General features: G+C 41.5%; 10 protein-coding genes and 1 pseudogene across 10 annotated transcripts; 8 read left to right on the top strand and 3 right to left on the bottom strand.

The window, feature by feature from the left end:
- Positions 1 to 11,836: 11,836 nt before the first annotated feature.
- LOC125146575 (olfactory receptor 5B3-like) lies at positions 11,837 to 14,875 on the bottom strand (annotated as a pseudogene).
- A 1,533-nt stretch (positions 14,876 to 16,408) lies between these two features.
- LOC125176730 (olfactory receptor 5B3-like) lies at positions 16,409 to 17,236 on the top strand. The gene has a single exon (XM_047878531.1). It carries the CDS (start codon positions 16,409 to 16,411, stop codon positions 17,234 to 17,236), a length of 828 nt encoding a protein of 275 aa, XP_047734487.1.
- A 12,998-nt stretch (positions 17,237 to 30,234) lies between these two features.
- On the top strand, positions 30,235 to 31,203 carry LOC125146574 (olfactory receptor 5B2-like). Its single transcript, XM_047823278.1, has one exon. It carries the CDS (start codon positions 30,253 to 30,255, stop codon positions 31,201 to 31,203), a length of 951 nt encoding a protein of 316 aa, XP_047679234.1. The 5' UTR covers positions 30,235 to 30,252.
- A 12,953-nt stretch (positions 31,204 to 44,156) lies between these two features.
- On the top strand, positions 44,157 to 45,101 carry LOC125176598 (olfactory receptor 5B3-like). Its single transcript, XM_047878305.1, has one exon. The coding sequence runs from the start codon at positions 44,157 to 44,159 to the stop codon at positions 45,099 to 45,101; it is 945 nt and encodes a 314-aa protein (XP_047734261.1).
- An 8,523-nt stretch (positions 45,102 to 53,624) lies between these two features.
- On the top strand, positions 53,625 to 54,623 carry LOC125176599 (olfactory receptor 5B12-like). Its single transcript, XM_047878306.1, has one exon. It carries the CDS (start codon positions 53,679 to 53,681, stop codon positions 54,621 to 54,623), a length of 945 nt encoding a protein of 314 aa, XP_047734262.1. The 5' UTR covers positions 53,625 to 53,678.
- A 12,113-nt stretch (positions 54,624 to 66,736) lies between these two features.
- LOC125146972 (olfactory receptor 10Q1-like) lies at positions 66,737 to 67,696 on the top strand. Its single transcript, XM_047823912.1, has one exon. The coding sequence runs from the start codon at positions 66,737 to 66,739 to the stop codon at positions 67,694 to 67,696; it is 960 nt and encodes a 319-aa protein (XP_047679868.1).
- An 11,753-nt stretch (positions 67,697 to 79,449) lies between these two features.
- Positions 79,450 to 80,394, top strand: LOC125147181 (olfactory receptor 10W1). Its single transcript, XM_047824254.1, has one exon. It carries the CDS (start codon positions 79,450 to 79,452, stop codon positions 80,392 to 80,394), a length of 945 nt encoding a protein of 314 aa, XP_047680210.1.
- Positions 80,395 to 97,060: 16,666 nt separating this feature from the next.
- LOC125146933 (olfactory receptor 10Q1) lies at positions 97,061 to 98,020 on the top strand. Its single transcript, XM_047823862.1, has one exon. It carries the CDS (start codon positions 97,061 to 97,063, stop codon positions 98,018 to 98,020), a length of 960 nt encoding a protein of 319 aa, XP_047679818.1.
- A 12,075-nt stretch (positions 98,021 to 110,095) lies between these two features.
- Positions 110,096 to 111,097, top strand: LOC125146573 (olfactory receptor 1S1-like). Its single transcript, XM_047823277.1, has one exon. It carries the CDS (start codon positions 110,129 to 110,131, stop codon positions 111,095 to 111,097), a length of 969 nt encoding a protein of 322 aa, XP_047679233.1. The 5' UTR covers positions 110,096 to 110,128.
- An 8,488-nt stretch (positions 111,098 to 119,585) lies between these two features.
- LOC125146696 (olfactory receptor 9Q2-like) lies at positions 119,586 to 120,530 on the bottom strand. Its single transcript, XM_047823440.1, has one exon. The coding sequence runs from the start codon at positions 120,528 to 120,530 to the stop codon at positions 119,586 to 119,588; it is 945 nt and encodes a 314-aa protein (XP_047679396.1).
- Positions 120,531 to 131,392: 10,862 nt separating this feature from the next.
- Positions 131,393 to 132,328, bottom strand: LOC125146665 (olfactory receptor 9Q1-like). The gene has a single exon (XM_047823390.1). The coding sequence runs from the start codon at positions 132,326 to 132,328 to the stop codon at positions 131,393 to 131,395; it is 936 nt and encodes a 311-aa protein (XP_047679346.1).
- Positions 132,329 to 144,179: the final 11,851 nt, after the last annotated feature.

Below are 144,179 nucleotides of genomic sequence, written 5' to 3'. Positions count from 1 at the left end.
TGATTTCAGACTCACTATTCAGGATTGCCTGTCTCTTCTTTTCCGCCAGCAAGGTAAGCTTCTATGTTGCGTGTATTGTTTTTTTAGTAAGAAGTATAATTAATGCAAAATCCACGGGGCGCTGTACCTACTATGAGTTATTTGAGCACCAAAATAGATGATTTGAACATTACTTCTAAAGCAGTGAGCTGAGGCTGGGATTTTAGTATCAAAATTTCCGTCAATGGGGAGTTTAGTGATATCTATGGAATAACATCAACTGCTTTCTTTAAAAAGATCAGCCAAATTATATACCTTCTCATATCCTCAGGTGTCTTAATGGTAAAGTGGGAATAATCAAAATTCTACTTACCTCAGAATGAATTTAAATGAAATGGTATATTTTATACATGTACATTAACACATGCATAAATATATGTACACATGCATACATAGAAATATATATGCATGTAGTTCTTACTCTTTGCAGGACGTTCCATATTCTGAGATGTTATGACTGTCGATGGTTGACAGACCTAATGACTTCAGGGGCTAGGCTTGGAGAATGAGGATGTGAAAGAATCAGGAGAACAATGGTAGATAATGATTTGTGAGGATAGTTGTCTTTCTAAAGGGCCTCAGATTATAATAAAGATTTAAGACACGGTTCCTACACAAGAACATATCACATAAAAATTTTTAAACATGGAGCTCTCCACCAAAACAGACCTGAAGACTCAAGCTAGCCAACAAACCAGGACTTTTCAACTCTTGATCTTGGTGATTCAACTATGAGATGACAGTAATGGGAGGAAGAATGAGTTTAAGAAAGGACACTCTTTTGACTCATGCTAAAACAAGGATTTTAATTTCTGTGATGTTGGCTGTGATCTGTCTTCTTTCATTTGTGAGTTTTGTCTATTTGGGTCCTTTCTCTTTTCTTTTTGATAAGCTGGCTAGGGGTTTATCAATTTTGTTTATTCTTTCAGAGAACCAGATCTTAGTTTCATTCATCTGTTCTGTGATTTTTTTTTTGTTTCCATATTATTTATTTCTGCTCTAATCTTTATTATTTCCCTTCTTCTGCTGGCTTCGGGCTTTGTTTGCTGCTCCTTTCTGCCACCTTTAGGTTTAAGGTTGGGCTGTGTATTTGAGACCTTTCATACTTCTTCAGATAGGACTGAATTGCAATATACTTCCCTCGTAGGACTGTCTTTGCTACATCCCAAAGGTTTTGGACTGTTTTACTTTCATTTTCATTTGCTCCCATGTATTTTTTTAGTTTCTTCTTTAATTTACTCATTAACCCATTCATTATTTAATAGGATGTTCTTTAACCTCCATGTATTTGAGGGCTTTCCAATTTTTTTCTTGTGATTGATTTTAAGTTTCATAGCATTGTGATCTGAAAATATGTATGGCGTGATCTCGATCTTTTTGAACTTAGTGGGGCATATTTGTGACCCAGTATGTGATCTGTTCTGGAGAATGTCCCATGTACCCTCAGAAGAATGTGTAGTCTGCTGCTTTAGGATAAAATGTTCTGCATATATCTGGTAAGTCCATCCAGTCCAGTGTGTCATTCAAAGCCATTGTTTCCCTGTTGATTTTCTGCTTGGATGATCTGTCCATTGATGTAAGGGAGATGTTAAAGCCCCCCACTATTATTGTATTATTATCAATGAGTTTCTTTTTTTATTTTTAGAAGAAGTTTATTTTTTAATGTTTATTTATTTTTGAGAAACAGAGAGAGAGACAGAGTGCAAGGTGGGAAGGGACAGAGAGAGAGAGAGAGAGAATCCAAAGCAGACTCCAGGCTTTGAGCTGTCAGCAAAGAGCCCAACACAGGGCTCAAACTCATAGACTTGACCTGATCATGACCTGAGCTGGTGTTGGGTGCTTAACCGACTGAGCCACCCAGGCACCCCATCAGTGAGTTTCTATATGTTTGTTATTAATTGATTTATATACTTGGGTGGTTCCAAGATGTGGGGATAAATATTTACAATAGTTAGGTCTTCTTGATGGATAGATCCCTTAATTATGATACAATGCCCTTCTTCATCTTTTATTACAGTCTGTTTTAAAGTCTGGTTTGTCTGACATAAGTATGGCTATTCCAGCTTTCTTTTGGCATCCATTAGTATGATAGATAGTTTTCCATCCCCTCACTTTCAATCTGCAGGTGTCTTTAGGTCTAAAAGAAGTCTCTTGCAGACAGCATATAGATGGGTCTTGTTTTTTTTTTTTTTTATCCATTCTGATACCCTATGTCTTTTGATTAGAACATTTAGTCCATTTACATTCAGAGTTATTATTGAAAGATATGGATTTAGTGCACATCCTGAAGATGTGCTCAGGTGAGGGATATCAGAAGGCTTTGTCCACCTGCACTTCCCACCTCTCTACAGTCTCCATCTTCTATGGGACAGCCCTCTTCATGTACTCCCAGCCCAGCTCCAGCCATTCCACGGACTCAGATAAAATTGCATCCGTGTTCTACACTGTGGTAATTCCCATGCTAAACCCCCTGGTGTATAGCCTAAGGAACAAAGAGGTGAAAAACGCATTCAAGAAGGTGGTTGAGAAGGCAAAATTTTCTCTAAGCGTTGTCTCTTAAAGTTATAAGATCCACAGTGACCTGTGTTGTTCTTCTCAGATCCCCAATAGGCAATGATTCACATTTTTAAAAATCAAAGTATAATTAACATATAATGTTATATTAGTGCTGGTGTACAACATAATGATTCAACAATTATATGCTACTTAGTGCTCACCACAATAATTGTAGCCACCATCTGTCACCAAACAGCATTATTACCATCTTATTGGCTGACTATATTCCCCATGTGGTAGTTTTCGTTTCCATGACTTACTTATTTTGTAAGTTTATTTTGAAAGTTATTTATTTATTTTGGAAGTTTATTTATTTTGGAAGTTTAACTCTTTCTTTAAACGTTTATTTATTTTTGAGAGAGAGGTAGAGTGCAAGTGGGGGAGGGGCAGAGAGAGAGGGAGAGGCAGAATCCGAAGCAGGCTCCAGGCTCTGAGCTGTCAGAGCAGAGCCCGATGCGAGACTAGAACTCACAAGCTGTGAGATCCTGACCTGAGCCGAAGTCGGAGGCCCAACCAACTGAGCCACTCAGGTGCCCCTGGAAGCTTAACTCTTAATCTCCTTTATCCCTTCCATCCATCCTCCTATCCACCTCCTCTTTTGGCAACCACCAGATCCCTACATTTGAGTCAGCTTTTTTTTGGTCGCTTCTTGTCTCTTTTTTTTAATCCTTTGTTTCTCAAATTCCACATATGACTGAATCCACACATGACATATTATTGGCCATACTGCACCTAGATTACTGGAGTGATGTCATTTCTTATTCAAACGTCTCTCATCTGGAAAAGAAAATCGTATGTTCACATATGTGATACCTGAACAAGGATGGCCAAAGGGGCCTTAAAATTTTGGAGCCCTGTTTTTAATCAACCTTATAACTTTATGTCTTATTTAGTCTACCATGTGGCAACGCATACCTCTATGTAAACCGTGGCACACATAAGCTCATGAAGAGAAGCATATGCAAGAATCCCATATGTGCACAGACACAAAGGAATGGGGAATTTGCTAAAGGTGTTGGATGCAGTGTTTTCTAATTTTAAAAAGTTTGAGTAGTAAATTTAGATATCAGAATATAAATTTGTGTCCGACATTATTTTTTTCTCTAGGTGAAAAACTATTGGGGCACCGGGCGGCTCAGTTGCTTAAGTTTCCACCTCTTGATTTTGGCTCAAGTCATGATCTTATGGTTCGTGAGCTCAAGCCCTGCATTGGTCTCAGCCCTGACAGTGTGCAGTTTTCTTGGGATTCTCTCTCTCTTCCTCTCTCTCTTCCCCTCCACTGCTTGTGGGCGTGCACGCTCTCTCTCACAAAGTAAATAAATAAACTGGAAAAGAAAGAAAAACAATTTCAAGAGACCAAAATCAAGAAAAACATGACAAAAATTTTAATTTAAATCCAAATTAGTTAACATATAGTGTAATAATGATTTCAGGAATAGAATTTAGTGATTCATCACTTACCTATAACACCCCAATACTCATCCCAACAAGTGCCCATCACCCATTTAGCAAATCCCCCCACCCGACACCCTTTGAGCAACCCTGAGTTTGTTCTCTGTATTTAAGAGTTTCTTATGGTTTTTCTCCCTCTCTCTTTTTATCTTATTTTTACTTCCCTTCCCCTACGTTAATCTGTTTTATTTCTTAAATTCCACATATGAGTGAAAGCATATGATGTTTGTTTTTCTCTGACTGATTTATTTCACTTAGCGTAATACACTAACTCTAGTTCCATCCATGTTGTTGCAAATGGCAAGATTTCATTCTCTTTCATCGCTGAGTAGCATACCACATCTTTTTTTTATCCATTCATCTGTCGATGGACATTGGGGCTCTTTCCAAATTGGCTATTGTCAATAGTACTGCTATAAACATTGGGGTGCAATAACATAAATTTTTAAATAAAGTTATATGCTTTGGGGGGCACGTTTATTCAGATCTATAAACATACAATATATCAAAGGAATTAATTTTTCTATCTTCAGGAGTGTGTGGTAAACAGGATGTTCAAAGGATCATTTTCAAAAGCAAGAAGACCAAAATACAAGGGAAGAAAATGGTCAGTGGATAATAAAGACATTTTAAAAAATTTTCCATGCAGGGCTACCAACTTTTCAACTTTTTAAGATAGATACACTCAGTATGATAGTGTTATCTATTTTTCTGTCTGGAAATACTATGGGATGGCTAGTGCCCCTCTGTTAGTTTCATATGAGCTACATCGTGTCTTCTGCTCCCCTACTCGCTCCCTCCTCTTCACTCGCACTGAGTTCTCTACTGTTGTCAACGCTCAGAAAGCCCCCTCACTTCCCTCGAGTCTTTGCTTAAATGTTACTGTATCATAGTCACCCCACCCCCATGGACACTGTGCCCAATTTACTTTATTCTTCATGGCTGTGATCAACTATTTCTATTTATTTCTTTGTTTATTCATTTCTCTAACTACCTAGAATGTGCATTGCACGAGAAGAGTGGATTTGTGTTCCTTACTAACAACTTCATCCCCAATAATTGAGTTATGGCCTGGTTTGTACTAATTTCTCAACAAACATTGGTTAAATTAATGAATAAACTACTCGTTTGAGTCCAGCAGTAACTATGTCTGAACCATGGATAATTATAGTTGATTACCCATTATATAGTTCTTTAGAAAGGAATTTTAGAGCATTTCATAAGATGCCATTTTCTTTTTTCTTTTTTTAACATTCTCTCATTCTCTATTTACATTTCCCACTTTTGGACAAATAACTTTTTGGAAACCACACTGTCAAACAGATCATATAAAAACCATGTTAATTCTTTTCTATGAGGAATTTCTCACTAAATGAAAAATAACACATGAAATACATTACATTTAGTGAAGTGTAATAACAAAACCTGATACTGCAAAAAGTTTCCTAGCTGACTCAATTTGCAAAATTTCTTGATAAATGATGATTATTCAATCAACTCCAATGATTCTAAACATCCATAGAAAATGTAAGTATGGAAATTCTTTACAACAATATTACATATCCTACCTTAATGTGCTAATATAATAGATAATAATGCTGTATTTTATTGGCTTTTAGGAGAGGTATTTTTATAAGAAGCCTACCAAAAGGAATATATACCCACCTTCCTTTTCTATCTCTATAATTTTAGAAACACTCAACTTCTCAAGATTTGTGAAACTGCTTGAATGTCCTAAGATGTCTGTGTGGTGCAACAAAAATAACTAGCTCTGCTCTCACCGCTGTTGTTTCACACAGTGTTGGAAGTTCTCGCATCAGCAATCAGACAACAAAGTGAAATCAAAGGCAACAAAATTGGCAAAGATGAAGTCAAACCTTCACTTGTTGCAGATGACATGATACTGTACATGGAAAACCCAGCAAAATCCACTAAAAGTCTGCCAGAACCGATACGTGAATTCAGCAAAGTCGCAGGGTACAAAATTAATGTACAGAAATCAGTTGCATTCTTATACACTAATAATGAAGCAACAGAAAGTCAAAGAAACTGATCCCATTCACAATTGCACCAAGAATCATAAAATACCTAGGAATGAACCTAACCAAAGATGTAAAAGATCTGTATGCTGAAAACTATAGAAAGCTTATGAAGGAAATTGAAGAAGATACAAAGAAATGGAAAAACATTCAGTGCTCATGGATTGGAAGAATAAATATTGTTAAAATGTCAATACTACCTGAAGCAATCTACACATTCAATGCAACCCCAATCAAAATTGCACCAGCATTCTTCTCGAAGCTAGAACAAGCAATCCTAAAATTTGTATGGAACCACAAAAGACCCCTAATAGCCAAGGTAATATTGAAGAAGAAAACCAAAGCATGAGGCATCACAATCTCAGACTTTAGCCTCTACTACCAAGCTGTAATCATCGAGACAGTATGATATTGGCACAAAAAACAGGCACATAGACCAATGGAATACAATAGAGACTCCAGAGTTGAACCCACAAATATATGGCCAACTCATCTTTGACAAAGCAGGAAAGAACATCCAATGGAAAAAAGACAGCCTCTTTAACAAATGGTGCTGGGAGAACTGGACAGCAATATGCAGAATGAAACTAGATCACTTTCTTACACCATTCACAAAGGTAAACTCAAAATGGATGAAGGACCTGAATGTGAGACAGGAAACCATTAAACCCTAAAGGAGAAAGCAGGAAAAAACCTCTCTGACCTCAGCTGCAGAAATTTCTTACTTGACACATCTCCAAAGGCAAGGGAATTAAAAGCAAAAATGAGGGGCGCCTGGGTGGCGCAGTCGGTTAAGCATCCGACTTCAGCCAGGTCACAATCTCGCGGTCCGTGAGTTCGAGCCCCGCATCAGGCTCTGGGCTGATGGCTCGGATCCTGGAGCCTGTTTCCGATTCTGTGTCTCCCTCTCTCTCTGCCCCTCCCCCGTTCATGCTCTGTCTCTCTCTGTCCCCAAAATAAATAAACGTTGAAAAAAAATTTAAAAAAAAAAAAGCAAAAATGAACTATTGGGACCTCATCAATATAAAAAGCTTCTTCACTGCAAAGGAAACAATCAACAAAACTAAAAGGCAACCGATGGAATGGGGAAGATATTTGCAAATGACATATCGGAAAAGGGCTAGTATCCAAAATCTATAAAGAACTCACCACACTCCACACCCAAAAACCAAATAATCAGTGAAGAAATGGGCAGAAGACATGAATAGACACTTCTCTAAAGAAGACATCCAGATGGCCAACAGACACATGAAAAGATGCTCAACGTCACTCCTCATCAGGGAAATACAAATCAAAACCACACTGAGATACCACCTCACGCAGGTCAGAGTGGCTAAAATGAACAAATCAGGAGACTACAGATGCTGGCGAGGATGTGGAGAATGGGAACCCTCTTGCACTGTTGGTGGGAATGCAAACTGGTGCAGCCACTCTGGAAAACAGTGTGGAGGTTCCTCAAAAAATTAAAAATAAACCTACCCTATGACCCAGCAATAGCACTACTAGGAATTTACCCAAGGGATACAGGAGTGCTGATGCCTAGGCACTCATGTACCTCAAAGTTTATAGCAGCATTTTCAACAATAGCCAAATTATGGAAAAAGCCTAAAGGTTCATCAACTGATGAATGGATAAAGAAGACGTGGTTCATATATACAATGGAATACTACTTGACAATGAGAAAGAATGAAATCTGGCCATTTGTAGCAATGTAGATGGAACTGGAGGGTATTATGCTAAGTGAAATAAGTCAGGCAGAGAAAGACAGATACCATATGTTTTCACTCGTATGTGGATCTTGAGAAACAACAGAAGATCATGGGAGGGGGAAGGGAGAAAATAAAAGTTACAGAGAGGGAGGGAGGCAAACCATAAGAAACTCTTAAATACTGAGAAGAAACTGAGGGTTGATGGGGGGGTGGGGGAGAAGGGAAAGTGGGTGATGGGCATTCAGGAGGACACCTGTTGGGATGAGCACTGGGTGTTGTATGGAAACCAATTTGACAATAAATTATTATATATATATATATATATATATACACACACACACACATACACACACACACACACATCAGTCAGTGCTACAGAAGCTAAACATGAGAGAGGCATGGTCTGCCTGGGATCAGGGATCATCTGTGACTTTACTAGGTGGCCTTTTTCTAAAGGACTTTTGTTTAGTAAATAAACTAAGGTTGGCAAATAAATAAATGAATAAATAAATAAACAAAAACATTTTAAGTTCTCTTGAAGAATACACTCAGATTGGTTTTATTTCTTTCTTACGTGTTTGTAGAATTTACTGGTAAATATATCTATACTTAGAATTTTTTTGGAGAGAAAGTTTGAATTTCAAATCCAATTAAAAAAATACAGGGCTACTGAGATTTTCTAAAAAAAAAAAAAATATATATATATATATACATATATATATATGAATATATGGATATATCTGGGTCTGAAGTCTATAAAAATGGTAGGTCCTTTTCTGGAACCATTTCTTAATAATTACTTTACATATAACATTACATTTAAAAAGGATTTTAAAGTTTCAAAAAAGTTTCTGAGATATTACAGTCAAGTCCCACATACCTCTCACCCAGTTTCCCCTAATGGTAGCATCTTCCCTTATCATAATACATTAGTCAAAACTAAGAAGCCATCATTGATACACTACTATTCTCTAAAATTCAAGAATTTACTTAGATTATTATTTTTTAACTAATATCATTGTGCTCTTACAGGGTCTGACCCTGGATACAACACTGCATATATTGTCCTGTCTCGTTAGTCTCCTCTGATCTGTGACAGTGTCTCAGTTCTTCCTGGATTTTTCACTACATTAATAGCTTTGAGAAGTACTACTCAGGTATTTTGTAGAAAGTCTTTCAATTTGCGTTCACCTGATCTTTTTGTCATGGTTACAAGGAGGTTTGGTCTTTGAGAAACAGTGACAAGTCCCATTCTTATCACCTCCTATCAGGGGACATATATTACTTACATGACTTGTCACTGAGGATCTTAATCTTGGTCATCTAAACAAGATATGTTTTCTTGGTGCTTCAGATAATGCTACCTTTCTCCCCCTGCAAATTCTACACTTTAGAAACATACACTAAGTTCAGGTCATGGTCATGGTGGAAGGGACTACACTCCACCTCCTAGGGGAAACTTAAATATATTATTTAGGGTTTTTCTATAAGAAAACTTTACTTACTTAATTTCTTACTTACGTCAGTATGTACTTACATTGATCTGCTTTAAAATTTGGGGTACAGTTTGTACTATATTATTTATTTTATTGTTCAGATCACTCCATCTTTGACCATTGGGGTCACTTGCAGTTTTACTCTTGTTTCTTTGTGAGCTGCTCAATCTTTCTGTTTTTTGAACTCCTCCTTACTTTCTGGAACTATAAAACATTCCAGGCTCCTGTTGTGCTATTCCAGTCCCAATCCAGTCATCAGCTCTTTCTCCAAAGAGTCCAGCTCACTCTCCAGTGAAACTCAAATGAACCCAAACCCTCCAGCCTTCTTTCCTTTAACTGGAAAATGAAATAACAACTAGCTACAAGAGGCTAAGGACCTTCCTAAATTTTCTGAGGCATCTTGGGGTAGGGATTGTGTGCATATAAGTTCTCTTTTAGTCTGTCGGTTCCTGTTCTAAGTCCCTGCCTTTTTCTTACTTGTTCATCACTTCAAGAACCACACCTCCTCCTGAGCCGTTTTTTCCCCTGTGTCTACACTGCTTTTCCCCAAGGTGACATAAACTACTCATCCTCTTTCATTCTTCCAGAGAACCATATACACAGTAACCTTGTACTCAGACAACATGGAGGGGAAGTGAAGCCCAGATCGATGAACTGCTGCAAAGTAAATATTTGATATAAAACTGACCTTCAGGTTCATGAAGCATCATCTACTGTCAAACATCTCCTCCCAGCCAACTCTCTCCTAAAACCTTGGCTTCCCACCATGTTGTTAGCCTCTGTCCATCTTCTCTCTTCTCAGAGTTGAAAGTCTCAAAGCCTTATCTCTCTCGCTTCTCTAGGAAAAGACAATATGCATTTACTCCATCATACAGGTTGGGACAATACTTAGAAACTATGTAAACCAAAGAAAAATCATGGACTAGATTGTAGAGTACACCGTTATGAGATTTGTCACCCCACCATCCAACCAAAACCACTCAAAGTCATCCACCAACTTCATATCACTATGACGTATTGCCAGTTCTAAGTCTTGACATTGTTTAATCTACCAGCAGATTTGACACGTCTGTTCCCTACTGATGCATTTCTCATCACTTGGTTTCCAGGACACCACTCACCTTTGTTGGCTCCTCATCTCTTTGGCCTTTCATTGAGAAAGTTCCAGGTGTCGGTCCTTGAAACACTTTGCTTCTCTCTACCTATATTCTCTTACCTATGTTCTCATTCTCACGGTTTAAATACCATCTACATGCTGAAAATTCCAAATTTGTACCTCTGCTCCAGTGCTAAAACTTTCCTGGTGGTATCCAAGAGGCATCTCAAGCTTTGTATGCTCCAGTGAAATTCAAGCCCCCTTCTCACTCAAATCTCCTGTTATCATGCCTGCCATACCTCACATAGTAGCCATCTTATCCTTCTAGTTACTTAGGCAGCTAGGCTACCATTTTTTTTTTCACATTCCATGTCCAATACATCATCATATCATGTCACTGCATTATTTCAAACATAGTAAAAAACAATCCGGCCAACTTGGAAGAATATAATACTATGTATGATTTGGAAGAAACCAAAATAAGCAATTAAGCAAATAAAATGTAATTTAAGATATTTATTTAAATGTCTGAAGAAGATAAGAGCAGATAAGAGATAAAAAGCTATTTTAGATGGTGTGATTGAGAAAAGGGCTCTTAATGAAGCAGTGTGAGATCTAGGAAAAGGACTTTCCACTAGGGCAAAAACAAGCCAGAGACACAGTTTTGGAGACAGAGTAGAAGTTCAGATTCAGTTCCTAATTGTGTGGCAGTATACTGGCTTTCCTCAAGGAACATTTTTTTTAAATTCCAGACTATTGAGATTTCAGCTAAGCACATTGCCTTTCAGGCAGAGGTAAAATTTTGTGGTTGGTTTATCATTGATTTTTTTGTGGTCTTATGACTGAACTCTTGCCAGTGGAATGTACTCAGAGGTAATGTGAACAGCTATTATATCACTTTCTTGAAAAGAAATTATATTTCCTTCAACCCATCCCTTTCTCCTTTCCTGCAGGTAGAATAGTTATGATAAGGACAGAATTTCAACACTCTGCAAGATGACAGAGAGAGGCTGTGTGGACTGAACTTGGCCCAGAATGACTGATGGGTGCCATGTCCAGAGAGTTCATATTTATCCTACCACAGGTATCCACCATTTGAAATGAATTGGTATTGTATTTAAGCCACTGTGTTTTGGCTTTCTTCGTTATAGCAGTTTAATCTAATTTCCAATTGTGATAGATGAACTATGGACACAAATTCTTTGCAGCTGTTTCCCTCAAGAGATGGAGTCTTCCATGCCCGATCCATGCTTGCATCGGGGCCAGCCCTTTGACATCATGGATTAGGATAATGTGGCAGAGAAAATCTTGTGTGAGTTTGGAGTCTAGACTTCAAGAAACCCTTCAGTTTTACTTTCACACTGAAAATATTATGTAAGAAAGCAGGTCCAACCTCTGGAAGACGAAAGAGCATGTGGAGAAAAGGGAGAGAATAACCAGAATCAAGGGTCAGAAACGTGAGTAATGCCACGTTGAGCCTTTCAGCCCACTGACTGTGCAGCAGATATGCAACCGCATGAGTGAGCCCACGTGCAAGTAGCAAAGCCACTGTCCCTGTGCTGAGAGTATCCTCAGGATGGCAAGGAATGTGAACAGATAGGAGGTCAAGATAACTATAAGGGCAAAACGGACTTAGAAATCCACTAATTAAAGAGCACAATCTCATTTACGTAGATGTCACAGCAGGAAAGAGCCAGGATTGAGGGGCTATCACAGAAAAAGTAATGGACCACATCAGAATGGCGAGGAGATTGGTGAAGAATGGCGAAGAAAGAGAGGCCGAAGGTGACTCCAGTGTGGATGGCAAATTCAGCAAGCCCCAAACGTACCAGCCTACCGCCATTTGAGCACACACATGATGGTGGTCAGAGCGGCGGGTGTCAAGTAAGCGCTGACACTCTACACACGAAAGCTACCAGCAAGCAGTCTACGGTGGCAAAAGCCAGAAGGAAGAACCTTCGAGCACCGCATACGTCATAGGAGATGACTTCCTCCTCTGTGAGAAAACCTCCATCACCGTAGGAGTGACAGCAGAAGACTTAACACATTCCACCAGACAAAAGTTAGGTAGGAACAAAAAGCTAAAAGAGACCCATGTATACAGAGAACAAACTGGTGGTTGCCAGTGGAGAGCCATGTGGGGGAAGGGCAAAATAGGTGAAGGGGGTGGGCGATTCAGTCTTCCAGGAATGGAACGAATATGTCACAAGGATAGAAGGTGCAGCCCAGGGAATACAGTCAATGGTATTGTAATGGTGCTGCATGGGGACAGGCTGTAGCTACAATTGTGAGCAGAGCATAATGCATAGAGTTGTTGAATCACTGTGGTGTATGCTTGAAACTAATGTAACATTTTGTGCTAGCTACTTTTCCATTAAAAAATAAGAATTTTTGCCATGAAAAAAAACAAACAAAAAAACTTGAGGCAGATGTTTAAATCAGCTTTATTTGTAATCACAAAACACTAGCACCAACACAAATGTTCTTCAACTAAGAATTAGATAAACCATCAGTAACAACCAGATAGTAAAATTCTACTCCGCAGTAAAAATATTCTCCTTTGATACAGGAAACAATACAGATGGGCCTCAAAAGCTAAGTGAAAAATTATAGACCTACGCAGTACATGTTCTAAGATTATGGGTAAGGACACTCTAGAAAAGGCGACTTTATTTGGACAAAAGAGTTTATGGGTTTCCAGGGGCAGTGAGTGGAGAATGGGTTTACACAGAGAGGTTTGTATGAATTTTTTTAGGTGATAGTGCTTACTTGACATGAATCTGACAATATTCCTAAAACTATATGCTAAGATTGTGGATGTTACTGTATGGAAGTCATGCATTAATTATAAACTGACAAAAATAACAAGTAATACAAAAACGTGTGTGTTCAGTGAAAATAACCAGAGTGGCTCCCACAGGCTGTTTAATTGCTTCCATCCTGAGAAGGTGGGATGAGGTGCCGGAAATGTTCTCCCAGGGGAAATTCCCAGAGAAGCTCTGTGTCTCTATAATTCTCTCCACATCCCCATGTATTAGCCAATGAAATCCCTAGATGACTCCACATGACATCATTGTAGAGGCACCAGTCTACATGCTGAACCCATTTGGTGATCATTTATTCATATGAATGTTAAACTTGCTAGTGCACAGAAGTCTTATCGGGGATTCTCTATCAGCCTGCAACCACATTCAGGAGAAACACCCCAAGAGAAAAATCACATCGATTGACTTCAAAAATGATAATTTCTTACTGAGATGTTTTACAGACCCTCCCTGCTTGTTATTTACAGACACAAGTCTGTGAATTATGTAAGAGGTAATCTTATCATCTTTATTTTACAAATAAGGAGGAAGCCAGTGATTCCTCTAAGGACACAGAAGGAATGCATGGTAGGTTCAGAAATTGAACCATATTAATATGCTTTCCTCCATTTTTCCCTGCCTCAGAGACCTTGGAGCCTTATGACCATGTCTTGAGAGAGCTCCTGTAGTAAGATTTATGCATTATCCTATGGCTGAGATTCTGATTCAGACCCGCTACTCATCATTGGCTCTTCCTGTTCACCCAGAAGACAGGTAAGCATCCATATTCCGTAAACATTTTTAATAACAAGTGTCATCTATGCAAAAGCAGTAGGGCAGCTCTGCTTACTTTGAGTTATTCGAGAACAGAAATCGATGTTTTCAATGTTTTTCCAAACTACGGAGGTGAGACTGGCATATACATGTCAAAATTTCCTTCAGAAGGGAGTTTATTGATACTTAAGGAACATCGTCCTGCTTTGCTAAAGATATGAACAAAACAGCCACAGATGATTCTCTAATTGATCGAGTGGTGATTTCATCCTGGTCACTCAATGCTGGCCTCTCATTGGACACAAACAAGCAAGAGCAAGAGTGAAATAACCTTTAAACTACAAAATCCCTCATGTGAATTAACAAGATCCCCGATAATTTCCCTATAACTTTCCCCTATAATTTCAAGCTTATCGTCACCAGTACAACCACAGATGTTGACAGCGAATGGCTAAAAGCAGAGCCTTTTGGTTACACAGAAATTGGATTTAACTCTTGAATCTTGACTCTTTCCCATGCTAGCTGTGTATTTTAGAGCATTGCATAACTTCTCAAATCCTCACGCTCCACAATGGTGAAGGAGGCATAATAATACTACCTCCTGTATGCACACACATTTGACATATAAAGCCTTTATTATTGCTCATAGAATGTAGTACAGGCTCCAAGTAGGTACGTGTGTTAAGGTTGGCAAACAATGTCCACAATGTCTAATGTTGGCAAGTAATTCCCTTATTGTACGGGAAATTGTCAAAGTTTAGGAGGAAGATGTGAGTAGTTAGCAGAAGAGGGATGCCCTTCCAAGGCTTCAAGTTTAAGTGAACAGATTTACAGTACTCTTCCTATAGAGGAGTACTGACTATCCCAGCTCCTCAGGCTCCAGGTAGCCCACCATGTGCACCATGCACATGTCTCTCAGACACTTCAGTGGGAAACCACAAACTGATTTTGGACCAGTAGAGACAATGAGCAATCGTAAGTTGAGTTCAATTCAATTTCGTTTCAATACATTTTAGACTGTCATCTTAGGAACCATTCAGTGTGGGTTCAAAAGTTGGTTCAAAGCATGGCTTGTCAACTAATATTCATTTAAATATAAAAAATCGGGGCCTGTGGGTGGGTCAGTCTGTTAAACCTCCAACTTCGGCTCAGGTCATGATCCCATGGTGCACGGGTTCGAGCTCCGCCTTTGGGCTCTGTGCTGACAGCTCAGAGCCTGGAACCTGCTTTGGATTCTGTGTCTCCCTCTCTCTCTGCCCCTCACTTGCTCACACACTCTCTCTCTCTCAAAAACAAATAAACATTAGACATTTTTTCAATAAATAAATATAAAAAATTACTCAATGTCCTGTGCATATTTATGTATTAGAGAGAAAGAGCACAAGCAGGCGAGGGGCAGAGAGACAGGAAGAGAATCAACGTGGAGCCTGATGCAAGGGCTCAATCTCATGACCAGAGCGAAAATCAAGAGTCAGACACTCAAGTGACAGCCACCCAGGAACCCCTTGTGCATCATAATTTAAATGACCGTAATAACAAATTAAACTCATGATGTTCTTGAGAGGATGTAAGGAATATACAGATTTTCCAGGACTTACAATGAGCTTATGTTTCAATAACTCCATGGTAAGTTGAAAATATGGTAAGTTGAAAATTTACTTAATATACCTGACTTACTGAACATCATAGCTTAGCCTCTCCTACCTCAAACATACTCTGAGCACTTACATAAGTCTACAGTTGGACAAAATCATCTCACACAAAGTCTGTTTTCTAATAAATATCTCATGTAATGTACTGAAAGTGAACCACAGAGTGGTTGCCAGTGTCTGGGTTGTTGACCCTCATGATTGTGTGGCTGACTGGGGGCTGTGGCTGGTGCCAATGCCTAGCATCATGAGAGTCAAGCCTCACATCAGTAGGCTGGGAAAAGGTCAAAATTCAAAAGTCACAGTTTGATTTGCATCGAATGTGTGTCACTGTTGCACCATCGTAAAGTGGAAAAATCATTAAATCGAATCATCGTAGGTTGGGGACCGTCTGTACCTCTACAGGGTCTGCAGCAGTTCCTGGTGGGTGAGTCATGGGCAAGTACCTGCTTTCACTAGGCTTGGGGGAAGTGAACGGCCAGACATTCCTTCTGGATGAGCCATCTTGATCAAGTTATTTAATTCTCTACGTCTCAGTTTACAGATTTCTAAAACTTTAGAATTGAGAAGATGCTCCATACTTCAGATTCAACAGTTTGCAAATCTACACATCATTAATGCGATAACTTTTGTTGTCAAGCTAATTTTTTTTTTATCTGGAGAAACTTGATATACAAGCTACTGCTCTAATGAAATAACACATACTGTATGTATACGCTTTTCAATATAAGTCTCCTGGTTTATCACCCATTTCTTTCTTCTCATTGCCATAGCGTTTGTGGTTCTCAACACTGATGGATAACAGGACAGAAGTGATGCAGTTCATCTTGCTGGGACTAACCAGTGATCCAGAACTGCAGGTTCCCCTCTTTATCGTGTTCACCCTCATCTACCTCATCACTCTGGTTGGAAACCTGGGGATAATAGTGTTGATTCTGTTGGACTCTCGTCTCCACACTCCCATGTACTTTTTCCTCAGTAACCTGTCTCTGGTGGACCTTTGTTGCTCTACAGCTGTCACTCCCAAGGTCATGGCTGGATTACTTATAAGAGACAAGGTCATCTCCTACAATGCATGTGCTGCTCAGATGTTCTTTTTTGCAGCCTTTGCCACTGTGGAGAGTTACCTGTTGGCTTCAATGGCCTATGACCGCTATGCAGCAGTGTGCAAACCCCTCCATTACACCACCACCATGACGACAGGTGTGTGTGCATGTCTGGCCATAGGTTCCTACACCTGTGGTTTCCTGAATGCCTCTATCCACATTGGAGACACGTTCAGACTCTCCTTTTGTATGTCCAATGTGATTCATCATTTTTTCTGTGATGTGCCTGCAGTCATGGTTCTTTCTTGCTCTGATAGACGTGTCAGTGAGCTGGTTCTTGTTTATGTAGTGAGCTTCAACAGCTTTTTTGCTCTCATGGTCATCTTGATTTCCTACATATTCATATTTATCACCATCCTAAAGATGCACTCATCTACGGGATATCAGAAGGCTTTATCTACCTGTGCTTCTCACCTCTCTGCAGTCTCCATCTTCTATGGGACACTCATTTTTATGTACTTACAGCCCAGTTCCAGCCATTCCATGGACACAGACAAAATGGCATCTGTGTTCTAAACCACGGTCATCCCCATGCTGAACCCTGTGGTCTATAGCCTGAGGAACAAAGAGGTTAAGAGTGCACTCATGAAGGTCGTTTCAGAGGCAAAATTATCTTTAAGATTGTGATTTTTTAACATTGTACAACGTACACTAATCTAATTTCATTAAGACCACCGTTAAATTAAGTTTCTGAAGTGATATCTTTGCTTATTCAATGCCTCTTATCCTGAAGGAAAAAAACATATGTCCGGAAATGTAATAACCTGAACAAGAATGATTAAGATGTCTCAGTGCCTGGGTGCCTGGGTGGCTCAGGCATTAAGCATGTGACTTCTGCTCAGGTCATGATCTCAGGGTTCTTGAGTTGGAGCCCCAGATCGGGTGAGCTGGAGCCACGTCTTGGGTGAGCTGGAGTCCCACTTAAGTGAGCTCTGCTTCTCTTTCTCTGCCCTTTGCTCACTGGCTCCCCATCTCTCTCTGTCAAAAAAAAAATCGTCTGGGGCCTACTTGTAAAAGCAGGTATTGATTTATTCATTTATTCTACATGAATTTGTTTCTACCACATCAATGCAGAAACACATAAAATAGGGACACAAATGAGACCATGAACAGAAGGGCACATATCCTTATGTGCCCATGAGGATACATACACATTGGAGTAGGGAATTTCCCAGAATTAACTGGAATGTTGTTAGTTTTTAATAATAATAATTTAAATATTTAATTCATGTATTAGAATAGAAATTTATGTCCAATATTTTTATTTCGTTAGTTGAATGCTGTTCGAAGAGTCCTAACTTAAGAATAACCTTGAGAATATACTTAAAGTAATATACTACTAAATGAGTGTATCTACCCTAAGAGGGCACAGCTTATTTTCTGCTTTGCTGAAATATTTTTATCTCACTCAGTGTTTGTACTCCAAAAGTTTGGGCACAATGATTTCCTGGATCCCATAATCAAGTGAATCATCTGAAACAATTCTATAATTTTTACTTTGAAGTGATGCCTCATTAAATGGGAAGTAACGTATCAAATAAATACTCTTTAGTAAATCATAAAAAGACATTAAATTTAAAATTATTTGAAGTGTTGGAACACCTGGGTGGCTCAATTTGTTCAGTGTCCAACTCTTGATTTCGGCGCAGGTCATGATCCTGGGTCGTGGGATCAAGCCCTTCATTGGGCTCCACACAGAATGTGAGCCTGTTTGAAATTCTCTCTCTCAATCTCTCTCTCTCTCTCTCTCTCTCTCTCTCTCTCTCTCAAAAAAAAATTATTTAAAGGTTAGTATCTCATTATATTTGAAAATTACTTCATATGTACAAAATATAATTAACTGAAATGATTCTAGATATCTACATAGGAATATATATGACAATATCTGTCAATAATAAAGATAATGTACATTCAATATGCTAGTATAATGCACAATATTTATGTTTTTAATTTTGATCCTCAGAAAGCTTTATACTATAAAAATTTACCCACATAAATATGTACCCTCAACTAATTTGTTACCTCTAGATAATAAGAGGCTTTGATATTTCAGTATTTGTAAGACTGTGCTTGAATATACTAGTATTTTCATCCTACTATTTGGGGACAGTGTAATATAACACAAACATTCACTTCTACATTTATGGTAATATTTCTCCTGTCAAAAACATTATTACCTAAATTTTTATAATTATCTTTAAATAATTGTTTCATTTTAGAACTATTTTAGAGTTACAGAAAATTTTCAGAACAGTGCAGAATGTTCAATTTAACCCTGTGGCAATCTGAATAATGACTTGATCCACGTCCTAATTTCTGGAATCTTCCAAAGTTACCTTATATGGCCTAAAAGGACTATGAAGAGTTGATTAACTTAAAGATTATAGCCCATATTTTCTGTGTGGACCAGGAAGGAAATCCCACATATAATTATAAGAAGTTTGACCACAGATAAAAGAGTAGACAATGTGATATTGGAAGTAGATGAAGTGATGTGACCACAAATCATGGATGACAACAGCCATCAGAAAATGGAAGAGAAGGGGTGCCTGGGTGGCTCAGTCGGTTAAGTGTCCGACTTAGGCTCAGGTCATGATCTCATGGTCTGTGGGTTTGAGCCCCGCGTCGGGCTCTGTGCTGACAGCTCAGAGCCTGGAGCCTGTTTCAGATTCTATGTCTCCCTCTTCCTCTGACCCTCCCCTGTTCATGCTCTCTCTCTCTGTGTCTCAAAAATAAATAAATGTTAAAAATAAATAAATAAATAAATAAATAAATAAATAAATATAAAAAAAAAAGAAAATGGAAGAGGAGAGAAATGGATTTTGTCTTAGAGCCTATGGAGGGAGCGTGGCTCTTCTAACACACTGACTTTTGTCCAGAGAACCCGATTTGGACTTTTGGATTCTAGACTGTGAAGGAATTAATACGTGTTGCATAAGCTTCTAGGTTTGTGGTCATTTGTTATAACAGCCATAGAAAATGAATACAACTCTCACCTAGTCTCCTCTAAAAAGGAATTTTATATTACCATGGGGCATTTGTAACACTAGGAATCCAAGCTTTGTATATATTAATTTTACTCTTTCATGTAGGGTTTTAAGGGTTTTAACAAATGCAGAGCATTGTGTTCACCAGCACTGCACTATCACTTCTCAGCCTTTCGGCTAAGATCAAGTGTCATACCAGCACTGTACCAGGGAGAATACATTATAATTCTAATATTTCCCTTCCATTTCTGTTATAGACTGGCAGTCCCTACTCCTTCCTCTGTGGAAATCACTGAGCTTTCCTCCATCCCTACGGTACATGAATGGAATCTCATGACGCGGAGACTTGGGAAGGAATAAATAAAAACTGGTTTTTGTTCACAGGTGACATGAATGCCTACATAAAAAATAGGGAAAAATAGGAGAAAAGAACCCTCCCGGACTAATAAGTGATTATAGAATGATTGTCGGATGCAAGGCTAATATACTAAATTTGATCACTTTCTTATATACTGAAATGAACAAACAGGAACTGAAATTAAAAACATGAGGCCTTTCCTAGTAGCAGCCCCCAAATCAAATAGTTATAAATCTAACAAGATAACTAAATAAAAAACTACCAAACTTTAGGGCATCCGGGTGGCTCAGTCAGTTGACCAACCGACTCTTGATTTCATCTCAGGTCATGATCTCACAGTTTGTGAGTATGAGCCCCGCACCGGGCTCCATGCTGAAGACACCAAGACTACTTGGATTCTCTCTCTCCCTCTCTCTCTGAGCCCCCACCCTGCTCATGCTCTCTCTCAAAATAAAGAAATAAACTTAAAAAAAAAAAACTACCAAACTGTGATGCTGATGTTGTTGTTTGTTAATATGGCAATGGACATAGTTATTTCTCTGATATATTTCAAAAGAGGTTAAAAAAATTATGTATTAAAAAAACATTTAAGAGATTGGGCCGGGTACTAAGGAAACTAATAGAAAATGGGAATTTTTTCCAAAAAGAAAAATCAGGGTCTTATAAAGAAATATACCCCATCACCAGGGTTGAGGGGCCTTCAAAATGTCGATTCCATAAGATTTCTAAATTGAAATCTGTGCGCCTTCCATTACTATCTATTCTGAATGGGAGCTCCTTTTTTTCCCATTATCTTTACTATAGTCCAATTTTATTTATTGGGAATGAATGTGGAAGAAGCTAAGTTTTCCTTTTAGTGCATAAGTTACTAGGCAACAAGGAGCCACACAAGGACTGGGTGGAGAAGACCTTTTAACCTCTCAAATAGCCTGGACATTGTGCTTCTATATTAATTAGTTGGGATTTAGGTTGTCTCCCTGGTGGAGGTTAATAAGAAATTTTCTGTAGGAAAGGAGGTATAAGATGAATATTTGATGATCATAAGCATTACAATGGAAAAGACTGGTTAGTTATTTTCCCAAACTATTTCTTTTTTACTCCTGGAAAAAGCATAGGCTCTGTTCCTCTGCCTTCATACAATTAATTTTGACCATATGTTTGTGTTCTTAGCCATGGAATGTGAGTACAGATCATACATGCTGCTTCCGAGTCTGGACCACGAAACTCTCCAGGTGATGTCCTGTTCATTCTTTTTCTTTGTCACCAGCTGGGTGGAGAGGATTCAGACCACAAGAGATGACAAAATTACTAATGGAAAGAATCAGGATCAACTGAATCTCTGTAGAGATTCCCCCAGAACAACTAATGGAACAATATGCAAGCACGAAAGACCTCTATGGTCATGTCACTGCTGTTTGCAGTTTGCTTGCTTGGCAGCTAGTATTATTGACCCTAACAGATTCAGAGAGCTTCCCATAAGATCATCTGGAGGATGTTGTGGGGGTGGGGAGGATTTAGGCTGAGAGAACTATCAAATTTCTCCAACATAACTTGATTCTACAATGATTTCTTTTGAAAACTCACCAGCCTCCAAATCATAACCAAAATGGCTAGCGCCGACTTAGCACACGTTTCGGAGAGAGAACAAATCCAATGTGAATTCCGTTCCAATCCAAACTTTGTGATGTAGGGCAAGTTATGTAAGTGTTCTGAGTTTCTAATGGGGAAACTACTGCCTCTCTCACAGACTTCTATTAAACAGGCACTGAATGAGCCAGACTGTAGCACGGTGCCTGGAACAGAGTAGCTGCTCAAAACATGTCAACATCCTTTCCCTTCTGTTCCTTTTCTTCTCTCTCTTTCAATCATCTAATATGCCAACCTTCTCCATAGAACTACTAAAACTTATATTATATTGCTTTGTTTTTGTAGGTTTAGTTGTAGCACTGAATTGCAAGACTTTTGAGCCCACAAATGTTATCTCATTTAGATATGTATTCTCAGAGTCTAGACTAATGTTTATTCCATAGAGCTCAAGAGTAGCTAATGAAATGTGATTCTGTATAGGAACAAATTTACATGGGAAAAAAAGGGCACAAATATTTACCTCTATCTTCTACACAAACAGTGGTCAAAATATTGCTTATTCATTTTTGTGTGTTTACTCCTTTCATTTGTTTTCTCTATTAGAATAAAAGTTCTATGCAGCCGGGAACAATTTCTGATTTGTTCACTAACAAAGACTCTTGAGAGTTCAGAGCTGAGGCTCAGTAAAAGATTTTAAGGAATGAATAACTGCATGAGAAGAGGAACTGACACCAAACAGAAAAACTCATCATCTGTTTGTAAAAACAGAACACAGACAACATAGTATGCTAGCTCATACTGCAGGAACACGTTAAATTGAAAACCCAGTGGTTGAACACAGCAAAGATAATAAAGATTTTATGTTAGTTTTCTATGGTTGCTGTAACAAATGACCACACTCTGGGACCTTAAAACCACACACATTTGTTTTCTCGCAGTTCCGGAGGCCAGTTGTTGGAAATCAGTTTCACTGGGATGAAACAAAGATCTCAGTCTCGGAAGTCTCTAGGGGAGACTCCGTCCCTGGTGTATTTCATCTGCAGGTGACCGCCAGCATTCCTCAGTGGTATTTCCATCAGTTCCTGCCTTTGTGATCACATTATTTTCTCCTCCTATTGTCTGTTTAATTTCCTTCTGCCTGGCCTTTTTTAATGTATGTGATATTAGCATAAAAAATCTATTGTTTTAAATTGTGAAACTCAGTAGTATTTAGCACATTAACAATGTTCTGCAACCATCACCTCGATTTAATTCCAAAAGACTTTTTTTTATTCACAAAGAAGATCCCGTACCCATGAAGGCCCCCTGTCCCTGGGAACCAATAACCTATGGATTTACCTATTATGGATATCTCATGTAAACAGAATCATACAATAAGTGATCTTTTATGTCTGACTTCTTTTACTCAATTCATTGTTTTTGAGGCTTATCTGTGTTGTAGCATGTATCAATGCTTCATTTCTTTTTATGGCTGAACAATACCCCAGTGTACATATATACCACATCTTTTCATCCATTCTCAATTGGTAGACATTTGGATTGTTTTCACCTATTGGCAATTGTTAATAATGCAGCAGAAATATTTGTATTCATGCACAAGTGTTATTCGAGGACCTGTTTTCATTCTTGGGTATTACTAGGAACAGAATGGCTGGTTTATACGGTAATTCTATGCTTACCTTTTGAAGACCATGAAACTGTTTTTCACAGCAAATGTTCCATTTTTCTTTCCCACCAGCAACGTACAAGGGTTCCTATTTACCCACATTCTTGCTACAATTTGTTAGTTTCCATTTTCTTTTACACACCATCCTAATGGGTGTGAAATGGTATCTCATGGTTTTGATTTACTTTTCCCTAATGCCTAATGATTTTGAGCATACTTCCATGTGCTTATTGGCTTTGAGTAAATCTTCTTTGGAGAAATGTCTGTTAAAGGACTTTGCCAATTTTTCAACGGGTCTATTGGTTTCTCTGTTGTTGAGTTGTAAGAGTCCTTCATGTAGCCTGCATATTACAGCCTTATCAGTAATGTGATTTGCAAATTTTTTTCTCCCATTCTTAAGCCGTTCTTTTCATTTTCTTGAAAATATACTTTGATATACAAAGGTTTGTAATTTTGAAGAAGTTCATCTTATCTCTTTTTTCTTTTGTTGCTTGTGTTTTTGATGTAATACATAAGAAACCATTGCCCAATCCAAGGTCTGGAACTTTTCTCACATTTTCTAATGGTTTTATGTTTTTAGCTCTCATATTTCAGTCATCAACCATTTTGTGTTGCGTTTTATATATGCTGTGAGAAGGGATTCAACTTCACTCTTAGATGTGGATATCCAGCTGTCCCAGCCCATTTGTTGAAGATTTCTTTTGCCATTGAATGAATTTAGCATTTTTGTCAAAAATCAACTGGCAATAGACACATGGGTTTATTTCTTGTCTCTCAATTCTATTCACTTGACCGACGTCACTATCCTTGAGCCAATATCAAATTGCTTTGATTAATTTAGATTTGTATTAGTTCCAAAATCCAGAAGGGTGAGTCCTCCCGCTTTGTTCTTCCTTCTCAATATTGTTTTGGCTGTTGATGGTCCCTCAAAATTCCATTTGAATTTACGTAATAGCCTTTCTCCTTGTGGTCATTAGAATTATGAGAGGGATTACATCAAAACTGTAGATCACTTTGGAAAGTATTGCCAGTAAACAGTATCATATGACCCAATCCGTGAACACAGAATGTCTTTCCACTTATTTAGGCCTTCCTGAATTTCAACAATTTATTCTGTAGTCTCAGTGTACAACACTTTCACCCTTGGTTAAGATTATTCCTCTGTATTTTAACATAAGGAGGCTATTGTAAGTGGAATTTTTTCCTTCATTTTCTTCTGGGATTGTTTATTGCTAGTGTATGTAAGCACTACATATTTTTGTTTGGTGAATAAGTTTGTTAGCTAATAGTTTCTTGTACATTCTTTTGGATTTTCTCTATGTGAGATATCATCTGAAAATCATACGGGTTTTCTTCTTCCTTTCCAATTTATATGCCTTCTAACTCTTATTTTCTTATGTAATTACTCTAGATAGAACTTTCAGTACAACTTTGAAAGTAAGTAGTGAAAGCAGGCATCCTTGCTTAATATGTGATGTTACAGGGAAGGATTTCACTCTTTCACATTTGAGTATGATGTTAGTTGTGGGCTTTTCATTAGTACTCTTTCTACTTTTGAGGAAGTTCACTTCTATCAGATTTCTGGTTGCTTTTATCACGAAGGCACTGGAGATTTTGTTAAACGCTTTTTCTGAATTAATAAATCAGATAACTTAATGTGTTCTTTCTCCTCAATCTATTAAAGTGGTTAGTTACCTTGAGTGATTTCAAATTTTGTTTTTTCCAGCTTTTTAAGATATAATTGATAAATCACATTATATAAGTTTAAGATATATAACATAATTATTTGAAATGATGGCAACGATGTTTGACTAACATCTATGACATCACATAGTTACAACATTTTATCCTGAGATGAGCACTTTTAAGATCTAACATCTTAGAAACTTTCAAGTGTACGTATTTGTGTTGTTAATTATAGTAATCGTGGTGTATGTCACATCCCTAGTACTTATTTATCTTATAACTAGGTATTTGTACCTTTAGCCACCTTCACCTGTTTTCTCGATTGCTCAACTTTTACCTCTGGAGCCACATGAGTGCCTAGGGGATTTGGATAGAACATCAGCTGCATTGGCTACAACAGGGTAATTCAGGATGGAAAAGAAACCCATCTGTCTACATACCAGAATCAAATTTTTGAATGCCCTTAGTAGTATTAAAGCTGAATGTACTCTCCATATTTTTGGCCTATGTGTAATATTTTTGCTTTGTTGTAAACCCAAGAAGGAAAACAGGATTTCATTTATCAATCTCTAAAAATCCAACAGTCTACAATTTAATTACAACAAGTAAAAGAATGGAAAGGAAAAAAATAAAATCAAATAGATGGCATACAAGAAACAAAGTAAGTTTTTACAATCTAATATAAATATCAATAATATAAGAATGTGAATGTATTAAACCCACTAGTTATGGACCGAGTAACAGCTTAATAAAATTTGGGGAAGGAAAGAAAATTACCACAAATGCATCTATGTGCTACTCAGCAGAAGAAATTATATCCCTGTATACAATTTAATTGCTTCTTCCCTAGATAGAAGTGATTGCCCTCATACGGGCCTGTCCCCTAGGAATTTCACACCTACAAATTTTCTCATGGTTCCCATTCATTAGGGCCTGAAATCATATCATGACTCCACATGACAATATTGTAAAGGGACCAGACTCCGTGTAGACTCTTTTGGTCACCATTTATCTAAATGAATGTTAATGCTTTTTAGTACACACACCAGTGTTTTCCCAAACTGAGTGTTGGCAGTGACCCTGCAACCACAGCCAGGGGAAACACCCTAAGATAATAATTATATTATTTTATGTTGAAAGGATAACCCTTACTAAGGTCCTTAAAGACCCACCCTCATTCACAGACAAAATTCTGTGAAATCGGGGGACAAGTAATTTTATTATGTCTATACCACAAATAAGGAAACTGAGCTCTGTGTAAGGTAAATGACTCTTCTAAATACACAGAAAAATCCACGGTAGATGCAAGACTTGAGCCTGGGCTTCCTAACTCCATGTTTATGATCCTTTCTTCATCTCTCCATGTACCTTGGAACTTTGGGACCAATACCTGAGATATGCTCCAAAATTGTTTATACATTCTTCTATGTCTAGGTCTGAATTTCTGATTTCAGACTCAGTTCAGGATTGTCTTTTATTTTTTTTTCAAGAGCAAGGTAAGCTTCTCTGTTTAATATACGCTTTTAGTGAAAAATGTAATTGATGCAGAAGCAGCGAGGCAGCTACCTCTTCTAAGAGTTTTTGAGTTCCTATCTAGTTGTTTGCACACTTTTTCTGAAACCTTGACTTAAGTATAGGATTCAAATGCAAAAAAAAAAAAAACCCACAACATTCTAATCCTCAGAGAGTAGGATAGTATTTACGAAATTTCGTGCTGCTTTCCTTAAGAAGATAGCAAAAATCTATTGTTTTGTGCTGGTCCAAGTCTGTTGGCAACGAGACTTGTGGCTGAACTGACTCTTGAGGTTCTCGTTATGACTGCAAGACCTGCTCACCCGTAACCATCAGGAGATTTGAAAGAGATAAAGTTTATTATTCACAGATCCTGGAAACCACATGGCATCCCTGGGGCCACACAGCAAGGTCATGGATAGGGAGAGAGAGCAGATCTGGGTTCTGCTTTTGTTGGTGTGGTGGATGGACACCTAAGGTATCTGGGGTTCACACTTGAGTGGTGAATTTAAAGCACAAAAGAGGGAATTTAAAGCATTGTAAGAGAAAAACAAGTGGCCTGGGATGGTAAGTTATTGAAATCCACCAAGATCTCTAAAACCAAGGAGTCTGGGAGGTGAGAAGCTAACTCTTTATCTAGTGGCTGGCAATGGGTTTATTCAAGATAGACATCACCTGATTGGCTCAGTCGGTAGAACATGTGAGACAAACATTTTTTTTCTGAGATAGACATCTTTGAAGTGGGTGTCTCTCTGGATGGCTACCTAGGCAATCAAACCATAAATCAGGCACTTGCATTAGAAAAAAGAAAACCTTCTGTCGAGGCTTACAGTGCAACTACGATAGATGGTAAGATTGGGTAGGTGGTAAATTTTTGACTTGTTATTGAAGGGATAACTAACCAAACAGGGCGAAATGACACTCCTTCAGACTCCAGAAGGATCATCATAAAGCTACCAAGATCCTTACTCCAGTTTTACTGTAATTTCCCTACAACCTGCCCTTTTATTACTGGATCATCTAGAAAATCTAACAATGCAATGATTCAAGCCACAGGCATTAAAATCAGTGATATATGGGTTTTTATCTTAACTCGGACTAGATGTAGAATTTTAAGAAGGCATGTAACTTCCAAATCCTTCATTTTCTTAACTGTAAATTAGGGTGTGTGTGTGTGTGTGTGCGTGTATACACAATTTATACCTTTCCTCTTCTATATCCATCCACCCATTCATCCATCCATCCATCCATCCATCTATCCCTTCTTTTTTTTTTTTTTTTAAATTTTTTTTTCAACGTTTATTTATTTTTGGGACAGAGAGAGACAGAGCATGAACGGGGGAGGGGCAGAGAGAGAGGGAGACACAGAGTCGGAAACAGGCTCCAGGCTCTGAGCCATTAGCCCAGAGCCCGACGCGGGGCTCGAACTCACAGATCTCGAGATCGTGACCTGGCTGAAGTTGGACGCTTAACCGACTGCGCCACCCAGGCGCCCCCATCTATCCCTTCTTGATCCATCATCTATATTCCTGTCTTTGGTGTCTCTGCCTGCCTACTTGTCTGTCGTTTCTGATTTCTGTTTATCTGTGAGATATACTGGCACGTAAACACTGGGTTAAAGTTGTTACTAATTCCCAGAAATGTGATCTGGGAACGGATTTATTCCAGATATGTGACCCTGAATAAGTTAATACCTCTTTCTGTTGATAATTATACACAATCAGAAAGTTGGCCACAAGATCTGTGAAGGTGTCTCAGCTGCAAAAGTGTCTAACTCCCTAGATAATTTACCTATTATGTATTCTTTTCATCCCCACTGTGGCAGTCAGAATAATGCTCCCCTGTATGCCCACATCCTAATCCTGGAATCTGTGCTTATGTTCTCTTACACGGTAAAAGGTATTGTGCACATATGAGTAAAGTTAAGGATTTTGAGATAACAATTTTATACTGGATTATCCATGTGGGCCCAATAAGAGCATTCCAGTCATCATAAAACATGACAAATGCTAAACAAGAAATTATAACTTGATACTATTATTGAGTGATGGGTTCACAAACACAAATTCCTTAAATTCGAGACATGCACTGTGTAGAGGGGCCAGAAAGAAGATGGTGGAAAATAGTAGTTACCAGAAAATGGATGTCCCTCAACACTTCAAGTATAAATAAAAGGATTTAAACCATGGTGCTTGCTCAAAAACAATCTACAGACTAGAGTCAACTTCACATATATGGGTTTTCACCCCTCAGTGTATATGATCCAGCTACATGCTGACACTAATGACTGTAAGAATATGTCTAGGATAAAATAGGAGTCTTTCAACCCAAACTAAAATGTGGACCAAAAGGAAGCAATTAAACAAAAGAGGTCTGTGTGAGGGTTTTCACACAGAATGCGTGACAAAGCCACGAACACGGGGGATGTAGGACAGACTGAGAAATACTGGAAGACACAAAAAAATCTAAGTAGGCATAGCGTGTCAGAAAACTCACATCAGAGTAAAGCTGCCGGATGTCAAAACCCACCGGCACCTTGTTCCATCCTAATTATAAGATTATGAATAGAACACATCGGGATGGTGCTGAATACCCACATTGCGTGAAGTGTGTGTCCTGATTATTTCATCTAGCACTCACAGGAACACAGAGGTAGGTTCCAATATCACCTTCGTTTTACTGATGGATAAAATGAGGCTCAGGAAACTTCATTTAGGACCAATATCTCCCAGGTGGTAAATGGATTTCTTCTGTGTGAATGCATGTACACATTAGCCCAGAGTCCAATATTTTACACCCAATTCTGTACCTTCTTTTGCCTTTGTTGACTGTATGTGTCTCTAATGTTGCACTAATCTCACTGCATATATGTACATATATTTGTGGATTGCACTGTTGTGCAACCCCAAGCATTAAGTTTGGAAGAATGGATACCATGATTAAGTGTAAATTGAATGAGATTAAAATCAATTCAAATTTACTGATGACATTTAGTTTGGAAGCCGTTCTGAATGTGTCTACAGAATGGCTCTGTCGGGGCGCCTGGGTGGCTTGGTCGGTTGAGCGTCCGACTTCAGCTCAGGTCATAATCTCACGGTCCGTGAGTTCGAGCCCCGCGTCGGGCTCTGTGCTGACTGCTCAGAGCCTGGAGCCTGTTTCAGATTCTGTGTCTCCCTCTCTCTCTGCCCCTCCCCTGTTCACGCTCTGTCTCAAAAAAAATAAACGTTAAAAAAAATTTAAAAAAAAAAAGAATGGCTCTGTCAGTAACCAGGTAAACTTGAATACTCAATCTCTTTGTTGCCAAGTTACTTATGATATATATGAGCATAATAACTGATCAATCTAATGGGGATATGGAGAGGAATGAATAAATACACATAAACACTATTGAAGTGGAAATGATTAGTGAACCCAAAAGATCTGATTTGGGAGTTCAAACATTTCTTGGCATGTGGCCTTAGACAGCTCATTACCCTTTCCTGTGACTCAATTTACTCATATACAAAAATAAGTTGGGAAGACGATCTGTGATGAACCTTCCTCTACAAAAGTCTATTCTTTTATGGATAAATTATCACTAAATTGCATTTGTCATTCCCATGCTTAGAAATGGAGAATATTCACAAATAAAGTATGGCCATAATAAAATAACACTCATGCTTTTCAATTTCCGTGCAACTTTTTTTTATTGATCATTCTTTGCCACAGAGCATCTCGTGATTCTCAAATCACATCCATGAAGAATCGTACAGACGTGACCGATTTCATCCTGCTGGGACTAACCGATAACCCAGAACTTCAGTTTCCTCTCTTTATAATGTTCACGCTCATCTACCTCGTCACTCTGATTGGAAACCTGGGGATGATCGTGCTGATCTTGCTGGACTCTGGTCTCCACACTCCTATGTATTTCTTCCTCAGTAACCTGTCTCTGGTTGACTTTTGTTACTCCTCAACAGTCACTCCCAAGGTCATGGCTGGGCTCCTAATGGGAGACAAGGTCATCTCCTACAATGCATGTGCTGCCCAGATGTTCTTTTTTGCAGTCTTTGCCACTGTGGAAAATTACCTCTTGGCCTCAATGGCCTATGACCGCTATGCAGCAGTGTGCAAACCCCTCCATTACACCACCACCATGACAACAGGTGTGTGTGCTCATCTGGCCATAGGCTCCTATGCCTGTGGTGTCTTAAATGCCTCTATAAACATTGGAGACACCTTTAATCTCTCTTTCTGTGTGTCCAATGTGGTTCATCACTTTTTCTGTGATATTCCAGCTGTCATGACTTTGACGTGCTCTGATAAACACAAAAGTGAGCTGATTCTTGTTTTTATCTCAAGCTTCAATGTCTTTTTTGCACTTTTTGTCATCTTTATTTCCTACCTGTTCATATTTACTACCATTCTGAAGATACACTCAGGTGAGGGATACCAGAAGGCTTTATCCACCTGTGTGTCTCACCTCATTACAGTTTCCATATTTTATGGGACAGTCATCATCATGTACTTACAGCCAAGTTCCAGCCATTCCATGGACACAGACAAAATCGCATCCGTGTTCTACACCATGGTCATCCCCATGCTGAACCCTGTGGTCTATAGCCTGAGGAACAAAGAGGTCAAGAATGCATTCAAAAAGGTTGTTAAAAAGGCAAATTTTTCTCTAGGTTTTGTCTTAATGAAGTAGAATCCACAGAAAGCTATTAAATCCTTATTAGATTTACTCCATGCCACAACTCAAATGTTAAGGACATTTGGGATATTAGAAAAAATATTGGTCTAATATTATTTATTTTTGTTGAGGAATAAGTCCAACCCTCTAAAATGCAAAAAAAAAAAGTAATGGTTTTTAATAAAGTTTATTTCATGATGAAGTATATGCTTTTGTTGGCACATTCCATCCAGAGGCAAATAATGATAGCAACTCAACAAATTAAAGCTTCAATCATTACTGAGTTATTTGGAAAGAAAAAAGTATATTCACGTGGAAGTTTGCCAAAGAAAATAAGCATGTTAGAATAAAAGGAGATGTAATTACATTATTTTTACCTTTATCTTTTGAGTACCAACTCTTCACATTTTGTCTTAAAAATTACATTAAAGGGGCATCTGGGTGGCCAAGCATCCGACTTCGGCTCAGGTCATAAACTCGTATTTCGTGAGTTTCAGCCTTGCTGTCAGCACGGAGCCCACTTAGGATCCTCTGTCTCCCTCTGTTTCTGCCCCTCCCCCGCATGCTGTCTCTCTCTCTCTCTCTCTCTCTCTCTCTCTCTCTCTCTCAAAAATAAACATGCAGAACTAAAATTAAAAATTCATTCAAAAATAATAATGGTGCTTGGGGATTTTTGGTAATGAATGCTTTGAAATGGTTAATGCCACCCATTAATTTGTACTTTAGTGGAGTAATCGCTCATCCACCTCATTCACCCTTGTACTGGAAATACTGGACAGCCCCAATCTTGCCTTGTCTCGGTATTAGCTATTTTCTCCATGGGCTATTTCTTCACTTATTTCAGAGTTCTGGTTAAATGTTACCCACTCAAGGAGTCCGTAGAGGCCTGCCACGAGAACTTTACAAGATAGTGATTCCTTTTCCATGGACTTTTTCCCTAAGCCTGCTCTATTTTTCATAGGGATTATCAACATTCAGCTCTTACATTTATTTATTTCATTTATTTCCCTCGAGTGCATGGAAAGTCCTTTTAAGCAATAGCTTAATATGGTTATCTCACTGAAAATAAAGCTTTGAGCCTTATTTAAAAATAACTTTTCTGAGCATCAAAACAACTCCAGAAATTCCAAGTTATATAGGTGAAAGCGAGTTACAAAAACTCACTTCAAGGGGGGAACACCACCAATATCAACCTGATAATGATCTCAGCTCTTGCAGAAAATTAGCAGTCTCAAAAACTCGCCACCTCTAACAGCGAATCATTCTTCCTCTTTTTAAATTACCCTAACTGTTCACTTGCAGCCAACCAATCAGTGACAAATGTACCTGAAGACCACTTAGAACATCTCCCCCACTTCCAAAAGCCATATCTTAACAAAGCACCTGCCAAATATACACTGGCTCAGTATTTCTTCATTTTGCTCAATGAATTTACTCTTTACTAACACCCTTGAACTCTGCTGAAATGAAATTTACTGGAAATGGGGTTTTTTTTTGATGCAAGTTCATGAATAAACTACTTTTGTTAGTGTTGTGTGCGACATAGTTTTGTGTTTGATATGTTTCAAAAGTGGCAATAAAGAATAATGGGTAAGAAAAAAAAACATTCAAGTGGTTGGAACAAGGAACCAAGGAAAACAGTGAAAAATCGAATTATGCCTAGAGAAAAAAAAATCAAGTCTCATAAAGAAATATTTCCCATCACCAGGGCTTTGTAATGTCAATTCAGCAAGATTTGTGAACTATCTGGTATGTCTTCCATTACTCTCTGTTATGAATGGGAGGGTTTTTTTTTTTAACCTGGTCTAACATTATTTGCCGGGTATGACTATAGAATGAGGTCAATTTTCTTTTTATTTTGTAAGTTGTCAGACCATAAGGAGCCATTTCTAGACTCGATGGAGAGGCAATTTAATCAATTCGTTAGGCTGGATGTGGAACTTCTCTGGCGATTTTAGGGTCTATGGATTTTAGGTTGTCTCCCTGGTGCAGGTGCATAAAGTGTCCTCTGGATGGAGGAAATGTAAAACGGACATTTGCCGATCAAAACATTATAATGGAAAATACAATTAATTGTTTTCCCAGCAATTTCTCTTTCATTCCTGAGCATGTAGCTAGTAGGCTCCATTTTCCAGCTCTCAAGAAACTGAGTTCCTGGGATTGTGTTCCCGTGACTGAATCGTGAGCCTGAGTCACGTGCTACTTTCAAGTTAGCCTCCTGAAACTTTCCGTGTGATCTTCTGCTCACTGTCAGTCTTTGTCATCGGCTGATAGAATTCATACTGCAAGACATGGGAAAACCACTAAGCTGCGAGACTCTGGGTCACTGAACCACAGGATGATTTCCCATAGAACAACGAACTGAACAGTATGTAAGCAAAAACGTCTATGACCATGGCACTGAAATACTGGAATCTCCTTGTATGGCAGCTGGTATTATTCCCACTAACGAATACAGAACATTTCCTGTAAGTCGATCTACATGCTGTTTGAAGTAAGTCAGAAGTGAGGGGCTATATAATGAGGAAAACTGTCAAACTGTTCTAACACAATTTAATGCCACAATTATCTATTTGTGAGCCCTCACTGAACTCAATCTCCAAATCAAAATAAAAATGGCTAGAACACATAAAATTAGCAGAGGTGTTAGACAGAAAATAGCTCAACATGAACCCCATTCTAACAAGCTTTTCTTATTTATTTATTTATTTATTCATTCATTCATTCATTCATTTACTTTTAATATTAAATTTATTGTCAAATTGGTTTCCATACAACACCCAGTGCTCATCCTAACAGGTGCCCTCCCCAACAAGCTTGTCAATATAGGACAAGCTAATCAAATGTTCTGAGCTTCCGTTGGGGCAAATAATGCCTGCTTCACACAATTATATACTGATTAAGCTAGAACATAGCGCAATGTCATAAACAGAACAAAATGTTCAAGAAATGTTTCCTTTCCTTTCCGTTCCATTCCCTGCCTTTTTTAATTTCCTCCTCTATATTGTCAATCCTTTCCATATAACTATTGAGACACTTATTAATCGTATTGCTTTGTACTTACAATTACTGACTTTTGTCTGTTCCACCTATGTGATGTATTGCACTTATTAATTCGCATATGTTGAACCATCCTTGAATCCTAGGGATAAATCCCACTTGATCATGGTTTATGATTCTTTTCATGTGCTGTTGAATTGGGTTTACTAGTATTTTATTGAGAATTTTTGCCACTACATTCATCAGGGATAGTGACCTGTAGTTTTCTTTTTTGTAGAATGCATATCTGGCTTTGGCAGCAGGATAATGCTGGCCCTGTGAAATTTGGGAGTGTTCCTTCCTCTTCACTTTTTGGGACGAAGCTGAGAAATACTGGTGTTAATTTTTCTTTAAATGTTTAGTAGAAATCACCCATGAAGCCATCTGTTCCTGAGGTTTTCATTCTTAGCAAAGTTTTGATTACTGGCTCTTACTTGTTAATGATCTGTTCTAATTTAAAAATTGTTTTTTGGGGGCGCCTGGGTGGCTCAGTCAGTTGAGTGTCCGACTTCGGCTCAGGTCATGATCTCACAGTCCGTGAGTTCGAGCCCCACGTCGGGCTCTGTGCTGACAGCTCAGAGCCTGGAGCCTGTTTCAGATTCTGTGTCTCCATCCCTCTCTGAACCTCCCCCATTCATGCTCTCTCTCTCTGTCTCAAAAATCAATAAAGGTTAAAAAATTTAAAAAAAATTGTTTTTTTATCATTTAGCCTTGGAAGTTCATATGTTTCTAGGAATGTATCCATTACATCTAGGTTGTCCAATTTGTTGGCATATAGTTGTTCATAGTAGTCTTTTATTAGCCTTCGTATTTCTATAACATCAGTTATAATGTCATTTACAAATTTATTAACTTGACTCTTTCTCTTTTTTTCTTGGTAAGTCTAGCTAAAGGTTTGGTATTTTTGAGTATCTTTTCAAAAAACCAACCTTGTAATTACATAGATTTTTTTTCTATTATTTTCCTTTTATCTATTTCATTGTTTCTGCTCTGATCTGTTATTTCCTTTCTTCTGCTAACTTTGGGCTTAATTTGTTATTGGTTTTCTATTTCCTTGAGGTATAAAATTATGTTGTTTATTTGAAATTTTTAAAACATCAGAATGCATTGCTATAAACTTCCCTCTTAGAATAACTTTTGCTGCGATCCATATATTTTAGTATATTGTGTTTCCATTTTCACATTTTCAAGATATTTTTTGATTTCCCATTTTATTACATCGTTGACCCATTAAATGTTCAGGACTGTGTTGTTTAATTTCTACATTTGTGAATTTTCCAGTTTTCTTCCTGTTATTGATACCTAGTTTCATGCCACTGTGGTTGAAAAGATTTTTGATCTGATTTAAATCTTTTTGACTTGCTAAACTTTGTTTGCGACCTAACATAGCATCTATCCTGGAGAATATTCAGTGTGTACTTGAGAAGAAGGTATATTCTCTTCCTGTGGGATGTGGTGCATTGTATATGCCCATTAGGTCCATTTGATCTAAAATATAGTTCAAATCCAAAATTTCCATATTGATTTTGTCTTGATATTTATTCAGTTGTTGAAAGTAGGATACTGGAGTCCTTTACTATCATTGTATTGTTGTTTATTACTCCCTTCAGATTTGTTAGTATTTGTTATATTTCCTTAATATATTTAGGTGCTCTGAGGTTGGATATATGTGTGTGTGTGTGTGTGCGTGTGTGTGTACAATCATTATATCCTCTTGAAGAATTGATGCTTTCATTATTATGTAATGATTATTGGTTTCTTATTACTGTTTTTGACATAAAACCTATTTTGTCTGATATAAGTATAGTTACCTCTGCTCTCTTTAGTCTCCATTTGCCTGGAATATCTTTTTGCATCCCTTCTCTTTGAACTTATGTGTGTCTTTGAAACTGATATGAGTCTCTTGTAGATAGAATATGCTTGGGTCTTGTAAGGTTTTTTATTCATTCAGACATACTATATCTTTTGATTAGAGAATTTAATGCATTTATATTTAAAGGTAAGGACTTACTATTGCCATCTTGTTATTTGTTTGCTGAATGTTTTATAATTCCTTTCTTTCTTTCTTCCTCTTGCTGTCTTCCTTTGTGAACTGATAATATTTCTGTTGTGATATATTTTGATCCTTTGTTCTTTTTCTCATTTGTTTCTACTATAGGTTTTTGTTTTGTGGTTACTCTGATGCTGACTAGAACACTCTATAGGTACAACACTCTATTTTAAGCTGGTTTCAATTTAACTTCAATTGCACACAAAAAGTCTACTCTTTAACTCTCCCTTCCCATTTTATGTTTTTGATATCTCTCTTTACACCTTCTTATATTGTGTGCCTATTAAGAAATTATCATAGCAACAGCTATTTTCATACTCTTATTTAAAAAGTTAAGGGGCACCTGAGTGGCTCAATTGGTTAAGCATTTGACTCTTGGTTTCTGCTCAGGTCATGATCTCACCGTTCGTGAGTTTAAGCCCCATATCAGGCTCTGTGCTGACAGTGAGGAACCTACTTGGGATTCTCTTTGTCTCTCTCTCTCTCTCTCTCTCTCTCCCTCCCTCCCTCTCTCCCCACCCCTCCCATGTTTGTGCTCGCTCTCTCTCCAAATAAATAAACTTAAAAAATTTTTAAAAAGTAATTTAAAGAGTTAAGTAGTTTACCAATCACCACATTACAGTATTTGAATATTCTGAATCTGACCATGCACTTGCCTTTACCAGTGCATCATTTCTTTTTATCTGCTTTCATGTTACTAATTAACACCTTTTTATTCCAGCTTGATGGATTCCTTTCAGTATTCCCTGTAAGGCAGTTCTTGTGACTTTGTTTGTTTGGGGAAGACCTTATCTCACCTTCATTTCTGAAGGACAGCTTTGTTGGGTGAAGTATTGTTGGTCAGCTATTTCTTCTTTCAACACTTTGAATATATTATCCCACTCTCTCCTGGCCTGCCAGGTCTCTGCTGAGAATACCCTGATAGCCTTGTGGGGATTCCCTTGTATGAGATCATTTTTTTCTCTTGCTGCTTTAAACATTCTTTCTTTGTGATTTTAGACAGGCTTATAAACATATGCTTGGAGAAGGCTACTTTTGTTTGAAAATTTGAGGTGATCTATAGCCGTGGAGGTCAGTGACAGGAATTGGGCCAGCACTATGCAGGTGCACAGCTTGAGGGGGCTCAAGGTCATGATCTCACAGTTCATGGGTTCAAGCCCCGCATCAGGCTCTGTGCTGACAGCTCAGAGCCTGGAGCTTCCTTTGGACTCTGTGTCTCCCTCTCTCTCTGCCTTCACCCACTCATGCTCTCTCTCTCTCTCTCTCTCTCTCTCTCTCTCTCTTTCTCTCAGAAATAAATAAACATTTAAAAAAAATTTAAAGATATTAATTTTTCTTTTTCATTTTGGATTCCTTTTCTTTCTCTTTCTTTCTTTCTTTCTTATTTCTTTCTTTCTTCCTTCCTTTCTTCTTTCTTTCTTTCTTTCTTTCTTTCTTTCTTTCACCCTAATTACTCTGGTTAGACCTACCAGTGCAATTTTGAATGGAAGTGGTGAAATCAATATCTTTATTTTGCACTTTAACTTAGGGGAAAGAATTCTACCTCCCATTTTTGAATAATAATGTGGTTTCCTTCATAAGTGCCCTTCATCAAGTTGAGGAATTTTCACATTAGTCTAGATTTCTGCGTTTTTCTTTTTATAATAAAAGTATGTAAGAGTTTGTAAAAAGCTTTTTTTAAGTTTATTTATTTATTTTGAAAGAGAGGGAGAAAGTGGGAGAAAGAGGGAGAAAGTGGGAAAGGTGAAGAGAGACAGAATCCCAAGCAGGCTCCACACTGATGGTGTGGAACCAGCATGGGGCTCAAACTCACAAACCCATGAGATCATGACCTGAGCTGAAATCAAGACTCAAAGGCTTAACCCACTGAGCCACTCAGGAGCCCCTGTCAAAGACTTTTTATAAATCAATGAGATGATCATATTTTTTTAACGTTTATTCATATTTTGAAAGACAGAGATAGAGCGTGAACAGGGGAGGGGCAGAGAGAGAGGGAGACACAGAATCCGAAGCAGGCTCCAGGCTCTGAACTGACAGCACAGAGCTTGACTGGGGCTCGAACTCACAAACTGCGAGATCATGACCTAAGCCAAAGTTGGACGCTTAACTGACTGAGCCACCCAGGCACCCCGAGATGACCATATTCTTTTCCTTGATTCTGTTTAAGTGGCTTATGACATTAGTTGCTTTTTGCATATTGAACCATCCTTGTATTCCTAGGATAAATCCTATTAAGTCCTGCTATACAATGATATTATTAGGTAGCTGGATTTGGTTGACTGACATTTTGTTGGTTATTGTTGCTTCTATACTCATAAGAAATATTGGCTTGTAGCTTTCATTTCTTGTAATGTCTTTATCTGGCTTTCTTATTGAGGTAATATTGACCTCACAGAATGCGGTTGTGATATCCTACTTGCTGTTTCATGGGCTACTTCAATGGAAAGATACATTTTAAAAATCCAATTTGGGGAAATTCTAGCCTTTATTTCTTCAAATACTCTTTCTGCCTCTTCTTTCTTCTCTCTCTCTGGAACTGTCATTATGCAAATGTTGGTACACTTGATGGTGATCCACAGGTCTCTTAAGCTCTGTTCGGCTTGTCTTCGTTCTTTTTTTTTTTCTGTTCCTCACACTGATTAACTCATTTGAAATATTTTGAAATTTGCTAATTCTTTTTTCTTCCTAATCAAATAATGATCAAACCCTCTAGTAAATTTTTCATTTCAGTTGTATTTTCAGCTCCAGAACTTATATATAGTTCTTTTATGATCATTTCTGTATCATTGTTGATATTCTCTAAAGCTGAGACATAATTATTCTGGTTTCCTTTAGCTCCTTCATTATATTGAAGACAGTTGATTTAAAAATCTGTGTCCAGTACAATTTTTACTGTGTCCAATAAGTGTAATGTCATGCTTCTTCAGGAAGTTTCTGTTAATTTCTTTTTTTTCCCCCTGTGGATGGGATATACTTTCTTGTTTCTCTTCACATGTCAATTTTTGTTGAAAACTGAATATTGTGAATATATAGTGTGCTAACCTTGGGAATTCAGATTCGTCCAACTCAGGTTTTTGCTTTTATTGTTTTGTTTGTCGTAGATTGTATTTGTTTGTTTCATGAGTTTTCTAAACTATTATTATTGACTATATGCTTTGTGTGTGGTGTCTCATGCCTCTGTTGTAGCCTGAGGTCACTTACCTGCTTGTCACCTACCTGTTTCCATAAACACTATAGATGAGTCATTTTCATGATTTGACATTTACTTGGTTGTTATACCTTTTGGTATTTTCCATACATCTGAAACCAAGTTTCTTCTGATAGTTTGGCTTATTTTTTGTTTACCTAGCGTTTCTGTGGAGTTACAGACCCTTGGAATTTTTACTCTTCCATTTTTTGTGCCTTTCTCTCATAAAGGCACTGGATATTGTCTTTAGGGTCCGAAAATGAACCCATGATAATCTACCAAGCTTATGCCCTTAAGTTAACCATAATTGCAAAGTCTTTGCTATATGGAAAGCGTAACACATTCCAGTTGACAAGATCTCATATTTGGCAGTGATTATTCAGTGCACTACAGATTTGTTTCCCACATATATAGTACATGTTCATAACACAGGTTGTCTGGGAAGGGGTAGGTTCTCTCCATGTCAATACTCAAAGAGACAGTTAGGTAGTTTCTACTTAATTAAATGTATACTTACTATCTGACCCAGCGATCTAACTCAGAGATAATTACCCAAATGAAATTAAAATCTAGTTCATGAAAAAATAGGCAAATGTTTAGATATACTTTATTCCTAATTCTGAGATACTAGATGGGACACAAGTGTCCCCCAACTGGGAAACACATAAATAACCTGTAATGTCCATATAATGGAATATAACCAGCAATGAAAAAAAAATTACTACTGATATATTATGGGTCAAATTGTGTCTCCTAAATTTTATATGTTGAAGTCCTAACCCCTAGTACCTCAGAAGATGATCTTGCTCAAAAATAGGGTCACTACAGATGTAATAATTAAGATAAGGTCCTACTGGAACAGAATGGGTTTCCAAGTTATTATGACTGGTGTCTTTATAAAAATGGAAAACTTGGGGAGACATACACACAAGGAAAACACCATGTGAAGATGAACAAAGAGATCAGGATGTGATAGCAGAAGACAAGGGATGCCAAAGATGGCCAGCAAACCACCCAGAAGCTAAGAGAAAAGTATAAACAGATACTCCCTTACAGCTTTCAGAGAGAACCAATAGAACCACATTGCTAGCAGCTTGATCTTAGATTTCTAGCCTCCAGAAATGTGAGATAATAAGTTTCTGTTATATAGGAAATCCAGTTTGTGGTACTTTTTTATGACAGCTCTAGGAAATTAATATAGCTAATATGGATGGGTCTCAAATGCACCATGCTAACTGGGAGAAGCCAGAATCAGAGGCTACATGTGCTAAGATTCTCTTTAAATGACCTTCCTACAAAAGCAAAGCAATATGGACAGAAAATGGTTTAGTAGTCACCTGAGGGCAGGAAGAGGGTTGATGGCAAAGAAGCTCAGAGATTTTGTTTAGATGATGGAACTCTTCTATATTGTGTTTGTGTTAGTGGTGGTGTGACTGGATAAATTTGACCCAGTTTGAACAGTTGTTCAATAACTACAATACTGAAAACTATAAATTTTACTGTTTGTAGATTACACTTTAATTAGAAAGCAGGGGGGCGCCTGGGTGGCTCAGTCGGTTGAGCATCCGACTTCGGCTCAGGTCATGATCTCACAGTTCGTGTGTTCAAGCCCCGCGTCGGGCTCTGTGCTGACAGCTCAGAGCCTGGAGCTTGCTTCTGATTCTGTGTCTCCCTCTCTCTCTGCCCCTCCCCTGCTCATGCTCTGTCTCTCTCTCTCTCAAAAATAAATAAAACATTAAAAAATTTTTTAAAAAATTAGAAAGCAAAGAGAAAGAGAAAACAAGTAATATAAAAACATGTGTGCACCCTCAACATATCCAATCAAGTCCCCATAGGAAAGCTAATTGATACTTTCCTAGAAAAGTGAGATAAGAGCTACAGATGCCCTCCTGAGGGACATCCCCAGAGACCTTATATCTCTGTAATTCCCTCCTAATCCCCATGAAATAGCTTTTAAAACTCCCAGTATGTCTCAATGTGATCTCATTTCAAAAGGAGCAGACATGTGCTGAGCCCCTTTGGCCATCATATATTTGTCTGAATGTTAGTAGTCATTAGTACATACACTTTCCTCCCACCGCCAAATCCTCACCTGAGGATTTGTCATGAACTTCCAATGATGGCCAGGGAACACGCCTCAAGATGAGAATTATATTCATTGACTTTAGAATGATAGCCCCTCGGACAGGCATGTCATAGAGCCTGTTTCACAGACAAATTGCTCGAATCATGCGGGAGAAGTAATTTTCTGCTTCATTTTAGAGATAAGAAGGTACACAAAGATTGCATCGTGGATTCGGCACTTCAACATAGGTTCCTGGCTCCATGTTGCATTCTTCACTTCATCTTTATTTACCTTTGGAACTATTTGACCAGTACCTGATTAAGACTATCTCTCACAGTATGTGTGCATCATCCCATGGCTGAATTTCTGATTCCAAGCTAACTCTTCAGGATTGACTGTTCCTTCTTTCCCAGCAGCAAGGTAAGCTTCTATGTCCTATATACACTTTCAGTGAGAAATGTAATTCAAGCAAAACCAACAGGGCATCTACACATACTATGAATTATTTAAGCACAGAAATAAATTTCTTTTTTTTAATATGAAATTTATTGTCAAATTGGTTTCCATACAACACCCAGTGCTCATCCCAACAGGTGCCCTACTCAATACCCATCACCCACCCTCCCCTCCCTCCCACCCCCCATCAACCCTCAGAATATTCTCAGTTTTTAAGAGTCTCTTATGGTTTGGCTCCCTCCGTCTCTAACTTTTTTTTCCCCTTCCCCTCCCCCATGGTCTTCTGTTAAGTTTCTCAGGATCCACATAAGAGTGAAAACATATGGTATCTGTCTTTCTCTGTATGACTTATTTCACTTAGCATAACAGTCTCCAGTTCCATCCACGTTGCTACAAAAGACCATATTTCATTTTTTCTCATTGGCATGTCTAAAGCAGTGGTTTGAGGCTAGACACATGTATCAAGACTTCCATCCGTGGGGAGTTTACTGATCATTGTGAAACATTATCATGCTGCTCTCCTAAAAGAGATTTTAAAAATAGATGGATAGGTGTGCTCTGATTGAGTAGCTGTTAATTTTGTCTTGCTCACTATCTGTTGAAAGAATTAAGGAGGACAGCAGTGAACTAATGATTAGCAAGGGACAAATGTCCTTCTAAAGGCATCCAAGTCAAATGAAAAGATTAAAAATACAATTCCTACACAAGATGACATTCAAGTAAACAATTTTAAAACATGTAATTGGCCAAAACACAGATCTTCAGGCTAAAGACCAACAAACTAGGAACTTCTACCCAGTGATCCCTGCGATTCAACTGTGGGATAAAAATAAAGAGAGAAAGAATGAGTTTAAGAAACGGGACACTTTCAACACAAACTAAAACATGGATCTTAAGAAAGAAATGAAGCAAAAGAATGGCTCCCATGCGGTAGCTGAAACAGCCACTCATGTAGGCAGAGGACAGACAGACTGAGAAACACTGAAGGCACAGAAGAGCCCAGGAAACCAACCGAGTGTGTGATATAAAGCATATTGAAGAGGGATGCCAGCAGACCACTCAACCACGCTGAGCTTGTGTGTCGCCCCAGACCTTTCTTAAGCCAACAGAGAGGCTATCATCCCATCCTACTAAGAATACTATCCCTTACACTAATCAGGTTCTACTAAATACTCCTCATTTTGCTCACTTTGATTTTTATATTATTATATACTACCTCATTTAATTCTTACAGTGGTCTTACAATAATACCTTGAGTGAAGTCTCATTACTATTTTCATTTTGTAGATGAAGAAAACAGGGAGTTAGGTTCGGACTAAAGACTCCTCAGTGGTGAATGCTAAGACTGACATGAACCTGGTCCCAGAGCCCAAGCTTTATACTCAATGCCATGCCCTCCCCAGACTGCCTCTGCTGGCTGTCTGAGTCCCTACTGCTACAGTGATTATACCACATGCACCATGGACGTATCTCTTGGTTACGTCACTGTGAAACCCCAAACACTGAGTTTATGACATGGGAGAAAGACTGATCATGAATTAAGTTAAATTCAATGTGATTTTAATTCAGGTGAGACCAGTGGACTTGGGAATCACTCCACCCGAGCACTAAGTTTGGCTTTGACGATAATAATTTTGTAAACTTAAATATACATTACTCAAGCTCTGTGCTTCACACGTTAAATGGGGGTAACAAGAAATCAATCTCATAGATTTGTTGAGAATAATAACTGAATATTCATACAAAGTGTCTAGAGCTTTTTCCGGCACATAAGGACCATAGATATAAGCATTTGCTAGGCTGAGAAAAACTGAATTGATATATAGATTCATTCAAGATGATTCATCATAATAAAGAAATTACATTTTCTACACCACTGTTTACAAATTCACAGAATTGAAAAGTTGGAAAATAATTCATGGATATCTTTCAGTTTTAACAATGTCAAACTCTACAGATAATTTGTGCCTTAACTTTTATTGTCTAGTCCATACTTTAAATCTGGAGAAACCTGTGAGTAAAAATTATTGCTCTAATGAAATATTGTGTACATATGTGTGTGTATACACAAACAATATGGAATGAATTTCACTTCAATCTCTCATTTGTTTATGACTTTGTTTCTGTATTTCTTATCACTACAGGGCATCTTGTGATTCCCAAAGAACACCATGAAGAACAACACAGAAGTGACTGAATTCATCTTGCTGGGACTAACCAGTGACCCAGAACTGCTGGCCCCCCTCTTTATGATGTTCACCCTCATCTACCTCATCACTCTGGTTGGAAACCTGGGGATGATGGCGCTGATTCTCTTGGACTCCCGTCTCCACACTCCCATGTACTTTTTCCTCAGTAACCTGTCTCTGGTGGACTTTGGTTACTCTACAGCTGTCACTCCCAAGGTCCTTGCTGGATTACTTATAAGAGACAAGGTCATCTCCTACAATGCGTGTGCTGCTCAGATGTTCTTTTTTGCAGCCTTTGCCACAGTGGAGAGTTACCTCTTGGCCTCAATGGCCTATGACCGCTATGCAGCAGTGTGCAAACCCCACCATTACACCACCACCATGACGACAGGTGTGTGTGCTCGTTTGGCTATAGGCTCCTATGTTTTTGGTTTTCTGAATGCTTCTGTGGATGTTGGAAACACATTCCACCTCTCCTTCTGTAAGTCCAATGTGATCCATCACTTCTTCTGTGATATTCCTGCAGTTGTCTCTCTCTCTTGTTCTGATAGACATGTCAGTGAGCTGGTTCTTGTTTTGGTAGCAAGCTTCCACATCTTTTTTGGTCTTTTGGTTATTTTGATTTCCTACCTGTGCATAGTTACCACCATCTTGAAAATGCCCTCAATAGAAGGATACCTGAAAGCTATATCCACCTGTGCTTCTCACTTCACTGCAGTCTCCATCTTCTATGGGACAGTCATGTTTATGTACTCCCAGCCAACCTCCAGCCATTCCATGGACACGGACAAAATTGTGTCTGTGTTCTATACTATGGTCATTCCCATGCTAAATCCTGCGGTGTATAGCCTGAGGAACAAAGAGGTCAAGAATGCTTTCAAGAAGGTTGTTGAGAAGGCAAACCTGTCTCTAAGCTTCACCTCCTAGGGTTGTAGAATCCACGGTGACCTACCTTCATTCCTGTCAGGTCTTCTCCCTGCATTAACTTGCAGTTTACAGCCCACATTGCACTTAAATTACTGCTGTGATGCTTTCCTCTTCAAAAGCCTCTCACTTAAAAAGAAGATAAAAAAGAGGATAATCCAGCTGTGTAATATCTGGATGAGAATAGCCAGGAAGACCTTAAAGTGTTTAGAGCACTCTCGTCATGAACCTTAATTATATGTGATTTATTCACCTGTTCACATTTTTTTCCACCACAGGCCAATGCAAGTGTGTGTGTAAAACGCAGCTCAAACCCATGAAGGGAAGTGCATGCAAGGGTCCTCTGTGTGCACATACACTCAAGAGGAGAAATTTGTTAAAAGAGGTAGCTGGAGTATGGCTAGTTTTTAATAAGAAAGTCAAAATAACTGTAGATCAGAGTATAAATTAATGTTCAGCATTTTTAATTTTTTTTTTCTAGTTTAAAAAAACAATTCTAAGAGTCCAAAATGAAGAAAACCATGACGTGGATTTTTAAAGAAAAGTATGTGCTTTTTTGTTGGAACATTTTTTTTTCAGAGCTATATATCTGTAAAATCTTGAAGGAGTTCATCTTTATGTCTTCAGAAAGTCGTTTGGTAGAAGTATGGTGACATGATAACTTTCAAATGCAAGAAGACCAGAGTATCAGAAAAGGGGATCGAATGATAATAGAGCAGTTTCTCAATTTTTCTGTAAGAACCCCAACTGTGTAAGATACATGCACTGACTAGTGATAATGTTAGCTATTTTTCTCTCTGGAAATACGATGAAATGGCTTGTGTCTCTCACACAGGGATACTTTAGTTTCCTATGAGCTACGTCATGTCCTGCTGCTTTCCTACTTCCTCCGTCCTCCTCCCTCACACTGAGCTCCCTACTGTCCCCGGACAATCCAAACTCATTCCTGCCTCAGGGCCTTTGTACATGCTGTCGCCAATGCTCAGAAAGCTCCCTCACTTCCCTCGGGTCTTTCCTTAAATTTTAATGTACCATAGTCACCCCACCCCTATGGACACTGTTCCCAACTTACTTAATCTATCATAGTTCTAATCAGTACTCAGCTATTTCTATTTACTTGTCCCTTTTTTATTCACTTACCTTTCTATAATGTACACTGCCTAAGAAGGGTACCTTTGTCTTCACTACTAACAACTTCATCCTCAACATACAGCCTGTTTCACACTAATTTCTCACTAAACATTTGTTAAATTACTCAATCAATTAATTAAACTCTAAGCCCAACAGTTGATATATTTGATAATATGGCTCATTACCTATTATATAATTCTTTAGAAAAGAATTTTAGAACATTTTATGAGACATAACTAGTTTTTCTTCTATTTTCTTGCTCACTACTTATTCCCCACTTTTGGAAAAAGTCATGTTTTCAAAACTATATTGCCAAATGGATAATATATAACATCTTTTAAATTAAAATTATCTCATGAAATGGCAAAGAATACATGAAATTAATTCTACCTACTAAATCACACAAAGTATATATACTTTCTCAATAGAGCTTTAGAGTAAGTCATGAAATCAGGTAAGGAGTATATTTCAACTTTATTCTTTTTAAATACTACTTTAAGTATTCTAGTAGATTTACCTCTTTCTATAAATTTTTCAATCAGCTTACTAATATTTCCAAAATTCTTCCTCACATTTTGATTGAGATTAAGTTGAACCTGTAAATCAGCATGAGGAAATTGGCATATTAAAGTCTCCTAACCCATGAACATGATCTTCCTCTCCTCCCGTATAGCCTTTACTTGATTCTTTTCATTGGCATTTTTCATTTTCTACATTCTAGTATTGCACATATTAAGTTATATTATACCTAATTGCAAATTAATGACCAAAGGGGCTCTGCACACAGTCCAGTCCCTCTACAGTGATATCATGTGGGACCATGTTGGGATTTCAGAGGCTAATGACTGAGCAGAGACTTTTAGAGACCTGGTTCTCAGAGGAACAGGACCCCTTTGGGGACATCCAGAGGTCCTCATCCAATCTATCTACAGAAGAAACTTAACTGAGTCTAGGGACTTTGCTTGAGTTGTTAAAAGAGCACACAGATATATTTGGCTTACATTGTCATAAGTTCTATAAAATAAAGTTCATACATTTCAGTATGCTCATTCCTGAGAGTTTGGATAAATGTATACAGTACATCACCCAGATCAGTATACAAAACAGTCCCATTCATCCGAAATTGTCTCCTGCTTCCTTTATGGTTAACCCCTCTCATCCCCCAGCTTCTCATAACCTCTGATCTGCTGACTCCCCCATATAGTTTTGCTTTTCAAATACAACATGCAACCTCTTGAGTCTGGCCTCTTTCACTTAGCATAACGCAATTAAGATGCACGCATTTCCTTGCCTGTATCAGTAGTGGGTTCCTTGTCGTAAAGCTCTTTATTGAGATGTAACTTACATGCCACAAAACGTACCAAAGTATGCAATGCGCTGGTGTTTAGTACTTTTACAAACTTGTCCAATCGTCACCCTGGTTAATTGTTGAAGACTTCCGTCACCTCACAAAGAAACTACATACCCAACCATCAGTCAAGGTCCATTGTTCTGCAACCTCCCACCAGCCCTAGGAAACCACCAATTTACTTTCTGTCTCTGTAGATTGGCCTAGTCTGTATATTCCCATCATCCATTACATCATAATGGGATCATTTTTGACTGACCTCTTCCACTTGTCATGATGGTTTTGAGGTTTATTCATATTGTAGCAAGTACTGGTACTTCATTCCTTTTTGTTGCCTAGAAATACTCCTTTGCAAGCATAAACCACACTTCGCTTATTCACTCATCACTTGATGGACCTTTGGGTACAGGTAGTGCTGGTGTTTTAGGTATGGGTGCTCATAGAACAGCCTTGCGGCTGGTGTGTGAGGAAGACACGAACACAGATCTGGGGTCAGGTGTGTGGGCATTCCCGTGGCAAGGGAGGCTCCAGGATCTCAGCTGCAGGTGCTTGTGCACTGTCCGTGCAGTTGAAGTAACTATCAAATAATGCAGAACGAAATTAAACAAGACCCAAATAAGTTGAAAGATATCCCATGTTCATGAGAAGGAAACTTCAGTTTTAGTTTACGACATCACTGCGACCCAAAGTGATCCAGAAATTACACAGAATTCCTTTCAAAATTCCAGTAGCCTTTTTTGGCCAACACTAAACTGCCAATCTTAAAATTCATGTGGAATTGGAAGGGCTCAAAATTGCCAAAGCAATCTTGGAAAACGAAGTCAGAGAAATCACACTTCTTGATTTTAAAACTCACTACAAATTTATAGTGATAAAAACAGCGTGGTACTGATGTAAGTGATAGGTCACTGGGTTCCACTCCTGAAACCAATACTGCACTGTATGTTCACTAACTTATATTTAAAAAAAATAGTTAAAAAAAGATAAACTAACCAATCAATGGAGTAGAATTGATAGTTCAGAAATATACCCATATATATGCAGCCAATTGATTTTTGCCTGGATGACAAGCCCATCGAAGGTGGAAAGAACAGCCTTTCAGCAAATGATATGAGACAACTTGATTTTCATACATAAAAAATAAAAGTTGTATCCTTACTTCACATTATATACAAAAAGGGAACTCAAAATGGATCAATGACCTAATATGAAAGCTAACCCATACATTTTTAAAGGAAAACATAGGGTTAAATTTTCACGACTTTAGATTTAACTACAGGTTTTTAAATATGACATCAAAAGCTTAGAATCCCAAGCAGGTTTCCTCACTGTCAGCACAGAGCCCAAGGTGGGGCTCGAACTCACAAACCAGGAGATCATGACCTGAGCTGAAACCAAAAGTTGGACGCTTAACCGACTGAGCCACCATTAATCTCTTGATATGTGCTAGACATCTCATTTAATCTTTAGGACTGTCCTATGAGGGATGTATAGTATTATCCTTGTTTTTATACGTGATACTTTGAAGCTTTGAAAGACTGAATACCTTGGCCAAGGTCACCCTGCAACCGAACCAGAACTTGAAGACAAGCCCCATGACTGCTCAGCTCAAACTTGGCAGCAGCTAAACTGGACTGCATTGACAAAGAAGAGATAATTCCGCCTGGTGTTTGTGGTTACAGATGACTATGTGGGGGAAAGAATGGATCCATATCCTTAGTTCTAAACATAGGGAGGGAAATCCCCCTAAATATCCCCAAAGCAGCTCTGCACTGGTAAGAAAAATGGGTATTTTGTTTAAAAAAAAAATTCCTAGGGATGATTGTAGGCCTTTCAGAAAAATGTAGCTATTGGTATGCCTGGGTGGCTCAGTTGGTTAAGTGCCTGACTTCAGATCAGGTTATGAGTTCACAGTCCGTGTGTTCGAGCCCCGAGTCAGGCTGTGCTCAGACAGTGCAAAGCCTGCTTGGGATTCTCTCTCTCCCCTCTCTTTCTGCCCCTCCCCCACTCACACTTTCTCTCTCTCAAAAATAAATAAACTTAAAAACCAAAGATGTAGCTATGAGAAAGCTTGCGTGAGAGTCCTGACATCACTTAAGCCAAGATTTTAGTGAGGTTTTTATTTTTGTTGCCTGGCGTGGCTGTGGCACCGCTGATTTGCTGACTGGGGGCTCCTCTCCCTAAGCTTTCATTCCCCCGTGTCTTCAAAAGCACTCTCAGCTCAAATACACACAGACATTATCTGATGGCTCCTATTAGGTTCAGGACCAACCCTGGATCTGGAGCCTCCTGAGATATCCACTCTCATGACACTAAATGTCCCCCCTGCGATTTATGGGGTGAAAAGGTCATTGGCTTGGCCTTGGTATTTGTAGGAACACAAGCCCAAGTGATGTTTCTAGAACACAGCGCTCCACAGGTGGGGAAGGAGCTTCTCCCAGCATGATGCTTTCCTGGATGTGGACTTCTGGTCAAGAGTGTGGCCACGAAGGTTTTCCATACTCCCTGCCTTGCACCCTCCTTTGTTCCCAGAGCAAAAGTAAGTAACAAGAAAACACACAACCATAACCAATTAGAATGAAAAGGGGCTGTAGGAGATCCAATCGTGTTAATTTCACAAATGAAGAAAACAAAGCCCAAAGAGGTGAAATGGCTTGATCATAGACCCCTTGTTAGCTATAGCTCACCATTCTTTCCACTGATTGCAATCGGATATCTTGAATGAATGATTGAGGTCATAGAGTCATAAAGGGAGACTGTGCCTCCTGATCTCTTTTATTTAGAACATGCTAGAAGAGTAGCAGTGCAAATATCATAGCTCCTTTCTGAATCTCAGAGGTTGTAGAATTTCAACATCTGTTTGGACATCTCGAGTGAAGAGTCATTTCTTTTAGCGTCAAAGTTGGAACTTTCAATATTATTGGCTGAATTTCCCTCAGAAACTGAGAGATGAGATAGACAATGGAAGGTAATGACTCAGATGGCTTGACTGAAATGTTAGCATCTTTTATGCTTTTCAAAAAACTTCCGTGTTTCCTGTCACATCAGAGCAGGAGAGTAGCCTGCAAGGGAGAGGCACAGGGTTTTGCATCTTGTGAATTAAGAAGATACAGCCAGCAGCAGATCTATACCCAACTGATTTTCAACAGAACTAGAATCAGAATTGGGCTTGTATTTGTGGTACAATCATACCCACACCCCTACACCTCAAACTCCCGGATCAAAAAGAGCTGTTTTGTGTTCTATTTGTACCTACAGACAGTATAGATATGGAATTTGCTCAAGATGTTGGCCATTCTTGGTACATCAATGGGATACCGAAATTAACTTTTTTCAAGATAAATGTAATCGGATTCCCATGTTTGTGCATTTGGGCCAAATCTGGCAACTATAACAAGCACAGACATTGAGAAATTGAGGAACCATTCTTGGGAGCAAGTAACTTCATCGTCAGTAGGGTGTTCTGGCATATTCTGGGCACTTCCATGATCATTCTGCAATACTTTATACACACTTTTATAAAAGCACTTGTCACTTTTGGGGGATAATTTCCAGAGCCGGCTGACTCTGTGCCTTTAAAAAGTCAGGAATCGAGTCATTCATTTTGTAATACCAGCTGCTGGTACAGAGGTGGCTTATGTGCAAAGCCAGCTATTGGGCGGGGGGTGGGGGGGAGAACAAAAGGGAATTAACACTGTATACTTGGCATGAGCCAGGCATCATGTTAGTAGGGCTCCCTAAATCACTTAATTTCATCTTTTCAGCTGTATAAAATAGATACATTGGGAACTACATGAACTAGGTGTTTCACAGAGAATGAACTGAGATTTGCAGAGTATAAGTAATGTTCCCAAGGTCACATCCCATCCAGGGTGCTAATCACTGAGTAACATTTTATCTATTCTACTTGGTGTAAATAGTCACCTTAGGCTCTTCTTCTTAAGGGTTGTAATATGTCTATAACCTAACACACTTTTCCCTCTCTTTCCTTTAGAGTTCTACCAATTACTTTTTTTTAAATATGAAATTTATTGTCAAATTGGTTTCCATACAACACCCAGTGCTCATCCCAAAAGGTGCCCTCCTCAATGCCCATCTCCCACCCACCCCCTCCCTCCCACTCCCCATCAACCCTCAGTTTGTTCTCAGTTTTTAAGAGTCTCTTATACTTTGGCTCCCTTCCTCTCTAACCTCTTTTTTTTTTCTACCAATTACTTTTGCACATCAATCCCTAATTGAGATTTTGATTGTGCCATGGATTTTGCTAATTACTAAGACCTATCTGCCTATAATTGTCTATTTATACTATTGAGCTTACCAATTCATACTTTTGTCCATGATGTTTCTTCTGCCTGGTAGACTAATAGTGGAGGAGACAGCTTGAATTACTTGAGTTCTTGCTGTGTAACTGACGTTATTTTAAGTGTTTTTGCATGATCTAAGTAATTGTATTCATCTACCTCAAAGGATGAAAATTGTTATCATTCCCACCTGAAAGATCAGGAACCTGAAATACAGGAAGTTTGATTAACTCGACCCACTATTTTGAAAAAGTTGCTTAATGTTATGGATTTTAGACCATATTGCCTGAGTTCAAATCCCCAAGCATACTACCAGATTTGCTACTTAGGCAAGTAACTTACTTCTTTAAGCCTCAGTTCCTTTTGAAGTACAAAGCGAGTAATAATAGAGCTTGCCTCCCAGAGTTGCTAAATGTACTCAATGCATTAATATATGTGAACGGCTTAGAACGGTTTCCTGACACAAAGTAAGTACTACAGAAGTATTGCTATTATACTAACTAATAATTCTCATATGTCTGGAATCTCCAAAACCACAACTCAGGTGTAATCATCTCCAGAGAGGTTTCCTGAGAGTCTGTGTTGGGCTTACCATATATCTTGGAAGTATATTTACTTCCAAAGTGCCCTGGGCATACATAACCTTTACTTTAGAAATACGTTCTGATGAACATATCTTTGGGATAAGAGGTCTCTCCCACTAGAGTGTTCTTAAAGACGGGGCTGTATCATGTCCTTCCTTCAATATGAAGGATTTTTAATCTAGGAGAAATGTATGTGATGGATTCCAGAGTCAGAAGGGTCTCTTGGGTTGAGATGGCTTCTCATACTGTAACCATGGCAACCACAGTAAGCTGTTAGCTAAACTGCCACTGGAGGTGAGGACAACCAGACACACAGATAACATGGATGGACACCCACGGCTTGGTCAACGGTACAAAGTCCCTAGGCGAAAATGAAAGTAACACTTTCACCTCCCCCACACTCTCCCTTCCACGAATAAAGCAAAGACATCAATGGTGGTCAGAGATGGAAAACATCAACCTAGGAGAAAAATAAGGACCGTGACATAGAGAGAAAACAACGAAAGTTTTGCTTCAACCTTTTGAAAAACTGTTACTTCTTTTTTAGAGTTACTGAAAGACACCAATATCACTAAGCATGTGCCAGAAATCATGATGTTTCCTTCAGGGGCCAACGGTTGAAGTGGAGCAGCCAAGTGAGGACCCTCATGAATTAGAAAGTGAAGAGTGGGTGTCCCTAAAGCAGGATCCCAAATCACTGTACATCTTCAGCCATTATGAACAAGTCAGTGAAGGATCCCGCAGAGAGAAGAAGTGTGTTTGATGAGGCTTGCCATTGTATATACCAGTGACTGACAAAATGTTTCTTTTCTCTTCCTTTTTGGTGATTAAGCTTTCACGAACTTGGAATAAGAGTGCTTGCAAGATACGGCAAGTAGTGAGAGTCCTGTTGGTTTAGTGTAATAGAGGATGCTGTACAACAGACAAGCTGAAATGTGCCTCCAGAGTCATAACACCGTCCTCTATGGCGGCCATCAGCAAGGACATGTCAGTGTCCTTCCACATAACTTCTAGATGAACGGCTTCGCTCAACTCACCCCCACCCAGTGTGCAGTCCAGCTTGCTGCCTGTGGGTTCCTGCCTTTGACAGAAAGCTGACACACGTGGGCCAGAGACACCATTCACAGTCAGTGAATGACCGACAGCCATCAAATAGCATTATCTTGTGTTTGCTCATCTTGTCATAGACGCCTCTCGTGATTCCCAAAGGACTTTGATGGAGAACATTTCAGAGGTGGTGGAATTCATTCTTGTGGGGCTCACAGATGCCCTGGAGATGCAGGTCCCTTTGTTTACCATCTTCACTATCATTTACCTCATCATTCTGGTTGGGAACGTTGGAATGATCGTGTTGATTCTGTTGGACTCTCGTCTCCACACTCCCATGTACTTCTTCCTCAGCAACCTCTCCCTCGTGGACTGCGTTTATGCCTCAGCTGTCACTCCCAAGGTAATGGTGGGGTTTCTCACAGGAGATAAGATCATATCCTACAATGCATGTGCTGCGCAGATGTTCTTCTTCTCAGCCTTTGCCACTATTGAAAGTTTCCTTCTGGCCTCAATGGCCTTTGACCGCCATGCAGCTGTGTGCAAACCCTTGCGTTACACCACCACCATGACAAGTGCTATGTGTACCTTACTGGCCACTGGATCCTACATCTGTGGACTCTTGCAGTCTTCCATCCATGTTGCCTTCACTTTCCACCTCTCTTTCTGTCATTCCAATGTAATTAATCACTTTTTCTGTGACATTCCCCCAATGCTGTCTCTCTCTTGCTCTGATATCTACATGAATGAGATTGTGCTCTTCACACTGGCAGCATTCAATGTCTTTTTCACCCTCTTGGTTATCTTGAACTCTTATCTGTTCATTTTTATTGCTATCCTGAGGATGCGCTCAGCTCAGGTGCAGAAGAAGGCTTTCTCCACCTGTGCATCCCACCTCACCACTGTTTCCATCTTCTATGGGACAATCATCTTCACGTACTTACAGCCAAGTTCTAGTCATTCCATGGACACAGACAAAATGGCGTCCGTGTTCTACACCATGGTCATCCCCATGCTGAACCCTTTGGTCTACAGCCTAAGGAACAAAGAGGTCAAGGGTGCATTTCAGAAGGTGGTTGGAAAAGCAAAGTCTTCATTGGGTTTAGCCTACTAATTAGAAATAGCATGCAAACCATATGACAACACTTCTCTTGGACTTCTAGTATCTAAGAATATATATTTTTAATTCTTTCTTGTCTTTCATTTCTCTGAGTAGTTCCCTCCCAAACAAGACTGGTTTTGTTCATGCTTTGGGATTGTGATTGCAAAGGACAAAAATTGGATATCTTTTACCAGAAAGAGGATGGTGCTTCTATCTTAAAACGAAGATTACAAGCCTAGATACTTTGAGATCCCACACTTCATTGGTCTAAAGTGATTTGCAGGTGAATCTCATAAGTGTGTGATACCAGAATTACATTTGTAATTACTAAAACTCAAAATAACTCTATGATTTTTGTACATAGTATAGAGATATGGTTCTCGGACATTCATTCTCTTAAGAATTACCTTGAGGGTTGCCTGGGTGGCTCAGTCACTTAAGCGTATGACTTCAGCTTAGGTCATGGTCTCACAGTCTGTGAGATCCATGAGGTCTGTGAGTTCAAACCCCACATCAGGTTCTGTGCTGACAGCTCAGAGCCTGGAGCCTGTTTCTGATTCTGTGTCTCCCTCTCTCTCTGCCACTCCCTCACTCACCCTCTGTCTCTGTCTCTCTCAAAAATAAATAAACATTAAAAAAAAAAAAAAAGAATCACCTTGAGAGGGGCTCCTGGGTGGCTCAGTTGGTCGAGCATCCCACCTCAGCTCAGGTCACGATCTCATGGTTTGTGGGTTCAAGCCCCACATCAGGCTCTGTGCTGACAGCTAAGAGCCTGTAACCTGTTTTGGATTCTGTTTCTCTCTCTCTCTCTCTCTCTCTCTGCCCCTCGCCTGCTTGTGAGTTCTCCCTCCCTCTCACTCGCACACACTCTTTCTCTCTCAAAAATAAATAAATAAAACATTTAAAAAAAAAGAGTTACCTTGAGAGATGTTGAAATGCAGAATTCCAGGAGTTAATTCCAGATAATCTAATTTAGTATATTTCTGGTAGAGCCCAGAAATCTGCATAATTATCCACCATCATCCACATGTACCTGGATCCTGAACTTAGCACAAATGCCAGTGGTGAGTATAGATAATGAGGGATACTATGTGAGTTTAATCTATTTAGTTCCTGAATTTCAGAGAGAAAAACAGAGTTCAGAGGGTGAAAATATACCCATCCCTATTCCTTACCTGTGTTCTAATAAAGCTCATATAAGAGAGTCTGGATAGGAAAGTCTGCCTACATTCTTAACAAGCTTCCCCTTTATTTCAGAAGAGGTTGGTGTGCAGGTTGCACTTTGAGAACTGTTTCCTGAGACCAGTGGTTCAGAAGCATCATTACAAGGCAAGCAGCATCAGCTTCACCTAGCACTTTTTAGAAGGTGCCAATTATAGAAACTCCCACCCCAGACGGACAGAACCAGAAACTCTAGAACTATAAGCCAGCTATTTGCATCTTAGCCAGTCCTTCTGGTGATTCCGAAGCATACTTAGGTTTGAAAACCATTGGACGCAACCCAGAAACACTAACCTAGAACAGTAGTTCTCAACCTTGACTGCACATAACACTAATCTAGAGGAGATTTTTTTAAATACTGCTGCCTGGATCCCAGCTCCAGAGTGTAGGATTTAATGCATCTAGGGATAAGACCTGAGCACCAGGAGATTGTCAAATGCAACCACTTCCCCAGAGCCTGATACAAAGAGGGGATTGAGACTCCCCCCCCCCAAAAAAAGATGATATTTATTTATCATCTAGTGTCTACACACTATTTGCATCTGTGAGCTCATTCAGATCCCACACTACCTCTGAGGTGATCAGCCAGGTAGAGAGGAGGAAATGGAGGCTAAGACACAGGCAGATGGTGGCAAAGTGAGAACTTTGAACCCAAGTCTGTGGGACTCCAAAGCACACTCTCTCCAGTTTAGTTCCGCTAACAATCGTTTAACACCATAACACCATGTAGAGGGCATAAGGAATACTAAGATGAAGAATCATTCTCTTTTATCAGGGACCACGAGTCTTCTCAGTATAATACAATTATCTTTGTAATAAATCACTAGGACTCAAAGGGACATGAAGAGTCACAATAATATTGAGCTAGCATCTCCTTGAAACTGCTTAAATATCCTTTAATGTGGACATTCTGAAGACCCCAAATCCCCACTGCTCATCCAAGCTCTAAGTAGGAGGGTATTAAGCAACATAGGTTTTTGAGGTCATCAGACATACGTAAAGAGGACAAGAGCCCATGAGCTCTGTCCATGCGTTGCTGCTACTTACAGTAAAACCCTTGCTATCTGGGAAGCCCTGTTATCCCTGTTTTCCAGAAGCTTCGTACTACACATTCAGTTGGATAAAGACACGTCGCTGGGAATCCTGCGTGCTCCAGTGAACATCTTCGTTTAAGAAGGTGGAAGACCATGAACCTTAACATCCGATGTGTTCACCTTCATCAAACCCCAAGTGTCCCATCGCCTTACTGGGAAGAAATAGGAAAAAGGCAGTAAGGGGCGAATGTGTGCACAGAAAGCCTTCATGCCCTGACCTTTGAAGTCCTGGAGGGCTGGTGTGGGGGATTAGTCACAAGAGCTGTGCAGCACATTCAGCAGGCAGGTTTAGATGGTGATTTAACCACGTCTAACACCCTGTGGTGGACAGCAATGGGATAATGTAGCAACTCATCTCCCAAATATGCTTCCCTAAACTTTTAATAGAAACATGTAATAAATTTATACAATCAAAAGTTTCTGCCAGATTATTTCTGGGGATGGCAGCTGCTATAGACTGAATGTGTGCTCCCAAATCTCATATATTAAATGCTAGCACCCCATGTGATAGTAGTAAGAGATGGGTCTTTCAAAGGGGCAGATTAGTCGTCTAATGCATGTGATTAATGCTGTTAAAAAAGAAATCCCAGAGAGAGCTCTCTGTGACCCAGGAAGCAGGCTCTCATCAGACACAGAATCTGCCAGTGCACTGACCTGAAACTTCCAGCCTCCAGAACTGTGAAAAATAAATTTGTTCTGCATAAGCCACCCAGTCTATGATATTTTGTTACAGCAGCCTGAGCAAGCTAAGACATAAGCATGAGGAACACATGAGTGAACTCAAGCCCTTCCCCAAACTATTAACCGTGACTTTGACTTTAACAAGATGCTAAACTTCAAGATCAACAGTGAGGGGAAGTTTTTTTAGGTGAGCCACAGAAGAATGAAATAATATCCTCAGCCACTCAGGTTCAATGAGGCCAAAATGTAGTTTTCTACAAGTTAAAAGATGTCCCTGGACCTGGCATCTAATGGGAACTATATTCTCCTGATGACTGCTCTTAGCTCATACATCAGCCCTCTCTCCTTTACCAGGCTTGGTTTTTACTAGGAATCATTAGATGCTTATTCAATGAGAAATTAAATTAATGACTGAAGAAATATGTGAATGGATGGCTACATGAGTGAATAAATACATGAGTGAATGAACGGAGATTGGGCAAATGAGTCAGTACCAAGCTGGGTTCCTAATGGATTCAAGATTTGCTCATTTTATGAGCCCAAATAGAGGACGTATCTCAGGTCACCCCACAGTGTCATATCTCAGGTCATCCGTCATTCCATGGAAGTACAAACCATTTTCACTAACTAAACTCAGTGCTTATATCTGAGGGTCCACGGGTCACTCTTTGAGCTTTTGAGGTGCTCCAGATGATCATGAAATTCAAGATTTTAAAAATGATTAATTTGAGCCTAACATATGGAAATAATAAATAACAAGGTTCCAACCCTTGTAAGAAAATTTCTACTGGCAAATATGGAACAGCAAAAAACAATGGCCCAATTTTTTCTACCCCCTGGATCGATAGAAAGAAAAGCAGAGGGGATAAGAACTGGCACCCACTGAAGGCTCTCACTGTGATAGTGTTAGATTTGTCCTCTCTCTAGATGACAGTGAAAGCTTATATTCCTCATGGGGGCCTCATAGCTTGAGTTGTCACTCCTCGCAAAGCCAGACTGCAAGAACAAGACTGCTATTTTTTTCTCTCTAAAGAATTCTGATTCGAAAGACAAGCATCCAGAAAAGAAGTCACTAATGGCCTTACAACCATAAGAAAATGGTTTCGCAAACTCTCCATTCTGAAGGAGTGTTTTTAAATTGTACTAATAGTTGGAAAGAAAGAAAGAAGAAAGGGAGGGAGGGAGGAAGGAAGGAAGGAAGAAAGAGAAAGAAAGAAGAAATGAAGGAAGTAAAGAAGGAAGGGAGAAAGAGAGAGGAAGGAAGGAAGGAAGGAAGGAAGGAAGGAAGGAAGGAAGAGGGAAGGAAGGAAGGAAGGAAGAAAGGAGGGAGGGAGGAAGGAAGGAAGACAGAGAAAGAAAGAAGGAAGGAAGGAAGGAAAGAAGGAAGGGAGAAAGAAAGAAAAAGATAGAAAGAAAGAAATAAAGAAAGAAAGAAAGAAAGAAAGAAAGAAAGAAAAAGAAAGAAAAAGAAAGAGTACTAATGCAATGGTTAAATCAAAAGTCTTTGATGGGAGACAATCTGGACTCAAACTATGTTAATAGTGCCTGGTGCATAACAATAGTAACTACTTCAGAGAGTTGGGGTAAGATTTAATGAGATAATACATTTTATGTACTCAGTACAGTGTTTGGCATGCTGTAAAGAAACAAATTTTCAAATTATTTTTATTATACCTTTAGCAAAAGTATAGAGAATATCACATCTCTCTGCCCCGCCCCCCCCCCCACTTCATAACCATCTGACCTTATTTCTCCACTCCTGAAGGTTTTTTAATTTTCTGACCCAGACCTGTGTTTATATCCTATATCCACCTGAAGACATCTCCCTGAGGCCAAGGACCATACTGGGAAACCACAACAAAGACCAATTTCTCTGTCTAACTCTGTTTAACCAACCGGTCAAGATAGGTTTAATATTGTGACCCCAGCTGCAGAATGGTCTGGTTCTTCTCTCTTTGGAGCGTCCAGGAGATGTTGAAAATGCAGGACTTTAATGTCCTTCTCATCATCAGTACTAACACATAAATTTTAAAATGTCCAAGAATATGGAGATTAGTGCTATTCTTGCAACACGTGTACCCAAAACACATGTACACACTGCAAATCTTTTTAGTTCTCAAAGTTTTCCGTGAGTACTTCATAAAACTAGCATTTCTAATGTTCTAGTGAGAGAGAGGCAGATGTGCTTTGTGATAGCATGTGTGTATTTTCTTGACGGCTTCCCCAAGAGAGTGCTATTTGCTGAGAATGGGGCTAGAGGGTGAAAAGAAGAGGGAGGGTGAGACAGAGAAGATACTGAGCATGTGTGGATGTGAGGGAGTAATTGAGTCACATCCTGTCGGGAAAGGAGTTGCTCCTTGGCACTGTGTGAAAACCCTTCCATAGAAGGGTTGATGAATCCATCAAGAATAATTTATTCCAACTCCAAATTCTACCATGCGTGTGAATGTCAGCACTGTTATGCAGGCAAACACTTCTAACTTGTTGATTGGGATAAACCTTACCGATCTGAGTTTAGGACATTTGGAACCCATTGAAGGTTATTTGCTACATGATAGTCAATGTTCCTCCTTACGGGCTGAGTGAAATTTCATCTGTAATCATTCATTTAACATCTGAGGAGAAAGTAATGAGAAAAATCTCCTTCCACAACTGTAACTACATAGAAATTCTACACCATGTATTTTAAAATACATACTTTTGGGGTGCCTGGGTGGCTCAGTAAGTTAAGCATCAGTGATTTCGACGCAGGTCAGGATCTCACTGTTCATGAGATCGAGCCCCACATCAGGCTTGCACTGACAATGTGGATCCTGCTTGGGATTCTCGCTCGCTCGCTCTTGCTCTCTCTCTGTACCTCTCCTGCTAGCGCTCTCTCTGTCTCTCAAAATAAATGAATAGACCTTAAAAAAAATAATAAAGTACATACTTTTGCTCTAAGATATGACTGGACTTATAACCTGACCACGATAGGCTGAAAGTAGTCTGGCAACTTAGTTGGGTGAAGGCCAGAATAACACGCCTGCTCGTGGCAAAGGCATTCACATACACAATAGCTAAGTCAAGCCACCCATTTGCTTCGGGCATCAGATTATAAACATAAGAACAAACATGATATCTCATTATAAATATAATGACCAAATAAGTTATTATCATGGAAATGTGTGGGAATGGGGCAGAGCTCAGCAGAGAGAAATATGCTATGATTGACAGGGGAAATGAGGAAGCTACGAACGATAGCGGGCTGCTGTTCTCCCATATGTTCTCTGTTCCTTGAGAGAGAAGTAGAAATTGTAGACTTTTGAGGTGAGAGGGGACCATAGACATCACCTGGTTCAACCATGCATAATATAGATGAGGAAATTCAAATATAAAAACCTTCAAAATTTGCCTGAGTTGACTTAGCATTTAAGTGGCAAAGCTCAGCCTAAAATTCACATTCCCAGTTGCCCGGGTGAGGATAATTTTTATGTAGTCTACTGCTTTGGGGAACCCTGAGCTGGCACGAATGTTTCCCATAGATTGAATTTTCCAGAATACCCATCCTTATGTTCCTATGGGTTGGGTTTAGGTTCGAATGAGGACACCACCCTGCGGTCCCCAGACAACAGTTGTCTGTGACTACCAAGGTGCCCGTTAACTTTGTCACAGTTGATCAATGCAGGAAATTTCCTCCCAATATTTTTTAGTTTAATTTGGTTTAAGTAAGGCCACTGGGGAAATTCCTCCTCTTTGGGACCCATTATTTTAAGACATCCTATAGAGCACTGAATTATGTGGCTAAATCAGGCAAAATGGACTCTGAGTAAAGAGGAGAATGCAGAAAAGGAGTCTGGTCCTTCCATGAACTCTGGCTTAGAATAATTCCAAAGTATACCCACTTTCCTTATGTTCCTCTTTATGTTTCCCTATTCCAAGAATGGCTTTCTAAAACCTGACTCTCTTCCTGAACACCAGCACACTCTTTGCCATGCACATCTAGATACTACAAAGACATCACCTACTGGTTACTTTTCATTTCCAGGGGATTACACACATCTGGATCCCATGTATTCATATTTCATTTCATTCTCAAAGAACAGAATACATAGGGTCAGGAAGCATTCTTAAAGAAGTGCCTTGATCATCTATAGGCAGAAACAAAAAAATTTTTGCCTTTATGAATGTTCTTTGGTGGCTGACGGAATGAAGTGAATTGCAAGGAGGTAAGGAAACATCTTAAGAGACTTTACTTTTTAAAAACTAATGGTTATTTTTTTTTCCTAATTGATCTTAACCTGCTGCATATAATACTTCAGGGCAAGGATAAGCAAACTAGGCTATAAACCAAATTCAGCCTCTTTTTGTGCAGCCCTTGAGCTAGGAGTATGTTTTGTACTTTAAGAGAAAAGAATAAAAAGAGAGAGAGAGGAGATTGGGAAGGAGGGAGGCAGAAAGAGAGAGAGAAGAAGAGAAGGACAGGAAGGAGGGAAGGAAGGAAGGAAGGAAGGAAGGAAGGAAGGAAGGAAGGAGGGAAGGGGCAAGGAGGGAGGGAGATACATAATACACAAGGACCCCATGTAGCCTACAATGCCTAAAATATTTTCTATCTTGTCCTTTATAGAAAAAGTTTGCTAATCCCTACTTTAGAGTACAGGGAGACATTTCAAAGTACATGCAAGAAGGGTTAAATAAATCAAATAGCTTAGTGGTTTGGACGTAATTCTCCACCCTCCCCAGATGAGGACAATGAGGCTTACTTAGATTGTGGTTTGTCCAAAATCACGTAACTCAGAAGTGGTGAAGCCAGGGCCCAAACTTAGGTCTTTCTTTTCCAGATCCAAAATGCTTGGGCTTAAATCACAACTCCACCACGGACCAGCTGTTGAATCTCAGACTATTTAATCTTTCTCAGTTCTTGATCTGTAAAATACGCATAAAATATGACCCAGCTCATGGTGTAGTTGTGAGGTGCGTCTGAATTAATACATGTGGAGAGTTTACCAGAGTGCCTTCACGTTGTGACACGAGCCATTATTATTATGTTTGAATATGCTGCCAAGGCACCTAAAGGAGCTTTTGTGAAACGCCAGAGAAATAAACGTTGAAAAGTTAAATTTATAGTTACTTCTGCACATCAGGATTCTAAAAGCCTTTCAATGCTTATCTCCTCTGCAGGTCACAAAGAGACTATTTAGTTTTCCCCAAATGTGCTTGACTATGTATATATGTATCCATGTACCTATTTATCTATTCGTTTATAAATGTATGTATGTATGTATCTATCTATCTATCCATCCATCCATCCATCCATCCATCATCTTTCTATGTAGGAGGAGAGGTCTTTTATAGCTTTGATATTCTAGAAAGGTTACATAGGAAACTCTCACTTAAAAGAGTTTTTCCCAAATTCTGTTAAACATCAGGTCTCCCTTACATGATTAAAGACACACATCATTTTTCATATTTTTTAAAATGGTTTCCCCAGAGCTGAGACTAAGATTTCAGTAGGCGTCAGGTGCTCAATAAATGCTAGCTAGCTTTCTTGCTTGCCTGACGGTGCTTAGCCTGATGCAGGCACAGCAGTCTTGGAACTGAGACAGTTTTGCAGCAGTTCATACAAACAGCACCTTACCCAGAGGTGCAGAGAGAAGGAGAATCAGGAATTCTTCCTGGATAATTGCTTCCTGAGCAGAAACCTGTACAAATTAGCTAGGAAGAAAGGAAGGAAAAGTCACCCAGGCTGACGGACTTCCAGCCATTTCAGGAGAGAAACAAGTTGGTAGTCAAGGGATTAGAGAGGGTGAGCACTGGGAAGAGATAGGCCCCTCTTAAAAGCTAGACACACAAAGTGAAATAAGCCGGTCACAAAGAGACATACTGTAGGGTCCCACTTATATGAGGAAACCAGAGTAGTCAAAGTCACAGACACAGAGGGGGTGGTTCAGTAGTTAAGGGTCCGATTTGCTCAGGTCCTGTTCTCACGGTTCCTGAGTTTGAGCCCTGCATCAGGCTCTCTGCTGTCAGCACAGAGCCTGCTTAGGATTCTCCGTCCCCCACTCTCTCTGCCCCACCCCCTGCTCGTGAGCTTTCTCTCTCTCTCTCAAAAATAAATAAACACTAAGAAAAAATCATAGTCACAGAGAGTAGAATTGCAGTTGCCAGGGGCTGGGAAGGAAGAGAGATGGGGAGTTATTTAATGGTATAGAGTTTCACTCTTGCAAGATGAAAAGATTTCTGTTGATAATGGCGTTGATAGTTGCACAAAAATCTGAATATACTTAACACCATTGAACTATACACTTAAAAGCGATTAAAATGGTAAATATTGCGTTATATAGATCTTAAATAGGAAATGTTTGGGAGGGGGAAGAGCGGGGCAACGCACAAGGCACTGTGTGTATATTTTTACTAACATGAACACGAACGCTGCAGATTGTCAGCTAAGGAAACTGAGCTTTGTAGGTTTACTTATTGAGTGAGTGAATTTTCAAGGCCAGAGAGCTGGTGTGTGGCAGAACCTGGATTCAAATGCAGGCGAAAGGACCTTAGAGCCTGTGTGTTTTCACACAGGAATAATTAACTCAAGAATTTCCTTCACAGTGGTCAGGGGGCAATATGGTGGGGACAGTATGGAGTAGCAGGGCTTTTTCTCAGGCTTCTCTAATCATACTTTGTAGGAGACTGCCTCCCTCTCTACACGTATGGATTCGGAGATTGAATATTTGTATTAGACTCTCCAATGGAATTGTTCCAACAAATCTGTCTTTTCTGTGTGGGTCTTTGGGACGTCTTGTCAAAGTTACCAAGTAATTGATAACAGATTAAAAGAATGAAATCCAAGAACCAAAGAGTGTAGGGGAGACTCTACCTTCTCATAACTAGATCTTGCTGGTTCAGGATCTTAGTTTTGTCCTTACCTGTATGATTTCGTTTTTGATTCTGCTTTTTAAGAATATGCTTTCTGGCCATCCAAAAATAAATGTCAGCATATGATAATTTTTAAAAATTCATATCAAAATGAATATTGGTCCATTATTCCATACTGTAGTTATTTGAAAAATAGTTTGAGTTAACATTTAGTGAATGTTTATAGGGACAGATGCCATATTAAGTGCTTTTAATTTATTTTCATTATATTGTCCAAGTGTCTTTGTTGTCATTCCCATGTTATGGCTTTTAAAAATTGAAGTATATGGATTTTATGTAAAGTGCCCATGATTCCTTTGAACCCAAGGAGTCTGATGGCAGAAAACATGCACTTAGCCAATCTGCTATGCTGCCATACCTTTATCATGAATTGGAGACTCACATATTTATGAGTATTTTCTGTCTTACTGAACTCTCTATTCCTGCATGTATTTTTAATTGATTTAATTTTGACATACAACATGTTATTTAATGCTACAATTTAATAGTTAATGCAAGCCTCACCCTCACTCTTTTTTGAACATCCATTCTCACTTGGCTGTTCTTCCAAATAAACTTTAAAATCACATTATGAAATACATGCACACGCACACAAAAGTGTGCACATATACAAACTCAAATTATCTTGGGATCTGTATCAGACTCATACCAACTACATGCATTATTTTTAAGATACATAATATTGCTAAAATGTTGAGTTTTTCCATACAAAAAAGCCTTAAATTTGTCTTATGATTACATTACATTGTTTGACACTTTATATTTGTGAGGCTATTGGGATTAGAGTGTTCTAAGTACTTATTGCTGGTACAGAGAAAAACTTTTGTGCTTTCTGTAAAGTAAAAGCCCTTTCATCCAATGCAATCAGAGCCAGAAATTGATCAGATCGTTGAAAAGGCAATTACGAAAAAAATTAAATTTATTATCATTTTTACATTATTTATTTATTTTTATTTTTGAGAGAGTGTATGAACAGGGAGGGGCAGAGAGAGAAGGAGACACAGAATTCAAAGCAGGCTCTAGGCTCTGAGCTGTCAGCACAGAACCCGACTGGGAACTTGAACCCCCAGGCCACGAGAACATGACCTGAGCCAAAGTTGGATGATCAACTGACTGAGCCACCCACACACCTGCGCAAAAAATCAATTTTAAAATGCATGTATTCCTTAAAATCTTTAACATATAATTGCATAAGCATATTTAAAACACGTAACTGCACGTTTTTACCCCCATTTCTGTATCCATTTTGTTCTTTTTTTCTTTTGAATAATAGCTTCCTTCTTTAATTTTTCTCTTTAACTTTGGAAAAAGACGTATATGTTTATATTATGTATATTTGGAAAAATACATTCTCTTTATTTTAATATTTAATATTAAATTTAAATATTAATATTTAATATTAAAGTGATCAATATTAAATATTGAAGAATTGGGCACCTGGGTGGCTCAGTCAGTTAAGCACCCAACTCTTGATTTCCACTCAGGTCATGGTCTCAAGGTTTGTGAGATTGAGCCTTGCGTCAGGCTCTGTGCTGACAGCACAGAACCTGCTTGGGCTTCTCTCTCTCCCGTTCTCTCTGCCCCTCCCTCCCCCTCCCTCTCTCAAAATAAATAAAAAACATTTTATGAATAAATAAATAAATAAATATTAAAGAATGTATAAAGAATAAACTTTTCTTTAACCACCCACATCTCAATAAAGTTTATACTTTAATCATATAAAGTCTATATATAAGTCACTCTTTAGACAGTGTGAGAAAATTAACAGTTTTCCCTCTCTCTCCTTTCTCCTTTCCATTTTTCATATTTTTCATATCAGTTGAGAGGTTTTAGCTCTGGAGTACTCTTAAAAATTATTTTTCATAATAAACTTCTTAAGAATTATATTGGTCATTGAAGAGCACTGGGTGTTGTATGGAAACCAATTTGACAATAAATTTCATATATTAAAAAAATTATATTGAAAACTTCCGTTCTTTATAAAACAATACTTGGAATAATTATTTAGACACAGCAGGGTTTTACTGTTTTACTTCTCACGACATTTATATCACACAACACCCAACACTTCGCTTTCGTTTGGTTTTTTTTAACAAACTAGATGATTTGAGGAATTGAGTTATTTTTTTCTGCACGAAACGTGCCTTTATTCTAACTCGGACAATAAAACAACTCAGCGAAGGAAGATCCGGCCCTTTCTGTCGCTCTCTTGCAGGGGACATGTTCGCCAGGAGCCCCGTCCTCAACCAATCCGGCCCCACCGAGTTCGTGTTCCGCGCGTTCACCACCGTCCCCGAATTGCAGGCCCTCCTCTTCCTCCTCTTCCTCCTGCTCTACTTGATGATCCTTTGTGGCAACGCGGCCATCGTCTGGGCGGTGCGCACACACAGCTCGCTGCACACCCCCATGTACTTCTTCCTGTGCAACCTGTCTTTCGTAGAGATCAGCTACACCACAGTGGTGGTGCCTCTGATGCTTGCCAACCTTTGGGGCGCCCGGAAACCCATTCCGCTGGCTGGCTGTGGGGCCCAAATGTTCTTTTTTCTCACGCTGGGCGGCGCTGACTGCTTCCTCTTGGCAATCATGGCATACGATCGCTACGTGGCCATCTGTCACCCGCTGCGCTACACCCTCATCATGACCCAGAAGCTGTGCGTCCGGATGGTGCTGTGCGCCCTGGGCCTGGCCCTCGTCCTCTCCCTGCAGCTCACCTGCTTGATCTTCACCTTGCCCTTCTGCGGGCACCGCCGGGAAATCAACCACTTCCTGTGCGACGTGCCTCCCGTCCTGCGGCTGGCCTGCGCCGACATCCGCGTGCACCAGGCGGTGCTCTACGTGGTGGGCATCCTGGTGCTGACCGTCCCCTTCCTGCTTATCTGTGTGTCCTATGTGTTCATCGCCTCCGCCATCCTGCACATCCGCTCCGCCGAGGGCCGCCGCCGGGCCTTCTCCACCTGCTCATCGCACCTCACCGTGGTCCTGCTGCAGTATGGCTTCTGTGCCTTGGTCTACCTGCGTCCCCAATCAGGCTCGTCGGTGGATGAGGACCGCCAGTTTGCCCTAGTCTACACCTTCATCACCCCCCTACTCAACCCGCTGATTTACACCCTTAGGAACAAGGATGTCAAAGGTGCCCTGAAAAAGGCCATCAGTAGCAAAGGAACAGGTGAAGCTCTCTGAAGTTTCAGGGGGACCTGAAACAGGTCCCTGAGCATAGGACAACAGTGAAACCCTTACCACAAATGCCAGATTTATATTTATTTCTCCAAAGTTTGGATTTTCATTTCTTCTGTCCCTAACATGCTTGTTTGCTACAGTTCACTTTCATGTTTTTAAAGTTCTCTGAACCTTTAAAACTGAAAATTGACAAGATTTCTGTAGGCTATTATTCACTTAGCCATGGATTAAAAGTCTACATTTATTCTGAAGCAATGTTATTATCTTTGAAGCTTCCTCTTGAGAAGCAATGGTATTAGCTGATTGCTTGGAAAATGTTCATAAGGATATCTCACCTAAAATGCCTTATTCTTGTTTTGTGTTTAGAGTATGACAGAGTTGCCTGGGTGGCTCAGTCGGTGAAGTGACTTGCTCTTGATTTCGGCTCAGGTCATGATCTCACGGTTCATGGGTTTGAGCCTCGCATTGGGCTGTGAACTGATAGAGTGGAGCCTTCTTGGGATTCTCTCTCTCCCTGTCTCTCTCTGCCCCTCCCCTGCTCACACTCTCTATTTCTCTCAAATAAATAAATAAGCTTAAAAAAAAAAAAGCTTTAAAGTATGACAAGTAATAACCTGGTTAATGCACTTATTTCCTTCATTAAACCTCTTTTGTACATTACAAGGTCCTGTGGTTGGGTCTAACCTATGCTCCCACATTCAATCCAGGAATGTACAAGTAAGTTAGGAAAGGTGGTGCAGAATCAGTTTGCTCTGAGAGTTAACATGTGTTGAGAATAACTTATGCCAACATAAGACCCCCTAAGTTCTGGGAAAGCAAGAGTGGGTCATCAAGTATCATGGTCAAACTCTCCAGTGGTCATCCTCTGTATTGGTCAACATTCTCCAGAGAAACAGAACAAACAGGATAGAGAAAGCCAATTTGCAAGCAATTGGCTCACACAGTTGTGAAGTTTGGCAAATCCAAAATGTTCGGCCGAGGCCAACAGGCTGAAAGTTCCAGCAGGCATCAGTTGCCATCTTGAGTTTGAAGGCAATGGAAAAAGAATCCCTTCCTTTTCTGGCTGTCTCAGCCTTTTCTCTCAAGACCTTTAAGAGATTAGATGAGGTCCATCCACATTATGGAGGGTAAGCTGCTCTGCACAAAGTCTACTTATTTACATGTTCAGCACATCTGAAAACACCTTCATGGCAGCATCTTGACTGGTATTTGACTAAACAACCGAGTACCATAGCCTAGCCAATTGACTCATAAAAGTAATCATCACTATCCACCCCCTGTCCACTTGACGTTCATACTCATCTCCTTAGACCATACTTGACCTCCAAATAAAGACAATAACAGCCATATTTCTACCCAACTTGATAACAATTATCGTGTCTATAACCAAAAATGTACTTTTACCCCCGAGAGAATGCAAAGTCTTTGGGTGATGTTCACCCTTGTCCTTTATACTCTGTAACTTAAATACTATGATGTAAAGTTAATACATTTTATGTTACATTTTAATGGGATAAGAGAGGGAAGAAAATACACACATACATACGCACAAACATATTCCTTAAAAAAAATAAAGAAGAAACACACATAACAATTGCAGTCTTCATTTCTGCAAATGGTTATGTGCTCAAAACTGATGTTTATAAATCCCTTCTTTCAATACCCATTCCGTATTCCCTTTCTCCTTAGAAAGTATCCCAGCTTGCCATGGTTCTTTATGTAGTGGAGTGACTCAAACTTTCCTTCCCAAAAGGTCTGGGACTTTTACAGTCTTCCTTGAATTGAATTGTTGTAGTGGCCCATCCATTTTAACCACAGGGCATAGTAGTACTAAGACATACCCTAAGGGATTCCCTTGAAAGACACTCTTCAGTACCTCTATATGAAGCAACAGTCCAATTTCCCCTTCGTAATCAAGATGTTACCCCAGTCAGTACAGTAATACCTTATTTACCTATTGATTCAGGGTCATGAGGAGCCCAAAGTGGCCAGGTGACAGTCTTAACTTCCAGTTCAATAGAATCATTGTTGTGTCTCATGGTGGAATCATTCCTTCCATTGGTATAGAGACCTCTTGACCAGCAAAGCATAATGTCATGGGGACAGAAAAGAATAATTTTGCTGGTGGATGACCAGAATCCATTCCCATTTCCACCCACTGATTTGCAAGTCCTGGCTATGGGAGAAATAATACTATATTTCTGGCTATGGGAAGTATGAGTCCTGGCTATGGGAGAAATAATACTATATGCTGATTTAGAGCACATAAAGCCTCCTGGAGAAACTTGCCCCAGCCCTGAAAGGTACTGTCAGCCAGCTGGTGCTGTAATTATCTTCAAAAGGTCATTCACTACTCTACCGAGCCAGATGCTTCAGGATGGTGGGAAACATGGTAAGACCAGTGAGTTCCATGAACATGGCCCCATTATCACTTCATTTACTAGAAAGTGAGTTCCTTGAGCAAAAAACTATGCTGCATGAAATGCCGTGACTGTAAATAAAGCATTCTGCAAGTATGTAGTTTTGGCAGAAGCATTGTATGCAGAGAAGCCAAATCTTCCTGAAAGTAAGCATCCCAAACTGGGGGAGAAAATACAGGATGGGTTTAGGGACCCACTGGACCCACTGTGAGATGAACCTGAGCTAAAAAGTCCTTTGATCCCCTGGTCTCCATAAGCACCTCCTCTGACTAGGGATTACGGTGACTTCTGGGTCTCCTGGAATTAGTGTCAGTTCATGGCCATTGTATAGTAGACCTGAAAATTCTGATTATTTCCTTTCCCCCAATGTAGTCATGTTGCTGAAAGTGTTTAGGTCCCTTTGGGGAAGACTGAGCAAAAGATTAACAGCATACATACATTTTTGGAAGCATAGTAGGGTCCTTCCCCATGAGGGCACAGCCTCCCCCTTCATTCAAGGGGTTCTAGGTCTGCAAACTAGCTCAAGTCTGGGAATTGACTCTCTGTTTTATGATTCAAGTTACCCTTTTGTTCACTTGATCCGGAACTCTTCCACTCATACATATCAAGTAAGAATGTAGTAGACTTCTCATCCTTTCACTTCTGGGAGCACTGTCATCAACTAGCCAAGGCCGTAAGTCTCTGTGAAGTAGACTATTCTGATTACTGCTTCGACTCTGTGCAGTGTAATAACCACACCCACCCTACCTTTGACAAGTAAGTACCATCACTTGGCCTTGGCCACCCTGGGGTCCAAGTATTTCCATTGCATTTAGGTTCCCCAATTTAGAGGCAGCAGATCTCACTGAAATTTCTGACAGAGAGAAAAGCAATCACACAGCCTTCAAAAATGTTGGGGGCTCCCCTTATAAATTTGTTTCCCACAATCATGGGGAAAGTTGTGTCTTCTGGACTTTCCTGGGATAGGTAAGCGGGTCTTAAGTGACAAATCCACTCTAACTTCTAATCTCCTGAAGCTTTTCAATTGTTTTCTCTACAGTAGACCAAAGCAGGACTCGTATTTCAACTTATTTTGGTGTAGCCCCCCTACTGGCCCATGTTTCAACCAAACAATCAAATCGTTAAGAGCCCTAACACCCCAAGCTGCAAAGTTAATTGAGAATCTATGCTTTGCGGACCCATGTCGATAAATTCAGCCTGATCCAACTTTGTGTTCCTCCCATCATTAACCCATACATTTAATATCCATTTCTACGCACATTCCCCAGATTTTTGTTTGTTATAAATTAGAAAAAATCATGTATTTCTTTTACAATGCAATGCACCTCTTCATATGATAGACTTTGTAGGGGCGCCTGGGTGGCTCAGTTGGTTAAGCGTCCGACTTCGGCTCAGGTCATGATCTTGTGGTTTGTGAGATCAAGCCCTGCGTCGGGCTCTGTGCTGATAGCTCAGAGCCCAGAGCCTGCTTCAGTTCTGTGTCTCCTTCTCTCTCTGCCCCTCCCCCACTTGTGCTCTGTCTCTCTCTGTCTATCAAAAATAAATAAGTGTAAAAAAAATTTTTTTTAATGATAGATTTTGTACCCCATCTTTCAGGGCCTGCTGGGACTTGGGCCTAGTTATAGGTCAAGAAGCAAAGAGGGGTGATGGGAGTGGATCCTATGGAGAACCAGCAGTGTCTCACAAGGCAAATCCTTCAGGGGAGGCCATTATAGGTAAGGCAGGATTAATCTCCTCAGTGGGAGTGGTATGCCTTGTTCTACTGCCAAAGAAGACTCATCAGAATTTAGGGGTTCTATGCCCCCAGAATCATCAGGAATTATCCTGTATATCCTCATTCCAATTTTCAGGATCCCATTCCTTCCCAGCTAATGTCTTCAAACGTCAGGAGGAAACCCTGAGAGGCTAAGAATCCAATTTACATTGTAAATCAGCCACTCACAGAATGAGATTCTGGGTTTGTTTTTCAGCAACCTCAGCTCACAACTACAGAATACACTGGTCTCTTTCAGGCAGGCATGGAAGTTTTCAGGTCATTTATGAAAATAGTAGAGCTGAGACTGAATCACTGGACTCAACCTTTTCTTTCCCACTTACTCTAGTGCATTTAGAAGCAAACAGCCAATCTCATTATAGTCATCTCTTGGACGAAAATATCTGAAGGTATCATGTGCATGGTCACCCAAAACCTGGCTTCCATAAGTACTGACTTAGCTGTAGCCAGTGGTGATATTTTGCGTATCTTTGTTGCTGCATCACACTGTAGACTCAGTGTTCCCTTTACAACTTGAAGTGGAGTCTTCAGTGCCTTTAACTCTTATCAGATCAGTGAGCCAATTCCACAAACCCCAGAACCAATTCTGAAAACTCATCCTTAATATTCTGTTCCTCTAGAATCACTCTTGGGATAAAAAACTGTATTAATCAGGGTTCTCCACGAAGCAGAACCAATAGGTTGCATGGAGGTGGGGAGGGGAGGGAAGAAAAGCTTGTTTTATGGAATTGGCTCATGCAGTTGTGGGTCTAGTGAGTTCAAACTCTGCAGGGTAGGCCAGCAGGCTGAAGACCAAGGGAAGAGTTGATGTCTCAGCTTGAATGTGAAGGCAGTCTAGAGGCAGAATCCCTCTTATTCAGGGCACCTCAGTCTTCTTTCCTCTTAAGGCTTTCAACTGATTAGATGTGACCCACCCACATAACAGATAATAGTCTGCTTTACTCAAATACTACTCATTAAATTGTTAATCTCACCTAAAAATATCTTCACAAGTAACATCTAGACTGGTGTTTGACCAAATATTTAGGGACTCTGGCCTAGCCAAGATAATACATTAAAATGACCACAACTGCCTAGGAAATGACAAAGAAAGGCTCTGATGCAACTTCTAATCTCAGTGGTATTATTTACATTTCTATATTAGAAAAATGTGAGGAAATCCTTTTAATGACATTTTATTCACTAGAAACTCATCATACAAAGTATTACTTCAAAATATGCAATCATTTAGTTCTTAGAAATATATTCAATCTCAAAAAATTCTCACTCTGATTAGTTTTCATCTTTAGAAAAAGATTAAATCCTTGGCCTAAGGAGTTATTGAAAGCAGTGTGCTGATCTTTTAAAAATAGATACTTATTCTCTACTCACTTCCCTTGGGATCCTGAAAAGCCACCTGGTTTTAATGTTCAATAGTCAGCTGACATTATTAGATGAAATCAGAAGAACCAAGTTAGTCCCGTTTTTGCCACTGACTTTTTGGACACTATACAAATCAGGCCACTTCTCCACGTCTCATTTTCTCAATGAAGGTCTCTGAATGATAGGATTTCCAATATCCATATGCCTGGATATGCTTAAATTTCAATATTTTTTTATTTTAGGCATGTTGCATTTTTTTTTCTTCCAGCTTTGAGTTCTTTACTACCTTCAACTGTATTTCCCTGTGTTTGAATTTTTTTTTTAATCCCATATTTCATGGATTGCTTCTTCTCATCATTCATGTTTCAGGTCAAACATCACCTCCTTAAAGAAGAGGCTTCTGATCATCCTCTTCCAGTCACTCTCTAGCTCTTCAACCTGTTAGATTTTCGTCATGGGGCTCATCACTATCTGATATCTAACTGACTTATTTACCATGTGTATTGTCTGTTTCACTAGCGACAGCATAAGCCCATGACAGCAAGAAGCTTGTTTGTCTTATCCATCTTGGTGCCCAGACTTAGACCAGTGATGGGCAGATCATATTACATAAATATTTGTTTAATTAGTCAACCAATGATGAACCAAACTTTAAATGAGTGAACCCTAAGTCTATGTTATTATCGGGTATCAAAAAGAACATATCAAAAGTATGTTCCACTGTGAAAGAACTAGGAGATCAATGGAGATGAGGGAGAGAAAGGCAATAAGGGGAAAGATATTAAAAATTAGCAAGTTTAATATGGCAAAGTAATATCTAAGCAGGGACATGATCAAACCTACAAGCCTGTATGGTACACTGAGTGAAAACGTATGGTTTCTTAAAATTCTGGAAGACCACAGTAAGGAAATTATTTAAGAAGTGACAGAGGAGGGGTGCCTAGGTGGCTCAGTCAGTTAAGTGTCCGACTTCGGCTCAGGTCATGATCTCGCTGTCCGTGAGTTTGAGCCCCGCATCAAGCTCTGTGCTGACAGCTCAGAGCCTGGAGCCTACCTCAGACTCTGTGTCTCCCTCTCTCTCTGTCCCTCCCTTGTTCATGCTCTTTCTCTCTCACAAAAATAAACAAACATTTAAAAAAGATATAATTAATAAGTGACAGAGGAAAGTTAAATGTCTGTCTAGCATTTCCCTTCAATTCATTCCTTTATATATAAACAAGGTTACCAGGTCCCCCTTTTTCATAGAAAATATAATTTTTTTAACGTTTACTCATTTTTGAGAGAGACAGAGAGACAGAGTGTGAGTGGGGGATGGAAAGAGAGAGGGAGACATAGAATCTGAAGCAGGCTCCAGGAGCTGAGCTGTCAGCACAGAGCCCCATGTGGGGCTGGAACCCTTGAACCATGAGGTCATGACCTGAGCTGAAGTCAGATGCTTAACTGACTGAGCCACCCAGACACCCCTAAAATACAAAATATGGTCTCAGTTCCCCACGGCAATAATAACTTGGGACTTGGGCTGACCCAGCTATGACAATCTGGTGGCAGTCAACTACTTGAAACAGGAAGCACAAATGACCTTGATTAGGGACTGTCTTATTTCTCAGGAAATTATATGGGACGCTGAGAGTGTTGATAAAGGGTTTAATACTGGTCTTCACTTTGACAAGCTCACAGCAGATCTTCCATTGATGGGAGCTCCCAAGTGCAGGGACAGTTTTGGCTTCGGCTCATTATCTGGTCACAGGAGAGATCAACAGTCATCAAACCACCTGCTGGGAGAGACAGAATTTATGGACTAAGGCCCTAGAGAGCAGAGCAATTTATTCCTTCCCCAAATTTCCTTGGGAAGGTTACTAAAGCTTCCATCCCACAGGGCCAACTTTCTGGCCTCATGGTCCTCTCTGTCTCCACCAGAGCAAACAGCCCTCACCTGCTCTCTTCCATCTCTTACAACTAGACCTGAGGAGACCGGCTCGGTACACCCCTCCTCCTTCTCATGATAAAGGTAAGAAGTCTTTTTCTGTCTCCTTCTAGATTTACAACATACCAGGTACCCACTGACACCAGGCTAGAAAAGCAAGTAATGGCTCTACAAGTAGAGACTCCAAGATTTTAGAGCTCATTCAGCCCACGGCTTATCGTGTTCCTCTAAATTCACTTGGAAGGCCTATTCTTCTGATTAAAATGGTAATAACTAATCTTAGCCTAAAAAATATTGAAGAGATGGCTAATGTAAGTTTGGAGAAGGTTTAAGGAATTAATAAAAGTCCTTTTCTTGTAAGGTACCTCATTTAATCCTCTGCTATGAAGCAGGTATTATTAATATCCTTTTAACAGATCCAAAGAAAGGAGAGAAGAATTAACATTTATTATGCAACTTAATAGGTTTCACACATCAAACCAAGGTTTCTAAATACTTTATCCCATTTAATTCCATCACAACACCATTAGGTGAGTATTATTTATGTTTTCGGAACATGAGGAGACAGACATTAATGTGAGTTGATCTGCCCCAGTGACATCGCTATTAATAATAGCTTGAGATTCTGCCTGGGGTGTGGTATCACCAAATCTGCTAACCCCCTTGTTTTGCACAATGCTAACTCCACAATTTGAGAGCCACTGCCGTCTGGACATCTTGTATTTCCAGAATGCACACGGGCAAGGTTTCTCAGACACTCTTGCCACATGGGGCTGGCCTGGCTGGAGAGGTAAGAGGGGAGATGTAGATATGGCGTGGGCTGTGACTTGCAGCCACCGAGATAGGTGTGGATTCACGAACAGATGCCAGCCTGGGCAGATTTCTGGGCACGATGCTGGAGTGCTGTCTCTACTCTTGCCTCTGTCCCATGCCACATGTTTAGTAACAACTTGGAAAAACAAGTTGATGACATGCGGTTACAATAAGTTTCACTCTCTTTGAACATTCAATCTACTTTTTCATCTGCCCGGAATATGGACCCCATTATTCTGCCTGTCGTTCTTCTCCTGATTAATTCTATTTTTCAGATTTAAGCTTGAATATTACTCCTCTAGGAAGCCTTTCTGAATCCCCTGATCACAAACTATGTCAGAGACATATGTTGTTTAATCTTATGACACACTTCTTTATAGCATTGAATCAGACTTTGATGTACATAAATTTTTGTGGCATACATATAAAATATATTTAATATATTTATATTATATTATATATTATATTAATTATATTATATAACATAATTATAGTTATATAATATAATTAATTAATTATATTAATTAATATCTATTAAATACATAATATATTTAATATAAATATAAGTATAAACATGATGAACATGTTTTGCTTCTCTGAAAATGAAAAAATAATGTTTAGGGTTTTAGCATCCAGGGAGCTACCTCAGTCCATGTCTGAGGCGACTATCAAAACAATGAAACACAAACAACTGGATGAATCTAATTTTGGTTAGTCTGAAGCAATAGACTGCCAATGGACAGATACTGATACCCAGATCTCTTTATACTTGACCATCCCTGTGATCTGTCCCATGCAGTATACTTCTAAGTAAGTTATTTAAAATTAGAACATTTGCAGGGAGCCTGGGTGGCTCCATCGGTTGAGCATCTGACTCTTGATTTCGGCTCAGGTCATGATCCCAGGGTCATGGGATTGAGCCCTGTGTCAGGCTCCAGGCTGAGTGTGAAGACTGCTTAAGATTCTCTCTCTCTCTCTCTCTCTGCCCCTCCTCCGCTCATGCTTTCTCTCTCTCAAACACAAAACAGAACACAACAACAACAAAAATGAAAGCATTTCCAGAGCTGAAACTGAGACGTAACAAAACTATGTCATTCAAGGAATACCAAAAGGAAAATGGGAGAAAATTTAGGGCTGCATGATAAAAGCTCTTAGTTCCAGAAGTGTTTCATGAAACAATGGCCCCATGCCATAGAACAGAATGGAATGTAGAGGTTACTGAGGCAGGTTTCAGCCATTACAAGAAAAGAATTTTAGGGAATTATGCTATCCAACAACAAAGCAACCAAGTTAGGAAGTAATGACATTCCCAGGCTTTGAAGTGGACCCGATGTTCAGGTATTGTATGGAAAATTCAAGCATCTGACAGAGGACTGAACTAGGTAATTTCTGAAGTCCTCTCCAGCACTAAGAATTAATGACCTATAGATAACTCTTTTATAAATATTTTATTATAGATCTTGGAGAGCACTATTAAAATGACAGAAGTGTGGCTATCATGAAATTCTCTAAAGTCATCATTATCACACAGGTTCCAAAGCCCTGTATCAAATATAAGTGGGAAACTAGCCCTAGATGTGTTTGTTATAGCCTTCTACTTGTTATGTTCCGTAGTGACAGGGTATTTTCCACAGTGCAGCCCTAATGTTGGTTACCAAGTTGTTTTCGGTGCGGGCTCTTAAACAGATGATTTGATCATGAAATCACCTTAAAAGTGAAAGAGAAAGTGAAAAAAAAAGTATAAATGACATACTTTTCATAGTATATTTATCCATACAACATGTATTTATCAAGTGCCTATAATTTGTACATTAGGCTTGGTGATATGGGAGATGAAAATGTAAATAAGGACAGATGTCTGCCCTTGAACTTATGGATAATAATGATGGTTATCTGTTATCGAGCTGCTCTTGTGATGAACTGTGCATTGTGGTAGATACTTTACATAATGAACTCTTTTAATCCAAACAAAAACCCTCAGAACTAAGTATAATTATTATCCCCATTTGTCAAGTAAAGAAACTAAGACTCAGAGAAATTATATATCACCCAGCATCACAGAGCCAGGACGTGAGATTATTCAAACCACATCATTTAATTCAAAACTGATTTCACATGGATGCACTGCCCCTACTCCTCATATTTTAATAAAATATTGAATAGGACAGGTAATATTAGAAATCATTCAGAGCATGACCGAAGTTCAGAAGAAGAAAAGAGAATTGATAGGAACTGGACACTACTCATCAGCTGTTGGAAAAACAAGAGTCATTCGTGCCCCAGGTGCTCTGAATATCTGTGACAGTCTACTCACATTTCTCCCTATGCTTGTGACACAGATCTGGGTCTATGTGGACAATTTGTACTAGTGTGGTGCTTCTGGCTTAAGATTTTTCTTCAAAGCTCATCATAAATAATTAATGTTGAAAATGGGAAGGTTGAGGAGCACCTGGGTGGCTTAGTCTGTTGAGCATCCGACTCTTGATTTCGACTCAGGTCAAGATCTCACGGTTCATGGAATGGAGCCCCATATTGGGCTTTGTGCTGACGGCACAGAGCCTGCTTGGGAGGAGCTCTATGATAAATTTCCCTGTTTTCTTCAAGTCCTGCACTTCTCTTGATTGGGTATGAATTGAGAAACCAGGAGCGGGAGGCTCATCCCTGACCCTGTCCATCTCAGACCTGTGTGAGCTCTCCATGAGCATTGTTTACTTTCATCAATTTCCATCTTATGATTGGATTTTCAGTGTTACATCCATATATTCCTGAGTCAATCCCTCAGGAGGCACTGGGTGTAAATAAATATGTGAATAAATGAGTGAATGAATGAATAACTTCCCGCCCTCATCTTAATGACTGACCCCTGCTTTCAAGAATTCCTTGACACTTATGAATTTACTGAAAGAATTAACTTGCATTCCCCTTCTCCTAAAAATTGTTGAGAATGCCACAAACTTCCTCTGCCTCTTTTTCTTAAAAAAAAAAAATCTTATACAATTCAGGCCAACTCTTGGCACTTAGAAATTAAGTTATAGAGCTATAGATATTTATGTGAAAAGACTTGGTAAAAGAAGAGGGAGGGGCACCTGGGTGGCGCAGTCGGTTAAGCGTCCGACTTCAGCCAGGTCACGATCTCGCGGTCCGTGAGTTCGAGCCCCGCGTCAGGCTCTGGGCTGATGGCTCAGAGCCTGGAGCCTGTTTCCGATTCTGTGTCTCCCTCTCTCTCTGCCCCTCCCCCATTCATGCTCTGTCTCTCTCTGTCCCAAAAATAAATAAACGTTGAAAAAAAAATTAAAAAAAAAAAAAAAAGAAGAGGGAAAGAGAGAATTAGTCTCAATTCAAAGTTTCTAACTCCAGACCTGATCAGATTAGAACATGGCTCAGAGTGTGAACTAAATATATCACTGGTCTTATTTTCCCTCCTGCTTTGTAACTCTCGGCAGAGATCCTCTCTCTTAGCTCAATGACCTGGGGAAATCACTCAATGTTGATGGAATTTGTGTTCTTGGCCTATCCGTCTCCCCCAGAGCTCCGGGTCTTGTTTTTCCTTGGAGTCAGCCTGGTTTATATCTTGATCATCGGTGGGAATGTCTTCATTGTGGTGGCCATCCATACAGAAGCACGCCTGCACACAGCCATGTACTACTTCCTGGGCAGCCTCTCGGGAATAGAACTATGCTACACTGCTGTGGTGGTGCCCCACATCCTGACCAACATCCTCCAGTCAGAGAAGACCATCACCCTCCTGGGCTGTGCCACTCAGATGATCTTCTTCATTGGGCTTGGTAGCGCTGACTGCTTCCTCTTGGCTGCCATGGCCTATGATCGGTATGTTGCTATTTGCTCCCCCTTGCAGTACCCGCTCACTGTGACTTTAACTCTCTGTGTCCACTTGGTCGTGGCCTCTGTGGTCATTGGCTTGTTCCTGTCCATACAACTGGTGGCCTTCATCTTCTCGCTGCCATTCTGCCGGGCGCAGACTATCGAGCACTTCTTTTGCGATGTGCCACCGGTGATGCATCTTGTTTGCACCAACAGCCACATCCATGAGCGGGCAGTGCTGGTGGCGGCCACATTGGCCATTGCCATGCCTTTCTTCTTCATCGCCACCTCCTACGCCTTCATTGTGGCTGCTGTGCTCAAGATCCACTCGGCAGCTGGCCGCCACCGGGCCTTCTCCACCTGCTCCTCCCACCTCTCCGTGGTCCTGCTGCAGTATGGCTGTTGTGCCTTCATGTACCTGCGCCCCAACTCCAGCTACTACCCCAAGCAAGATCAGTTCATTTCACTGGTGTACACATTGGGAACCCCACTGCTCAACCCACTTATCTACACCCTGAGGAACCGTGAAATGAAGGAGACCCTGGGGAGAGTTCTTGCCAGGAATTGCCTCTCCCAGAACAACTAGGGGAGGGTATAACCTTCAGGCAAGGATTTGGTTCCAGCTCATGCCAATCTCCATGCAACTGGAATTTATCCTAGTTAATAAGTCATCTTTAAAAAATGATATAGGGACGCCTGGGTGGCGCAGTCGGTTAAGCGTCCGACTTCAGCCAGGTCACGATCTCGCGGTCTGTGAGTTCGAGCCCCGCGTCAGGCTCTGGGCTGATGGCTCAGAGCCTGGAGCCTGTTTCCGATTCTGTGTTTCCCTCTCTCTCTGCCCCTCCCCCGTTCATGCTCTGTCTCTCGCTGTCCCCAAAATAAATAAACGTTGAAAAAAAATTTTTTTAAATGATATAAATTATCTGGATATTATTTAGCTATGTGTGCCAGAGACCTCTAAAATTTGTCTACTATTTTACTCACTAATTCTCTTCTAGAAAGGAAATTAACAAATGAGCATAACAACAGAAAGTGACAAGTATAATACTGCCTCTCAGTTATCGGCTGGAAAGAGAGGGCTCATTCAATAGATTTTAACTGAAAAAATAATAATAATAAAAAGATTACATATCGAAGTAAAGGAACCAATAAGAGTGGCAACACACACCAGTCTAGCAATAGAAAGAAGCCACAATCACCCCTGGATCTCACAGACATAAGGTGGTACAGTATTATCAGAGACCAGTAAGAGCTAGATTCATTGAGAGAAAACACTTGGTAGAAACTGTACCTTCAGGGCTTTAGGGGGGGAAAGGCAACAACTGACAGGACTCCAGCCACGCAAGGAGAGAGCAGGGAGATAAATAGCCCCGCCTCTCTCTGCTTGCACCCTCCCAACCCAACCCTTGCCCTGTCTCCCGTTGGCCAAACCCAACTGGAAGCAAGAGGGCAGTGTAGACTGAATGATTCGGTTCTCAGAAACTAGACTTGTAGAGCAAGACAGGGCAGAAAAGGATCCTGAGAGTTAGGGACAAACAGAGAACAATCAGAAAAGGATTGTTTATTATATAGTATTTTATGGAGAAATGAAAATATGTTAACGGCCCAATTTCCCCTTAATAAAGTATTGGCTAGACAATTATTGTATGAAAGAATATTGTTTATACCCTCTACCTCACAATGCACGTCCTCCAAATAAGCTTTATTTTCTGGGAAAAGTAACGGTAGCTTCCATGCTCATTTGCCTTAGTGAATTCCTGTTTTCCTTCCAGTTATATTCTGATAATACTTTGTTATCTTTTCACCTGTCTGGGGCTTTTAAGAAGACAATTTTTGTGTCTTTTTAAATATTCTCGATAGCCCCTAGAATTTTAGGTAGTAATTAACTTCTTAGTAACACGTTCATTTATCAGTGGCATTCTACAGTCAATAATCCCTAATTAGTTACATAATTAAAGAAGTGGTTATCTGGAAGTTTACCGAGAGGCAATGAAGAAGATTTGTGGCACAGCACAGGCCCCGGAGCCACAATACCTGGGTGTGCCTCTTTCTACATGTGTGACAAGGAAAGAATCACTTAAGGCCTCTGTGCTTTGATTTTATTTGTAATCAAATGGAGATTACAATAAACGTAGCTGAAAGAATCATTTAAGGATTAAATGAATTCCGGCAGGTTTTACAATAAGCCCTATAAGCACGATATCAACCATTGTTGTATTATTATTGCTCCTATCATTATCATCGTTATTTGGGGGCCCCAGAAGGAAAATAAAGGAAGAGAATTGGAGGGGCTATTTTCCCAAGTGACGTTATGAGAGGTTCTTCCAGCATCTTCTCCACACTTCCTTCCTTGGGGTGTGCTGCTGACTCATCAAATAGATTCAAGCTCGAGGGGATCAGCAGCAACAATGAAAGGGTAAATTGACCTGAGAGAATTCCTTCTTTTTGAGATTCAGCCATTTAAGATCTGTAGAGGTGAAAGAAGTGTGTTTAGTTTATAGTATTTGTTAGTAGGAATGAGTCTAATGATTTTAAAGGAAACCTTTCCCATTCTACCTAAACCTACCGAAATGATTAACAGAACATATATGTTTTAGTTGGCATGGGCTGCTGTAACAAAACACCACAGGCTGAGTGGCTTAAACAGCCGAAATGTATCCCTCAAAGTTCTGGAAGCTGTAAGTCCGAGATCAATCAATGTGCCAGCGTCTAGTGAGGACACCCTTCCTGGTTTCCTGTCTTCTCGTTGTCACCTCATATTGTGGAGAGAGAGAGAATTCTAGTCTCTTTCTCTTTATTTTTAAATGTTGTCTTTACTTTTGAGAAAGAGAGACAGAGAGAGGCAGAGAGTGAGCGGGGGGGGGGGGGGGGGGGGTAGGGCAGAGAGAGAGGGAGACAGAATCCAAAGCAGACTCCACCTCTGAGCCCTCAGCACAGAGCCCAACGCGGGGATGGAACCCGGAAGCTGTGAGATCATGACCAGAGCTGAAGTCTGACGCTTAACCGACTGAGCCACCCACGCTCCCCTAAGTAAATAAACTTAAAAAAAAAAAAGAAAAAAAGAAACTTAAACCTATAAACTTCTTGTGGATATGCTGTCAAGTCCTAGTCCTTCTTTTCTGCTTCATGGATGACGACGGTGATGATGATGATGATGATGACGACGATGATGATAGCTGACCCCTTCGTGATCACTTACATGGTTTTATTCATTTATCCTTCCCAAAACTTTAGAAGAGGCATATCATTATTATTCCCAATTCATAGATAAGGAAACGGATGCACAGAAAGGTTAAATTACTATACAAGGTTTAAAAAAAAAATGGTGAGAAGCATAACGAGAGATCAAACCCAGGAAACAGAGCATCTGAGTCCACCCACTCAATCAATATGCTCTATTACTCTTTCCAGAACAAAGTGCCCAATGCCCGGTGAGCCAAACAGCAAGGAGGCTGTTTTACTCTAGACACAGGGTGAAGCAGAAAGCAACAGACGGTGGTATGGTAGCAGATAAGATATGAAAGGAGATAAGAAATTACACAAAGTCAGAATCGTGAAGCAATGTATAGACCATAGTAAGAGCTCCGATTTCACCCTAAGGTACAAGGCCACGGGAGAGATTTGAGTGGAGTGGGAGCATTATCAGGCTTACATTTTAAGTAAATCACTCTGCTTGTGGAGTAGAAAATACGCTATTTGAGAGAAAACAGGGGACCAGAGTCTTGTTAGGCATCTGTTGTAACAATCTAGGCAAGGAATCACATTTCTGATGTCTTTGGAAGGTAAAGCCAATAGAATTTTGTACAGACGGGATGTGGGGTGTGAGTGAAAGAGGGGAGTCAAGGAAGGCTTTTTTTTTTTTTTTTTTGACTTCTAAAAGTGGAATGAGATGCCATCTACTAAAACTGAGACTCCTAGGAGAAAGTAAAATTTAGTGAGGAAAATCAAGAATTGTGTTTTGGGTATGTGGCACTTAAAATATATTTTGGATGTTGAAAAGTTTCTATTCAAAGTCTGCTCCCCAGTCAAGCTTCCAGACAAAGCTCACAGGCATCTGTACTTGGCCCCAACTCTTTGTTTTTCTGCGTTATGGTGCTCCCGGTCTCAGAAAATAGACCACAACTACAAAACATATTCTTTTCTAGCTGGACCACAACCCACATCACAGACGAGCCCCATATGGAGTCCCCCCAAGGAACTGGTCACCTCCTGCTCTACCCGGCCAATAGTGGATCCCTCCAGTCACTTTCCCACATGGGCACAGCTGCAACCCTCTTACGTCCTTAAAACCCCTTAAAAGGCCTAGCCTAGGGGTGCCTGGGTGGCTCAGTCGGTTGACATCCAACGCTTAATTTTGGCTCTGGTCATGATCCAGAGTTGTGGAATCAAGCCCCATGTCAGGCACCACACTGAGCAAGGATTCTCTCTTTCTCTCTCTCTCTCTCTCTCTCTTTCTCTCTCTCTTACCCTCTGCCCCTCTCCCCTGCTGATGCTCTCTCTCTCTCTCTCAAATTAAGAAAATTAAAAAAAAAAACAACGTTTAGGGGCTCCTGGGTGGCTCAGTCAGTTAAGCGTCCAACTTCAGCTCAGGTCATGATCTCACCGCTTGTGAGTTCGAGCCCCACGTCGGGCTCTGTGCTGACAGCTCGGAGCCTGGAGCCTGCTTTGGATTCTCTGTCTCCCTCTCTCTCTGCCCCTCCCCTGCTCACATTCTCTCTCTCTCTCTCTCTCTCTCTCTCTCTCAAAATAAATAAACATTAAAAAATTTTTTTTAGAAAACGTTTAAAGGCCCAGCCTAACAGAAACTCGGGGTCGACATTCCTCCTGATGTCTGGCCCCTCTCTTCCCTTGCAGAGTGAATAAACTCTGTTCTGCTCATTGCTCTACTCTTGGTGCAATTCCTTGCCACCTGCATCACCAGCCACCCCCTCAGATACCCAGATCAGAAGAAATGTGGTTGTTGCAATCATAAATTCACAATGATGGACATGTGGATAGTACTTCATTAAACCTCCCTGTCCTTATATTCATCCTCCTCATTGTCCTTGGCTGGACTCTCTTTATTGTCCTGACACCCAAATGTTGGTGCTCAGTCCTTGGCCTTCTTTCTGATTTCCCTCCCCTCCTAAAGTAATCTCACTTGGTACCATGGTTTTTAACGTATTCATGTATTTACATATATTTAAAATTAGTACAATTGCCTGGCATAGAGAAAACATTCAGAAAATATTAGCAGTGTTATGAGCCATTACCCCTGCGTCGGAACCACGGACTCTGCAAGGTTCCTGCTGCTAAGCTTGGACCAGTTTTTCGTTGCAATTGCTGTGGAGTGTGCTTGATTATGTAGTATTGAACTTGTTGTGGCTGATTCTACCAAACTCCGGGAGCTGGGAGTTTATCAAGGAGTGCCCATAAAAGGAAAATAAGTCTATCAAGATCATGTATATTTTATTTATCATAATTGAGTTAATTAGATGCCATCGTTGGCAAATATAAAGCATGAACTTTTCAAAGTTGATTTCTGTAAAGCTTTTCCTGATGTTTTCAAAATACTCTTGCTGCCCTTTAAAAAAATGTCTTGTGATTCTAAAAACTAAAAACAAAAAAAATTATTGTAGTAAGAACGCAACATGAGATTTATCCTCTTAACAAATGCGAAGTGTATCATACGTCATAATTACCTTCTAAATCATATAAAAATATCCATGTAAATTAACCGTAGGGGCAATAAGAAAGTTTATAGGATGACTAAAGGAATCAAATGGTCTATATTAGCTATATATTTATCTGAAGTAGTAAAAAATAAAAATTAAAACACCCTAAATGCCCAGTATTAGTGAATGGTTTAATAAATTGTGGAACATCAATACTATTAAATAGTCACAAAAAGTATAAGTATGAACATGACCTTTAAAAAGAAAAATGTTGGGACGCCTGGGTGGCTTAGTCAGTTCAGTGTCCGACTTCGGCTCAGGTCACGATCTCACAGTTCATGGGTTGGAGCCCCGCCTCCGGCTCTGTGCTGACAGCTCAGGGCCTGGCACCTGCTTCGGAGTCTGTGTCTCCCTCTCTCTGTGCCCTTCCCCCGCTCGCGCTCGGTTTTTTTCTCTCAAAAATAAACGGAAATGTTACAAAAAATTTTTTAAAAGAAAAACGTTTATAACCTACCATTATGTGGAAACTATGGCAAGGATGTAAAAGATGTTTGTAGGAATGAGGTCATCGGAACAAATAAATGTATCTGTGTGGGACAGAAAGGAAAATGGGTCTGAGTACAGCCCCCATATGCACTTACCCACCCATTCAGTCATAAGAACCAGCACAGATTTACTTGGCCATTGCCACAAATATAAAAGGCAAGCTGTCTTCACTCACATAGATTTTAGATATCTTGGACCTTTATGGAAAAATCTGATTTGCTTATTTTGGCTTCAGAGAAGACCTTTCCACGTGAAGTTGCCTCTGCCCTAAGCCTTTTTTTCCCTTCCTGTGGCTGGCACATCATTTCGTAGATCTGTTCATTGCCTCGCAGAAGCCTTCCTGGAACGCAGAATAGCCCTCTGCACCCGTCTTGCCTAGAACATCACTCTCTTCTGCTCTCTCTCCCATTACCCTTACCCCATTCTGCTTCTTCTCTATAGCACCCACCCCTCTGGCATGTTATTAAATGTGCGTATTCTTGGGGTGCCTGGGTGGCTCAGTCTGCTAAGCCTCCGACATCAGCTCAGGTCATGATCTCACGGTTCGTGGGTTTGAGCCTCGTGTCGAGCTCTGAGCTGACAGCTCAGAGCCTGGAGCCTGCTTCAGATTCTGTGTCTCCCTCCCTCTCTGCCTCTCCCCTGCCCGCACTCTGTTTCTCTCTAAAATAAATAAACATTAAGAAAAATTTAGCATGCGTATTTTTCTAATGTTTATTTATTTTTGAGAGAGAGACAGAGCATCAGCAGGGGAGGGCAGAGAGAGAGGAAGACACAGAATCCGAAGCCGGCTCCATCCAGGCTCTGAGCTGCCAGCACAGAGCCCGCCGTGGGGCTGGAACCCACCAACCGTGAGATCGTGACCTGAGCCGAAGTCGGACGCTCAACCAACTGAGCCACCTGGGCGCCCCAAATGTGCGTATTCTTATTTATTGCTTGCGATCTGTTCTCCCCTCTCCAAGAACACAATCTCTGTGAGGACAAAATAGTTGTCTATTTTGTACACTGAAGTATCCCGAGAGTTGGAAGAAGGGCCTACCTCACAGCAGGAGTTCAATAAATATTTGTTACATATTGACTAAAAATGTATTGTTGATAATGGACATGAGACAAGGAGGCTGAACGTGGCTAAAAATAAATGGCAGCAATGGTGAGAAGGTATGTGATTTTAAGTCCATGAAGTCTGGAGGGAGGTGGGAAGGCAGAAACAAGTAAGAAAAACATGGCAAGGCAGAGTTGGAAACGTAAGTATAATTACAAAACAAAACAAAACAAAACACCACCTTTTAATGACTAAGAAAGTATCAGCAGAGAAAAAAGTTAATCAAGAAACAAAAACAAGTAAGATAAGAGGAAATGAGGCCATAGACCAGAAGGAATGATTATGGAAAAATCCTTCATAAATTTTCTGCTTCTCAAGAAAAAGGCACCCACCGTTCATAGAAGTTTAGAGCTGAAAGGATCCATGATGTCTATTAATCAATGACCTCGCACCCCACATGAGGAGCCCATGTTAGAGCTTCAGTATTTGCCAAAGATGAAGGAGCCCCATGGCAGAGCTGTAACTATACTCTAGATCCCCAGATGCCTAGGCTAGTGCTGAATTAGTGCATCGCACATACGCCGTGAGTGCAGGCTGAAATGAACATGGGCATTCAACAATGCTCACTGGGAAACTGTCTGGAACACAACGTCAGAAAGTTCCCTGGCGGGTACAGGAAAGGAATGAGGAGACCCTCATGGAATTCTCGGATAGTAAATGTCTACAGTGGCCACACAGAAGAGTTGCCCATTGGCAACTGGCTGAGTTCGTCAACTCAGAAAATAATTTTCCTCAAATACTTTTCTCTAGCTGGGTTCAGTTTGAGGGGAAACCATTGGGGAAATTCCTCCTCTTTGGGGACTCATTAATTTTAAAGACCTTTTACAAAGGACACTAAATGATCTGACTAGATCAGACAAGACTGGACTCTGAGTGGCTGTACCAGAATTTATTTTCTATGGTTAAGGAAGAGACTAGACTTCTAATTCCAAACTTGAATTAGGATTATTCGACAGGATCATCCTTCCAAAGGATATCTCTCTTACCCTACTTCACCTTGACCATAAATTTCTAAGAGGGTCTCTTCTCCTGAATATTAGCATGTAGAGGAAACTTCTCTGTTTTTACCTGGATATTGTAGGTATCACATAGCATCTACTTCTCCTCTCCAGGACATATTGCACCATGCAAAGTTCATGGATCCTCACTGCATTTTATCCTGTAAAAGTCAGTGAACTCTGAGAGAGAGCTCCTTTATCCTACAGGGTGGGAACTGAGCAACTCAGAAAAAAAAAAGGAAAATGGAAAAAAAAGGTAACCTTCTCTTTAGTGAATTTCCTTAGAAGGCTGATGGAATGAAGCAAATTTCAAAATGGTAAGAGAGCATCTCAAGAGACTTAATTCCTTTGATTGATTTGATTTAGATTTTATTTTTAAAAATAATAATAGAGAACACAAATTCCTACAATGTTTACTATTGGGGAAAAATACTCATGTATATCAATATTAAATTGTGGAAAACCAATGAATTATCAGAGTGTGTGTTACTATCCACTTTCACAGATACAGAAAAGGAAACTCTGATAAATGATTGAATTGCTCAGTTTCATATACCTGATAAGTATAAAGCCAGTATGAAACACGTCTTTTGCCTTTTCTTTCACTATTTCCTCCTTGGGACCATCCTAAAGAGTATAGCATGAAACCCACTTTTTTCCAGTAACGTTATTAAATCATAAGCAATTTAATGGTGCTATGTGAAAACCAAAGTATTCCATGGTGAAAATAGTTGGAAATTTTTCAGGCAAAATTAAGCTATTTGCTTTACAATAGGACCTCAGAGAACTTTATTGTACTAATATGCATCGTGAGCCTTGAGGAAGAGTGTGAATGTTTTCAATGTCATCAAACTCATTCCTGAAGCATCGCCAACAGCTCACGTTCTAAGGAACACAGTTTCAAAACTGGTTCCTCAGAAGATGTTTAAATTCTCTTCTCAGGTGCTTTGTTTCCTTATAAGGCTGAATTTGGCAATTAAGTCATAATTTTCTTAGATCCCTCTACATAGCTGAGCCCAAGACTTGAGTTCATAACAGACACTCAATAAATGTTCACTTGATTTATTTATGGGTAAGGTACCATGCATGACCTTAGAGTTGAGATGAAGGGGTTTTCTGGAAGTTCACAGAGGGAGCACCTATCTCTAGAGTTGGGGGAAAATGAGAATCAGGAAAAGTTTTCTGGGGAAGAACTGAACTGAGCTCTGAAAGAGGAGTAGGATGTATCTAAGGGAAATAGTTTGGGGGGCAGGAGATGTATTAAAGAGCTCTCAAAATATTTGGCAAAAGATGTGGCCTCCCTTACCTGTGTGCACAGTAGTAGTCTGAGTCTGGGCATGTTTTTTAGCAACACTACCAGAGTCATACCAAGTATCCTGTTTTGCCTAGATGTTTGCAGTCTCTAGGTAAGTTAAGCAGCCTTTGATATAGGTGAAAAGTGAGGTATTGATATAAATAGACTCTACTCTCTGCTAACTAATACATCCAGTGTGGATTCTGGCCTCAGGTTTGCCCATAACCAGCCACATGCCTTTGGACAAGGCTTCATCTTGGTGGACCTCAGTTTTTGCATGTAGGATACAAGAGGATAGAACTGATGTCTCTTGAGTCCCCTTACAGTTCCCAGATATAAGGATTCGACTTTCTGTTTTATTTTTTTTAATGTTTATTTATTTTTGAGAGAGAGAGAGAGATTGTGTGAGCAGGGGAGGAACAGAAAGAGAGGGAGACACGGAATCCAAAGCAGGCTCCAGGTTCTGAACTCTCAGCACAGAGCCCGACGTGGGGCTCAAACTCACAAACCGTGAGATCATGACCTGAGCCAAAGTCAGACGCTTAACTGACTGAACCAACCAGGTGCCCCTGCATATTTTCTAAAAGAGTACACGTTTGACCTATGGCAGGACCTGGCCGTGGTTTCATGGTTCCCTGACATTTTCAAAAGTGTTTCTGTGTTACATGCATGCTGTTTATGCGTTGCCAGGATGCAATACATTACAAACTCCAATACTGCTTCATTGGCTATTGAGGAATAATCATTACCTGAGTTTCCCAACATTCTCAAACTTACTGGCTCAACATGTACATCAGTGCTTCCCACTACTCATCAACTGAATCTATCCCACCCGAGCCCTGCTTTATGCCCTGTAGCAGACAAACTAAATAACCACTGTACTGAGGAAGTCCCAGTCAAGGTGGAGCTGGAGGAATTGCAGGCTAACTGGGCTGTAGAAGGAGCCACCCGACGTTGACTTTTAAAGGAAGTTTAAAGGGCACTAAATTTAACCACAAAATAATCCGATTTAGTTTGAATCAAATCAATGGCCATAGGGATACACTGATGAACAAGAGAGACATTCTTGCCCTTAAATATCGCTTAAATGTAGCCCTGACTGAAATGTTTATCAGACGGGCACTACCAGAGTTGAGTGCTTTAAGCATGAACTCCCCAGGGAAGGAATACAAGTAGCTGGAAATCAAGTGAATTCACAGGTAGTGATGATAACAGGGTTGGGAGGTTCTTTGAGAACAGCAGAGTGAAAAACCTTTGAAAATGAACCCTGAAGAGGAAAGCCCTATTTTGTAAACACAAACTCTGTTGCGTCTGGTTTTTCAATAGGCTATGTAGACCCACCTTGGATGTGTGTGCGAGTTGCTCCTTGAAATCACCTTGTAGTGACTTGTCCTGGCAGACATCAGGTTCCAATACTACATGTCTTACTTTATCCCCAGATTATGTCTTGTACCAAATCTCACATGTTCTCATGAGGTACAGTGCTGCACATTCAATGCCCATGTCTTAATCCGATAGAATCATTTTGAAATGTTTTCTTGAATCCAGATCTCTTATGTGGTTTTCACCACACATAATTATAATTATTTTACTGAAATCTCACTTCCACTTTGTTTTACTCTTCCTGATTTTCTGTTACTATTATTATTCAAGGTTTATGAGAGCAACTGTACAACCTGGAAGGATTCAACTGTAGAGGAAGCTCTTCCACTCTGGAAGAGACAAGAATGAAGGGTAAATATCCAAAGGAAACTCACCACCGTGAGAAAAGAGAGGGGAGGGCAGTTGGACGCTTGCTATGCCCCAGACACATTATTTTTTGAAATATTTAATCTTCATAAATTCCCTATTAGGCACCAGATTCACTTCCTCCATCATACATTAGAGAACCAAGGCTTACCAAGTAACATAATTAATGTGAAAATTAAATTAGCAAATATAAGGGGACTAGATTTCAAAACCAGATCTTATTGACTACAAAAATCCGTGTGACTGACACTCTACCAGCCCTCCTTCCCAACACCATGTTGAAACACCAATGCACAGAGGAAAAATTTTAATTTGCTATATGATTGCCAAATTGTGTATGTTCATTATAAAATTTGTAAGGACAGAGAAGCGTAAGTCATAAAGAAAAAGATTCTCAATCCCACTCACCCATCAATATCTATTATTAACATTTTTAAAAATGTTCTTTCAATTTATGAGCAGATATAATTGTTTTTTAAATGGAATCATGATGTAATGCTTTTTTTATAATCTGCTTCTTCATGAGTCTTCTAGATCTTATTAAATAATTTTCTGCAACATCGCTTTTTTTTCAGGAATAGAATTTAGTGATTCATCACTTACATATAACGCCCAGTGCTCATCCCAACAAGTGCCCTCCTTAATGCCCATACCCGTTTAACCTATCCCCCCACCAACCTCCCCTGCAGCAGCCCTCAGTTTGTTCTCTGTATTTAAGAGTCTCTTATGGTTTGTCTCCCTCTCTGTTGTTATATTATTTTTGATTCCCTTCCTTTATGTTCATGTGTTTTGTATCTTAATTCTCACATATGAGTGAAATCATATATTGCAAATGGCAAGATTTCATTGTTTTTTATTGCTGAGTAATATTCCATTATATATATATATATATATATATATATATATATATATATATACCTCATCTTCTTTATCCATTTATCCGTCGATGGACATTTGGGCTCTTTCCATACTTTGGCTCTTGTCAATAGTCTGCAATATCATTTTTAAATGATTACATGTTCTCTCACATGGATTAACCATTTTCTTATTACTGATATTTTGGTTGACACAGTTTTTCACTGTTATATTGAAAACTGTAATAATTTTATGCACAGACTCATAAATAGTCTATAAGAATAAATTTTTTAAAAGAATATCACTGAAGCAAAATGTAGGCATTTACTCAAGTCTCCTATTACATATCTCCAGATTATACTTCAGAAATTTTTCTAGCACCTTCTACTTCCACTAACAATAGTCAGGGATGTGTCTCTCCTTGAAACTTTAACAACAGCAGGGATTGGGGCGCCTGGGTGGCACAGTCGGTTAAGCGTCCGACTTCAGCCAGGTCACGATCTCGCGGTCCGTGAGTTCGAGCCCCGCGTCGGGCTCTGGGCTGATGGCTCAGAGCCTGGAGCCTGTTTCCGATTCTGTGTCTCCCTCTCTCTCTGCCCCTCTCCCGTTCATGCTCTGTCTCTCTCTGTCCCAAAAATAAATAAATGTTGAAAAAAAAAAAAAAAAAAAAAAAAAAAACAACAGCAGGGATTATCTTTTTTTCCACTACTGTCAGTTTATAAGCAGAAAATAGTATCTGATCTTGTTTCATTGTATATTTATTTGAGTATTAATGACATTGGATTTGCATATATTTGTTTGCGTTTGCATATTTCTTTTTTGAATTGCCTGTTCAGATCCTCTATTTGTTTTTCTATTGATGGGTTTATTTTTGGTGAATTATATAAGATTCCACCTTCTATTTAGTTTGCTTATTTTATTTTTGACCCACAGATCTTTTAAATTTTTATTCTGTCAAAATATCAATCTTTTTATGCGTGCAGCACATTTGCTTGCAAATCATCTGTACTCTTTGGACTGAAAAACGTTCATCTTCACTATCTTGTAGTTTTCTTCCTCTTTTTAAAATATTTGAATCTTAAGTCCATCAGAAATAAATGTTGATACATAATGTGTTAGGGAGTTCTTTTTTTTAAATGATTAGCCCATTGTCCTGAGTCCATATCAGGAAACTGTTGGTCCTCTCGAATTGATTTGAAATAGTGACAATAGTTCGTATCCATTGCATGTATACTCTGTGCCTGGACTGTTCTAAGTACTTTTATAAAATAATTCCTTTGACAAAGTCTGACAACAACCTACAAAGTAGATACATGTATTTTCAGATCCATTTTACAGATAATAAAACTGATGCACATGATAGACAGAAGCAATATAACACAGTGATTAAGACAAGAGACTCTGGAGCCAACTTACGTTTAAATTCCCATTCCGGCACGTGCTAGCTGTGGTGACAGCTTTGGGCAAGTTACTTAACCTCTCTGGGCCTCAGTTTTCTCATCCATACAACAGGTACAAGAGCCCCTTTTTAGAGGACTGTTGTGAAATAAGTCAAGGAATGTAAACTGCATAAATCAATGCCTGACCAAATGAATGCTATCAAACGATCGGCTACTGTTAATGATTCTTTCTGTTCTAACGTGCTGGATCTCTGGTGCTCTACGAATGCCATTTTGATTTATGACGTAACATAGGATCTATTTTATAACATATGATCATTTGTGATCTATTTTAACATCTTGTGATGCAAATTCTGTTCTGTGATGGCACTCATTTTTTTTTTTAGCTCTCTTGTCTTTCCACCTGTTTATTCTTCTAGGGATTTTGATAGGAATTTCATAGAAATTACACATTCCTTCAGAGCCAGTTAACACTAAAATATTGGGTTTTCCATCCAGCCATGTAACAGTTTTCTTCAAATAGTTCCTACTTGTTACTCCTTAGGTTTATTCCCTGGTGTCTTATTTATTATTCACTCATTCCTTTTGGTGGTTGTTTGAGGGAAGGGCACTTTCTTTTTAAAATTTTTTAAGTTTATTAATTTATTTTTGAGAGAGAGAGAAGGAGAGAGAGGGAGCAGGGGAGGAGCAGAGAGAGAGAGAGAGAGAGAGAGAGAGAGAGAATTCCAAGCAGGCTCTGTGCTGTCAGCACAGAGCCCGACACAGGGCTCAAACTCATGAAACGTGAGATCGTGACCTGAGCTGAAACCAAGAGTCAAATGCTTAACCGACTGAGCCACCCAGGCGCCCTGGGAAAGGCACTTTCTAACTAACATTGATTAAAAAACAAAACAAAACAAAACAAACAAACAAAACCCAGAAAGCCCTAAGATCCAAACAAAGCATGAAGTACGTACTTACCATAATCATTTACTTTAACTTAAAATATTCAAAGGGGAACCTATTCATCAACCTTTGGATCTAAAGCCGAGGGCTTTGAGTTTGTATCACCTGAAATCAAAGCCTTGATTCTCAGGATATGTTAATTCCAGTTTTAGCTTTTGTAACGATGGAGTGAACATTTAGACCCATGGCAGATATGAATATGAACTTACTGAAAATTGTATCATTTTCACTCCCAGTCTTTCATTGTTCTGGCACACACCGTATCCCACAAAAATTTTTAGCAACCTGTAATTATCAGGTGTTTCTTAAGCAGTCCATTGTTAATTTTCATAATTTATAGCCACGTAACATCTTATCAGGTTTTGTCATACGTAATAAAATCACATAATTACAAAATGACTAGCCAGTGGACTGACTATCGGGTTGGTCCTAATTTTTCAATTGGTTCTGTTGTGTTTTCAGTTCATGAAATCCTCTATCCCCTTTTTTCTGTCCCCTTGCATTGGCTCAGTCACAAAATGTCATGCTAAACCAAAGTAATGCCAGCCTTTCTAGGTCTCTGTGTGTACACTGGGTGGATGTGCCTATGATGTAAATATGAGACTCTGTCTTTAATGGAACATCAACTTCATTTAAACTTGTTTGCAGAAATTAAACATTTACTTTTCTTATTTAAGCCACTTCATCTTATATGCTTGTTCACATTTTCCTTTGTTTCAGCCTTTTGTTCTCTGCACTATATGTACTCTTTTAATCGGGTCATTTGGGATGGATATGCTGTGACTTATTCTACATATGATCATTATAGAAATATACGTTTGAATAGGTATTTCTGTGATTAGTCACATCCGAATATCTCTTGAATCCTTCCTTATACAGATTGAGGATATTATTTCATTATTATTTTATTTCTCCCATCACTCCCTATCAGTTTCCCAATGAATATAATTCATGGTTTTAAATGTGAGGAATTATCGGGACACCTAGGTGGCTCACTTGGTTAAGCGTCCAACTTCGATTCAGCTCATGATCTCGCGGTGAGTTCGAGCCCCACGTCGGGCTCTGTGCTGACAGCTCGGAGCCTGGAGCCTGCTTTGCGTTCTGTGTCTCCCTCTCTCTCTGCCCCTCCCCTGCTTGCACTCTCTCCCTTTCTCAAAAATAAATAAACATAAAATTTGTTTAATGTGAGGAATTATTTTAATGTTTTCATTTTATATTATGTATGTTTTCGAGCACTATTCGGGGAATTTTTTTTTCTTTGAATAATATTTGTATTAACCATTTAGTGTTAAATATATATATTTACTATTTGATTATTCAAATCGAGTTTTTCCATTACAACTTCCCCAGTCCTGGATTATGTATCCTGATTAGTCACCCAGCAGCACAGAGTCTTTGTTGAGAAATTATTTCAATTGTATTTAGAACGACATACTTCCTAAACCCTTGTAAATCTGAGAGAGTCTGTCTGTTGCTTTTGAACCTAAATCGCTAAAGCCTGGGTAAAGAATTCTTTGACACCAGTTTGTTTTTCTTAAACCTATAGATATGACTTTATTGTCTCTTGGGTTTTTATATTAAAAATCAAGTTGTAGTAGCCGAAGGTGCTTAATTTATACGTACTTTTCCCTTCCTAGATGCTTTTAAAGTTCTTTTCTTACTCGCCTGCGTGTTCTAATGTCTATTTCAATTCTGCTACTGCATTTTTAGTTTCCTTATTGCCTTTTCTTATCTCTAGCAGGTCTACCTTCATTTTCCCTTACTCCCTACAGTCCCCTTCTAGGTGAATCTGTCCTGGCCCTAAAGTTTAGGTTCATGCCTGGAAATTTAGAAAAAATATTTAAACGAGAGGAAATATATAAAAAGTGTATCTCAGAAAGGACTGGAATAAAAGGTGTTTGCCCAGTTTTATCTGAGCCAAAATAATGGGATGAAAAGTGAACTCAAGAATAAATTGCAATACAGCCGTAAAATGGAATACTCTAAAACAACAGAAATGATAACAAATGTTACATGGAACAGCAGAAATAACTTTGCAGACACAATGTTGAAGCCGGTCACAAGACAGTACACGCTTTATCATCACACGTAGGAATTGAAACGTAAACCGATCTGCAGTGACCAAAGTTGAAAGGGCGGTTTACCTTTGTAAGGTAGAAAGTCAGGAGACAGGAGAGATGGGTGTAAGTTTCTGGAATTGTTCAATTTGTCCCTCTTGATAGTGGCTATACTAGTGTATTTACAGTGCAAAAAATTCAAGCCCTACACTTAGGATTTGTGAATGCCTCTGGTTGTTACATTTCACTAAGAATGTTTACCAAAAAAAACGCATCCGTTTGTCTAATTTAAAAAACATCTACAACCGCACAACTGTTGGATGAAATGCAAGCAAAGATTTAGCCCTTGTCAATTAGATGTAAAATACCAGTGTAAAAAAAAAAAAAAAAAAAAAAAAAGACATTTCACCAAAGAATATCTATAAGTCTTTGGCACAAGGAACTCTACAGATTACTATCTATCCCATTTTTGAAGATTCCTTGGGAAAACATATACCGTAGCCTCTAGTGTGAATTCATCCCAAGCACTGAATTTGGAAACTGGATACTAAATGCCAAATCAGAAATCAAATTTAAAATGTCTGCTTTTCTTCCCGCAATAAAACAACTCAGCGAAGGAAGATCCGGCCCTTTCTGTCGCTCTCTTGCAGGGGACATGTTTGCCAGGAGCCCCGTCCTCAACCAATCCGGCCCCGCCGAGTTCGTGTTCCGCGCGTTCACCACCGTCCCCGAACTGCAGGCCCTCCTCTTCCTCCTCTTCCTCCTGCTCTACTTGATGATCCTTTGTGGCAACGCGGCCATCGTCTGGGCGGTGCGCACACACAGCTCGCTGCACACCCCCATGTACTTCTTCCTGTGCAACCTGTCTTTCGTAGAGATCAGCTACACCACAGTGGTGGTGCCTCTGATGCTTGCCAACCTTTGGGGCGCCCGGAAACCCATTCCGCTGGCTGGCTGTGGGGCCCAAATGTTCTTTTTTCTCACGCTGGGCGGCGCTGACTGCTTCCTCTTGGCAATCATGGCATACGATCGCTACGTGGCCATCTGTCACCCGCTGCGCTACACCCTCATCATGACCCAGAAGCTGTGCGTCCGGATGGTGCTGTGCGCCCTGGGCCTGGCCCTCGTCCTCTCCCTGCAGCTCACCTGCTTGATCTTCACCTTGCCCTTCTGCGGGCACCGCCGGGAAATCAACCACTTCCTGTGCGACGTGCCTCCCGTCCTGCGGCTGGCCTGCGCCGACATCCGCGTGCACCAGGCGGTGCTCTACGTGGTGGGCATCCTGGTGCTGACCGTCCCCTTCCTGCTTATCTGTGTGTCCTACGTGTTCATCGCCTCCGCCATCCTGCGCATCCGCTCCACCGAGGGCCGCCGCCGGGCCTTCTCCACCTGCTCGTCGCACCTCACCGTGGTCCTGCTGCAGTATGGCTGTTGCAGCCTGGTCTACCTGCGTCCCCGCTCCAGCACCTCAGAGGACGAGGACCGCCAAATCGCCTTGGTCTACACCTTCGTCACCCCCTTACTCAACCCGCTGATTTACACCCTTAGGAACAAGGATGTCAAAGGTGCCCTGAGGAATGCCATCGCCAGTAAAGCAGCCTCGGACACCCGTTGAGGCTTAAGGGGCCTGGGGGTGGGTGTCTGTCAGTGGCCGTGATAATGGACTCTGAACAACGAATATGGAATTCTCATGCTTACCTCCCCCACACTTTGCAGTTGACGTTTCTTTTTGCCGTATTGGCCCCATGTCCACAGTCTGTGCTCATTTTCTTGAAGTGCTTGAATAAGATTTGGAAAATGTGGACAAAAACCTCAATGCAGGAGAGCTAGTCTGCGGGCCCTACTTTAAAGGTTCAGAGCTCAGTCGGGGCAATTGCTTCGTCAGGACCTCCCCCCACCCCCCAACACATGCATGCTGGGACTAAAGCATCACAGACGCCCTGCCTCCTGAGAAGGCGATGATACTGAGGTATCCTGTGAACGACGCCTCCAGTTAGATGTGTTCCTACAGACATAGACCTTACTAAGAGAAATACACTGTATTGTTGTTTTAGATACGAACGTGTGGCAAACAGAAGCTTATCTAATGCATCAACTTCCTTCCTTCCATACATCCCAATGGGTTGCCTTCATAGTCCTTCATTGTGCCAGGAAGCGGGCAGGAATTGGCATCCATTGACTGAGCAGGACGCCAGCGCTGCGGGTACAAGCCCTCCGTGCCCTTGTTGGCTTTCCTGCAGCTTTACTCTGCTTCCTCACCTCTTCCGGTGCCTTCTTAACGGCTACTGGTCGAAGACCCGCTCAGCAGGTGGCGCCACTGGTCCTCCCACCGCGGCACGTCCTGCAGCCCCTTGGTGGTTCCATCCTCCTGCACCTGCTTGCTCCCTGACCATAGGCAAACCCTGTAGAATTCGCTCCTCGGTGCCTTGCACAGCTGGCTTCATGCTGCCCAGCCTTCCTGAGGAACAATGAAGTAAAGAGGGATCCAAGGACAGTTCTTAACAGAAATTACCTGCTCCAGAACAGTTGGGGGCAGACACGACCTGTCAGGGAAGGGACTGGATGTTGCCCATTAGGCTGACTTCAGCTAGTGACCCCAAGAAGTAAGTGTCAGCCAGGGGATACTAAAACTCACCTAAGGACTTGGTAAAATGTTTCTAAATGCCATAGGGCTAAGTTTACCAAAGGCCTGAAAATGCTTCTTTTTACTAATTCAGTAATTCTCGTTCTAAAATCATAATGTCAAATAATTAAGGCTAACGTAAGTGGAACTAGAAGCCTGTTCCTTACCTTTATAAAACGAAAAGGCATTAAAATCTCACTTCCAGTGTTGGACACATGAATATAACATACTTACAATGCATTTCAATCAATATTAAACAACAAGGGGCAATGTTTCTCATCAGAACACTAAGTGGTAAGAGCCAGAAACAAACCTGTATGTATAACGGGAGCCCAGTTTGGTAAACACACATGTGCAGAATAATGAATAGACACACACCAAAAAGTTAGTGGTTCTTATCTGGGCTTTGTAGAATTATGGGTAATCGTTTCTTCTTTATTCATTCATGCATGTTTCCAAGTTTTGTAAAGTGAGACTGTGTTACTCTTGTAAGCAGATAAATGACAGTTTCTGTAAACTCCTATCACAGCACAATCCACCTTTCTTATTCTTCCTAAACTGGTGTATTTTTGTCTCAGTTACTTCTTCTCTTCATAATGACTGCTTTCCACGCTTTTAATTGTTTTCACGCTGATGTCACATGGGGGTCAGGAGAAGGACTACAAAGTGTTAAATATTCTGGAAACAGTCATGGATTTCACAATGTATGAGAAATGCCTTTGCTTCCAGCTAAATGCTGGAGGGAAGGAACAGAACTCTGGTTGGCAAGCTGCTTATCAACCTATGCAGGCCAAGCCACATCAGGACAGAATGAATCAATTACATGTGCACACTGTGCGAGACATTGTCGAGAATGCAAACATCAGGAAAGTTTCCAACTGTGTTTCCATGCCTCCTTTTGTTTTTATTTAAGGTCACAAATCATATAGAAAATTAACTTGGGGGGGTGGCGCCTGGGTGGCTCAGTCAGTTAAGCATCCAACTTCGGCTCATTTCACGATCTCACAGTTTGTGAGTTTCAATCCCGCGTAGGGCTCTGTGCTGACAGCTGGGAGCCTGGAACCTGCTTCGGATTCTATTTCTCCTTCTCTCTCTGCCCCTCCCCGACTTGTGCTCTGTCTCTGTGTCTGTCTCTCAAAAATAAATAAATGAAAAAAAATTTTTTTAGAGAACAAAAAAGAAAATTAATTCGGGACCCAAAAAGAAGGTGAACTGTTACTCTATCCAGATGAAGCTTCCAGAGAAATGATCAATCCTTTCAGCTGGATTACTGGGCTCCCCTAGTTACCTTCCTGGGCATATTTTAGCTGAATGGAAGCTCCTCCTTTTTGTCTTTTTTTCTTTTTTAAAAATTAAACATGACACTACATGCAGTACAAAATGGAAATCACTTCCATTCACTGAAATGACACTGCCTGCAAGTAACTTTGCCAGAAACATCGTTATGTCTTCTTAAACACTTTATCACTGATATGTTTGTCATACTGGATTTCTCCAAGTCCTTTCTCCTGGTTCAACGGGTGCATGAAAGGAAAGGTTAGCCACAGTGGTGAGAGTTTTGTTTCCATGTGCAAATTCCTTCCCAGCACTTCTCAAAAATAATTATTTATTTTTAAACCCAAATTCTGAGGAAAGGTATTTTGAGAAATTAGGGAAATTGGAAAAGGCATCGTAACTCTCCCGCAAGAATTAAAGCATAATAAGCAACACAGAGAGGCTACTGGTTTAGAGAATCCACGAATGTCCGGGGGAAAAGAAAGAGCAGGGAACATGACACACGGGGTCAGAGGTTAAGTTTACACGTTTGGGACCAGGAAAAGACCAGAACAAGAAGCACTGGGCAAGAAACCGTCATGACGGATCAGTCAATCTTGCCGGTAGCTGTTTCTGTGTGTGAGTTCGTGGCCCTGTCTGCTGCTAACTTTGAGTCATCCTTGCAAATAAAATAAATAGTCATAAGCCTATATGCCTGGGAAATTTTATACAAATCCTATGAGTGATGTTCTAAGAAATAACACAGTTTGGAGGCAAATAAGTCCTCAGATTGGCAGTTTTGACATGCGATCCTGCACAGAACTGTTGATACTAGTGGGAGACTGGAATGTGTCTTTCCTCAAATGCCACCTGGTAAGGCTCACGGGCTTTTTCCAGCATTTGCGTATTCACTGGTATTCACTTGGTATATAGTAATATACCTACTGTTTCTAACCATTGAACAAATTTTAGATGCCTACCATAATGAGTAAAGAAGATAAAGAATGGTGAGAACGGTTTTTATATGGCTTAATTTTGTACATTCCTGAAAATTCCCCAGAATTCCATTTTCTCCTTTCCACAGGTTGAAGACCAAGGAAACCATATAAGGAGTGTGTTACTTGTGTCCGTCTGTTTTATCCAAGCACGACTAACAAGTGTAGACGGAGAGATGGCTAGATAAGAGAAGGCCGGAATAAGAGAGATTATGTAACAACACATCCTGGGCAGACGGTTCACTTTGTGGATATTAGATGGGTCAGAAACAACCTGCAACAGCACATCATCAAACGTCACAACAGGTATTTTCACAATGACGACCACGTTCCCTTTCCTCCCTCCTCTCCCTCTCCCTCTCCCAGTAGCTACTTTGAAAACCACATTGTAAAATCATGGATTCTAGGGAAAATAATTAGAAGCTTGAAATAGGATGGTGATTATTCCTTGAACCTCTCTTTGCCCACCAGCTCCGACTTAAGACTTGTCTTAGTTGCTCCTTTTTGGTTTCTATCCAGCTCTCATGAGAAGGAAAAAAGTATGGTGCTCACACATGGGGGGAAAGAGGTTACTCAACAGAGATGGGCCACAGTGTTTTGTAACCATCCTCTGAGATCACAGCCCACATACTTGGTGATCTTTGTAAAATTGTTTTAGAAAGGCACCTCGATGCCATAATACAACAACCCCTTCAACGAATATTAATCATGGGTGTTCATTTACTCATTTTTAAACAAATGTGTAGAAAGAATCTACTATTTGCCAAAGTCTCTGACTTTATGGGTCTAATATTCCCGAGAGGGAAAGAGATAATACATCCATATGCTGGTGCTATGAAAATAGGAGGAGAGTGGTGATGGGGGCCAAGGATTTGGTATACACAAGAATGTTGAGTGATGGTGACTTGGGAATGAAAAGGGGACTGTATTATGTACCTGACACTGTGCTATATGCTGGAATTCATAGACAAAACACAAGATACCTGCTTTCAAGGAGTCTACAGACTATTGGGAACATAACCACACAATTATTAGTGTCTTACACATGGTGTAAGATGTGCCTGGGTCTTCCTCAACATAAGTTTTGGTGCTTCTTATGTGTATTCTCACAGAAGGGTTTATATTTTTTCCATGGCCAAGTTGCTCTTAGAAACTCTGGCTCCAAAATGTCTAAGACTCCCTCCCACCCATACATACGAGTCCAGAAGCCTCCAGCAAATCCCTGTGGCTGTACATAAGTGCCCACTGGCTTGTTCTATCCCGTGTCTTCTTATTTCTAAGATACCGCCACATATCTGGTCTCATCTCTCTTGTCGAGTGTGGACCAACTTCCTGTTAGACCAAGACATCTTGGAGGTCGATATCTTCCCTTTCGATGTTACCATATGTAGAAACATCCTTGGCTTCACGCTGCCTCCCAGCTTCTGCTTCCAGAATCCCAGCAAAGCTTTAACATCTCCACCTCTGCTTCTCTGGGAGAAATGACAAGGCAAGAAAAGATTTTTCCAGGAACTCCGATGCCATCATATATTCAAATTCCCCTTGAAGCACAAAAAGGAAAATGTACTGGCCTTATTTTGGTTTTATTATATTTTAATTGAAGTGCAAGCAGCATACAATAAAATGCATAGATTTCCAATGGCTTGGTTTCATGTATTTGGGCAACTGTATTCAATAATAAGATATTTTCATCACCCCAGAAATATCTCTTGCACCACCTTTCCAGTCAATTCCCCTCCCTGCCGAGTCAACCACTGTTCTGACTTCTATCACTGCAGATTAGCTGTGCCCATTCAGAAATTCCATATGAATGGAACCCACACAGTTTGTATTCTTTTTGTGTCTGGCTTCCTTCGCTTAACATGATGTTTTTGAGATTCAAACAGGTGGTTATGAATTTCAGCAATTTGTTCTTTTTTATATCTGAGTAGTATCCCAGTGTATGAATATACCACAATTGGTTAATCCAATTTCTTTATCCATTGTGAGCTTGATTCTAAAGTCTCATTTTTGTTTCTGGGTGTCTTATGCTAGACATGTGAAATGGGCACTTGTCATCAGATGGTTTCTCTGGCCCCCATACTCCAGTTCTCTGAACTCCCATGCCCCACTAGCCAGAGCTTAACACACCTATGTCTCAACCAGGCTTTTCTGGAGATATTTTGTTATCTGAGCCCTTGGTGATTTTATCAGTGTTTATCTCAAACCAGCTAAGAAAAAATGGCTGGGATTATGGAGCTTTTAAATTATACTGGACTGGAAACCACTTCATGCAGTTCTCTTTTTGGTTCTGCCCAAACTAATCAACTGATGTCAACAAGGCACCCATCCTTCTAGGGATCAATTTACTCATTTGTACAATGAGCGAGGTTTTAGTTGACCTTCGTGGTGCCCTCCAGCTCCAGATTCCATGACTTTGTTCGTGGAATGACTCCACACCATGTAATTTACGAGCGACTAGAAATGATTGATAAGGAATTGGTAAATGCAAAAGCAGCACCTTTCCCTGACATTAAAAGCGCTCCAAAATCAGGCCCCAAGGTACAACTTTTCAACTTTATTTCTTACTTCTTCTTAGGAACCTCAACCTTAACAACACTAGTCTCTTTACTGAACCCAGAACATGCCATGCATGGTCCCACCATGTGGCCTCTGCTCAGACCATTGCCCTGCTTCACAATCCCTCTCTGTGTCTCCCCACCCATGTACACCCTACCCATGTTAAAAGAACGACTCTGGTTCACGTCTTCCATGAGATATTTACTTACTACCCCAGTCCACAGATAACTCTCCGTCTCCTGGATTCCTGCAGCATTTTCTCTACCATGCTTGATAGCTGACGGCAATCACTGTACTTGTCTCCACCTGCCATTGGCAACTTCAAGTTCTTGCTTCTTTGTTCACATCTTGTATCTGCAAGTTAACCGTGAATGTCTAAGAGGGTAGAACCTGAGCGTTAACCCGCATGACTTCTCCCTAATACCTAAGCCAGAACTGGATATGGAGTAAAGTCTAAGTAATGTTTTGTTAATAAACTTTAAACAGATAAAACATAGTCAGAAGCTTAGGAGATTTTCCCAAGTCCTTCTCTTTCGATAGGGCTAACCCTCAGGTTCTACCTCCAAAATTTCACAGCATGGTAGAGAAAGGGGGTTTCCAGTTCCTGAAACCTTGAACCAGGATAATTTTGAACTCTGGAGGGAAGATTATAATGAGCAATCACGACAACCAGAACCCAAAAGGTTAGGACAACTATGTATCCTTACCCCTCGGGGAAGCAGAAAACAATCCAGATCAGCCAAAGTGCGATCCCAGAGTCAGAGAGTCTGATGACAAATGAAGGAGGGGGATGAGGAACTCAGCCAGAGCCTCAGGGCCAGCTAGAAACGGGAGGACTAGGACTTGTTTTGCTAATACTCTTGCTGTAGTTTTCCAAGAAACCAACACTGGCCACCCCCTTGATGGGATCTTCACAGGGACAACATCGCCCCCACGTGGGCAAAAATCAGTACTTGGAGGTGAAAAAAATCTTAGATATTCTAATGTTTTCTCTCCAAAGCTCACCTTTATCTGACAAAATCTTATTCCATAGTATTTAATGTCATGGGAGCTGGAGAGAATTGAAGATAAAAGATATAAAGGGTCCTTAAGAGGAGAGGGTACCTGGGCAATAATGAATACAAGGTTGAGAAATACTGCTCTGGGCTAAAGGGGCTTATCCTTCCCTTCTCAGAGTGTTTTCATTCCCTTGGAAAAATGGAAGCCCCGCAGTGTGGTATGAAGTGTAGAGATGAAAGAGGCCTGAGTACATCTGAGTGGCACAGAGGTGGGTTGGATTGGAAGCTAACCCTTCAAAGGACACTGCTCGCCTCCCAAACTCTGCCCTTTTTCCTAGGTGTCTCAGCCAGCAGACATCCACGTGAACCTGATTGCCAAACCTGCCCACACAAAGTCCCCCTCCTCTTCCAGACTCAGATTGATAGCCATGTTTCTGAACATGGTTCCTGACTTCCTGTGTGGCCATGGTTAAAAAAAAAAAAAACAACTACAGACCAAGGTGGAGTCACTTCTTCCGGTACAGTAAATCAAGACTTCACTGCAGTTTCAGCCTCTGCAGGAGTGGGGTTTTAAGCCAATCCTGGGATGTTCTGGTCAGCACCAGTAAGGTAATCTGTCAGAGGGACTCTCTCTCCCCCCTAGGAAGATAAGGTCATCTGCATGATGAGACCCGCCCCCCCTCCAGCCCTTCCTCCTAAAGGAAGATGACCTTGCCTGAAACAATCCTTTTCTTTCATTAATAACTTCCTTGTCCTACCCTCCTTCTTATAAAATCCTTTCATTTTGTAAAGCTCCTTAGAACCCCATTCTGCTTGCTAGTGGTATGGTGCCTGATTCATGAATCATTTAACGAAGCCAATTAGTTCTTCATATTTACTTGGTTGAATTTTTAAAGTTTATTTATTTATTTTTAGAGAGAGAGAGAGAGAGTACAAGTGGGAGAGGGGCAGAGAGAGGGAGGGAGAGAGAGAATCCCGAGCTGACTCAGAGCTGTCATTGGAGAGCCTGAAGCGGGGCTCAAACCCACGAACTGCAAGATCATGGCCTGAACTGAAGTCAAGAGCCGGTCGCTTAACCAACTGAGCCAGCTACGTGCCCCAAATTTTGCTTTCTCGCACCGCGAAGGAGCCAGATGGTGCAACTGGAAGTTCAGAAGAGTCAAGTCCCCAAGGTTGACGGGAAACAAGAGATGAGAAGGAACGAGGTACAAGAGCATCCTTTCCTTTTCTCTTCTCTGAACTCCTGGCTGCAGTGGCTCCTTCCCACATGCTGAGTGAACATGTCTGATGAGTAATCTCGGCCCCTCCACGCATGTGTGCAATCCCCTTGTGGTAAAGCATCTCACCACTTTGTTTGCATCTAGCCTCGCCTCCTTCCCTCAGTTGTCCTCACCTCCCCGGGGAGATCTTCCAAATAGAATGTCAAGATCGAAATTCCTGCTTTGGAGTCTGGTTTCTAGAAGACTCATGCTAAGTTGGCAGTTGTCTTAAGCATTTCAGGCTGTGTAACAAAACATCATAAACTGGGAGTCTTACAGACAACAAAGTTTTATTGCTCACACTTCTGGAGGCTAGAAGTCCGAGACGAAGGTGTGGGCAGTTTCCCTGTCTGGTGAGAGTCCACTTCCTGGTTCATAGATGGCCATCTTCTCCCTGTGTCCTCGAATGGTGGAAGGGGATGGGGGTCTCTCTGAGTCTCAGTTCTGAGGGCACTAATCTCATTCCTGAGGGCTCCACCCTCATGATTTAATCACCTCCCAAAGAACCTCCCCCCCGCCCCCACCGCCTGCTAATACCATCATCACCTGAGAGTTAGGTCTGAACATATGAATCTGAGGGGGACACAAACATGCAGACCATAACTGTAGTAGAAGGAGCTCATAAACATGTCAGGATTATGGTCCCACCCACATCTCCTTCCTACCTATAACTAGATAGATTGATATAACAGAACAGCTTGCCTTTTCTTTCTTCTTCATGATGTAGTTCTTTTAAATATTAGTCCTGAGTAACTATACAGTTAGTCTATAGGTTGAATTGTTTCCTGGTGAAGAGGGCGTGAGAGTTCCTGGTTTGGGTTGGAAATACCCGCGCGACATAATGAGGCACATGTAAGCATTAGAAGGGAGGTACTGATTTAGGTTGTGTCTCTGGCTATAGAGCATCGCTTGATCCTGCCCTCTTCAGGGTCTCTTTCTCCTGCCTTCCCAGCAAATCTGTGAACCACCTCAAATAATTTCAGTATGTTTCTTTTGTGTATCAAAAACCCAGAGTTTATTTCATTCTTTGGCAGCTAAGAGCCCTGAGTGCTGAACCACTGGACCCCGAGATTCCCTTCCAATGCTGACGTGCATTCACATGGCACAAAGACCATAGCCTCTCCCCTTCCACTAGAGACAGAATCTCTTTGTAGTCCTAACCCCCTAATGCAGGAATTTCACTTATTTCTTGAGGTATTTCTTAAGTGCTCCCCCTCTACTAGGCACTAGAGAGGAAACAGAAGGAATCCAAAGTATTTACCATCTCACTGAAAACCTAAGACACACAGCAAACAATTCACTTGGGGGATGAAGAGCCTCAACCAACAAGTGGGAAGGGGCACCTGAGGGCAAACAAAGAAACAAAACAACAGAGCTGCCTGGCTATTTCCCATTTTCCTCACCGAAGCTGGGATGTGAAAACAACCGTCTGTTTTGAGGAAAGCACTTCAGGGACACCATCCCAAATGACACTGAAAGAGCCAAATGTCCCACGAGAGCCCAGCACCATGACTTGTGCTTGGGGAAAAGAGTCTGGTTCTGAAAAATACCTAAGAGCTGCTCCCAGGCTCCCCGCTGCTACCCTGCCAACAATCAGTTAAGCTGCTGGGTTCAGATTCCAGTAACTTCCTGAGTTCTTATCATCCTTCAGAGGTGAGCCTGTTTAGACTTTAGCGCTGCTCTTAACCAGCGAGGAAGGTGCCTCAGGGACTCCATTTGTGTGGGACTGCTGGCAGGTGGGAGAGACAGGAGATTGTGACTCAAAACTACACATCGCCATTCTAGTCAAGCCCAAACCAGCCCAGGGCTTAGTGATCACAGGGCCTTAGAAGGCAGGTCTGTGTCTTGCCCCGAGGTTTCAATATCGATGCCTGCCACTTCTTTATCTCGTCATGGCTTTGGGTGGGAATCTCCCTTCAATAGATAGGCTTCCCCCCTCTGATTTGTTTTATATATATATTTAAGTTTATTTATTTATTTTGAGAGAGAGAGAGTGGGGGAGGGGCCGAGAGAGAGGGGAAGAAGGAGAATCCCAAGCACTATCAGCACAGAGTCTGAGGCGGGGCCACGAGGTCATGATCTGAGCCAAAATCAAGAGTCGGATGCTTAACCGACTGAGCCACCCAGTCACCCCCTCTCCCCTCTGACTTGTAAGCCAGCCTTCTCACGAGCAAGGAGACCTCAGATCTACTGCTCAGTCTCCACTGCCCTTCAGTTTGCCAGAATCCCAGAGGGGGAAGATTCCCGGGGTGTGGCCTCTTCATGGAAAGAAAAGTTATTTGGGGACACGATTATCTCGAATCTTTGAGAGATGAGTGAAGGGAGAGAAAGAGTAAGAGGAGGCAATACAAGCAGAGTAGAAAGACTGGGAGGAACCACATACCTCAGCCCTCAGCCCAGTGTTCTTCCCAGTCAGCTGCAAGGAAACCCAGACTTGGTTCAGTCTCCCTTCCCTGACTCTGGGCCGCACCTTGGGTGGTGCTTCTTGCTTTTCAGTCACTGTTAGTTTTAAAAGTAACTTCTACTTTGGGACTCAAGACCACTTCTAGGTTTGCAAAAGCCTGGACCAATTCAACACTTTAACTTCACACCCTTCAAAGTACTCATCCTCCCCCATGAGCTCAGGCAGCTTGGGGATATGCAGTGGGAAGGAAGAAGAAAGGGAGGGGGTAAGAGGACCAAAGTCCTCAAGTCTGCTGCCGTGGAATACGAACAGTCGGTGAGTTTCGCATGGCAGGCGTGCTCTGTCATGAGACCGGTTGGGGTTCTTCAGAGGCCTCCTTTCTGGGACTGCTTGCATCAAGGGCAATGCATTTTCTACCTGATCTTTTTATGATCCCTCTTTTGTAAGACAGCCCATCCACGACCTCACTGCTACGGCCTCCTCTGCCCCAGCAAGATCTTTTGGGTGGAGTCCCAACACAGTGGTCTGAGTCCAACAAGATCCAGGAGCACTCACTTGGCCTCTAGATAGGAAACTCACCTACTCATGCTATGCCATGGTGAGGGTGCAGAATTGCCCCCCACCATGCTTTCTCCCCTCCCCCAGCCACAGGTGGCTAATCCAGGGAGCCTCCCATCTTTATTTATTTTTAATATATGAAATTTATTGTCAAATTGGTTTCCATACAATACCCAGTGCTCATCCCAAAAGGTGCCCTCCTCAATACCCATCACCCACCCTCCCCACCCTCCCACCCCCCCATCAACCTTCAGTTTGTTCTCAGTTTTTAAGAGTCTCTTATGCTTTGTCTCTCTCTCCCACTCTAACCTCTTTTTTTTTCCCTTCCCCTCCCCCATGGATTTCTGTTAAGTTTCTCAGGATCCACATAAGAGTGAAAACATATGGTATCTGTCTTTCTCTGTATGGGGAGCCTCCCATCTTTAGAAGTGGCCCACAAACACAAGTCTTCAGGTTCTTACAAGTCCCCTAAACTTTCTCCGTTCACCTAACATCCAGCCACGAATGAAGTGAACTTCTGGTCTCCCTTCTTGTACACGTTCCCCAAGAGTAGCTTTTCTGGATCCTCCCCTTAACGTGAGTGGGCAGGAGCACCCACACTGCAGTATATTTCAGTAAGCTCGCTTGGTTCTCCTTCCCAACCTCTTCCCTCAGTGACTCTTCCCAGTTCTGTCTTCTTCAATTTCAAAATGAAAGCGAACGCTAGGAAAGGTATCAGGGCCATTTTCTTCATTTTTAAGTAATTCCTTCAAGGCTATCCAGCATCTTTAGAATATGGAGTACACCTCACCCATCGTCCTTAGTTTCAGGCTTTTCACTACATTTGGAACCCACTCTAACCATCACTGTCAGAGTCGTGTTCGAGTTTCAAACGTGTTCATTGAGAAATGTCTATCGTGGTGGCTCTGACTTTCCTTTCGAAGGCATTTCCTGAGTCTCTGAACCACTGACGTAGTTCCTTATTAAGTAATCTTTCTCCACCCCCCTCCAGCGGCTGCAGCCAAATGTTACCACACTGGCTTTTCTTTGGGTCTGTGAAGACCTTGTGTTCCTTTCTCCAGATCAGCAGAAATATGCATCAAGGAAATCGAACCACCGTCTCTGGGTTCCTCCTTCTGGGACTCTCCAACCAGGCTGAGCAGCAGAAGGTCCTCTTTGTGCTTTTCCTGGGTATGTACCTGGTCACTGTAGTTGGGAATGGACTCATCATCCTGGCCATCGGCTTGGGTTCTTACCTTCACACTCCCATGTATTTCTTCCTTGCCAATCTGTCCTTTGCTGATATTTCCTCCGTATCCACCTCAGTCCCCAAGATGCTGATGAATATTCAGACCAAGACTCAATCCATCTCCTATGAGAACTGCATCACGCAAATGTACTTTTCTATTGTGTTTGTCGCTATTGACAATTTCCTCTTGGGCGTCATGGCCTATGACCGCTTTGTGGCTATCTGCCACCCTCTGAACTACATGACCATCATGCAACCCAGGCTCTGCGTTTCGCTCGCGGTCATTCCGTGGGTCCTCAGTAATGCTGTTGCCCTAATACACACTCTTCTGCTCCTTCCGTTGCTTTTCTGTGACAGCAACACTCTCCCACACTTCTTCTGTGACTTGGCGCCTCTGCTCAAGCTGTCCTGCTCAGACACAAGGATCAATGAACTCGTATTATTTATCGCGGGCTTATCGGTTGTCACCTTCCCCTTTGCCCTCATCCTCTTCTCCTACATCTGCATTGTCAGGGCTGTCCTGAGAATCTTGTCCACAGAGGGAAAGTGGAAAGCCTTCTCCACCTGTGGCTCTCACCTGACAGTTGTATTGCTCTTCTATGGGACCATTGTAGGGGTTTACTTCTTCCCCTCAACCACTCACCCTGATGGCGGAGATAAGATTGGTGCAGTGCTATTCACTGTGGTGACGCCCATGATGAACCCCTTCATCTATAGCCTGAGGAACAAGGACATGAAAGGTGCCCTAAGAAAGCTCCTCAGTAGGAAAATCTTCCTCCCTTTGATGCCGTGGGCATCTGATTTATCCCCATAACCAGATGGATGATTCTGCCCAGAGTTTATGGCATAGATGTGATGGTTCAGTTTTAGATCCGCCTCTGAGGAGCTGGGGCTTTCCCACATAGCTCTGGTCTTGGAAACGAGGCCCTAACCCCATTGGTAAGTCACAAGGAAAGCGCATTATTCTGATTCTCATGTATGTTACTGTAAACTTGGGCACAAATCATTTCTAACTTAGACAATAACAAGTGCATGTAGTACCTTTTACAGCTTTGCAGACAGTTATTTTATTTATTTGTTTGTTTGTTTGTTTGAAGACAGTTATTACTAATTCCTTTATTCAATCTTGATTTCTCTAGGTCAGCTTTTCTCAAAGTCTGTTTTGCCAAAACTACTATTCAGTGAGATGTTCATAGAAGGGTCCCACATCCAAATAATGTGAGGCAACTCTGAGCTGCATGAAGTAAACGTCTTCACTACACAACTTCTTAGAGCCTTTGGTATAGCATAAATCTCCAAGAAGGCAGTATGGTACGCAGCAATTCTCAAATGTATTCAATCATATATGAGCTTATTCAGTCGGATATGACCTGACTCATCACCAAGTAGTTCGTGGGACTAGTGTGCAAAACATAATTGGAGAAATGCATTCAATGACAAATCAGAGAGCATTTCTATAAAAGACATCAGTTCTAGTCCTGACTCTGCCCCAAAGTAGTTATGAGACTTAAGGCATGTCAATTCACTTTCTTGAGTCTACATTCTCGTCTATAAAACAAGGTTATTAGTTCTAGTTGGTGAGAGCCACAGGTGGAGAAGGCTTTCCACTTTCCCTCTGTGGGTGAGATTCTCAGGACAGCCCTGACAATGAAGATGTAGGAGAAGAGGATGAGGGCAAAGGGGAAGGTGACAACCGATAAGCCCGTGATAAATAATACGAGTTCATTGATCCTTGTGTCTGAGCAGGACAGTCTGAGGTGACTTCTCTCCTCAACCAGCTGCAATGGTCTTGGGTTCAGCTTGGCGATAAAGCTCACAAAATACACCAAGAATCAAGCTTTAAGAAAACTTTAAGGATACGGGACAGCCACAAAACACACACACGATGGCATCATACAGGCCTCATTTAAAAAAATTTTTTTAACATTTATTAATTTTTGAGAGACAGAGAGAGAGAGAGCACGAGTGAGGGAGGAGGGTAGAGGTCTCATTTAGAAGGCACACCTTCTAAATATCCCAGTCATTCCATACTTGGAATGTGCATGGTTATGAGAGAGAGCACTCGGGTGTGGACGACCTCAGTTCAGGAAGGCTTCAGCTCTGGGGTTCCTTAGCCATTACGCCTTGCTTCTTGATGATCCCCGTAGAGATATGTGACTAGCACCCCGTTTCAGGTACAGCTGCATCTATGCAAATATAAGCTGCTCAGCAATTACAAATTCTTCCATAACCAATTTTAACAAACAAAAGTGGCCAAGGAGCTTCAGAGCCACTTTGGCAGGGCTGTCTTGCATCTTGGATCCAGGATCCACCTAGAAAATTCTGGACTTCATTGCAAGAGGGATTAGACCAAGGGTCAAACCTCAGACTTCCTTGAGGCTGAGAAAGGCTACAAACTAGGTTTTACTGCTTTTCTCCCAAATCCCACCTGTATCTACTAACCAAGACTCAGTGAAGGAATCAGGCATTCGTAGCCTGGAAACACCCCTCAGGTGACCCTTGTGCTAAAGAATCACTGAACCCCATAAACTCTGAGTTCCACTCCAGCTCTGGGATTTTTGCAAACCTGGGTGCCCACTGGTTGATGGAAATGTCTTTCAGACATCTACCTTAAGTAGCTCCCCAGAAGAACATGTTCTTTTTCTGTGTCCAAATCCTTTTTAAAAAATATTTGCCACTCTGAAGCAAACTTTTATTCGCTATTTAATCTGATTCCTCTAACAACTGCACTGTAGCGTGAAGAGATTTGGTTCTAAATCCTGGCTTTTCAGGAAGTTGAGATTCACCTGCATGATCCATAGAAATTATTTAAGCATTAAAACTTGCTTTCTTCGTCTGTCAAACCGGAGTAATCATCCGAACATCCCAAAGCTGTTTGTGAGTAAATGGACATGTATGCGAGACAACAACCATAGATCCTCGTATATCATAGACACTATTAAAAAAATTCCTTGTTTTGGGAACTGTCCCAGGCTCCCAACCCTAATCTACCTTCCCGGCCAAACGAAGTTTATTCAGTGCCCAATCTAAGACTTCTCTTCTTCTCTAAACTCATAAAAGCCCAACCTCCATAAGAGGAGATATGTAATCAGCCACCCGCCTTTCTCTCTGGTGTCTCTCAAACTTTTATGCTTCATTTGATTTTTGCATTATAAATTTAAAATCCACTTGCTTTTATATGACTTACCAAACTGGCCTCCAAGTCCTTGTTCTTCAAATACCTCAAAGTCCACCCTGTTCCACCCACAACTTCCAACATGAACCATAGAACCCTGCTTTCACTATTCCACCGGGACAAGGAGAGAGTCCTAGATTTATAATCAAGAGACTTGGGCTCTGCAATGAACTCGTGACAAACCATGTTACCAACCTCAGTTTCTTTTTCTGTAACATAACAATTGGTCTGATATACGCAAAGAAAGTTTTACAACAGCATTATCATTACGCCCATTTAGGTACAACGGCATGTGCACAAAGAGATGCCTAGAAAGAGAGTCAGCAAAATATTGAGAGTGGTTGTCTCAGATCGTGTTTTCCAAAAACAGCCAGCCACGACAATATTTCCATCTCACATGCTCTTGAAGAAGTTTGCCACTTCTTCATCAAGAGATGGAGTCAGTATCCCTCTCCTTGAACCTGGAGGGCTTTAGGGCTGCTCTGATTAATAGAGTACCCCACAAGTGGTGCTGCACGATTTCCAAGACTCTTAGAAAAGCCAGTACGGCCTCCACATGGCACTTTCTCGAGATGTGTACCTCTGGAGCTCTGAATTTCCCTGTAAGAAGTCCCTCTGCTCTGAAGCCACCATGCCGGAGAGTCCATGTGGCTAAGCCACAAAGAATCAGAGGCAGATGCCCAAAGAGCTCCAGCTTTTCCAGCCTTCGAATCTCGGAGTCTGCAGAAAGTGAGTGAGTGAACATTCAGCTGATCCAGTGTCAGCTCGGGCTGTCGGCACATGAGACCCCAAGTGAAAACTGCCCATCGTGTCCCATCAACTCCTAGAACTGCGAGAGACAACAATAAAATGACGGTCCTTGTTTTAAGTCCCTATATTTTGGGGTGGTTTGTTATACAACACTCTGTAACCAAAATAGTGATTTTGTTTCATAAAATGGAGGGATTTATATAATACTCTCTTATTGCTTTATCATTTTGCAGTGACTATTGCTTTAGGAAGAAAAATACTTTTTTATTTTAAGTAAGATAAAATGTCTTGTCCTATTACACCACCATGCTTAACCTGGTTCCAGAATCTTCTGTTCCAGAATGTTCTGTTAAACATCGATTGGGCAGATCTGTGATTTTATCTCTTTATTCTGGTTTCATCTAGCCTATATGTGATAGGATAAGAACCAGCAGGTTTAGACCCAGGCGATTTGGTTTGATTTGGTGGCCATCCATGTGGGCCAGTCCTCCATTACCTCCAGCTCGGACGCTCCCCAGGAGCCTGGATCCTTTCTAAGGTGCTTCATCCTCAGTGAGTAATGGGGAAGCTGATTTGGCTAGGGATGGACTTGGATGCAAGTTGGGAGTTTACCCGACAAAGTGAATTAGGATTTAGTTTAAGACACAAAAGACAATCGATTCAGGAAATAGAGAACCGCAAACTTTTATAAAAACCTTGACAGGTTTCCATGGAGGAGAGGCATACATCTGGACCCAGATGCTTGAATTCCCTTAAAGGATCCTTGTACCTGTCATTTCAACAAGCATCTATGGCAAGCCATCAATAAGCCATCAATTTACCAGGCTCTGACTCTGACCCTGGGACTAAAGGGATGAATAATTCACAGCCCATACCTTCGGCGCCCTCGCAGACCAAAGCGAGAAATTGACACGAAAATAATGTTAAGAGATTTGTAAGACCGGATAAGAAAAGACAATATTTAGTCAGTAACTGATGTCGTTAGATTTAGAATACATAAAGATTTTGTGCAAAGCACTGTCAAGTGAATGTTAATGTATTTTAGTGCTTTTGTGTTACCATACCTGAGGAAAACCAACTTGTGGCCTGATGAATAAATTAGCAGAATTCCCTATCACCTAAGTGTGAGTAACACAAATGCAAGGGAAATGCCTAGAAAAACAAACTGGGAAAAAAAAAATCATACATTGGGTAAACATGGCTTGTAAAACCCAATGCAAAACATGCCAGCAAAGGTACATTATTTTATTTACTAAGCAAATATATTTTTTTAAATACCTAGTGAGAGCAAAAAGAAGAGGAGATAGCACCGTTGCTTGTCTGGCTTTTCCTTCATAGAGAGGGAGACAATGAAGGTGTGAATAAATAAATGATGGCTGTAATATGAGCTAGCAAGAAGGCCTGGGATAAAAAGTGCACTAGGAGCAGAGAATAGACAATGACCCAGCATGGGATGGTTATTTGGGATGGAGAGGTGCAGGAGTTGGGGAAAGCCTTTCTTGGGTATTTGAGTAGAGAACTGAATAAAATAAGAGAGTGAGCCATGAGAAGTTCTGAGTAAACACATTCTAAGAAAAGGGGAGAGCAAGTGGAAAGATCTTGCTGCAAGAGCAGAGTGGTGCCCTCACAGAACAGGGTGGACGAGGGAGAAGGAGATGAGAAGTAAATATAGTCGTGGTGGTAGTTTGGGACGCAATCTGGCTAAATCTGTCCGGCCATGGTGAAGACTTTGAATTTTATTTAAATACTCTAAGTAAGCGGTGCCTGGGTGGCCCAGTCAGTTGAGCATCCAGCTCTTGATTTTGGCTCAGGTCATGATTCCAGGGTTGTGGGATCGAGCCCCACATCGGCTCCACACTGGGCTTGGAGACTGCTTGGTATTCTCTCTCCCTCTCTTTCTGCCCCTTTCCCCCACTCACCCCCTCTGTCTGTCTCAAATTAAAAAAAAAAAATAAGTATAAATAAATACTCTAAGTAAGAACTAAATCCTTGGAACTGGATGAAATTACCTAAGGGTTAACTACAGAAAGAGAGAAAGACCTATGACCAAACCCTGTGTGAACTCTAACATTTAGAAATAAGGACCCAGAAAAGAAGTCAGAGGAGTAAGAACCAGGGAGGTAGGAAACCGGAATAAAGTAGTGTCAGGACTCCTGAGGAAGAGAGTGAAAATTCTTCCAGGAGAAAAGAGGGATCGACTGGTTCAAATACCACAGGAGGCCAGCTGTCAGCCCTTTGATCTTCCCTTGTGATCTGCTCGTGTCAACCCAGGCAGACATCATCCCCAGCGACCTCTTCACCGGTCCCGTGTCCTCAGAGTTCAGCCCACATGGAAACTGCCTCCTGCAGAACATGTTTCCCAGAAGATGAAAACATCTCAAATTTCTTCTTTGCTCCCATTTTCCTTCCATTGCTTATGCTACTTTCTATTCTCCTTTTAATAGAGGTATTTAGATGACTCAGAACTACAGTCTCCTTTTAAAACTGGCATATGGCTTTAGGCAATACCATCTGTGATCTTTGTAACCAAGCAAGAATACTGAGGAGCATCTTCTACTTTTTTTGATAATACAAGCAATACTTTACTGTAATCGAGAACAGTTTATCCGAAAGATACAAGAATTATCTAATAGTCCAAAAGCAATCAATGTAATCCACCATATTAATAAGCACAAAATAAAACTATATGATCATCCTAGTGGATACAGAAAAATCTTCTCACAAAATCCAAAATCCATTCCTGATTAAAAAACAAACAAACAAAAAACGAAACAAAACAAAAAAACTCTTAGGGCACCTGGGTGGCTCAGTTGGTTGAGCATCTGACTTTGGCTCAGGTCACGATCTCTCGGTTCGGAAGTTCGAGCTCCACATCGGGCTTGCTGCTGTCAGTCTGTCAGCGCAGAGCCTGCTTCAGATCCACTGTCTCCTCTCTCCACCCCTCCCTGGCTTGCGCCCCCTCAAAAGTAAATAAACATTTAAAAAAAATTTTTAACTTAAGAATTAAAAAAAAAAAACCTCTCAACAAACTAGGAATCAAAGGGAACTCCCATAAGCTAATAAAGGGCATCTATGAAAAACCCACACAGTGACTGATGAAAGAATAAGTTTCTTCTGATCAAGAACAGGACAGGAACGTACACTGTCATTACTTCTATTTTTTTTTTAATTTTTTTTAAGGTTTTTATTTATTTTTGAGACAGAGAGAGACAGAGCATGAGCAGGGGAGGGGCAGAGAGAGAGGGAGACACAGAATCGGAAACAGGCTCCAGGCTCTGAGCCATCAGCCCAGAGCCCGACGCGGGGCTCGAACTCCCGGACCGCGAGATCGTGACCTGGCTGAAGTCGGACGCTTAACCGACTGAGCCACCCAGGCGCCCCTCATTACTTCTATTAAACATTGCACTGGAAAGGAAATAAGGCAGACAGAGAAAGACAAATACTGTATGATCTCACTTGTATGTGGAATCTAAAAAAACAAACTCCTAGAAACAGAGATCATATTTGATAGATGATAATAGATAGATAATGGAGAGATCGATGATACATGGATGGATAGATAATAGATATGTAGATAGATTATAGATACTTAGATAATAGATGGATAGATAGATAGGTAGATAGATTAAATAGATGTAGATGATAGAACAAAACAATTAAATATATATTAAATGCTATTAAATGGTAAGAAAACAATGATCGGTGTTTGGAAAGGAACCTTGAATTCTTAGGCAATCACTGAAATTGAACAGGAAAACACGAAGGCAAGGTTGGTGACTGCCTAGAGGCACCGTACTGATGAACTGCCTATTGGAGGAAGCAACTAAAACCCAGACGCTTCTGAAATGATTTGCATCTGAGACTTGGGGCCTGGGAAGGAGACAGGGGGAAATACACAGGGGGGTGGCATTTGTGAGCAGACCTTTTCGAGTGAGAGAGGCTTGGGATCAGGTGCTCCCTGTTCTGCAACTTTCTTGCTGCAGAACTTGGACAAGTCATATCACCTCTGTGGGTCTAAAATCTTCCTTTTGCAAAATGAGGTCAACCAGAATTACTTTCCACTCAAGTTGCTGGGACTAAAGTAAATCATTCATGTAAAGCCTTTAGCCTGGTGCCTCGAATTAATTGAAGTGTGTATTTAAGGGTATATTACTTCAAGAGTTAAGTTAAAAAATTTTTAGTGAACTCCACGTCTGCAGGTGTCTGGACCCAAGGCTAATGTCAGCCCAGAAGACACTGTTCCAGACAGTTCTAAAATGAAAAGGCCCACCGATCAGCTATGGGTCTTTCTGCCCACTGGTGCTCATTGGGCTGCAGACCCTGGGACAATCACCATAATCAAATTAATTAACGTTTATAGAACTTCACCCAGCATCTTCTGTTTCTCCACATGTACGGAGTTGTCGTGAGAATAAATGTGATACACACAAAACCTGGCTGAGGGTAAATGCTCAATAAGTTTTATTTCACAGTTGAGAAAGCAGACTGACAAACCCTAACTAATCTGAAGCCATACAGCTAAGAAGTGACCGCCTGGATGCTTTGATGCCAAATCCGGAGCTCCTTCTACAACACGCTTGCCTCTGTTCCTGCCACAGAAACTGATCTGCCAGGGGAACATTTGCCCGGCAGTTAATATTGGAAAAACGGGCCCCAATATGCACTCTGTGCGGTTGCTTCACCCCACCCTGCAAAATGTAAGTGACTTGTGCAAAAAAAAAAAAAAAACAAAAAACAAAAAACAAACAAACAAAAAAAAAAAACAAACAAAGACTGATAAGTCTTTGGATTTTCCAAAGATATTTACTCTACTCATCAAGTGTGTGTTGTGCCTGGGATGTACAGAATTCAACAGATGCTAGCAAATAAGACAGACATGGTCCCTGATCTTTTTTGCCCTGGATCCTCGAAAATCTAGTCCTATAAAGTAGGTCAACCCACTTGGCAGATACAAAAAAAAAAAAACAAAAAACAACAAAAAAAAAAAAATCTGAGGACGAGGAAGTTGGAACCGAAAGGTAGACACTGGAACCAGAGATGAATGTGTTTATTCGACAAATACTTGTTGGGTGTTTTTTATGTGCTAGGTGCTTGGCGAGGCACTGACCGCACAGAAGTGGATTTCACAGATAAAAACGCCTCCTCTCATGTAGTTTACCTTTTAGTTTGTGAGAATTAGACAATATCACATGTGTAGCACATCAGGCATCGGATGGTGACAAGTATGACAAAGAGTAATAAATCTGAAAGTAGAGGTGGGAAGTTTGGGTGCAATTCGACGTAGGGTTGTCTGGGAAAGTCTCCCCAGTTGGTGGAAGTTGAGGATAGACAGAAAGGACAGGGAAACGAAGGAATGACGTACTTGGCAAGGGTCCCTCTAGGGCCTTCCACGAGACTTTGACCTGCTCAGGGCTTTCACAACCGCCTCCTTTACCTCCTTATTCCTCAGGCTATAGATGAAGGGGTTCAGCATGGGGGTCACCACTGTGTAGAGCACTGACACCGCTCGGTCCTCCTCCGAGGACTGGCCCGAGTTGCCTCGGAGGTACATGAAGATGAGAGTGCCGAAGAAGAGTGACACGGCCGTGAGGTGGGAGGCACACGTGGAGAACGTCTTGGCCCGGCCCCCCGCGGAGCGGATCCTCATGATGGCCACGATGATAAACACGTAGGACACCAAGATCACCAATACACAAAGAGGCATGACAAAAATGGCAAACACAATAATGACCACCTCCTGGGTGTAGCTGTCCCCACAGGTCAGCTTTAACAGGGGAGGGAGATCACAGAAAATAAAGTCGATCTCATTGGTTCCACAGAAGGAGAGGGTGAAGGCTGTGACCGTCCGAACAAAGGCACTGGAGAAACCAGCCGCATAAGCTGCAGCCAGTAAGCCCCAGCGGGCCTTCTCGGTCATGACGGTGACATAAAGCAGGGGCCGGCACACGGCCACGTAGCGGTCATAGGCCATGATTGCCAGGAGGTAGCAGTCGATGGAAGCAAAGAAGGTGAAGAGGAAGAACTGAGCGGCACAGCGTGTGTAGGACAGAGCCACCCCGCACTCCAGCAGCATGGCCAGCATCTGGGGGACCGTGACAGATGAGTAGCAGATGTCCACGAAGGAAAGGTGGCCAAGGAAGAAGTACATCGGGGTGTGAAGCCGGCCATCCACACGGATCAGGATGACCATTCCCGTGTTCCCCAGCAGAGTGAGGAGATAGAAACTCAAAAACACCAGGAAGAGAGGGAGCCCCCACTCGGGATGCTCTGGGAACGCAGTGAGGAAGAACTCGGTCACTACAGTGTCATTCCTCCCAGCCATCCATCCGGCGGTTTACCTGCGAGGATGGACAAGAGCCAGGTGAGGGGACCCTGAAGACACGTGCAAGTCATTTCCAGCAAGAAGGCTTTAAATTGGGTGTCTGGCGGGAGGCACCGGACTTGAACAAACCTTGCAGTTTAAGTGGAAATGGACACATACAGAGCTCATTAGAAGAGAAAACTGATGAACGCCTCTATTACACTAAGAACGGACAGCAAGTGCTTATCTGACTTTCAAGTCAGCCCTTGTATTTGCAACTCTGTCTCCAATTAGCTGTTTGATCTTATACAAGGCACTTAACCTCTCTGAACCTCAATTTCCTCCTCTGCCAAAAGGGGATCGTAATATCTGCCCTGTTTAAGAAATAACGTTAATGCATAGATTAAAACAGATGCAAAAGTGTACAGGAAAGCTAAAAGCACTCCACGTATATGTAGTAGCTATTTAAAATCGTAAATGAATGTTTTAAGGAAGGAAAAATTTATATTCTATTGAACAAAGGAGCATGAACCGAAAAAAAAAAAAAAGCATATTAGCAATCAGCAATGGACTCTGACTGTAGGAAGGAAGATTTCTATTCTCAGTCTAAAAGCAAGCATGTTTAACAAATAGCTGTTACCCTAATTAGGGTTGGCTGCCTGGCTTATTAAGGGGTTTTCATTTGTTGCTTTTTGTAAGTACTAGCAATAACCTTGGAATCAAAACAACAAACATAAGCTCTTTTCAGCACCTAACAAAACTCCATAAGCATTGTTTGGTTGTTCACACAGTCCTGGAAAACGCAGTAGTTTGCTCATAGACAAGCATCCAAATTAGAAAGCAGAAACACTTCTGCAGTCTGGTATCTAAGCGCTGTTGGTGGGATCTCAGCTAAGGGATTTGGAATCTTTAGGGTTCTAAAGCAGGGCTGTAAAGGAGGACTTCGATCCTGTTTCATTCCCCGATGCACCAGCAGCCAGGCCAATACTGAGCTGATCCATTAGGGAAAATAACAAAGAACAGAAATTAGATCTGGAAGCCATGGGACCTGCCAATGCAGAAGAGACCTGTGTTCTGATTCATCCACACAAGATGCGTGACCCTATGCAAGTCATTTTTCCCCTCTGGACTTCAATTATCCTGTCTTCGTTCCCTTTCACTAAACAACAATACAGCATGAGTCCACCGGGGGCGGTGAGGTGGCTTCCAGACCTCTATGTCTGCTCTCACTTCATGGAGCCCCTCTCTTTCTTCTCACCTTTGACAAAACAATAAATCCCTGACTCTGGAGCTTCCTGGGACTGTCTTCAGACTCGGATGGCATAGCAGGGCTAGGGCACCAGCCTCTCTCCCTGAGCTTCTGATCCACCAGTAGACCTTGGCTGACAGTGCTCCCTATATTCACTGCCCCAGCATCATGCCTGAATTGGTCCCCAAGGGGAGTCTCCAGGGAGGGGCAATTTATCTTCATGTGACTTCTAACGAGGTGTCTAATATCTTTGAGGATTTACCTGTGATTTCAAACTCCAAAAGCCCCATCTCCTGTCCTGCCATCACTCAGCAGCATCTGACAAGGCTCGTTCCTGGTCTTGCCTCATTTCTGCCTTGTACCAAAAGGAATGTACTTTTTTGAAGTTTTCCTGTATCTCTATTGGGAATTTTGTCAAGGGCTTTGCCCACTGCCCCTCTAGGCAGCTCTGACCGTTTTTGGAAGCATAAGCCTTTGTTCCCCGATGCCAAGACACGCTGAAATTGGCGATTCTGAAATTTCGCCGTTTGGCAGAAAGAGAATTGTGCAAATGGCGAGTCACGAGGTGTGTGTGAGTCGTGAACAGACTTCTACCAGGCAAACTGAACAAATTCTTAGTGGTGATCGATCTCTCCTCCAGAGTGCTGGTTCTCAAACTGGTTCTCCTGGTGCATAAGAATGGCCCAGGGAATTTATTTAAAGCATGAATACTATCATCCTGCCTCCAGAGATTCTGATACAGTTCTTTTGTCATGGGGTACAGACATCTACCTTAGTTTGTTTTTTTTTTTCCTTCAAGTTTATTTATTTATTTATTTTGAGAGAGAGACAGAGAGTACATGAGCAGAGGAGGGGCAGCGAGAGGGAAAGAGACAGAATCCCAAGCAGGCTCCATCCCCTCAGGGCAGAGCCTGATGCGGGGGGCTCAAACCCACGAACCGTCAGATCATAACCTGAGCAGAAATCAAGAGCCGGACGCTTAATGGACTGAGCCCCCCAGGTGCCCCAACACCTTCCTTGTTAACAGACTTCCCAGGTGGGTCCAGGGAGGAAAAGAGGTATACTGTTCTCACAAGTTTGGAAATCACTGCATACTGTATCATCCGTGTGGAAACTCATATCGCCTAGCAGTGTATTAAACGATCTATGAGGTCCTGTAATTAAGAAGCCTTGTCACCTTTCTTAGCCCACCATTTCCCCCCAAATATTTGACCACAAAATCTCTTTTTCAGTGAAAACAGATTAGCATCCTGCAGAGTCAGAGTTCCCAGGGATGGGTGTGCCTGAGGCAGTACAGCTCTGAAAAAGCTCAGCAATTGACCAAATGCCAAACAGCCAACCCATAATCATTCCAAGAAAAGGCATCTCCTGATGACTCACCATCTCGAAATCTGGCTCCTTTAAGTCTGTGCAGACTGGCTTGCCCAAAAGCAATCGCTTCTACTGTGAAAGGGATTGGTAGGGGGTCAGGCAGGGAGTACAATCCCTCCAGATCGGTCCCTCAGGAGCTTTTTAAAAAAAGACTTTTCCATGGGGCGCCTGGGTGGCGCAGTCGGTTAAGCATCCAACTTCAGTCAGGTCACGATCTCGCGGTCCCACGATCTCGCGGTCCGTGAGTTCGAGCCCCACGTCAGGCTCTGGGCTGATGGCTCAGAGCCTGGAGCCTGTTTCCGATTCTGTGTCTCCCTCTCTCTCTGCCCTTCCCCCGTTCATGCTCTGTCTCTCTCTGTCCCAAAAATAAATAAAAATGTTGAAAAAAAAAAACAAAAACAAAAAAACTTTTCCTTCAGTCCCGAAGAGGGTCCAGTGGCTGAGCAGCCGTAGTTCTGCTTCAGAAACAATAGTGATTCCACCTCACTCCATCCCTGCTGTGATGGCTGCTGAGACCATCAGAAGCCCACTTTCAGGAAGCTCTGGTAGAATTTTAAACCATTATCAGGTAATTATTCAGACAATTCAGTCATCATGAGGCCAGCCCCAGAAAAAAAGCAGAATGAAGCTCAAAAGTTATGGACCAAAATTTCACATGTGTGAGTAGTGGAGCCTATACAGCTACAGTAAAGGGAGTTTAGAGGTTTGTTTCTAGAACTACCAATTTGACCGACATTTGTTTCCCGATCTAGAGATTCAGGGCATGGCGGTGGCTAAGCCAACATGTGATAGGGATATCCAATAGAATAATAGCAAAGACCACGTAAGCTATTTCCTATATGCCAGTTGACTCTTCTACGATGATAGAGGATGACAGATGATGATGCTCATGCTGATAGATGATAGATAGATAGATAGATAGATGTATTAGTTAATTGAATCCACAAAATAACCTTATGAGTTAGGTACTATTATTGGCCTCATTTTAAGGGGATGAGAACATGTAGGCACAGACAGTTGGAGTGGATTACCAATGGTGCCAAAGTGAGGGGCAGAGCTAGGATTTGAGCCTGAGCACCCTGGCTCCAGAATGCACACGATGAACTCCTGTACTCTATGGCAAACCCTCGTGCGGATGTCTCTAGACCCCTATATTTGGGAATAGTTGGCGAGTTCTGCCTTCTACATCTCTGCTTTCTTTCTAACCTTTTAAAAAGAAGGGACAAGGCTTGGAGATGGGACCTACATTGCAGAGTGAGGAGACTGTGGTAGAAAATTCTTGGGGTACTTGTCCAGGCCGCTGCTCCTTCTAAAAGGTATTACTCAACAGCCACGGAAGAAGGATGGACTCAGCATCACCCTCAGCCCCCTCTGGCCTCACCCTCGTAAGCACAGACTATTGGAGGAGGAGAAAGCTCAACCTGAGTTGATTGCCAGGGTTAACCCTCTCTTCTTCCAAAAGGCTCTTTTCTTGAACTAAAGTGGATATCTGTTCCTTGTAGCCAAGGAGTCCTGCCTCGTAGTCTGGAGGAAGCATTAGGAAGGACAGTAGGTTTTGGTGTAAGGAGGATATATCCTCAGCTCTCACCCTGGGATCTATCTCTGTTATCATCCCCCATCCATACGTGGATGGATCTCATGCCAGTTCAAGGTTGAGGACCGTCTAGGGCCCTTAAATTGGCTTTGGAAGCATTTATCCTGATGTTACAGTTCATCATTGGTGTCCCAATCCTCCCTTTACATATTACAGAACTGCCGGATTTTTAGAGGCGCCCATAAGATGCTAGAACTACAGGGGACATTAGAAGCCAAATGACTTCTTTCCAATTCACAGGCTAACAGGCCGTAGTCCCCAAATAGGAAGACAGTCGGTGGTTGGATCAGTTCACTTGATTCCCAATCCATAATTTAAGGCCAAACGGGTTAACTGGCACCTTACCCAGTGGCCCCTTACTTCCCCCAAATACAGAGGAGGCCCCAAACAGAAGATGACCAGATAATCAAGTGAATGCTTCTTGATTCAGTTCTAATTCTTAAAAATGCGCATCCTCCCTTTCTCCCCGCCAAATTCTGTCAGGGGTTTGCAGCCTGAGACAAGCTTCTTCCACTGTTTCCTTTATAAGTTGTCTTGAAGTTTTCTTAGAGCTTCTATATCTGAACTTCCCCAAATGATGGAGCCAGAGGACTTTAGGGATCCAGTCCAGCTCCTCACAAGTGTGGAGAATGAAATCCTAAAACGGGAATACTTCCAGTCTCTGGGGCTTCTTGATGAGGTCTTCTTAGTCATGGGGGACAAAAGCCCAGCACCCAACGTGACTGGAACACACAGATGAATTCACCCCAAGACTCTCAAAACCTCAGGAAATGCAGGGAAGGGTGCAGCCAGAACTTAGGGACAACTGGGCCTGGTAACGCTCATGACATCAGGAATTTTTCTATGGTCCATGACTGTCTGTGAATATCAGCTTTGGTCTTTCCACAAAGTAGAAAAACAAACGGCCTCTGGTTGTGTCCACACCTCACATGCCCCAGCCTTCCCACCACAAAAAAAGATGAAAATCACCTTTTCTCGTGCCAAATTAAAAGAAAAATTCCAAGAAAGGTCTCGGAGGTCATATGGCCAAGGGACAAGGCGCCTACCTCAGGGCCAGTCGGGGGAGCCCAGAAAGATGTGGAAATGCCCATGTGAACTCAGGGTCAGATTCCCAGACGAGAAGGGATGCTAGTTTGGGAACACGAAAGAAGAGATTTTTACCACACTAAGATCAGGAGAACCCGAGAAATTCCTACGGCCCCTGGACTTCGGGGGATCCCTCAGAGGTGGTGACTAAGCAGTGACTGGGGGAAGCAAGAGGCAGCACAGCTGGAAGCAGATGTGTCCGGCGCTGGTGTATAAGCCTTCAGGTTTCCATCCTGCCTGCAGATCTAACTGCCATCAACAAGGCATTGGAAAGACAAGTTCTTTTTGGGAATGTCTTTAAGCTTTATGGCCGACCACCTATAAGAAGTAGGGGAGATGGTTCACTTTCAGAAATACCAAATGAAAGCTGTGCTGTCTAGTTAACAGCAAGTTTGCAACCTACTGGAAATATGGATGAACCACCCTCCCCCCAACAATGGAGTCCCAGGGTGCCTGGGTGGCTCAGTCGGTTAAGCATCCGACTTCAGCTCAGGCCATGATCTCACGGTTCATGAGTGCGAGCCCCGTGTCAGGCTCTGTGCTGACAGCTCAGAGCCTGGAACCTGCTTCGGATTCTTTGCCTCCCTCTTCCTCTGCTCCTCCCCCACCCCTTCTCTGTCTCTCAAAAAAAAATAAGTGTTAAAAAAACTTTTTTTTTAAAACCAAAAAACAAACAAACAAACAAAAAAACAATGGAGTACCGATCCCTTAGACACTTCACTTCCTGGTTCTTCTTCCCCTCTCCGTTTCTCCAGCTTATTTTCATGGGCTTTGCAATGAGCATGAGCCAAAGAGCAAAGGGAAGAAGGACTGAAAGTCTCTGCGTCACCTCAGGGAATGTACGTTTGTTCCAATCAGACTACTCCTTGCCTTGTATGGGCATAGGCGACGTCCAGGTAAGGCTGTAACTTCTGTAGTAATCAGCCAATGAGGAAACGGGGGTGGGACTTCATGCTAGGAGATAAATTGTCTGCTGTAACTGCCCCAGGTGTGCCTGTCCATCAGACACCTGCTCTCACAGGAACGTTGATTAAAGCCTCACTCCACTGTACTCTGAGTTTCTGCGTCCCTCCTTCGATTGGGTCGGTGGACTCATTTCTCACACCATGTAAGCTTTATGCCTGACCACCTATGAGAAGGGAGATGATTCACTTTCAGAAATACCAGATGAAAAAGTGTTCAGAGTTCATCTCAGGCCTCTCCAGCTTCCTTGACCTAAGCACTCATTCCTGTACTTCTCTGTCACCTAGACTTGGGTGCTCATTTGTCCTAACCCAGGCTGGACAAAGTGGCTGGCAATGCATGATGTGGGTCCTCTTCTCAAACAATTTACACTTTCACAGAGTTAAAGCCCAGTCGTATAGAATGCCAGACCACAAAGGGGCTCTTAGAATTCTCTTATTCTAGCCTTTCCCCAGGTTTTCAGGTGGAGAAACTTGAGGTACAGAATTGGGAACTCCCTTAAGGAAGGACATGCCACTGGTTAGTGTCAGTCACCACCCAGCCTTCTTTCCATCACCCGAAGGTCCCCAGAAAAGAAAGCCACACAAGGTGATTTCCAGCAAAGGAACTGAAAGCAAAGAAAGGGGTTTTGAGAGGGAATCGGGCCCCTTTTGACACCTCACAAGTCATGCCTTATCGCTCCTGTCCTACCTGCCTCTGGAAGAGCTGTGGCCTTTCTTCCCCCACCTCCTGGACTGGGAAGTGTGGTCTCCAGGACTCCTCTTTCAGGGCTGGGGCAAAAAATGTGAGGAGTGTGTCCAGAACCCAGCAGAGAGGCCATAATACCAATAAGTCCATTCTTTGATAGCTCCTGGAGGACCTGGCTCATGGTATTAGAGTTCTCCTTGGAGGAAACTACCTGAGAAGGGTGAGGGGGAGCATCCAGCTGAGTGCCAGGCATGAGACCAGGAGCGTTTGGGTAGGGTATTATACTCACTACCCACTTCTTGAGTTGGATATCCAAGGTTATCTGCCCAGAAGACCTTTTTTTTATTCTCCTTTTAGGTATTACAGCCACATTCAAGACTGTCCCACAGATGGTGTTTTCTGGTCTAAATAGCCTAGTGTTCCCTATGCATATTTTAACGATTAATCCTCAACTATGTATTTTCTATTAAAATGGGACTTTTAAAATTAAAATAACTAGGCGCGTTTGGGTGGCTCCGTTGGTTAAGGGGCCGACTTCGGCTCAGGTCATGGTCTCATGGTTCATGAGTTCGAGCCCCGCGTCGGGATCTCTGCTGACAGCTCAGAACCTGGAGCCTGCTTCAGATTCTGTGTCTCCCTCTCTCTGGCCCTCCCCCCACTCCTGCTTTCTCTCTTTCTCACAAAGAATAAACAAACATTAAAAAAAATTAAATAATAAAAAGAATCACAATTTGCTTTATTTTAATGACTTCCACACAAGATATAGCAAGATATAAGGAAATACTAACACCTATTTACAACCAGGTAACCTTCATATTATCAACTATTCTTTAAAAATACTTAATTTGAGGTGCCTGGGTGGCTCAGTCAGTTAAGCGTCCAACTCTTGGTTTCGATTCAGGTTATAATCTCAAAGTTTCATGAGTTCGAGCCCTGCATTGGGCTCTGCGCAGTCAGCACAGAGCCTGCTTGGGATTCTCTCTCTCACCCTCTCTGTCTTCTCTTCCCCCGCTTGTGTTGTCTCTGTATCTCTCAAAATAAATAAATAAAACTTAAAAAGATTTTTTTTAATATGTAATTTGGGATACCAGGTGGCTCAGCTGGTTAAGCATCTGACTCTTGATTTCGGCTCAGGTCATGATCTCACGGTTCATGAGATCGAGCCCCACATTGGGCTCTGTACTGACAGTGTGGAGCCTGCTTGGGATTCTCTCTTTCCCTCTGTCTCTACCCCTGGCTTGCACACACATGCGCTCTCTCTCTCTCTCGCTCTCTCTCTCTCTCTCAAAATAAATAAATGAACTTAAAAAAACACGAATTTAACCATGTCTGCCCTTCCATACATAAGTGGATACCTTAGGACATTTTTCTTAACTTTCCCTGAACTCTCTATAGAGGAAAAGTCCCATATACAACACTGGGGCTCTGTGGCCACTAGTCCCTAGAGACAGCTCAGTTGGCCCCTTCTTCTTAAACAGCAGCCTTAACTGCCTGCTTAGAATCTCATCAGAAAGAGCATAAGTTGTCTCCTTATATCTAGCAGCTCATTCTCTTAGCAGTTCCTTTCAATTCATGGTGTGCTTCCTGCCTTCTGGAAGATTCCAAGAGAGCAAACAGCTCTTTGGTGCACTGCTCTCACTCACACAGACCCAGTGGTGTCTCTTCAGTCAGGAGGTAACTTCACATGACCAATCGGAGATTTCTAGCTCCTTTCTTAACTTTTGCCTTTTGCCACTACCTGTAACACAGTCAACATGGCAGCTATTTATTAACTGTCCGTCTTTTGGAGCTATGCATTTTCAACCTGGGTTTTAAGAACCAGACAAGCCACTATTGAATGGATGTAGTATTTCTTAGGATGATTATAATATGCATTTTAAATCATCCTGTCTTCTAGAAATACACATAATGTCTTTGGAGATTTTAATGTGTTTTATTTTACTGTAGGTGAGCTTAAATTTAGTATCCTTTGTACTCGTGTTCTCCCTGAATCTTTGACCGGTCCTCCAGCTGCTTCTTCCAATTTAAAATCCCATTACTGGTATTCTTCACCTTTCAAAATTTCACGTTGCCCCACTTTACTTTTACGAAAGACCTGTATTCGCACCTGCTTTTGCTACCTGAAAGACATCCAAAGCGGATCTTCACGTTTACAAAAAAAAAAAAATGACAAAAGGTGACAATAGCGTTCAGCATGCACCTCGAACATGGAGAGTGGCCCTGCCATGATCCCTCCCCAGGAACCACACTCAGCCTCTCAGCATCAAGCCGCCACAGCTCCGAACAATGTCTGTGAGCATCTGTGCTTTGTCTCGATTTATTTGGTGCATCTGTTAGCAAGATGTGTCCTAAGGTATCAGAAAAGCCCAAGAGAGGTTATTTTGGGCTTGCTGAGAATGCTGAAAAATTTTTTCCGTATAAATTAATGGTAATTTTTTTCTTTGCTTTATGCTGTTTTGGCTTAAGAAAGATTTCATAGGAAGCCTCTACTCTCGGATAGCAGGACAAAGCTGTACTGCAATTCCGGGGGTGACACAGCATTCTGGAATCATGCCCTGTTTGTAAGATACTGTCAGCCTCCCTCTTCTCTCCCACGATGGTTTACATCATTCGTACACCTGGGATCTTGGTTTTTGTTTAATCCAAGGGACAGGGAGAAAATAATTTTAATTCCAGGAATAAAGATCACATAAAAACAGAAAATGAAGGGTTGGGTGGCCTGTTCCCTTCTAGTGCCTTGCATTTGACTGAGACACCTGTAAGTTAGAGAAGTGAGGATCAAGAACCAACAGACTCTGGAAGTCTTCAGACCCAGGTTGAGCTGCTGCAGACACAGCTACCTGGTACGGGAGAACCTTCTTGCCCACCTGTGTATGGAATACAGCAAGGCTCTGCCTCACTGAGGTCAAAAACTGTAAGAGCATAGGGGGCGCCTGGGTGGCTCAGTGGGTTGAGCATCCAATCTCGCGGTCTGTGAGTTCGAGCCCCACGTCGGGCTCTGTGCTGACAGGTCAGAGCCTGGAGCCTGCTGCGGATTCTGGGTCTCCCTCTCTCTCTCTGCCCCTCCCCTACTCATGCTCTGTCTCTCTCTCTCTCTCTCTCTCTCTCTCTCTCTCTCTCTGTCAAAAATAAACAAACATTAAAAAAATTTTTTTTAAACTGTAAGAACATAGAGTCGACATCAATGATACAGACACAGCAGATACTATTACGGGAAGTGGGAGGGATATCAATTCACAAGTGGGTTCTCAGCACACATTGTGATGTGTGAGGGCTAGAACAGGCAGGGAGGAAGGAAGAATGGGATATGTTTCCAGTCAAGAAGAATGGGACAGGCATGTTATGGTGGGCATTTTCCAGTGAGTCCTGCGAGGCACCTCTGTGAACTTTTAGAGTGTGAAGAATACTTTGAGGGGGTCGGCTTTATTAATTAGACCACTGAACTATGACCTTCATGTAATCATTAGCAATAAGTGTAATCTCAATGTTGAATCCTAACTGAGGACGTAATTCTAAAGTGTTACGGGAGTGACGAGTTCTGATACTGACGGCGGCATCTCACTTCCAAATGCATCAGAAAATAAGGTGGGTCGAAGGATGACTTGATCGATGGGTAATTGAACAGATTATACATATATATGTGTATATATTATACATATACATATATATATGATAAAGCAAAAATAGCAAAATATTAGTGATAGCAGAATCTAAGTATTGGACATAAGGAGTTCACTGTACATTATTTTCAACATCTCTGCGCGATAGAAACCTTTCGTAGAAAAGTTTGCAAAAACTCATTTTGTTTCATAGTCACAGACCTGTGACATGGGTCATGTGTGGATGATACACAGTGAGCGTGCTGGGAATGAGTGTCTAGAATGCTGGGGCTGTTGAAGAGGTACTTCTCAGGACTTTCCAAGTGGGAAATGGTCAGGACCACTCAGCTCGTTCAAGAACTTTCCTCAGGGCTTCCTTCACTTCCTGGTTCCTCAGGCTATAGATGAGGGGGTTCAGCATGGGGATCACTGTTGTGTAGAACACAGCCACCACCCGATCTTCCTGCAGGGAGTGGCCAGAGTTGTCTCTCAGGTACATGAAGATGAGAGTGCCGAAGAAGAGTGACACGGCCGTGAGGTGGGAGGCACATGTGGAGAAGGTCTTGGCCCGGCCTCCCGCTGAGGGGATCCTCATGATGGCCACGATGATGAACAGGTAGGACACCAAGATGGCCACCATGCAGGCAGGGATGACAAATATCGCAAACACAATAATGACCACCTCCTGGGTGTAGCTGTCCCCACAGGTCAGCTTTAACAGGGGAGGGAGATCACAGAAAATAAAGTCGATCTCATTGGTTCCACAGAAGGAGAGGGTGAAAGCCGAGACTGTCCTCACAGAGGCACTGAAGAGACCAGCACCGTAAGCCCCAGCCACAAAACCCAGACCGGCCTTCTGCGTCATGACGGTGACATAAAGCAGGGGCCGGCACACGGCCACGTAGCGGTCATAGGCCATGATTGCCAGGAGGTAGCAGTCGATGGAGCCAAAGAAGGTGAAGAGGAAGAACTGAGCGGCACAGCGTGTGTAGGACAGAGCCGCCCGGCGCTCCAGCAGCACGGCCAGCATCTGGGGGACCGTGACGGACGAGTAGCAGATGTCCATGAAAGAGAGGTGACTCAGGAGGAAGTACATCGGGGTGTGGAGCCGGCCATCCACGCGGATCAGGATGACCATTCCTGTGTTCCCCAGCAAGGTGATGAGATAGATCAACAGAAAGAGGAGGAAGAGAGGGAGAGCCTGTTCAGGACAGTCAGTGAACGCAGTAAGGAGGAACTGGGTCGTGGAGGTGAGGTTCTTCTCTGCCATGACACCAGAGGTGCCTGAGAGCGCTAGGATGAGAAGCCAGGTAGGAAGCTGTAAACAGGACTGAACCGTATTTCTAGCTTAAGTCCACGTACTTGGACAAAACACAGCAGGTGCTGTGTGAGCTTCAGAAGTGACTGTTCTCAGCCCCTCCCTTCAAGGGAGCGCAGAGAAACAAGAACCATCTTCTGTGTCCAGGAAGCCAGTGCAGGCGAACATCGCGGAATTAGGATTACACATTCCCCCACCTTTCTCACAAGTTAGCTGCGTGAGCCCCCGCGAGTCAAATAACCCTTCTGAACCAAAATTCCCCTGTCATTCCAGGAGGGGTTGGTCCACGGGGTCCTGCCCACCACGGGAATGTCTGTCTCGGGACTCTGTCTCTTTCTCTGCAAGATCACACACAGCTCCTCCCTTATCTCAAACACTTGTCATCACCCGCCTGCATCAAAACAACAGCTGTCACTGACAGTTCTCCCCGGCTTCAGAAGTACTTCTTGCCAATTCTTGCTCTTTGTTGTCGCCAGAGTAATATGTCTAAGGCTTTAATCTGATCGTGCCTAACTCCGCTGTTAGAATCCAGCCATGGCGTCCCGTCTAGGATAGGATATTTTGCAGACGCCTCAACATGTCGGGGAGAGCCCACCATGGGGTCCCCCCCTGCCTACTTCTCCGTGTCCCTTGCTTTCTTCTCGCTCTTCACACCCTCAGCCACCCTCCCCCATCACACGTCTCTCCAGCCACACGGGATCATTTGCACACCTTCTCTAATCCCCATGCTTTCTCTCATTTCTGTGCCTTCCACGGGCCACCCCTTCTGACAAAGCACCTTGTCTTTCCCATCCCCATGGGGCAGATTGTACTTCTCATGGAAAAGTCTCTCTTGAGTCTGTCTTCCCTGGCAGGGATATGTGCCCTTGGAGCTCAGCACGTAGAAAGGGTTTAATATGTCTTCATGGAATGAAGACAGTTACCAAATAAGGTACGGAGCACTTTGCAGAGGGAAAGGTGCTGTGCAAATGTTCCAGGGATGATTTTTATTTTCTGTGAGTGTTTAAAAGCAAAAAAAAAAAAAAAAGTCTGAAGTCTTAGAAGTCATTAAAATCAATCAACATTCACAAAGATCGGAAGCCATGCATAGGTTTCCCCTTCCGTTCTCAACCCAGCAAGGTGCTTCCTTAACAGAAAGCCGCTGCCTTAATTAGAGCCTCTTAGTTTACCAACAAGAGATTTCATTAAGAACAGATATTGTCTTTAATCATAGAAACGCATAGCTAGAAACTATTCTCGGTGATTTAGGTGTTAATTTACCTAATCCCCACAACCACTTTAGAAGGCAGGAACTTTTATTATCCTCGTTTTACAGACGAGGAAACGGAGATGGAAAGAGCTGACGTCACACACCGAAGACTGCACTGCCAGTAAAAGGGACTGTCATTAGGAACAAAACTGCATGGGGCGCCTGGGTGGCTCGGTCGGGTAAGCATCTGACACCTGATTTTGGCTCAGGTCATGATCTCACAGTTTGTGAGATCGCGCCCCGCGTCAGGCTTTGCGCTGGCAGCACGGAGCCCGCTTGGGATTCTCCCTGTCTCTCTGCCCCTCCCCTGCTTGCATTCTCTCACTCTCTAAAGAAATAAATAAACTTAAAAAAAAAATGGAACAAAACTGCACACAGAAGCTATTACCGGAGTCTGCATGAATTGTGTGTCTACTCCTACAGCCCAACAGAACACACACGGACACCTGCCTTGCAGTCGACTCCTCTCTGAAGGCTGAGGGGGACTTTTGTGCAAAGGGACAGGAAGTCCTCTGGCAGAGTTGCGGTGCAGCAGGATCAAGTAGATTATTTGATCATCTTTATTTTTTTTTAAACATTTATTTTATTTTTGAGACAGAGAGATACAGAGCATGAACGGGGCAGGGGCAGAGAGAGAGGGAGACACAGAATCGGAAGCAGGCTCCAGGCTCTGAGCCGTCAGCCCAGAGCCCGATGCGGGGCTCGAACTCACGGACCGCGAGATCGTGACCTGAGCTGAAGTCGGACGCTTAACCTACTGAGCCACCCAGGCGCTCCTGATCATCTTTAAAGCATTAGACCTTGGCAGCTAGTTGGACTGATACATCGGGGGGAAATTATAAATAAAAGAAATTGGATCTGGGGATCTGAATTGACCATGCACTGGATCCATTTTCTCCCCTGAATCCCACTCCACCTTCACCTGGCCAGCCCACCTCTCTCTGTGCCCTACAAGGTCATTTGTCTTCCACGGCTTGAAGTGTCCTAAAGGTGCAAGGGAAAAACCACCGCTCTGGGAGCAGGAGGTCTGGGTGGGTGGTTTCTGCCCTCCTACATCTGCTCAGCTAGGATGATACAGTTACTTACCCTCTTAGGGCCTCAGTGTCCTTCCCCCTCCCCCTACACTCCCCTCACACACGAAAAATAGTGAATCAACATGGAAACAGTAACGTCAGAGCTGCCTGAATGTCAGTGCCCTCACGTATCATCTCCAAGCACCTCTCAAGCTCTGGTCTGTCAAGCACTCTCTTCTCTCTGCCCTCAACCTTTCTGTCTCCTTGATCTGGGAAATGTGGCTAAAATGCACACCTCACCCTGGTTTTTGTTCAGTTGCGGGCTGGGATAGCCGCGGCTGGAGCTCAGCCTCTTCTCGTGGGTTCCTGGCTCCAACTCACCCGCCTTTAGGAGAAGACACTAAGTATAAAAGCTCCAAGTCCCCAGTCGGTGGCTAAAGTGATCTCTAAGGAAAGGCAATTATTGTTCATGTGGATTTATAACAGGGCACCTGGTCCCAGACCCAGCTCCCAGAGCCCTGTGACACGCCCACTGGGTGTGGGCTAAAAGCCCTGAACCCCAGTTCTGCAAAGTCCCCTGCGGAGTGAGATGTCTCTGGCTTTAACTTCTTCAGTCAGAACGATGTCAGAAGTTGTGGCCATTGCCTCCCTCATCAGGGTGGCCATATCCTGGAAGAAGGGTGCTTTATAAACACAAGGCTTTGATCTGCATAATCCAGGAGGATAAACCTGGCAAGACCACAGCAAGACACATTGTGTCTCCTAAATTTGCCCTCCCTGGGGTTCAAACGTTTCATTAAATGTCAGTGTCCCTGTGTGTGTGTGTGTGTGTGTGTGTGTGTGTGTGTGTGTCTCAAAAGCAAATGAGACCGTAGGGAAAACAAAAGCCTAGTATGTCGCCCAGAGGAGAAATTGGCAAGTTCTTCTTGCTGGCACAGCCAGCTCTTTGCATCTTTGACACTGTAATATTTTTTAAGCCCCAAATTCATAAGCATTTTGTTAAGTCACTGAATTTCAACATGCTTCAAATCAGAAAAGGAAATGAGAGAAGCGGGGAAGAACAAAATAATTGCTCTCTTTGACAATTAGGGAAGCCAAAAGAAAATGAAAGCACATAGTTCATTAATTCATTAATGTGCTAAAAATTCTAAACTAAGAGCAACAGCTACAAAAGGAAACAAACCTTGCCACAGGAGGAAACGCATGCCTGTCTACAAGGCATATGCGATCTAATAGGTAAGATAATTATCCATCAGATAAGGTAACAAGTACTAAACTCTTGAGCGGGGTGGTGTATGGGGATTCAGTGTAGGTCAAGATTACCTTTAGGTGGGGTAGATCAGGGAGGACTTCCCAGAGGAGGTGACGGTTTGGGCAGAAGTAGGGGGGGGCAGGGTTGATGGGCAAAACTCTTTAGCAAAGGGGACCAACGTGAGCAAATTTAGAGGCAGGACAGCCCAGAGACTACTCCCGGGACAACGGATGGGCCTTTGGCAGGAGCACAGGACAGTGCTGGACAGGTCCAGGACTCGGGTAAGGTGAGTGAGGTACTCCACCTCAGGTGCAAAACTTGAGGAGGTGCGAAAAGCGATAAACAAGGTAAATAATAATGTGATATTATGACAAAAGCAAAATCAATGCAAAAAAATCTATGCTGAACAAAATATCAAGCTTACACACACATGCACATACAAACCAGAGCTCACCGGGTGAAGAGGCGAGTCCTCCAGGCTATGCTGTATTAACAAATTACTTTAAGGGACGCCTGGGTGGCTCAGTGAGTTAAGTGGTCGACTCTTGATCTCAGCTCAGGTCATGATCTCATGGTTTCGGGGATCGAGCCTCACATCAGGCTCTGTGCTGATTGCACGGGACCTGCTGGGGATTCTCTTTCCCGTTCTCTCTCTCTGCCCCTTCCCAGCTTGCATGCTCTCTCTCTCTCTTTCAAAATAAATAAATAAACTTAACAAAAATAAATTACCTTAAAATCACGGCGGCTTTACACCATTAGTTTATTTCTGTCCATAGAAAATCCACTGTGGGTCAGATAGTTCTCCATCTCGTAGCCATGGCGTTTGAAACAGGTGGCCTTCAAGAATGCTAGTGCATGCTAGGAATTTTCCCAAGGGATACAGGAGTGCTGATACATAGGGGCACTCGTACCCCAATGTTTATAGCAACACTTTCAACAATAGGTAAATTATGGAAAGAGCCTAAATGTTCACCAACTGATGAATGGATAAAGAAGTTGTGGTTTATATATACAATGGAATACTACTTGGCAATGAGAAAGAATGAAATATGGCCTTTTGTAGTAACGTGGATGGAACTGGAAAGTGTTAATGCTAAGTGAAATAAGTTATACAGAGAAAGACAGATACCATATGTTTTCACTCTTATGTGGATCCTGAGAAACTTAACAGAAGACCATGGGGGAGGGGAAGGGGGGAAAAAAAGAGAAGGAGAGAGCCAAACCATAAGAGACCCTTAAAAACTGAGAACAAACTGAGGGTTGGTGGGGGGTGGGAGGGAGGGGAGGGTAGGTGAGGGGCATTGAGGAGGGCACCTGTTGGGATGAGCACTGGGTGTTGTATGGAAACCAATTTGACAATAAATTTCATATTTAAAAAATAAATAAATAAAAATGTATTTAATATTAAAAAAAAAGAACGCTAGTTCAGGGGAAAGGCATGGCCTTTTCCCTTATTCCTTCATTCTCTAAAGCAAAGTTAGCATGGTGTTTATTTGAGTAACTGGGTTTATTTATATTTCTCTTCTCCTGTTCCCCAGTCTTCCAAATTCCAGGGCAATCCACTGGGAGAAGACTCAAACTTCTTTACATATCATTATACATCATAATCAAATTTTTAATAGCAAAATGCCTACCTAATTTTTTTTTGTAGTCTCGAGTGTTTTTTTTGTTTTTTTTTTTTATAAATTTTTTTTTTCAACGTTTATTTATTTTTGCGACAGAGAGAGACAGAGCATGAACAGGCAAGGGGCAGAGAGAGAGGGAGACACAGAATCGGAAACAGGCTCCAGGCTCTGAGCCATCAGCCCAGAGCCTGATGCGGGGCTCGAACTCCCGGACCGTGAGATTGTGACCTGGCTGAAGTCGGACGCTTAACCGACTGCGCCACCCAGGCGCCCCATAAACACAGACTCTTTTTTTTTTTTTAATTTTTTTTTCGACGTTTATTTATTTTGGGGACAGAGAGAGACAGAGCATGAACGGGGGAGGGGCAGAGAGAGAGGGAGACACAGAATCGGAAGCAGGCTCCAGGCTCTGAGCCATCAGCCCAGAGCCTGACGCGGGGCTCGAACTCACGGACCGCGAGATCGTGACCTGGCTGAAGTCGGACGCTTAACCGACTGCGCTACCCAGGCGCCCCTGTAGTCTCAAGTTTTTATTTAAATTCCAGTTAGTTAACATATAAGGCAATATTGGTTTCAGGAGTAGAATTTAGTGATTCAGCATTTACATATAACACCCCGTGCTCATCACATGTGCCCTCCTTAATACCCATCATCATTTAGCCCATCACCCTCCCCTCCTCCCCTCCATCAACCCTCAGTTTATTCTTTACAGTTAAGAGTCTATTTTCTGGTTTGCATTTCTTTTTTTTTCTCCTATATTTATCTGTTTTATTTCTTAAATTCCACATATGAATGAAATCGTATGGTATTCATCCTTACTCTGACTTATTTTGCTTAGCATAATACACGCTAGCTCCATGAATGTCATTTTAAATGGCAAGATTTCATTCTTTCTGATGGCTGAGTAATATTCCACTGTGCATATATATTCCACATCTTCTTTATCCATTCAGCAGTCAATGGACACTTGGGCTCTTTCCATAATTTGGCTGTTGTTTATAATGCTGCTGTGAACATCAGGGTACATATATCCCTTTGAATTAGTATTTTTGTATCCTTTGGATAAATACTTACTAGTGCAATTGCTGGGTTTTAATTTTTGGAGGGATCTCCATAACTGTTTTCCAGAGTGGCTGCACCAGTTTGCATTCCCGTCAAAGTTGCAAGAGGGTTCCCTTTTCTCCGCATCCTCGCCAACATCTGTCATTTCCTGAGTTGTTAATTGTAGCCATTCTGACAGGTGAGAGGCGATATGTCATTGTAGTTTTGATTTGCAATAGCTTCCATTTAGATAATACATTAGAGGGGCGCCTGGCTCAGTTGGTTAGGCATTTAACTTCTGCTCAGGACATGATCTCACTGTTTGTGGGTTCGAGCCCCGTGTCGGGCTCTGTGCTGACAGCTCAGAGCCTGGAGCCTGTTTCGGATTCTGTGTCTCCCTCGCTTTTGCCCCTCCCCTGCGCATGCTCTGTCTCTCCGTCTCTCTCAAAAATACATAAACATTAGATAATACACTAGAGATTCTTAAATTTCCTAATTAAAATGCCCTTTAAGAGGTTTTCCTCAAAAAGGGGGGAATTTCGTCTTTAATAAAAGGAAGTTTGATCAAACCCCAGCTAACATTTATTTATTTATTTATTTATTTTACTTTTAACACACCAGAGGATTCAGTGCTCAAAGATGTCTAGAAAACTTGGTTATGTGGAATCAAACAATTGTCTTTACTAAAGGATTTCTCAGAGATCCCAGTGTGATAATACACTTTATAAATCTCTGAAATGAAGTATATATTATGCAGAAAACCTCAAAAGTACTTGCCCATGGAACATTTATTTAGCTGCTGTGGTGTGACAAACACCCACAAACTCAGTGGCACACGATAGCAAGCACTTGTTTTCACACTTACCCGTCTATGGGTCAGCCCGGATTTGGCTTATCTAGGTTGGGCTTTGCTAGCATGACCAAGCTGGGGTTTGGTTCCTGATTTGTTTTTCGTGTCTCTCAGCATCTGTGGGCCAGCAAGCCCCAGGACGTGTTCTTCTAACAATGGCAGAAGCACAGGTGGGGGTAAAGTTGTGTTGCCAAAGCACATTTCGGGTCTTTGCTTACATCAGGGGTGCTAATGCCCATCAGCCCAAAAGAAGTCACATGTTCAAGCTCAGCATCCTGGAGCAGGGGAATATATTTTACTCCCAGCGGAAGAAGAGTAGAGCAAATATTTTCTCAACAATAATCGAGTCTTCCCTATCGTCCATAAACACTCGTATTCCACCCCTCCAATCACATGCCAAGTCCACTCACCACCTCCCCAGAAGCTTCGAAAAATTACATTATTTGGATCAAAGTCTAGGTCTTGTGATGTCTACCGGTTCCAGATGCAGCTCCCCTTGGGGTAGAGAACTATGAATTAAAACACACACACACACACACACACACACACACAACACAAGTTTTGTGCCTGCCGCACAAATACCCAACCTATATGGGTGAGCCAGGCGGGAGAGCCACAGTAAACACACCCACTAGAAAACACTAGAAAAGGGAAGAATGGCAGGCACATAGCAGGTGCTGGTCAGTAACAATTCTGAAATCCTACGTGGTATCGCCATGTCTGTCCACCCAGAGGTAGGAAATATGCCTTGTGAGACCATGAATCTGCTGCCTTGGGTGGGGGTGGGGGGAGTATTTCTCATGGACTTTAGAAAATATCACAACCGGGGGCACCTGGGTGGCTCAGTTGGTTAAGCATCTGACTTCGGCTCAGGTCATGATCTCTGGTGTGTGAGTTTGAACCCTGTGCCAGGCTCTGTGCTGACAGCTCAGAGCCTGGAGCCTGCTTCAGATTCCGTGTCTCCCTCTCTCTCTCGGCCCCTTCCCCCCCCTTTCCTCTCTCTCTCTCTCTCTCTTTCTCTCTCTCTCTCAAAAATAAATAAACATTGGGGCGCCTGGGTGGCGCAGTCGGTTAAGCGTCCGACTTCAGCCAGGTCACGATCTCGCGGTCCGTGAGTTCGAGCCCCGCGTCAGGCTCTGGGCTGATGGCTCAGAGACTGGAGCCTGTTTCCGATTCTGTGTCTCCCTCTCTCTCTGCCCCTCCCCCGTTCATGCTCTGTCTCTCTCTGTCCCAAAAATAAACAAACGTTGAAAAAAAAATAAAAAAAAAAATAAATAAACATTAAAAAGAAAAGAAAATATCATGACCATTAGAGCTTTTTCATGCCCCAAAGTACTTTAATCCTAAACATAGACAGCTTCTATTTTAGTCTTTCCTCTTTGAATTAGGATTCGCTAACCACTTAGAGTTGACGAGAAAGAAGACAGTGTGCATTCTGGTCAAGAGTATGGATTCTGGTATTAGACTACCTGGGTTTGAATCTTGGCTTCATTACTTTCTAACTGTATGATCTTGGGGAATATTCATAATCTCACTGTATTTCCTGTACATTGGGAATTATAGCACCAACATCATAAAGTCATAGAAAAAATCAAACAAAAGAGAAATGGGTAAGAGACCGTAAAGCCAGTCTTCAGGAACATACCTCGCGCTTCACCATCAGCAGGTGTCTCCCAGACCCCTTCCCCAACCCCCCCTTTCTTCCTACTTTCTATATGAATCTTTACACATTCAATGACGTTGTAGAGTTCACACCAACTCATTATTTTAGGAGCACGGCAAAACTTTCTCTCTGCATTTTAATAAATATAGAACCCACTCATAATACTTGTGATGACCACAGAAATAGCCACTAAGTGCCCCCTATGTGCCAGGCACCATGCTGAGCACGTTCCATGTAATTTCTCACTTGAAAAATTAAAAAATGGGGATTTTTTTGAACTTTTTATTTAAATTCCGGTCAGTTACCATGGTATATAATGTTAGTTTCAGGGGTACAATATAGTGATTCAACACTTCTATACAACACCTTGTGCTCATCACAACAAGGGCACTCCTTAATCCCCCCAAAATAAAATTTTAAATCACTTAAACAAAAGGTAACATTCTTACTCATACAGGGAAATATTCTCATAGGTCATAAGGCATTCTTTCTTCCCATGAGAGTTTTCACAAATCCATTACGCAATGGCCATCTCATCATCTCCCGATCCCATTTTGTTCTTCTCTCACCCAATATTAATGTGACTGCTGACGCCCACCTGCCCTGTTGCTGCCATGACATAATTTAATTTCCAATATTTACCAATATTTCTGCCCAGTAAAAGTTGGAATTCCTTCGCTGATACTCTGCCCTTGTCTTTCATCGCATCCGCTGGAGGCAGGCCTCATGAGAAACTCCTTACTGGAAGATTCTCTGCCTCTGAGGGTCTGGTTCCATGCTTTCTCTGTTCACACGTGCGGTGAACACTTGCAAATGATAATGAGGGCCCAGATGGTTAGCACAAGAGAAGAGGCTTTTGATGAGCATTTTGCGGAGCTGTGAAGATAATTAGTACAACTTGGCTTTATTAAGAGCTTTCCTCAGGGTCCCATTCACTTCCTTGTTCCTCAGGCTATAAAATCAGAAAGTTCAGCCGGGGGCTCACTACTCTGTAGAACGTGGTCACAGCCTTTTCCCCCTCCAGAGACTTGCCTAAATCATTGCATACGTGGACAAAAGCTTGAGTCCTAAAGATCAACCCAACTGTAGTTATACATGAGGCAAAGGCAGAGCAGAGCTTTGCCTGGTAACCTGATTTACACCGGTTAAGATATCCTGACTGATGAGAAAGTAAACGAACAGGATCCAGCTAGTCAGGTCAGCATCATAGAGAGCAAGTCCCGTAGAGTAGCAGATATCAGATAATGAGAAATCATATAGAGCAGCTCCCCACCCCCGGGTCAGTGCCAGCAGCAGTGGGAGGTCACAGAAAAGGAAACCAGTTGATGAGGGCCACAGAAGGAGAGGGAAAAGGTGACACACGCGTGGATAGGATTACATTTGTCAACTGCTCTCAAATATGCAGCCAGACCTCGGGAGCTTCTGCTAGACATCTTGGGAGTTGTGATGTTGGCATAAAGCAGGGGTGAGAACGGCCACAAAATAATCATAGGCACATCTGAAAACCTAATTCATACTTCCAACGATGAGACCCTAATTTCAATCAAGTAATATTTTGAGACTTTAAGCACCGGCTTTCCACCACTGCTGTCATTTCCCATCACCCAATACCCTCTGCTCGTTATGGCTCTCGCTTCACTCCCACGATTCAGGAAGTACTCATTTCTTGTCATGCACTTTCTCTTCTGGAAAAGACCTGACACTTCCTGGACTAAAGGAAACATATGTTTAAATGGATTTTGTAATGCACTAAAAAAAGAAAGGAAAAAAAAAAAGTCTTGACACTTAAGCTTTTAATTGCAAAGAGAGACTATGTTGACTATGAGATTTTCCTTGATATTCCCCAAAATGGAGCTTTTAATTTAAAGAGCAATCCAGGAAGACAGGAAGCAGAGGGTTTATAACATGAGCCTAAAATTCATACTGTGATAAAGAGTCATTTTCTTAAAAGAGCAAGGAAAAATGTTATCAGTAGGCGGGAGAGGAGAAAATCAGAGGGCATTCTGATTAGATTACAGATTTGTAGATTAGAATTGTTTTTAAGGAGTCAATGCCCCAGCACCCTCCAACCCAGAATGATTCCCAGAGGGGGTCAGTAGGTGACGTAAGCCCCCATCTCATTTTGTAGAAGTCTGGAAGAGAGGACACCTGTGCCTCACTTCCTCGGGTTGTGGCAAGCCTGCTACGGAGTCTCTGTATCCAACATGGCGGCCGAGAAACATACCAACAATGGTTGCTGGACGTGTCCAGGTAGAGGGCCCGAGAACACTTTCACAGAACACTGACAGCTAAGTATAAAATGTGATGAGAGGATTGGAAAACCAAAGGACCCTTAGAGCTGTACAAAAAGAATGCAGAGTATATGTTTTAAGAGAGAAGCCATAGGGGCGCCTGGGTGGCGCAGTCGGTTAAGCGTCCGACTTCAGCCAGGTCACAATCTCGCGGTCCGAGAGTTCGAGCCCCGCGTCAGGCTCTGGGCTGATGGCTCAGAGCCTGGAGCCTGTTTCCGATTCTGTGTCTCCCTCTCTCTCTGCCCCTCCCCCGTTCATGTTCTGTCTCTCTCTGTCGCAAAAATAAATAAACGTTGAAAAAAAAAATTTAAAAAAAAAAAAAAAAAGAGAGAAGCCATAGTGAGGACAGCGGCCCATACAAGCATATGACAATGAGAATCAGAAACGACTAGCTACTTCTGCAGAGGATAGTGACAACAAAGGGAGTTGGTTGTACTAAACGTCCTACTCCCAGTGCCAGGATGATACATAAATCCCCTGGGAATTTAGGTCATTCCCAGAAGAAAGAAAGGAATAAAGAGGAAAAAGAATTTGGAACAGAGTTTGAAATCTGAATAGGCCATGTTTATTTTTTATTTTTTTTATTTTTAAAAAATGTTTTATTTATTTTTGAGACAGAGAGAGAGCATGAGCAGGGGAGGGGCAGAGAGAGAGGAAGACACAGAATCCCAAGCAGGCTCCAGGCTCTGAGCTGTCAGCACAGAGCCCTCCGCACCGCTCGAACTCACAAGCCTTGAGATCATGACCTGAGCTGACGTTGGATGCTCAACCGACTGAGCCACCCAGGCACCCCATGAATAGGCCATGTTTAAAACTGAA

The sequence above is a fragment of the Prionailurus viverrinus genome, chromosome D1 (genome assembly GCF_022837055.1).
Source record: "Prionailurus viverrinus isolate Anna chromosome D1, UM_Priviv_1.0, whole genome shotgun sequence".
NCBI classification, from domain to species: domain Eukaryota; kingdom Metazoa; phylum Chordata; class Mammalia; order Carnivora; family Felidae; genus Prionailurus; species Prionailurus viverrinus.
This window is presented reverse-complemented; position numbering and strand designations above follow the sequence as displayed.

What these genes read in the sequence shown, in the direction of transcription:
- LOC125146933 (XM_047823862.1), top strand. Translation starts at nt 97,061, where the DNA reads ATGTTTGCCAGGAGCCCCGTCCTCAACCAATCCGGCCCCGCCGAGTTC.
- LOC125146972 (XM_047823912.1), top strand. Translation starts at nt 66,737, where the DNA reads ATGTTCGCCAGGAGCCCCGTCCTCAACCAATCCGGCCCCACCGAGTTC.
- LOC125146573 (XM_047823277.1), top strand. Translation starts at nt 110,129, where the DNA reads ATGCATCAAGGAAATCGAACCACCGTCTCTGGGTTCCTCCTTCTGGGA.
- LOC125146696 (XM_047823440.1), bottom strand. Translation starts at nt 120,530, where the DNA reads ATGGCTGGGAGGAATGACACTGTAGTGACCGAGTTCTTCCTCACTGCG.
- LOC125147181 (XM_047824254.1), top strand. Translation starts at nt 79,450, where the DNA reads ATGACCTGGGGAAATCACTCAATGTTGATGGAATTTGTGTTCTTGGCC.
- LOC125176730 (XM_047878531.1), top strand. Translation starts at nt 16,409, where the DNA reads ATGGATAACAGGACAGAAGTGATGCAGTTCATCTTGCTGGGACTAACC.
- LOC125176598 (XM_047878305.1), top strand. Translation starts at nt 44,157, where the DNA reads ATGAAGAACAACACAGAAGTGACTGAATTCATCTTGCTGGGACTAACC.
- LOC125176599 (XM_047878306.1), top strand. Translation starts at nt 53,679, where the DNA reads ATGGAGAACATTTCAGAGGTGGTGGAATTCATTCTTGTGGGGCTCACA.
- LOC125146665 (XM_047823390.1), bottom strand. Translation starts at nt 132,328, where the DNA reads ATGGCAGAGAAGAACCTCACCTCCACGACCCAGTTCCTCCTTACTGCG.
- LOC125146574 (XM_047823278.1), top strand. Translation starts at nt 30,253, where the DNA reads ATGAAGAATCGTACAGACGTGACCGATTTCATCCTGCTGGGACTAACC.